At 42.7% G+C, this 128,543-nt stretch overlaps 1 protein-coding gene across 2 annotated transcripts; it reads right to left on the bottom strand.

The window, feature by feature from the left end:
- Positions 1 to 25,620: 25,620 nt before the first annotated feature.
- HGFAC (HGF activator) lies at positions 25,621 to 121,787 on the bottom strand. 2 transcript variants are annotated; one of them, XM_075194355.1, is made up of 15 exons: positions 121,771 to 121,787; positions 120,849 to 121,048; positions 114,706 to 114,790; positions 95,772 to 95,868; positions 94,211 to 94,284; positions 74,090 to 74,212; positions 73,780 to 73,914; positions 73,195 to 73,305; positions 60,262 to 60,439; positions 47,051 to 47,136; positions 41,539 to 41,773; positions 35,265 to 35,404; positions 32,822 to 32,962; positions 30,371 to 30,519; positions 25,621 to 25,852 (listed from the first exon to the last, which is right to left on the bottom strand). In XM_075194355.1, exons 2-15 carry the CDS (start codon positions 120,918 to 120,920, stop codon positions 25,673 to 25,675), a joined length of 1,806 nt encoding a protein of 601 aa, XP_075050456.1. In that variant the 5' UTR covers positions 120,921 to 121,048; positions 121,771 to 121,787; the 3' UTR covers positions 25,621 to 25,672. The 2 variants fall into 2 exon arrangements, with proteins under 2 accessions (XP_075050456.1, XP_075050457.1); XM_075194356.1 differs by lacking the exon at positions 121,771 to 121,787 and having other exon boundaries at positions 114,706 to 114,787; positions 120,849 to 121,068.
- Positions 121,788 to 128,543: the final 6,756 nt, after the last annotated feature.

Genomic DNA, 128,543 nt, shown 5'->3' with positions numbered 1-128,543 from the left:
TTACAAAAGTATGTGAACTCTTCTAGTGACAAATTATTTAATTACAATGTGATTGCAAAATAACTAACAAACAACCTGAATAATGATACATAAGGTGTCTGGAAGGTTTTTTGTGTCAGTATAATGTGCGTGTACAGCAGACAGTCTTGAAATTTGTGATCAGAGATTGGGGTTACTAATAAACTGAAAAAAAAGCTTTGTTATGTGGTTGAATAGTTTTTATCCAATGAACAACAAGTGTTCTGCATGCAAAGTTACATAAGTGATACTGTATAGATGGTAGTGCACCCATGATAATATATAGCTGATAGTCCACATGTGATACTGTTTGGTGGTAGTGCACACATGTGGTACACACCAATGTGTTAAATCCCCTTACTCTTACTCAATAACTATGAAGCCTGTTTTCAATCTGTATCTGAATTACCACTTTATGACACCAGGTGGCGATATAGAAAAAGAACATCCAGCAATTATGAAAAGGAAGTTAGGTCTTGACTGCAGTTGTTGTAAAGAGATCTTTATGCTGAATAAATTGTGTTGAATGTTATTGCTGGGCTCCTCTGACCACTACACAACACTTCCAAGGGGTATGTTCATTTTATGTTCATTTTCAAGGATGTTAAATCAACTCATAATGAAGGTAAAGGTGAAATATGTCATGAATTTCATAGTACATTAAGTGCTATTAGTTACAAATTTAATTTGCAAAAGATATGCAGAGACTAGGAGATTCCTGCGTTCTCTATATTAACACTGTAGCCTATTGTTCTGTTGAAGCCAACCGAACATTATGTTGCATACTTAATAGACAATAGAAATGATTCATTAAATTATTAGTTCATGGCTTAATGTGCTTGCAAATAATAAAAACAAACATAATTCCAAGATAATGTGTTTCATTTTAGCACAAATTTGTTTTTGTTTATAGGACCCCTTTATGATAAGAAAGATATTAAAAAATAGGAATAGGTCATTGGTGTAACCAGTTATTTATTCTATAAATCAGGGTAGGTAGTCACATGTGTATGGTAGGTACTCATGGCTGTTAATTCTGTTGGTGAACATCACGATGACACAGTGGCTGTACAATCTCACAGCAGTGTTTGATTCCGACTAAGGCACTATCTGTGTGCAGTTTGCATATTCTTCCTGTGTCTGTGTGAATTTCTTCCTGGTGCTCCAGTTTCCTCCCACAGTCCAAAAGTATATTAGTTGGTTAAATGGCTGCTGACAATAGTTGACCCTACTTTGTATGTTTGTGTCATAAGGAATATAATTTATAAGCTCTACTGATGTGAATGTTTAAATATTCTCTGTCAAGAGCTGTGTAATATGTTGACACTATATAAAAAGTGGTGAATAGAATGTTAAATGAGAGTACCCATCCTCTGGGCAAGACGGAAAGCAACCACAGGGCAACCCACAGGGGCGGTACCTGTACCAAGACTATAGCTGATTCACTCAAAAGAGGCGTGCCCACTACCGTAATGTGCGCCCCAACCACTGGTCGTCGACTGTACTGCGTTTTCTGGTAACTCTCCATCCAGGATCACGATCAGCCTCGCTAACACGCCAATAACTGAGCACCAACACGAGAAGCATCCAGTCGTGTATCCGTGCTACCAAGTACCACCAACCAGGCAACCAGAGAGGGTGGGCGGGCAACGTCCAGAACTGCAGAGACTGCCTAACTCTCCGCCCATCCAACCTATAGACCCAGTCTACCCCTCCCCTATGACACCAGATGGGTGTACTCCCATAGTTAACTATTAAACTCCAGAGAATAATCCAGTTTTAAGATACAGCCTCAGCTTTTAAATTGCCTTCAGACTTATTTCAACCCTCAGTTCTTATATAAGGCTTAACGGCTGATATCATGACCTCCATTACCTTCTTACCCCTATCGGACATCCTGGATTCCTAAGATCAAATCAATCGACTTAACACAACGCAAATCATTCCCCCCTAGGTGTATCACCAGAACATGGGGAACCCCTAGGAGCTCTCTATACCCAGTCCATTTATCCACTGTACAACCACCGACCCCACGAATCGAGAGGTATCCCCAGTTGCCCTATGTAAACCAGCCCAATGAATATACAAGTGTCCCAGCACCCAGATCCACAGCAGGGTCCAATGGTCTGTAAGGCAGGAAAGAAAAACAATATGTTAACGCATCAAGGTATCGAGGATATGTTACCAGCAAGTGGAGTGGGAACGCAGAGGAACAACGTGAAATGAAAAAGAACTAAAGAAAGACCAGGGAATAAACCTCTTACACTCAGCTTAAACAGCAGCACAAGCTTCCAAGAGTACACAACTCATGAAGTGAAAAGAGAAATAAAGGGCGAGTGGGATCACAGACGAATGTAAAACCTTAAACCTCATGGTGCCAAGTGCCAATCAGGCCTGCAGCAGTATATAGAGCAGGAAAGAAAAGATTAGGTTAGAAGAACAGGCACATAATGTTTGTATACCTTCGTTTTCCACCTACCAAGCTCTTTGATGGCCTGCCCGGAAGAGCCAGCTACTACTGCAGATGTGGCGGCCCCGATAATATGAATGAGTGCCAAACTGGGACCTGTCCAAACCCAGCTTGGCCAACGTCCGTTTAAACACAACCGAAAACTGGTACCTGATGTGGGGGGAACAATCACCATGCACCAGCCATGGAACTGCGGACTCCAGACGCAGTCAAGCAAACTCACATATAATTACCACAGGGCAAACAGCGAATCCCTCCTTTGGCATCAAGGTAACCCAATTTCACCTACCTAACTGGTCCAACTTGGATTTTCTGACTTTGCAACACACAGAGGAGGAGGAAATTACTACATGCTGCGCCAATATTCCTGACAAGGGAACAGACTTAGAAGAGGCAACCCATTCACTCACTCTAAACACCCCAAAAGCATCACGAAAACAGTGTGAAATAGAGCACTCTCATAAGCATCACGCACAACTTGCGGGACAGCTACAAGCAGGTCCGCCAAGAGTGCATCACTAATGGGCTGCCTCTGGTCCAGGAGCGCTAGGCGTTCCCTTGCCTAACCTCTTAAAGCCCTGGATATCATAAAGCTCTTGGTGTAATCAGCCACAACCCATAATCTGGCGAAGAAAGATATCCCCGCCAGGGAATATGCCATAGCTGCCTTAGACTTACCGGCTTTGAACTCCTCCCAGGCAAAGGCTTGCATCAGCTTATGCCCCGCGTCCTCCACATCATACCCATGGCTCCGGAAAGCATAGCAGTCATGCCAAGCGGTACGGTACTTCTCCCATTCCACAGGGGTCAAAGATGACTTAGCCAGGCCCTCTATGCCGGCTTGACAACGCGTCCACCAGCGCATTCTCTGCCCCGGGAACATGCTGCGCCCTGAAGCAGATGTCATAAGATAAGCAGCTCCAAGCCAACCTCCGTAACAAGGTGATCACTGGCTGGGAGGTAGCCCTCTGCCGGTGTGAAGATACGTGGTTCCCAAATCACTCAGACACGGTATTAGGGGAAAAATAGAAGGATGATTTATTCTGCAGAACAGGATTAAATACAGCAGGGCCCCGTAACGATAGCTGGTCCAACAAATGAGGAAATCAGTTCAAATAAATCCAGAGAGATATGTTCCACAGCGCAACTCTGGCAGAGCATCACCTCTTGGCCAAAAGTTAGTCACACACATCCAGCTCCCAGGGTAGCCTCTTTTATCACCTCCTAATCCCAATTTGGGATTTGCCTGTCCAGGGAAGTTGCAAAAGGTCTCAATTGGTGGGCTGCTTACACTATCCAGCCCCCTCCCCTATCTCCCCAAGTGTCTTCACTCAGGTGACGCCTGCTGGGTCAAGCCCCTGGCTGGCTGTAGAGCTCACTAGTGGACAATAGGGAGAAAACAGAAATAACAATGATAGCGTAATTCACTTAACTCCTGAGTGTTCCCTGTGGAGGTGGAATATAACCCCTGAAGTACTTTTCCAAGGAGATGTTATAGTTATATCACTGATACTTCCTGATAACAACATGACTAAAAAGTGCAGTTCAGGTATGGATTAGATTAAGGGGTTGTAACACCATGCACCATGCCCGCTGCTTTACAGCCAGTTTATGGCCTGCACCACCCCCATGTTGTCACACCAGAAAACTATTTGCTTGCCCACAAACCTGGGAGCCCACAACTCAGCTACCTCCTTTATCGGGAAGATTTCTAGTAGTAATAAGTTAGCAGTTCAGCCGGCCTGCACCCATTCACCAGGTCAAGGTGCCGCACACCAGTCCCCAGCAATGTAGGCCCCAAAACCCACTCCCCCAGCTGCGTCCGTGAATAGCTCCAGCTCCTAACTAGACATGGTGAGAGCAGGCCACAAACACACCCCATTGAACTCCTACAGAAAGAGATCCCATACTGTGAAATCCGTCCGGATCTCCGCAGAGAGCAGAATCCGATAGTCTGGACACTTACTCCCCGCTGTCGCCCTTTCCAACTTCCTACAGAAAAACCACACCATTGGTATCACCCGGCAGGCGAAATTAAACAGCCCCAGCATCGACTGGGTCTTCTTCAAGTACACCCATGAAGACCCTAGAACCTTGGCTATGAGTTCACGTAGCTTCACTAGCTTGTCCATTGGTAGCCGACAGATGCCTGAGACTGTATCAATCTCGATGCCTAAGTACGACAGCCATGTAGTAGGATCTTCCGTTTTGTTATGCGCAACCGGAACACCCAGTGAATGAAAGAGAGCCCCAACTGAAAACAAAATCTCCTTGCAGGTAGAGCCCTGACCTGGGCCCACCACCACGAAATCATCCAGATAATGGGTCACGCCATGATGGCCACACACAGGCGCACCGGTGAAGAAAGGTACTAAAGCACTCAAAAAATGCGCAAGAAACCGCGCACCCCATGGGGAGGCACCTGTCAATGTAGTATCCATCATCTAGACGGAAACCCATGAACAGGAACGAGTCAGGATGCAGAGAGAGAAGACTAAAAGTCGACTTAATGTCGACCTTTGCCAGTAGGGCCCGGGACCAAAACTCACTCACCATATCCAAACTCCTCACCATATATGTAGTGTACCAGTTGAAAGACTGGTACACTACACTGCAGAACTTCTCAGGGATAGCGTCATTCACAGATGCACTGTGTGGGAAGGAAAGGTGCTGAATCAGCTGAAACTTTCCCACAGCCTTTTTGAGAACCACTCCTACCAAATCCCAATATAGGGGGTTCCAAAAAGGCCCGCTCATTCGCCCGAGCGCAACCTATTTGCGCACCTTATCGGCCAAAACTTCGGGGAACAAACAGACCCCACAATAGGCAACCGAAAACCGTGAAGGAACTAATCCCGTAAAAATTCTGCTGCCACCTTAAGTTTGTGTCTCACTTCCTCATGACTCGGGTTCCTTATGTCAAGTTTGACCCAAGTCACTTCCTGGCACACGCTGAAATACAAGCAAATACCAAGATAACACCATCCACAGACGGCGTTAACTTTTCAGGTGACTGTTAACTGTTCAGGAGAATACAAATGTTCCCCATAGAGCTCTAAAGGAACAACAATTCTCAGCATAAGCTGAGTCACTGCCGGAGATATCAGTGAAACAGTAAATTTTTGCTGGAGTTTAGGCTTATCACTTATTAATAAATACACCTCTAAACCTCAAATTTACTGAGGAACACAGAACTGCCAGCATCAACTTCCTATACTTTACATTGTACATTAAATACTCAAATATCCATTTTACAAGACCATGGACAGCAATAACTGTGTTCTGAAGAACAGCTGTCACAAAAACAAATGGCTCAATAACAACGCTTTAACCAATAGAGATGTCGAAAAAGGAACTGCACAAACAACACTTCCTATCTCAACCAAGCCCGAGACGTGACAGATAAACTCAGAGAGGTTACAACTTTCCATTATAACCAAGGTAGAAGCAATCGATAGATATAAACTTAATTAATTATCCAAAGTAACAAAGCTAGCTTTAAAACAAAGACATACTAGAGAAACAAAGGAACACCCTTATAAGTGATAAATACCTAGTCCTCTTGCTACCAGACAGACCACACAAAACACAGAAAAGGAAAAGACCTATGGGATTACTGCTATAAATTTACTGCCACAGCAACTGGAAATTAATAAAATCAATGAAAGCATCGCCTGCAAAGCCACACACATACCTAATAACTCGCCCGTGCAATATGTGGCCTGCAAGGCAAGACCACTAAACAGAAGCATGCTAGAACACGTCAACAACATACAAAATAAAAACTAACATAAAAGCTGGTCAAACAGTTCAAAACAGTACACAAAGGTAAAATCAACCACTTCAACTTCATACACTACCAACCCCTAAATAAATAATCAACATGCAAAGATTAGTACACACACTTTCAAGACTAGCAAGACTAGGAATCAAATGGGTGTAAAAACCCAGAACACTTACACTTAAACACAGACATAGTCCTTTGGAGTTTCTAACACCAACTTATCCCCCCACTAACGTACCGATATTATACCCAATACTATCTCTAATAATTCATTACAATTATGCCAATACCAAACCAACATTCTCTTAACTTTTCTTCACTTTCTCAAATTTATTATTATTTATAATAATCATTCCCACTTCTGCAGCTCTAACTAAAAAACACATCTACACCATGACTGCAAGACCAACACAATTTTTACTTGCTATCACTATATGTATACTATATGTATACTATCATGTATCCACTATCAACACAACCATCTGTAATCTAACATTCATGTCTTACAGCGCTGTCACCATTTTTAACATCGATAATGCTTTCCATTATGATATTTAAACAAATGCAGTTTCATATTTTAAGCCACTTACTGTTAGGAACCCCTCCAGCCGGCACAACACAACCCGGAGTCTACTCTGCCAGTCAGGTGTTCACTGGAGCCCCTGATGGTGGGGACAGACTGGGCTGCAGACTGACAGAGGGTCGTGAAGTGTGTACCGGCTGGGGAGAACCCAGGCAAGAAGAGTCAGGTCCACGCAGAGGTCAAAGGCCGGCAGCAGGTAACAGTAATGATGAACAAGCTGAGGTCAGAGGTCACAGGCAAAGTAGCAGAACGGGTAAACAAGCCAAGGATCAGGGTCACAGGAAACACAAGCGAAGTCCAATACGAAGCCAAGGGTCATACACGGGAAGTCAAACGTAGATACAGGATACAGGGACTGGAACAAGCAGGTCAGCAGACTGGAGCACAGAAGCTATAACCGGCAATGAGGCAGCAGACCTCATTGCCTTAAGTACAGACACAGACCAATCAGCAGTTGAACACACTCCTGCAGGCTAATTTACTAGTATCCAGCAGGGCCAATCAGGGCTTGCCCCTGACCTACACAGTTGCAGGCTAATGCCTGTTAATAAGCCTAATCAGCCCACAGGCTGCCTGCTATGCGCATGCGCCCGGCTACCAGAACTGCCGGGACGCAGCGCTAGTGTACTAGCGTCTGGCCGTTGCCCTGGTAACGGCCGGACAGGAAGAGGAAATGACGTCCCGGTCGTCAAGGTGACGGCCGGGACGCTGGGGCGCATGAGAAGCGAGCCGCGGCGGCTGTGAGTACCGCCGCGGCTCGTGACAGTACCCCCCCCTTGAGGAGGGGTCAAGGGACCCCGACACCCAGGTTTTCTTGGAAATTTCCTGAAGAATTCCTTCAATTGTTTGGGAGCATGGAGTTGTCTCCGCGGAACCCAAGAGCGTTCTTCTAACCCGCGGTTCCTCCACTGTACCAAAAAGTGCACCTGTCCTTGCACTTTTTTGGAATCCAAGATTTTCTGAACACTGTACCTCTGTGGCTTGCCTGAAGACTGGGCTTGAGCTGGATAAAGAACTGGTTTTAACAGAGAACAATGAAATGTGTTTGGAATTCTTAACGAGCCCGGAATTTTTAACCTAAATGCAACAGAGTTCACCTGCTTGATGATGGGAAACGGCCCGATGAATTTAGGGCCCAACTTCTTGCAAGGTTGCTTCAGCCTGATATTTTTTGTAGACAGCCAGACTTTCTGGCCAACCTTAAGAGAGCAGGGGGTACGGTGTCGGTCCGAATTTTTTTTTGCAACAAGTGAGGCTTGTTTTAAAGATGAATGTACTTTCTTCCAGACAACTCTGAGATCCCTGGCAGTGGAACGGATCTCCTGAATACCAACGGACTGGAGTGAATACAAAGAGTTAGATCTGGGGTGGAAACCATAATTGCAAAAGAACGGAGAGGTTTTCGTGGATGAGTGACAGGAGTTGTTACAGGCAAATTCTGCCCAGGGCAACAAGGAGGACCAGTTGTCATGGAACTCCGATATGTAGCATCGCAAGAACTTCTCCAAGGACTGGTTAACCCTTTCAGTCTGCCCATTTGACTGAGGGTGGTATGCAGATGATAAACTGACCTTGATTCCCAGGAGGGTACAGAATGATCTCCAGAACTGCGCTATGAACTGGGAACCCCGATCGGAGACGATGTCTGTAGGGAGTCCATGGAGGCGGAAAATGTGTTGAATGAACAAGATTGCCAAATCTCGAGCAGTAGGAAGCCTAGTGAGTGGAATGAAATGCGCCATCTTGCTGAACCGGTCTACCACGACCCAAATGGTATTGTGTCCCGCAGAGGGTGGCAGATCGACTATAAAGTCCATGGACAGATGTGTCCAAGGTTTACCAGGGGCGGCCAACGGAACTAACTGACCTACCGGGCGAGTCCTGGGAACTTTGTTCCTGGCACAAACTTCACAAGACCGGACGTGATTCTTGACGTCAGCAGACAGAGACGGCCACCATACAGTACGGGAAAGGATTTCCAGTGTTTTGTAGACTCCAGGATGCCCAGCAGTCCGACTATTGTGTGCCTCAGCAAGGACTGTCTTCCTTAGATGAACTGGGACAAACAAACATCCTGCCGGAGTGTTATCAGGAGCCAACCTCTGGAACCTTTGTAAGGTACAGCTCAAATCTTGAGTTAATCCGGCATGAATCATAGACACAGGAACAATAGGCTCTGGGCAGGTGACCGGAGCATGATGTGCCAGGAAACTTCTAGACAGGGCGTCCGCTTGAATATTTTTGGAACCAGGACGATAGGTGATAATAAAGTTGAACCGAGTGAAGAACAGCGACCACCGAGCCTGTCGGGGGTTCAGACGTTTGGCTGACTGTATATACTGTAAGTTTTTATGATCCGTTATAACGGAGATCTGGTGTGCAGCGCCTTCCAACCAGTGCCGCCATTCCTCAAAGGCCCATTTAATTGCCAGCAATTCTCGGTTTCCCACGTCATAGTTAGTTTCCGCTGATGAGAACTTACGGGAAAAAAAGGCACATGGATGTAAGCGGTGGGTCTGGGGGTCTTTTTGTGACAAGACGGCCCCAGCACCGACGTCAGACGCATCTACCTCAAGAACAAACGGTACCCTAGGATCCGGATGTCTGAGAACCTGAGCAGACACAAAAGCTTTCTTCAGGGTTTTGAATGCATTTATTGCCTGTTGTGACCAAACAGTTGGATCACCTCCTTTGCGGGTCAAGGTGACGATAGGAGCCACGATATCAGCAAAGCCGCCAATAAACCTCCTGTAGTAATTGGCGAATCCCAGGAATCTCTGGACCGCCTTGAGGTTATTCGGTTGTATCCAATCCAGAATTGCTTGGACCTTGGTTGGGTCCATGGAGAAACCTTCTGAGGAGATTAGATAACCGAGGAAGGATACCTTCTGAACCTCGAACTCGCATTTCTCGAGTTTAGTGTAGAGGTGATGTTCCCGTAATTTCTGTAGGATTTGTCTGACATGACCCTGGTGCACAGACAACGATTTTGAATATATGAGGATGTCATCTAAGTAAACAACAACAAAGTGTCCCAGGAACTCACGTAACACCTCATTAATCAAGTCCTGAAATACGGCAGGAGCATTACTAAGGCCAAACGGCATGACCAGGTATTCGTAGTGGCCCGAGAGCGTGTTGAAAGCCGTCTTCCACTCATCACCTGCTCTAATACGTATGAGATTATAGGCCCCACGAAGATCAATTTTTGTGAAGATAGTGGCTCCTCTTAATTGATCAAAAAGAACGGAGATGAGGGGAAGGGGGTAGGTGTTCTTAACCGTAATAAGGTTCAGCCCTCGATAATCGATACAGGGTCTGAGTCCACCGTCCTTCTTGGGTACAAAGAAACACCCCACTCCTACTGGGGACTTGGATGGCCTGATGAAGCCCTTCTCCAAGTTTTCGTCAATATACTCCTGCATGGATTTGGTCTCTGGACCAGAGAGAGGATACAAGCGTCCCTTGGGTAATTTAGAGCCCTGAATGAGCTCAATGGCACAGTCGAAATTGCGGTGCGGTGGTAGTGTGTCAGCAGCCTTTTTGGAGAAAACATCCCAATAGTCATGATACTGAGAAGGGAGCTGCTCCGGAATAGACTGAATAATACGTAGAGGTAGTGTCAAGCAAGACTGTGTACAATGGGGGCTCCACTGGACAATTTCTCCTTTTGCCCAATCCATGACGGGGTTATGGCAGAATAGCCAAGGGTGGCCCAGAATTAAAGGAACCGAAGGACATTCGATAAGACGTAAGACTATGGATTCCGAATGGAGAGCGCCAATGTTCAACTGTAATGGTGGGGTCTCCCAAGTAATCTTGCCGCCTGGCAACAGACTACCATCTAAGCCACATACTGTAATGGCAGATTGGAGTTTAATCCGCGGAATACCAGCAGAGCGGGCAAACTCGATGTCAAGGAAGTTGCCAGCAGCTCCACTGTCAATGAAGGCTGATAGTTTCGTAGAACGAGCACTGAACGTGAGCTGTGCAGGGACCAATAGTGCATTTTTCTGGGAGACAATTTGTAGACCTAAGTGAACTCTACCCTCGTTCCTTAGGCATGCTCGTTTCCCGACTTGTTTGGGCAAGAACGGGAGAAGTGGCCTCTTGCGCCACAATATAAACATAAGCCTTGTGACCGTCTCCTGTCTCTCTCCTCAGAGGAAAGACGGTATGCTCCCAATTGCATTGGTTCCTCACCATCCTGGAAGATAGGAACGAAGGCGGATGGAGGTGATGACGTTTCCTTTTCAGTTTTCCGCTCTTTATATCTCCTGTCAATTTTAATGGAGAGGTGCATCAGATCCTCCAGAGAGCTAGGAGACGGGTATTGCACCAGCGAATCTTTAATCTGTTCAGATAGGCCGACACGGAACTGACTACGTAAGGCAGGGTCGTTCCATCCACTGTCAGGTGACCATCTACGGAATACCGCGCAGTATTCTTCTGCCGACCGTCTGCCTTGTTTCAAGGACCGTAGGTGAGCTTCCGCGGAGGCCACTCGATCCGGGTCATCATACAGTAAACCCAATGCCTCAAAGAAGGAGTCTACGGACTGCATGGCCGGACTGGTCTGTGGCAAAGAAAACGCCCAGGACTGGGGGTCACCCTGTAGAAGGGAAATAATAATCCCAACTCGTTGCTGCTCTGAACCGGAGGAGCGGGGTCTCATCCGAAAATAGAGCTTGCAGCTCTCCCTGAAGTTCCGAAACAAGGTTCTATTTCCGGAGAACCGATCCGGTAAATTCATTTTGGGCTCACAGATGGGATCTGGAGGAGATTGTGAAGCTTTTGTGGCTTCTTCTTGAACAGACATACGCTCAGCCAATCCCTGCATCATCTGATACAAAGACTCAACATGGCCTGCTAGGGTTTGTGCCGGAGACGGTGTGGATCCACTTGCATCCATCCTAATCTTGTCTCCGTGAGTGGGCCGGTTATAATGTTAGGAACCCCTCCAGCCGGCACAACACAACCCGGAGTCTACTCTGCCAGTCAGGTGTTCACTGGAGCCCCTGATGGTGGGGACAGACTGGGCTGCAGACTGACAGAGGGTCGTGAAGTGTGTACCGGCTGGGGAGAACCCAGGCAAGAAGAGTCAGGTCCACGCAGAGGTCAAAGGCCGGCAGCAGGTAACAGTAATGATGAACAAGCTGAGGTCAGAGGTCACAGGCAAAGTAGCAGAACGGGTAAACAAGCCAAGGATCAGGGTCACAGGAAACACAAGCGAAGTCCAATACGAAGCCAAGGGTCATACACGGGAAGTCAAACGTAGATACAGGATACAGGGACTGGAACAAGCAGGTCAGCAGACTGGAGCACAGAAGCTATAACCGGCAATGAGGCAGCAGACCTCATTGCCTTAAGTACAGACACAGACCAATCAGCAGTTGAACACACTCCTGCAGGCTAATTTACTAGTATCCAGCAGGGCCAATCAGGGCTTGCCCCTGACCTACACAGTTGCAGGCTAATGCCTGTTAATAAGCCTAATCAGCCCACAGGCTGCCTGCTATGCGCATGCGCCCGGCTACCAGAACTGCCGGGACGCAGCGCTAGTGTACTAGCGTCTGGCCGTTGCCCTGGTAACGGCCGGACAGGAAGAGGAAATGACGTCCCGGTCGTCAAGGTGACGGCCGGGACGCTGGGGCGCATGAGAAGCGAGCCGCGGCGGCTGTGAGTACCGCCGCGGCTCGTGACACTTACTACATATCCACGCTCTACAAACAAACCTTCTCCCTATTATATTCATGCAAATTATAATGTATCTACTAATAGATAGGTGATAGACACTTCTACTGAATGTCTGAAGGAAGTATGCAGCTTCCTTCAGACACTTCAGAGCTTCAGACACTTCCATTCAGTTTCCTTAAGACACTTCCATTCAGCTTCAGACACTTCCATTCAGCTTCAGACACTTCCATTCAGCTTCCTTAAGACACTTCCATTCAGCTTCAGACACTTCCATTCAGCTTCAGACACTTCCATTCAGCTTCCTTAAGACACTTCCATTCAGCTTCAGACACTTCCATTCAGCTTCCTTAAGACACTTCCATTCAGCTTCCTTCAGACACTTACATTCAGTTTCCATCAGACACTTCCATTCAGCTTCCATCAGACACTTCCATTCAGCTTCCTTATGACACTTCCATCCAGCTTCCTTCAGACACTTCCATTCACTTCCATTAAGCATCCATCAGACATTTCCATTCAGCTTCCTTCAGACACTTCCATTCAGCTTCCTTCTCTGACACTAAAAGAGTTAATTTGTACCGAGGATGCATCTGGCATTCAGCGTTCTCCTGCGCTGACACTTCCATTCAGCTTCAGACACTTCCATTCAGCTTCAGACACTTCCATTCAGCTTTCTTCAGACACTTCCATTCACTTCCATTGAGCTTCCTTCAGACATTTATGCTGCCCACACATGCTGTTATATCGCAGCTTTAATCATGCAAATTAGGCCAATGTGCAACATGTCCTGAAAATAACAAGATGCTAGATATTGATCCTACTGAAATCAATAAGTTCATGTTTGTAAATATGACCCCTACTGGCCGGTGTCATCTTCTGACTGCACTAAAATGCTCCAGTGACTCCAAGTGATCTGGCTGCTCGATCCTGTGGCTCATGTGTATAATACTAAATCCTTGTTCTAAAGTGATAGTACTTGGGGGTGCATTGGATCACTGACCACTCAGAGCACATATTCATTTGTTCACCTGTATTCTAGGTGGGGGGCAATGTGTTATTTATTGTACCTTGATGAGCATTTGGATTGTTCAGGGGCTTTAAGATGTACATGTTGTGGACTGTTCATAACCTGTTACAAATGAACATTAGTTCTTTCAGGTATGAATAAAACAAGAACGTAGGTGCAACAGAATTAGTAGCTATATATATTGCAATTTTATTGCAAAAAAGTAGACTTAACATAATTTTTGTTTTTTAAACTGCAGACTAGTACTTGACAGAACCACCTTTTTCTGCAATAACAGTTTTAAGTCTGTTGGAATAAGTTTCTACCTGGTTTGAACACTGTTTGGGAGTGATCTTTGCACATTCTTCCAGATTTGCTCCAGGTTGTTCAGGTTGGTTGGATGATGCTTGTGGGCAGTCCACAAGTTTTAAATAGTGCCACAGATTCTCTATCAGATTCTAGCTTTCATTTATTTAGTGCATTCTACAAAATGACAGCTACAATCTGATTGGTTGCTATAGGCACAATTTCCACTTTTTTAAACCCGCAGTTTAATAAATATAACCCCTGGACTTTGACTTGGCCATTGTAGAACATTCACCTTTTTGATGCTCAACCATGCCACTGTTGCTTTGGCCTTGTTCCTGGGATCACTGCTCTGCTGAAAGGTGAACTTTCTTTCAAGCTTTAGTTGTTAAACAGACTGAAGCAGATTGTCTTGCAGTATATCCCTGTATTTTGTACCAATTTTAACAATATGCCCAGTCTGCGCTGAGGAAAATCATTCCTCAACGTCATACTGCCACCCTCAAACTTCCCTTTTGGATGGTGTTTGCTGAGGATTGAGCTTCCTCCAAAAAGTTCCATTTTTGTCTCATCTGACCACAAAACCTTACCCCACGTTTTAGCTGGGTCACTCTGATGTTTTCTGACAAACACCAGACGTGCTTTGATGTGGTTTTTCTTCAGTAATGGCTTATTTCTACCCACCCTGCCATACAGGCCAGTTGTATGCAGAGCTCTTGATATGGTTGACTGGTCACCTTCACTCCAGTCTGTAACCTTTTCCTATCATGCATGTCTATAATCATTTATAAAAGTGCTGGAGTGAACATGAGTGTAAATAAATAGTATATTTTGAAATATAGAGATGGTCTGGTGCCCACAAAGTTACATCACCTGTGTCCCACCACCTTCAAAGAGACTTTGTTGAACAAAATACCTGCATGTGTGGGGACCCCCTGGTCAATTACACCCATGCCCATGAGCTAGCCAGGGCAGAGGGAAGTGCAGGTGAGGAAGTGCATTACCCACCTCTGCAACCCAGGACCACACACAGTGGCAGGAGGCTACACTGGGACTAAAAGTCCATCAAGACTGACACTGTTGGGTTTATTTCCCAAGAGAGGGCAAGGACATGTTGATGGACAGGAGACTAGGCACCTGTGAACTGAGTCACCAAATTAAATGGAGAGAGGTCAGGTGCAGAGAGGAAGAGAGACATGATACAATGTAGAGGCCAACAGTCTGAGGGACAATCCCCAAGGTGAGTGTCAGCTCTGATATATACCTGGGTACGTCTGTCTAATTCACTTCTTACTTGCAATCAAGTGAAATGCTGGGGGAGTAAAGAAAGGGATGAGATAGCCAGGATGAATCAGAGCACGGGGTGGTTGTCACAAAACTGGGTTCAGCTTTGGCTCTATACCCTGTGCCCACCAATATATTGTTTACCTTTGACAAACCATTTCCAGTACTGTTGAAGCACTTATTTGGGATATATATAGCCTATGGGGTATATTTACTAAACTGCAGGTTTGAAAAAAGTGGAGATGTTGCCTATAGCAACCAATCAGATTCTAGTTATCATTTATTTAGTACATTCTACAAAATGACAGCTAGAATCTGATTGGTTGCTATAGGCAACATCTCCACTTTTTCAAACCTGCAGTTTAGCAAATATACCCCTATGTCTCCTTTCCTTAGTAATGACATGGGTAAAAATCTCAAGCTAGACAGGTGAGCACTCTACTCTCCAGCTGGCCCACCTCTGCATCATTTTGTCACTGTCATCAATTTTAAGCAGAGAAGCTTAAAGAACTGTACATACATATAAATCCTAAAGAAAAACCATGAACTTGTGAGGTTTCCTTTAATAAATGACATAAGAATATTGCTGGCCCACCCTGCTAAATGCAAAAAAAGCTCTAAGCCATGCACTCTGTCCCACACCTACAGACAAAAAGGGTCTATGGTACATTGGGCGCAAAAGAAAGAGCTATGAAAAAGATCTTATTTGCAAGCTATAGAGATACGGTCATTCAGTGCTCATCCGCTATACTTATGTACAGCTGACACTTGGGAAAGTGCTGTCCCTTACTCGATTAAAGGGGTGTGTATGAGGACAGGGCCATGTCATCGTCCCAATGTCAAAGAATTTAAATTGTACAGCACAAATGGCTTTTAAAAGCCTGTTTGTGTTTTCCTATTAAATTATTCTAGAAATGTTATGCAAAAATGTTAATGACATTGTTAAAAAATAATTTTTGAAGCGAAAGATAATTGCAAAATGCTGTGAGGCTACAATACCCTTTATAATGTCAGATTGCTGTTTTGTCTTTATTTAAGGGCTTTTTCTTTTGCATTCTGAGACAAGATTTTCACGTTGGCTCATAGCTGTGAGGATTCTGACACTGTCAGTCTTTGCTTTTGTAAATGAGAGGACATTTAAGATTGATAACGTAGAATCTGAAATGTCCCAGGATTCCCTCAAGGGAAAGTGCCAAAGTTTCTACAGCGATGGCAGGTAAATATACAGTACAAGAATAATTCCTTCTTTATTGAAATTAAGGGGTATACACTTATTAAACTGCTGGTTTGAAAAGGTGGAGATGTTGCCTATAGCAACCAATCAGATTCTAGCTGTCATTTTGTAGAATGTACCAAATAAATGATAGCTAGAATCTGATTGGTTGCTATAGGCAACATCTCCATTTTTTCAAACCCACAGTTTAGTAAGTTAACCTTAGTGGTTAACTTGGACAACTGGGTGCCTTTTTCCCTGTGTGACCCTTTCCATTGTAATCTTGAAAATGCCTAAAGCACAATCAGGAGACTCAAAGTAACTATCTTAATTTTTCGAAAAGAAACAGACCCACCCAACAGACTCTCCTATTAGCAGATCTGGTTCTGAAATGGATGGGGAATCCAGCGAGTTAGGCACAAAATTGGCATTGCTACATCCTATCCAAAATTAAGTCACTGAAACAGTGTTTGAAGGACTATTATCTGAGGTGGCTGGGATTAGTGCTAACGTAGACCCTGTGGAGACAAAGTTAGAAGAGGTCATTCAATTTCAGCATGAAGTTGAGGAAACTATGGGGCTCTACATTCCGCAACCTCACTGCCCCCTACTTGAGACACTCAGGACTTCCCTTCTCCTTTACTAGACCTTCAAGTAGTTTCTATTATTTTTAAGTGTCTTAACAGTCCTCAAAAACATTCTAAATTGTTTATTTGTAAGGCAGTTGACGAGGGATGTTGTGTTTTTTGCAGAAGATGCATTTTTTGAACTAGAAGCTTCGCAAATTATTCTCCAGACGGAATCCTGCTGCTTTCCACGCCTCCAGATAAAAAAGAGGGGTGGCTATTCTTGTTGCTAGTCAAATGTAAGCTGGATTGAGTTTATTCCAGATGGACAGGGGAAATATCTTATACTTTGTGGTACATTGAACAATAGACTTTAACACTATGAAAGATGTCTGATGAGATATGTCATGCACACCCTCCTCCGACGAAGTTGGGAGCTATGTCCCCACTCACAACAATTCAAGAGTGTGCTGCCATGAGTTGGGTGTGACCTAACCTGGCGTAATCCTAGTGAAGTAAGGGTGTTTTCTCGTAAATCGATTGAGTCAGGCCTGCACACAGACACGTATACGCCGTATAGGCATAACTCTGGCAAATGCTGGAGAGCTGGTGATGATGACTATAAGCAGCATTAGCTACTCACTTTTGATTGGCTGCTTGTGAAATACCCTATCCAGCTCTTTGTGCTTCTTTAATTTGAATTGTGCCTATATAATATTTGTCTGATCACATTTCTTGCTAGTTATCTTTACTGTGGTGACAGCTATGGGAGTGTTTTTAAATAATTACAATTTGAATGCTTAAATGCCACTGTCGCATTTTCTATCAACATTGCAGGAACTCACAATTTAAAATTTTGTTTTTATAAACTACGTACTGAATACATCTTCACAATGTTACTTTTCCTCCAAGGGAAGTAACGTTGTGGATTGTAAGACTACAGTTTTTGGCGCACTTTGATCTTATTTTTCTATGTTACGCTATAAAACGTTTTGTTTAAAACAAATTGCATTCTTTTACATATAATACATTAGCTTGTAGTCATTTACTAACATTATAAAATTAGGAAACAGTGTAAATTTAATGTACTGAAATCAGACACACAGTACACTAAAAATAACGTTGTGGTTGATTGATTATAGAGTGTGTAGTTAGGTCATTAATGGTCTCAGAAGTACATACTTCTGCAGTTCAGCATAATTATAGTGGCAAATAACCTGTGAACAGCAGACCAGTAATAGCCGCAGTACCCAAATCCTACACACTGCCGACGTAGCAGCTCCACAACATTATGAATGGAAACGTTAATACGCCAAAAAAAAAAATGTATTAGCTGTGAGCTGCCTTGATGGACTCTGCTTATGCTAGTGTTACAGACCTCGACGCATCCTCAGAAGCATATGACTTATGCACCTAAATACTCTTTTCCATGCGCAATTTGTTTCTGAATACGCCCCATAGACATTTTAATGACGGTTATTTTAGGTAAATCATTCTATTCACAAGCCCCTGGAACCAAAATTTCTCTTATGCATTCACCTAATACGGATCCAAATTTCTGCATCAGCTACTGCCCCATATCCTCAATAACTAATGATTTTTACCCAACTTAACCAAGTTCTTCTAATCCCTCCTTCCAATTACGCTGCCCAGCCCTGCATGTCCTCAATAATTCACTTGTAACATATGAAAGAGAGAGATATCTAGTAATATATCTCTGCGATACACTAAATATTTTCCAGTCTCATTAAACCCCGGTATTACTGTGTATGTTTCATTTATTGAACGGGAATTTAAAACTCCACATAATTTACCATACACGAGCATTCCAAACTAGAGATGAGCGGGCTCGGATTTACGAAATCCGAGCCCACCCGAACATTGCGGATCCGACGGGATCTCAGCACTGTTCGGGAACTTCCGGGCGCCAAACGAAGCCAAACCGAGGCTATGACATCCAAGTCTCGCGTCGGATCTCGAGATGTCATAAATTCAGCGCTAGCGGCCGCCATCTTCATTCTGGCTGCAATCACTAGTGAGAGAGGTTGCAGTTAGGGAGCTCCTGTCCTTGTTTTAATATTAGTGGTACTTTTGTGCTTTGTCCAGTGCTCTGTCCTGCTGAGTCCAGTGGTGCTGCCTGTGTCCTGTGCTCTGTCCTGCTGAGTCCAGTGGTGCTACCTGTGTCGTGTGCTCTGTCCTGCTGAGTCCAGTGGTGCTACCTGTGTCCTGTGCTCTGTCCTGCTGAGTCCAGTGGTGCTGTGTCCTGTGCTCTGTCCTGCTGAGTCCAGTGGTGCTGCCTGTGTCCTGTGCTCTGTCCTGCTGAGTCCAGTGGTGCTGCCTGTGTCCTGTGCTCTGTCCTGCTGAGTCCAGTGGTGCTTTGTCCAGTGCTCTGTCCTGCTGAGTCCAGTGGTGCTTTGTCCAGTGCTCTGTCCTGCTCAGTCCAGTGGTGCTGTGTCCTGTGCTCTGTCCTGCTGAGTCCAGTGGTGCTGCCTGTGTCCTGTGCTCTGTTCTGCTAAAAAATAAATTAAAAATTATACAAAAATTATTAAAAAAAATTAAGAAAATAAATTAAAAAATTATAAAAAAGTTATCCAAAAATAATTGTAAAAAAAATATAAAAAAATTATTTTAAAAATACTAGGTACTGCTGTATAACTCCAGTCCAGTGGTACTCTCCTGTGCCGCAGATAATTTGTAAAGGCTTTGCCGAGTGTGTGTGGTTTAGGGGTACGCTCTCTTGTGCTGCATATAAGGCATTACAAAAATTTGGAGGATAAAGTAGGGAAAGATTAACACCCACTTCCTCCTCCTAATGCTGAAGCTGCTGCCACTAGTCATGACATAGTCGATGAAATGCCATCAACGTCGTCTGCCAAGGGCGATACCCAATCTCCTAGAGGGCATGTAAAATCCAAAAACCCAAAGTTCACTAAAATTAGCAAAAAAAGAAAATTTAAAACATCTGAGGAGAAACGTAAACTTGCCAATATGCCATTTACGACACGGAGTTGCAAGGAACGGCTTAGGCCCTGGCCCGTGTTCAGAACTAGTGGTTCAGCTTCACCCAAGGATCTAAGCCCTCCTCCTCCCCCCCCTCCAAAAAATTTAAAAGAGTTATGCTGTCAGCAACAACACAGCAAACAACTCTGCCTTCTAAACAGATGACATCACAAATCCCCAAGGCGAGTCCAAGGGTGTTGGTGGTTGCGAAGCCTGACCTTCCCATCACTGTACGGGAAGAGGTGATTCCATCCACCATTTGCAACACACCCTGTGCATATGCTGGAAGGATGACCCACAGTGTAGATCCAGATTTGGATAATCAAGGTGTCAAGGAGGCTATTGATGTAGCTGGCGTTGTGGAGGAACTTGATGAGGAGGATGCTGATGTGGTTATTTTAAATAAGGCACCAGGGGGGAAAAAAGTGGATGTCCATGGGACGAAAAAGCCCATCGTCATGCCTGGTCAGAAGACCAAGAAATGCACCTCTTCTGTCTGGAGTTATTTTTACCCCAATCCGGATAACAAATGTATGGCCATATGTAGCTTATGTAAAGCTCAAATAAGCAGGGGTAAGGATCTTGGCCACCTAGGGACATCCTCCCTTATACGTCACCTGAATAACCTTCATAGTTCAGTGATTAGTTCAGGAACTGGGGCTAGGACCGTCATCAGTCCAGGAACACCTAAATCCCTTGGTCCTGTTGGATACACACCACCAACACCCTCCTCATCAACTTCCTCTACCGTCTCCATCAGATTTAGTCCTGCAGGCCATGTCACCAGCCAGACTGAGTCCTCTTCAATACGGGATCCATCTGAGGAATCCTGCAGTGGTACGCCTACTACTGCTGCTGCTGCTGTTGCTGCTGGTATTCGGTCATCTTCCCAGAGGGGAAGTCGTAAGAACGCTACGTCTTTCACCAAACAGTTGACCGTCCAACAATCGTTTGCCATGAGCACCAAGTACGACACTAGTCATCCTATGGCAAAGCGGATAACTGCGTCAATAACAGCAATGTTGGTGTTAGACATGCGCTGCATACTCTGTCTGATTTAGCAGAAGCTTGGCATTGCCCTTGATAAGCAAATAGGCTTTCCGTGATATTACATTGTCAGGGATTAGGCTAAACAGAGTGTCATGGTATTTGAGATCCCTACCTTACCTACACACAGCGAATACAGCGCTGCTATTTGTTCTATCATATTAATGTTTAGATAGGGTCTCTCTATATTAACACACTCCGCTTGCTCACATCACCCAGTGAAGCAAGCGCTATATAAGTAGCAACTTTTATACACGTTAGGCAGCGTCTTTAACGAGAATACAGTATCTATATAATTGTGAGTGCTTTAACATCTTACATGACCTTTAATCAGGCCACTTTAATCGCTGCTCTATTACATATATCTGTACAGTGATCATCATGCATATTTTTGCAGAACCAATTTAAATATATAAACAGGGTCTCCTAGAATATGTACTATTTTATTTAAAGGAGTTTTAAGGGGCATTACACTCTAATAGAGAGACTCATCATTTCTGAATAAAAAAAAATGCTCTAATTCTTGTTAAGTTCCCAAAAAGAGAAACTGCCCTTTCTATTACTACTTTCTTTCTTTATGTAGTTCCCAAAAAGAGGAACTGCCATTTCTATTACTACTTTCTTTCTTTATGTAGTTCCCAAAAAGAGGAACTGACATTTCTATTAATACTTTCATTGTTTGTGTAGTTCAAAAAAAGAGGAACTGCCATTTATATTAATATTTTCATTGTTTATGTACTTCCCAAAAAGAGGAACTGCCAATTTCTATTACTACGTTCATTGTTTGTGTAGTTCAAAAAAAGAGGAACTGCCATTTCTATTAATATTTTCATTGTTTATGTAGTTCCCAAAAAGAGGAACTGCCAATTCTATTACTACGTTCATTGTTTGTGTAGTTCAAAAAATGAGGAACTGCCACTTCTATTACTATGTTCATTCTTTATGTAGTTCCCAAAAAGAGGAACTGCCATTTCTATTAATACTTTCATTCTTTATGTAGTTCCCAAAAAGAGGAACTGCCATTTCTATTACTATTTTCTTTCTTTCTTTATGTATTTCCAAAAAAGAGGAACTGCCATTTCTATTACTACTTTCTTTCTGTATTTCCAAAAAAGAGGAACTGCCATTTCTATTGCTACGTTTTTTTTTTTTGTAGTTCCAAAAAAAAATAACTGCGGCCTTAACTGCTATGTTGGTGTTAGATGTGCATCCGGTGTCTGCCATCTGTGCAGTGGTAGTCAGACCAGTTAAGGGTTTTATATTGTGGCCCCGGTACCAAATTGGGTACCGGGGCCACTCCACTACGCAGTCCAGATAGATGCGTATCAGATATTAAACTACATTCAATGTTGGGGCCAAATCCAAAATTAATTAAAATGACCTGTCATCGTCAAAAACAAGAGGTATTGACGCGTTAGAACTACACCCTGTATATGCTGCAGAGGATGTAGAAGCAGGCAGCTGTGCAGTGGAATTCAGACCAGTTGAGGGTGATATATTGTGGCCCCGGTACCAAATTGGGTACCGGGCCCACTCCACTACGCAGTCCAGAAAGCTACCTCGGTCCAACGTTTTGGACTAAAAACAATATTGTGAGGTGTGAGGTGTTCCAAATACACTGGAAATTAGTGGGAATGATTGTTATTGAATGTTATTGAGGTTAATAATAGCGTAGGAGTGAAAAACAAACAAAAAACTAGATTTTAGCACTTTTTATGCTTTTTTAAAAATAAATCAGAACCCAAAACCCTAAATCAGAACCAAAACCTTTCGTCAGGTGTTTTGGCAAAACAAATCAGAACCTCAAGCTAATCAGAACCCAAAACCCAAAACACAAAACACTAAAAGTGCCCGGAGCACATCCTTATTTCAAACGCATTTTCCCTGTGACTCACTGGTTGTTCTCAACAGATTTACAGTAGTCACATTTGCTTAGTTGTCGAACTTGTAAAATATTTTCCTGAGGCACTTTGCTGGTGAGCCGGTGCTTCTAATCACATGCTTACATAATGCCGTCTTGGTGAACCTAGGAGCACTGAAATCCTATCATGTCCTGTTTGCTGAATGTACTAATACTTATTTGCATTTAAAACACTCATTTTCAAACAAAGTCAACTTCTAGAGCCTATAGAATAGCAATATGCCATGCCACGTGAGAAAAGGTCACGCCATTTGTGTCATGGGAGGCGTCTTGAAGGGCATGTGGAAAGTGTCGGAAAATATTTAAAAATGTGTGACCACGCCACAACGACGGTTCTGTATTCCAGCTTCAGCTTCAACTTAGCGTTTCGATTTCAAGTTTTTATCTAAAATCTTTATGATTATTAACTGTTGTGTGAAACTGATTGTCATATAGGTCCAGGTTCAGTCTATTGTGGATGTGGAACGAGTAAGTGCTAGTGATACTCCGTGTGCTTGACTTCCAAAAAATTGTGTATGAACATTAACAGGTATCCTTAACACTAAGAGGTTATGTCAGTGGTTCCCAAACTGTGCGTCTAGGCTGCCGCAGCGATCTCACAGGGGTGCCTTCGCTAGGGCCCATGGTAAGCAAGGTGGGAGACTACTTGGTAATTATTTTGGCTTAGGGGTGCCTTGAAAAAATTATGAAGATCCTAAGGGGGCCTTGAACTGAGAAGGTTTGGGATCCACTGGGTTATGCTGCAAAATAATAAACTCCCGTTTAGATTTAAACACATGCGTTCACTGGCATATAGTCTGTTTCTGGGTATGCACAAATCAATTTTATTTACTTTTAATTTTAGCATTTATGTTCCTTAATGAATCAGGCCGCTTACGCATTAATAACTATCTTATTCTAGTCAAAAATGTATGCAATACATTAACCTGTTGTTATAGCTCATAAGAGACTTTAGCACATTAATGTTCATTAATGTCTTCGAAGTGCAGTTTTACATGAACCTATATATAGTTATTTGTTTATAGGGTCTCTTATTTCTATTTCTACTTCCATCACCCTTCTTTCAACACCTGTCCTTCGTCAGTCTTCCTTTGCCATCCATCCTTCGTCACCTGTCCTTTGTTACACTTCCTTTATCATCCTTCCTTCATTCCCTTTCATCATCATCCCTCAGCAACCTTCCTATATGATCCTTCCTTCGTCAACCTTCCTTTATCACCCTACCTTTATCAAGCTTCCTTCTATCATCTGCCTCCATCTCAATTCCTTCTTCACCCATCCTTCGTCACCTGTCCTTCACCACACTTCCTTCATCTTCCTTCATCACCCTACCTTCATCAACCTTCCTTCTATCATTGCCTTTCATCACCCTACCTTCATTAACATTTCTTCTATCATCTCCCTCCATCTCAAGTCCTTCTTCACCCATCCTTCGTCACCCATCCTTCACCACACTTCCTTCGTCATCCTTCCTTCATCACCCTACCTTCATCAACCTTCCTTCTATCATTGCCTTTCATCACCCTACCTTCATTAACATTCCTTCTATCATCTCCCTCTATCTCAAGTCCTTCTTCACCCGTCCTTCGTCACCCATCCTTCACCACACTTCCTTCGTCATCCTTCCTTCATTACCCTACCTTCATCAACCTTCCTTCTATCTTTGCCCTTCAACATCCTACCTTCGTCGACCCTCCTTCTATCATCTTCCTTCTTCACTCATGCTTCTTCAGCCGTCTTTCATCACCTGTCTTTCATCATCCTTCCTTCATTACCTTTTCTTTGTCACCCTTCCTTCCCCATCGGGGACAGATCAGTCCCTTCTGAACCTCTGACGAAGCAAGACTAGAAACATAGTGCTCAGAGAGGGAATTTGCATTTGGTGCTCCGGAATGCTGGCAGCAAGGCATTCTAGGACATCTAAGAAAACAAGCAATGTCTGCTTCATAGCAGTGAGCTAATAAGCTCATGCTGCACTGGAGAAATTACAGTCCTTTTCATTGAGCACGATAACATAGGGCTCAGAGAGAGGACATGTATTCAGGGTATGTGCAGGACTGATTTTCTCCTTAGGTAACACACTATGATTAGATGGACACATACATCAAAACCGATCATTTAAGTAATATCAGGGTGCTACATTAATATTCATTTCTGTGCATAGGTAAAGGCAGTATCTTACTTAAACAAATTAAGTAACATAGGAAAGCTCTTTAAGATTCGAGTGATGGACTTAAAAAAGCGTAAACAATTTGCATAAAGCATATCTATTTACCTATGTTTTTTTTAACCTCTCTTACTTACTAAAGTAAAGTGACCCCAAAAAGACCCTTATGTATCAAAGCTTAGACCATCAGGGTGATTGCCCCTTAGGGAGATAAACCAGTTTCTACTCAAAAGATTTCAGAGAAAGGGTGCGTTTCTAAAATCCATTACTTTGTTTATGATAAACAAACTGGTATTTGCCATGTTGCAATGAAAATTTGGGGACAATGGTAATAATTCAGATGTTAATTTGTAATGATAAGCCCTGTGTAACCTAGCGTAATTTGTTAAATCCAGTCGTCAAACTGGGGTGGAATATGGTGGTATACGGTGGTACCCCATACCGCTACTTCTCTTACTGCCTTCATTGCAAAACTATCAAATTCCATCCAGTTATCATGTCCCATACCACCACTTCTTGATTGCCACTTCCACCACTGTTTAAATCCATGACAAACAATTAGAACTTTGATATGTTTATATTGACATAAAAAGATGAGAAAACAGTACAGTTATCGTTTCTTATCATTCTTTTTGGGCATGGTTTTGCTGTTGATCCACTGCACATAGTTAGATACTTTTGTGTACACTCCGGGCTTGTTGAGTTTCCCGCATCCATCTCCCCAGCTGACAATTCCGTACAGGTAGGAAATCTTATCCTGCTCACAGGCCAACGGCCCTCCAGAGTCACCCTGAAATACACAAATATATGTTTTTATCCAATTATACATTTACTATTCGCATGATTCCTAGTTGTGGAAGTCTGGATTGAGCTCTGAAATAAAATTTGCAATCTTGCTGCTCCTTGATTGTCAGTATGTTCATCACAGGATATGGCATCTTAGATCAGAATATAATAATCACATGATATGGTGGAGAAGCAGTACTCATTCATTTTACTGCAAATGAGACATAGGGCTAGATTTACTAAGCTGTGGGTTTGAAAAAGTGGAGATGTTTCCTATAGCAACCAATCAGATTCTAGCTTTCATTTATTTAGTACCTTCTACAAAATGATAGCTAGAATCTGATAGGTTGCTATAGGCAACATCCCCACTTTTTCAAACACGCAGCTTAGTAAATCTAGCCCATAGTATGAACACTCTGCTGCAGACCTACCTGTACCTTCTCCATTCCGTGCAGCCACATCCCTGATTACTCCACCAAACTATTACATTCCAAGCAGAAAGCAACAAGAGAAAATCATCAGTGAAATAGAGCAATATAGAGGTCAATTGATCTGTGTTCTGTGCTTTGTATGCTGGTCATATGGACAGCTACTATATACAAGCACAGATGATACTGTCAGAAAAATTAGGTCTGATGCTTCTGGAACATAGATATCAATTTACCTCTATGGCAACCTAACGCTAATTTTATTGCTATATTTTTTTACACATGAGGATTAGATCTGCTACCCTTATTATTACAGCTTTCCAATCACTGACATAAGCTTTTAGAACAGGTGGTAGTGGAGCTACCTTTCCCTTAGAGTTTGATGCACTCGCAGGTACTCATATGTCCCCAGGACTTAACTGAAACATAGAGATGATCCAAGATCAGAGCCAAAGGTCAGGGGCAATCGGCAAACAAGCAGGGTCCAGGAAACAAGCCATGGGTCTCAACGGGTATCAATCTAGGCAGACAGAGTATCCACAGGAACAAAGAGCTGGTGAGCAAATGCAGGGACATAAACGCTATAACCGTCAGGGAGCTTAAGCCCTCACTGCCTTAATTACTGACAAGCACCAATCAGTAGGGCTGGACTGGGACTAAAAATCAGCCCTGGCATTCAAAGTACACAGGCCCACCTGAGGAAAGAAAGTATGTGCGGCGCTGAAAAGGGCGTGACTACATTGTGTTGTGGGTGTGGCCAACATGGGGCATTGATACATATATTATAATAAAACATTCCATGGAGAATCATACATGCAGACCTCTGAGTATATTGGGTTGCCAATTACTGCCATACAGCACCACCCCTGAAGCACCCAAAAAACACATCTTTACTCAGCTCAGACAGTCTTGGATACACTTCACTATACACTGTATATATGCAATGCTTGTTGATAGATAGAGTGTATTATTTGAATAAAAATCCCCTACATGTCTTTTACATTTAACAATGTCAAATAATGTCAGCAAAGATGGGTACATCCTTTACAAACATATTATGTACATGGGGATATGCATAGTAAAATACAAATACATATAATTAAATTAAAATTAAGCTGTGAACTTCTCTTGCAGCATGATTGATTACTGAGGCGGTCCATCAATCGATCACTCTGCAGGAGAGAGGCCAAATATGATTTAAACTGTCCCAATGTCTGTCTACGTGTTTTCCTGATAATCAGGAGCACAATGAAGAGATGAAACAGCTGTTAACAGCGATGGATCAGCAACAATATTTAACAATGAATTAAAGGAAATATAGGGATTTTTATTTTATTGTGCATCGCATTACATAGATTATACATTGCCAATAGGGTTGTTCACTTTTGGACTTCAATGCCTCTTTATGTACTAGCCCCTTTTATTTAGCAAATTAGATTCCACATGTTACTTACAGCCAGGATGAAGAATGCACTATATATTTCAAGAAGCCACTGCAGCTCATAGTGGCAGAACAAAGCATCACCTCTAATCAATAGAATGAAACAGAGCATGCATTTATACTGCTACATGGGGGATGGAGTAAGTACAAGAAGAGGGAGGTTTCCTAAAGTGGTCAAGATAGCATTTAAGAAATTTAAGCACACAGTTAAACTGACTTGATCATAGTAGTTGTAGTCCATTTTTAAAGATGGGCCGGTCCGCAGGTCCGCATGTCGGCCCGAGCAGCAGCACTTCCATGCACGCTGCTTGGCGGATGGAGAGTCAGTGACGTGCCGGATAGGCAAATAATCACATGGGACGGGACCACGTGACAGGTGCCGTCCCATGTGATTATTTGCCTAGACGGCACGTCACTGACTCTCCATCTGCCGAGCAGCGCGCATGGAAGTGCTGCTGCTCGGGCGGACATGCGGACCTGCGGACCGGCCCATCTGCCCATCGGCCCTTCTGGCATCTGCCAGAAGTGCCAGATGGCCAGTCCGGCCCTGCCCATCAGGCACACAGGAGGCACATAATTAATCATGGCCACACACTCCGGCTGTCAGATAACTGCCGGGGACGCAGCTGAGGTCTAAGTATACCTGAGCCTTCGTGGCTAGCGCGACGGTACATGACACTTTTATTTGGAATTACTTACTGTATTTGTTTATTGATTCTAGGAAGTGTAGTTTAGATATTTACCACTCAAGTGGCTTTTCGACATTTAGGGCCTGATTCATCTTCTGAAATAAGTCCATTGGCGTGGCGTATCTTGCTCTGCACATGCGCCAAAACGGGACTACGCCATTCAACACAACTGTATGCAATCCATGTTCCGAACACAAATGACACTGACGACTGCCTACTACTTGAAGGCAGATGTAAGTGCTGACTGATAGTGATGACTGCCACGTATACGTGCCACTAAATAGTACAGAACATGCGTTTGCAAGTAAGAGAAACTATAATTGCTTTTTATGTACAGAACATAAAAAAAACACATTAAGAACATCCTAATTTATGTATTTCATGTAAAAAAACAAAGACATTTTTATTAACGATTATAATATTAAGAGTTGTTAATTTATTTTATCATTTTTTTTATTTTAATGCTTACTGACGGGACTTGATATTGCACATACACATATACATATCCTGCACTCTGTTCTATCTGTTTGCATATGACAAATAATGTATGGCCAAAGAGTGTTTATACACAGATTCAAATGGAACAGTATCTTCAGATCCGCTTGTCCTTCCATATGGATGTATCTGCTTAAAAGTTCTGTGCTTTGTTTTTTTAGTGAACGTTGCGTTCAAACATGAGTCAGGTCCTTAAGGGCTGGACGACACAGGTGGTTTTGTTGTATTTTAGTAGTAAAAAGTGCAGGATTTTCAAGGGAGATTCCACATATGCTGAACTATGTATGTATTAACCCTACATACAGTATATATAGCAAACATGCTGTATACAGAGCATGTTTCTTTAAGATCAATGGTGGAATTCGGCGCCACCTGAAAATGAAGTGGGTTTGCCACGTCACGCTGCAATAACCCTGCTCCCTCCAATCTATTTTGATGGTAGCGGTGTGGGGTAACACACAAAGGACCCGATTCATTAACAAAATGCAAAACAAGCATAATGTGCATTATTTTAAAAAGAACATAAATCTGGCTTATTCACGTCCATATTCAACAAAGAGCGGATCTGAAGAAGCGTCTGTAGTTTTATACGGTTCTAAGTACGCGCTGCAGGATACATCCAATATATGTGTGGAGTATAAAGTCCCAAAAGAATGCACAGAAAAAAACAACAACTATTCAATCAATGTCACCTGTCCACAGCTCTGTCCGCCAGAATCTCTGATGGTAGGTGAAATATGCACCCTAGCTATTTTCCCTCCCAGTCACTTTAAAATGACTGTGGGCAGAGAGAGATCTTTTATAGTAAACCAGTACACCTGTTTTACTGTGGTGGTTCTCTAGCGAGTGGGTGGTAAGCTTTGTACTGAGTATTCCCAGTTACTGCATGTCAGAAGATCAGCTGTAGACTGTACATGGTACTTTTACTGTACTGTGAAAACCGATCTTATAGAAAGTGCAGTGTGATTGAATGCAGGTAGTGTGTTGGAATTCCCAAAAGTCCCAAAATATTACAGTTAAAATAATAGACACAGGGCACTGTTATGGGCCCCCTGACTTGTGTCCCCCCTTACCCTCACTATGGGGGGCCCTGGTTAGATCCCCTAGGTTGTACATGCAGCATCGTCTTTTACCAATTCTACACCAGAGACTATGGGCTAGGTGCTTGCACATTAACGGGGGCAAAGAACCCATCGCTGTCCCACAGGGCCCAGCGTTTCCTCTTGGCAGCCCTGTGTATAGTTAATGTATTATAGAATAATAACTAGTTGTCCCTGATTTTGACGTATGAGCTATCTTATTTTAATAGTTTATTTTAGTGCTATCGATTTCCTACAAATATAAGAAGAGGATACGTTTATCAGGAGAACAATGGAAAAAGGTTGTAGTTATCATGTATGAAACACATATGTCCCCAGGCAGAATCCTAGACATGGGAAATAAACCTCTTGTACATGTTCTCTCCTCACCTGACAAGCATCTGTGCTGCCATCAAAATAGCCGGCACAAAACATATTGTCACTGAGTTCATATCCATAGACTTCAGGGCTGCTGCATTTACTGTCGGGGACTATCGGAACCATAGTCTCTTGCAGGACATGTGAATATTCAGTAGCATCTAGAGATATGGATGTAGAACAAGAAACATTCAACGTTCTATTCATTTTCACTTGCAGATGCTTATAAATTATAGAAAATGCGTGTTCCTGCCATTCTCAGCTAATCTCACCTTAAAAAGCAGTTGCAACAAAACGTCTACGCTCTCTCACTTACCATTTTCCAGAAATGATTAAAGCTGCCTTACTACCTACAGAAAAGATTTTAGTATCGAGTTCTTCCCCTTAGCCGGAACAACGTGCAGGCATTTTTCCTGTGGCTCCTCCATCGCTCCTACAGCCCTGGGCTAAATCTGCAGGGGTGGGGCAGGTTGAGGACCAATCACAAGCCACTTACAATCCTCATCCGCCGACATTCTAAGTTGTTGAACTAAACTGATTTACCAGTTCTGTATTACAGGACCTACAGAGTCCCAGGAAAAACGGTTGCATGTTGCAACACCTTTGGCTCCGGCAATGGAGGGCACATAAATACAATCTTTTACAGAGGGGGGTAGTGTAGCTGTAAATTGGTTGAAATTAAATTTTTACAGAACTATAAAGGATATAAATGTACAACTATACAACACTGCAAACCAGTTCTGTTTTCTTTCATAGTAGAACCATAACAAGAATTACAAGAAAGATGAGAAGTAATTCCTGTCTCTACGCAATCTGTCTAAAGTTAGAATAATATTCTATGGTCACTTGTCCATAGAGGCCATCCTGCCACACATAAAGGTGGCCATATCTGACATCCAGCTATAAGCCCCCTTGGTTAGATTACTTTCAGCATCATTGTACGGGTCAGTAAGGGTAATGTTTTGACTGCACTTATAAATACGCCCAATAATGTTCCTATCAACTTTGAGGACCATTATCGGACATCACAGTCATTTAGGGTCAATACATATCTATGGCCTGCATTACTTTTTCATTATTCCCCTTTTATCCACCTCCCAAATTCTTATATCCTTATGTGCCAGTTTAACTAGAAGCCAACAATTAACCAACCAGCAACAGCATCCATTATGCAACCGACCCAGTATGCATAAGACTCCGGCCCAGTGCCCAACGGGCACTGAGGGTCAAGATTCCACAGATCCCAAGTGTTGCAAGGCAGCAGTGCTGACCACTGTGTCACCATGGCACCCATGCTATTATGCTGCTCTTTGGCATTTCCCCCCAGAGTTTTTCCCAGACTTCATTCAAAAACAGCAAACTGGGTAAGAATGTTCTATTTCCTGAAATCCCCTGCGAGACGAACATCTACCGATTCCCTTGCAGAGCTATAAGTATGTACTTTCTTGCATGACTGTCTCTCAATCTTTAAAACTAGATTCAGTCACAAGCATTACTACATCTTGTATTTTGTCTGTGTGCAGATTCAGACTGGCCATTAAAGCCAGTAAGAAAGTGTAAATTGGCCCTCTGTCATTAATTCTACAAGAAAAGCATGCCGAAAGATGTAATTCTACCTTATGTTACCAATACTTCCTGCATTGTCTCTTAATCAGATATATATCTCACACCTGGAAAATTCAAAGACTTATATGGCACGGGAAAGCAGAACTACATCTTCACAGGTCGATGCCCGCACAAAGAGGGTTGATATACTATGATACCCTATAACAGTCTATATATACAAGCACTGGTGTAAGTAAAACCACCAACAACTTTTGCTTAAAATCCTTATACACAAATGTGAGGTGTATATGAACAGCTACTGTACAATGTATTAACCAGGGCCGGTGCTAGGGTCCGTGGCACCCTAGGCACATTTACAAAATCGGCGCCCCCCGCCCGGCACATTTTCAAAATCGGCGCCCCCACCCTGCACACTTACAAAATAGTGTGTAAGTGTGCAGGGTGGGGGCGCCGATTTTGAAAATGTGCGTCTTTTCTTACCTGCTTCTAACTTGCCTCCGCTCTGCTCCTGCCTGCTCCCCTCCACTCACTGACACTGTCAGGCCGTGATGATGATGTCACACCCGACAGTCAGTAAGTGAGTGGAGGGGAGGAGACGGAGCAGAGAGGCGGCGATGGTGAGCAATAGTCCCTCCCCCCCCTCCCTGTGGATGTATGTGAAGCTGTGCGGCGGCCGTGAAAGGTATGATCAGCGGTCGCCGCACAGTTTTAAAGAAATTTTTAATCTGTGGCGCCCTCCAGAGCCCGGCGCCCTAGGCAAGTGCCTAACCTTGCCTAATGGGAGCGCCGGGCCTGGTATTAACTAATGGTGTTTGAGGTCTGTGTGATGTGTTGAGAGTGTAGGAGCATAAACCAAGGAAGGACTGATTATAGTTGGTAATAATCAGCGTTACTTACCTTCATTCATACGGCCCCATCCAGATACCTGACACATGTAACCGTCCTTAAAACTGATACCATCCTCCGGCAGACAGATTGTCTGGACAAACTGCGTCTTCTTTGCACACAGGTTATTTTTTCTTTTCAGCTTTATTAACACTGTAACAAAATGAAAGAATTAGGTGGATAGTGTATTTATTCTTTTTTAAACAATAATTAAATATGTGTTTAATAACAACATTTGTCATTCCGATTAGTACAACTCTGTATGTTCTCGCAAGCATATAAAATAAAAAAGCAAAGAAGTAACTCAGTGGATTTGGGCATTGACCGAATCACAATGACACTGGGAAGCTTATGGGAGACCCCAGTTAATACCTCAGGTCCTTATATCCTTGCACACATGTTGCCTCCCAGAACACAGACAATTTATTTTTATTACTGTTATTTTCTTTTCCTGAACTGGAACATGACAGTGGGCCCCAATGTGATTATCCCTCACTCACCATGGGAAGATAGGACAGGGTGCAATAAATTAACTCATTAATTAGCCCTCTGTAAACCCACTACAGAGAGTGTGATACATATGTTCAACAGTGACATGATCGACATTTATATGGTCGACAGATAATATAGACAGGGTTGGAAAGTCAACAATTAACAGACATTAGAAGTATTATTAGGTTGACAATTGAAATGGAAACAGTATAATTAGGTCGACAATTTTAATGTGGACCGTATTATAAGGTCAACAATAATATCCCTAACCCTAACAATCCTAACCCTAACCCTATCCCTAGCCTAAACCATATAATACGGTCTACATTTCAATTGTCGACCTAGTTGTCATGACTATGCGTTGCGTACCTGCTATCGTTGAGAAAATGTGTAAAGTCTAAGGGTACATGGTCTGTCATAAGTGAGGAGACCAGATCCATATTATTAGCCTTGTCTTCCCTGATCATTCTGCGTACTCTGGGAAATAGGTCCATCTTGCCCTCTCTGGTTTGGGAATAGTTACACTAGATTGAATCTCTATGGAATAAAAAATTTGGTCATGTGCCGCACTTACCTTGGTCTGGCGTGCTGCTCATTTTCTTCTTCGCGGCACTGCTGGGTCCTCTTCTTCCTGGTGGCATCTGCTCCTGACCGATCGTGCCCTTAACACGCCCCTTATTATTCGCTTCTCAATTTAAATCTGCTCTGTGTACCATTAGGATGCCAGAGCATTTATCTTATACCCTGACTAGAGTTGTTCCTGGCTCCCTATTTGCTATCCCCAGCAGTACCCTCGTTTAAGTGAAGCCATAAGCTGAAGGCAATTAAAATATTGTGTTTATGCTATTGTCAGTACTTACCATTAGGGGTTACGTTTTAATTTCTCAGCTAGCCAATCATAGTTAATGGAAGGGGTGTTATTGTTTCTAGAAATTATATTGACATGGTGGGCTGGTCCTCTTGGCTCCTGAATCTTCGGATAACACCCTCCCACCCGTTGTAGATTTAGTTGTTTTACTGTTTAATAAATTCCTTGTTACAGGTGAGGCGCATTAGGTGGCGGAGCAGTGCAGTCAATGACTAATCTAAGGTGCTACCGTTGATTGGCCGCACGTCACTGCCCTTTTCACAGTAACATTACTCTTGATCCTCTCTGGTGGAGGGTCCCTTGGCATCCCTTTGTGCCGGCATGTCAATGTCAAGTCCAGAGGGGGGCAGTAGTGGTAACGCCAGTTTTAGCTCCGGCCAATGGTAAAGACTTGAATCTTGTGACAGTGATAAGTGCGGTTTACCTTACGCTTTATTGGTTTAAAGTTCGGTTGTTAGCCGACTGCTTTGCTCTCGCCGCCACCTCATCTCCACCTACATCTATGCTGCCAGTGCCATGTATTCTCCTTTCTACCTATATTTATGCTGCCAGTGCCATGTGTCCTCCTCTCCTCCTACATATATGCTGCCAGTGCCATGTGCCCTCCATTCCCCCGATATGTATGCTGCCGGTGCCATGTGTCCTCTCCTCCCACTATAGGTAAGCTGCCAGTGCCATGTGTCCTTCTATATGTATGTTGCACTAGCAAAACTAGGGGAATTGAAACTGAGCCCGTAATGGAAATAGCCTCAAAGGTGGAGCAATACAACCATCCTACAGGTGGCGGGGGATGGGGCAGTTAACCGAAAATAGGGAACAAGAAAAATAGATTTAATCAGGGTTTAATTATTAAATTAATTGCATCCAGTCCTCTGATTGTGAGTGAGGCAGTAACCTTTTATTCACACTGCCATGGCAATAAGATTAAATCCGAGTACAATTTAGGCCCAGGAGAACACACATCTCACTACAGGTCCAGCACATGTGTTCCATTTACACCATGTGATTTAATATTACTAAATTCATATGATATTACCTGGACACCATGAGCAGAGGGTGGGTTATATTGTTGTTTCATCATCTACCTTTACTCACCAATATCATGTTCATTGCGCTTAAATACCGAATATTGGTCATGAAAAATATATCTGTCTATTTCAAATGTCTGAGTGACATCTGTGGATTCATTGAAATATTGCTGTCCCAGCACCACTCTCACAGAGGATTTCTTGGGGCTGTTGGATGACAAAGACATTTGTATTGTCAGGAAAAAAGAAAACATAATGTATCAAAATTACTGCTATTAATCGTCAGCCCAAAAATTAAAATACACTTTGCTAATAATCCCGACCTACTGGAGTCACTCTGCGACGTACAATTGAAATGCTGGCGTTGGCTGATATTGGCACGATGGCACGGATGTGTGGCCGGGCACCGTATGTTTCCTCCTGCCCTCACTTCAGAGCATCCGTGTTTTTGCACTGCCTGGGGAATCTTTGTTACAGAGACTCTGCTCCAGTTTGGAAGTACGGCTAAGTAACCACGGGCATTAGGATTATGTATTCTCATGTATTTTTATAGCAGCTTAAATGCATGTAAACAGAAGTTGAACTAAAAATCATTATACCATTGAGACCATAGATATTTGCATTTTTCCATACGGTTAATTTGCCTCATGGTGCGCTATCTTGAACGTTACCTGTTCCATTTTAATACATTTGATGCGTCTCTATGCAGTTGATAACTATACATTCATCTCTAAAATACATGTTAAAACACAAGCAAGGGCGCATATCAAACACATTTAATATGCATTAAAAGCATCTGAAACACCATTGGGTAGGTAAAGAACACTTGAAGATAGGTAGGTGGTGTCCTTTTGAAAAAAAGTCTAGTACCCAAAATTCCATTTTGGAAAGGCTCACATTTTAAAAATGAATTGACAAGATCTCCCCACCCCACCCCGACTGCAAGATTCACAAGAACAATGAGTTATTTAGAGGGATGAAACAAAAAAAGCACAGCTCCATTGAACCCAACCGTCTATAAATTCTAATGGTTTTGAGGAAGGCAAAACAAAACCACCTGTATAAGGTAACAATTTAGTCTTACAAGGGGGGCAAAAATTCTCGGTGTCATTTTGGCCTTGACCCCGATGACGTGATAGCGTGTCACACATCCCCCCCCATTACTTAACACTTGACCTTCCCTCCAGAGTCCAGAGGGAGAGTCATAAAGTCGTATAATATGTACGATCTGGATATATTCGCTCTAATAAGTACAACTTTAAATTTGTCTCTCAAGTTAACATTTTATGTCATCACACAGATGATTTTTTTTTCTCAATGGAAAGTCCATCATGTATAGACAGATTAAAAGTGAAACATACTGTTTAATAAAACAATCCAATCTGGTAAATAGCTTTTCCATCATTTTACACTTTCCTGGATTTCACTGCAATTTTTCCCAGTCCCTTGAAAATGTGAAGTGGGGGTTTTACTGTATATCACTCCCATTATAAGGTGCCCAACAACACCTCTCCCCACGTAGTTTGTGGAGAACTATACAATTAACATACTACTGTAGCTGGCTTCCAGGCTAATATATACAACCGTACAGATAAATAAGAAGGATTCTAAATGTAAAAGTTGTTTTCTAACTTTTTTTTTTATTATTTAGTGTCAAAGTTTCATTAACATTTGCTGATAATGTGAAAAAGAAGATTCACCAATGGAAATTACAGGGACAAAAATGCTTACACGCAAATAAAGCTAATTATCTGACAGATATTATGAGAAAAATGTTGTTTCTTAGGTCTGAATCACTGCAGATAAGAAATACCTCACTGGTTCCTGCTGTATGCATTTGCTGTGTTGGTTAATTTGGTCCCATGCCGGCACTCTCAATTGTCTTAAAGCTATAAAGAGCCGCGTAACAGTTAGTAATATAGAAGAAAAAAGGAACTTGGGTTATGCTGCTGGTAAATGTTACAGCAACTCTACAAAATAGAATGGTGAGTGTGATAATCAGAGTTGAGGATATGTATAACAATATACCTCATTTAGAGTCAGAAGGAAAGCATAAAAAAGGAACTAATTAGCACCTTGGCAAAACCATGTTGCCCTATAGGGGGGTCAATTGTAAATGTGCAGATAGATTTAGAGTTGAGCGGGGGCATGGCCTAGCGGAATGTTCACTAAAACATACTAGGGTGGCGGTTCCCAAAGTGTACGCTGCGGCACCCCTGCTCCCAGAGGTGCCACGGGCCAGGCATAGAAAAAACAAAACAACACAAAAACTTACCAATCCGCGCGGCGCCGGGACCCAGCATCCTCCTCTCACACGCAGCTTGTCACTGAATATTGACACGCTGCGTGAGAAAGGTGGATGCTGGGTCCCGGCGCCACGCGGATTGGTAAGTTTTTTGTTTTGTTTTTTTCTATGGCTGGCGGGCGGCGGAGGGGACAGAGGAGGGGGGACCAGCATGACAGAGGAGGGGGGACCAGCATGGCAGAGGGCAGAGGAGGGGGGACCAGCATGGCAGAGGTCAGAGGAGGGGGGACCAGCGTGGCAGAGGGCAGAGGAGGGTGGACCAGCGTTAAAGAGTAGGGGAGACCAGCATGGCAGAGGAGGGGGGGCCAGCGTGACAGAGGAGCGGGGACCAGCGTAACAGAGGAGGGGGGACCAGCATGGCAGAGGAGGGGGGACCAGCGTGGCAGAGGGCAGAGGAGGGGGGACCAGCATGACAGAGGAGGGGGAACAGTGTGACAGAGGAGGGGAGACCAGTGTGTCAGAGGGCAGAGGAGGGGGGACCAGCGTGACAGAGGGCAGAGGAGGGGGGACCAGAGTGACAGAGGAGGGGGGACTAGCGTGGCAGAGGAGGGGGAACCAGCGTGACGGAGGGACCAGTGTGGCAGAGGGAGGAGGAGGGGGGACCAGCGTGACAGTGGAGGGGTGACCAGCGTGGCAGAGGGCAGATGAGGGTGGACCAACGTGGCAGAGGGCAGAGGAGGGGGACAGCTGAGAGAGGGCAGAGATGGGGGGACCAGCGTGGCAGAGGAGGGGGGACCAGCGTGAGAGAGGGCAGAGGAGGGGGGACCAGCGTGGCAGAGGGCAGAGGAGGGGGGACCAGCGTGGCAGAGGGCAGAGGAGGGGGGACCAGCGTGACAGAGGAGGGGGACCAGTGTGACAGAGGAGGGGAGATAAGCGTGTCAGAGGGCAGAGGAGGGGGGACCAGCGTGACAGAGGGCAGAGGAGGGGGGACCAGAGTGACAGAGGAGGGGGGACCAGCGTGGCAGAGGAGGGGGGACCAGCGTGGCAGAGGGCAGATGAGGGTGGACCAACGTGGCAGAGGGCAGAGGAGGGGGACAGCTGAGAGAGGGCAGAGATGGGGGGACCAGCGTGGCAGAGGAGGGGGGACCAGCGTGAGAGAGGGCAGAGGAGGGGGGACCAGCGTGGCAGAGGGCAGAGGAGGGGGGACCAGCGTGGCAGAGGGCAGAGGAGGGGGGACCAGCGTGACAGAGGAGGGGGACCAGTGTGACAGAGGAGGGGAGATAAGCGTGTCAGAGGGCAGAGGAGGGGGGACCAGCGTGACAGAGGGCAGAGGAGGGGGGACCAGAGTGACAGAGGAGGGGGGACCAGCGTGGCAGAGGAGGGGGGACCAGCGTGGCAGAGGGCAGAGGAGGGGAGACCAGTGTGGCAGAGGGCAGAGGAGGGGGGACCAGCATGACAGTGGAGGGGGGACCAGCGTGGCAGAGGGCAGATGAGGGTGGACCAATGTGGCAGAGGAGGGGGACAGCTGGGAGAGGGCAGAGGAGGGGGGATCAGTGTGGCAGAGGAGGGGGGACCAGCGTGAGAGAGGGCAGAGGAGGGGGGACCAGCGGGACAGAGGGCAGAGGAGGGGGGACCAGCATGAGAGAGGGCAAAGGAGGGGGGACCAGCGTGACAGAGGGCAGAGGAGGAGGGACCAGCCTGACAGAGGGCAGAGGAGGGGGACAGCGTGAGAGAGGGCAGCGTGAGAGAGGGCAGAGGGACTGGATGCAGAGGGGGCAGAGTGTCTGGATGCAAAGGGGGCAGAGTGTGAGGGGGCAGAGTGTCTGAATGCAGAGGGGGCAGAGTGTCTGAATGCAGAGGCGGCATTTTTGCATACAACTAAATAAGTATTTCTGTCCTGACCTAAATACTTATTACAATTTTTTGACCCAACTACTTCTAAAACAGGACTGCTCAGTAATTATTTTGGAGGGGTGCCTTGAAAAAATTATGGAGACTCTAAGGGTGCCGTGAACTGCAAAAGTTTGGGAACCACTGTACTAGGGCATAGATGTATCAAGTTGCGATTTTTGCAGCGTTTTGAACCGCTAGAGATCACCGGCGATTTGAGCCATCAAGTCGCCATATGTATTCACTAGCGATTTTTAGTCTCAAATCAGAAATCGCTGTCAATCTTGAGTGAGATGAAGCAGTTTTAGAAACTCTCAGATCGCCTGTGTTTAGATTTAAAATCACGATTTTCAAACCAATGCTCATTTCTGATTGGTTGGAAGTTTTACATGCAAAATATGCATACAATGCTCAAGAATAATATATCTAAATAAATAAATAATTAAATTTAAGAAAACATTTTTGTCTTCCCCCAGTCATATTAACCCTTGTTCACAATTTTTAGGCAGACCCCACCCCCTAGGGAATTCAGCCCAGTGCTGAACAGCGTGGAGTTGGTTTCTCATTATGGCAGGGGGACCCCTGCCGCATGCCCCCTTGCTATAGTGCCACCAACCCCGACTGGTTTGCCTAGTGCTACTTTTCGTGAAATCGAGGGGACCCCAGGCTTTTTTCCCCCCGATTTCATGGCAACCAGCACTAGGATGGCAGCACAAGGGTTAATGTGAATGGGGAGGGCGAGAGACACGTTTTTTCCTAAATGTAATTATTTATTTATTTACATATATAATTCCATTGCACGTAGAGACACTGGACCCACAGGCTAATCACGACTATACTGACAATTTTGGAAATCGCAGCTTCATACATATGACGACTTGCGTTGTCAGAATGGCAAAACCTCGGGACGGCGATTCGTAGCGAATTCAATCACGGTGATTTTTGGAAAAACACTTTATTGACGATTTACTAGCAAATGCCAAATAGCACCTTGACTCGGCACTGAACCACAGCAACCAATCAGAAATTAACATTTATCTGTCTGAAGCATGTTAGAAAATGAGTGTTTGATTGGTTGCTATGGTATAGTGCAAATCCTGGTCCTTAATGCAATCTCAGTAAAGGAGATTGACAGTCTTAAGGCATTATGTACAGAGAATATCATTTATTTGCACTTCATAATATTAGTTAGAGCTTTAATTCTGCTAGTTTGGCCAATGCAATATGAAACATTGCATTAATCATAGACTATAAGCTTAGCATTACTAAAGCTTCAGCTTATGAACAGTGCACAATACCGTGCTCCAATTTGAAATTTGCTGTTCTCATGGAAAAGAGAATACTATACAATGTAACCATTGAGATCCAATACTCAGTCTAGTAGGTTGTGTCTAGCCCTCAAGCTGCAATACACAAGCCTTGCCCTTGCAATTTTAACCTTTATTGGAAAAAAAATAATACAATTGTTTCCAATAATATCCATTAGTAACAAATGATTCTGTGTTAATTCTGTTACTAGTAGAAGTTCAATTTATTTTTTTTACATAGACATGTTCTATCAACATCTAAACTCTGCTGTCCTGACCAGCTCATAATAGATCTCTTTTTTTTGTACATACTTTGCTACATATTTCACAAACACAGCTTCTATCTATTTTCCAATCACTGTAAAATTTATTTAATGAACCCCAAGAAAACCCTAATTTTATATTGGTATAAAGCAGAAGAAATCTTATTGTAACATCTTATCTTGATGATTAGCTGTTGAAAGTGATTTCTGTGTTTCACTCAATAAAATGGCAACAACATTTTAATTCCGAATTGTGAACCCTACACATTTTGGTGAGCCAGAAAAAAAATACCTTATGATTTGGCTAAAACTTTAATCCCTAATTCATATTGATACAGTGGCTGACAATCTCAATTGGATGAAACAGCATTAGCCTCACACTATATTTGTTTTGGTCCACTACTTTCTGTACGTCCTCAGATCTTAAGGTCCTGCAAATAATTTGCTATAGAAAAGGTATTCTTACCAATTTCTCTTAAACAGTAACTTCAGCTAAATGGTGATATGCTTTTCCATATTTTTTTTAGTTTCTCCTACTAGAGCAGCAGTTGAGCTTTTTGCCCTCTGAGATACATTAAATCTTTTTATAATCAGTTCACATTAGACCTGCAGCAGAATATAAGGCTTTAAATGTACCTGTGAGCAAAGCAGTGTGCAGCTGTGACCACCCAGCAGGGCAATATGAGGCTGCCAGAGCAGAAATCATCTTTGATGTATATTGCTGCCAACCAGGGGTGAGATCCCGGAAGTGCTGCCTGACCACCCAAGATTCGTCCTCTTGCCACAACGCGTTTCTCATGTTTCTTCCCACACTTTGGTTTTGTGGCAGCGAATAATTCGTCCTCTTGAACTATTCTCCTTCCTTTATCACCTAGAAAATACCAAGCATTAAAACTTTGGACAAAATTGTTGGCTAATACCCCATGTATCTCACAGGTTTTATTCCCTTAATGTAATATTCATGCAGTTACTTGACCTCTATTTTCCAAACATTTCTACGCTTTGAGTTAGTAGTGCTCAACTTTTTGAGACTCCAGGGGGTAAATTTATCAAACTGCGGATTTGAAAAAGTGGAGATGTTCCCTATAGCAACCAATCAGATTCTAGCTGTCATATTGTAAAATGTACTAAATAAATGATAGCAAGAATCTGATTGGTTGCTATAGGAAACATCTCCACTTTTTCAAACACGCAGCTTGATAAATTTACCCCTAAGTGTTCTGCCACCCGACATCTCAGTGTGCCATTGTTTCCCAACACAGCATTTTAGTGTAAACTCTGCACTGAAACACAGCAACCAATCAGCAATTAGCGTTTATCTGTCTACTGCACATTAGAATGTTTTTTCTTTCTCCCTCCTTTCCTATTTCTAACGGTACTAGGCAGGGCTGTCCGCTATCTCCTCTCATGATTGTTTTAGCCATCGAAATACTGACCCAGACAATTAGGTCCTCCACTATATTTCTGGGTATCACCATTCAAACTACCTCTCATAAATTGTGTTTGTTTGAAGATGATGTGATCTTATTTGTAACCAGCCCGGAGTCCTTGTTGCTAGTCTTACGTGATATTATAGTTTGCTATAGTGCTGCCTCTTTCTATAGGTTGTATGCCGTCAAATTGGAAGCACTGCCAATCAATCTCCCCTCGCCTTCCGATCCAGATTACAAAGGTTATTTTACTATATCTAGGTACCCTCCTCCCTTATTGACATTTTTTAGACTAACCTTACACCATTACTTATACAACTCTCTAATTTGACTAAGACTTGGATTAATCATGAGGTCTCCTGGCTGGGCCACATGGCGGCTTACAAAATGATGTTACTACCGACGTTAATGTTCATACTCCGTACGATCCCTTATATCATCGGAGAATCCTTTGACAGATCTCCTATAGACATCCAAAGGTTCAAGTGCCTCACTTAAAGCTTTCTTCTATCTCAGATTCACTATGAATATGGGATAGTCTTACCATGCTTACGAAGGAACTATTACTCCCTACCAGGAACCTATCCCTCCAAGCTATAAATAAGTTGATCCCTGATCTGAATCTTCCCGATTGGTACCACTAAGGAATGTCCTCGCTTAACGAGCTGTTCTCACAGAATCTCCCCATGGTCTTCAATCTCCTACAAGAAAGGTTTAGCGTACCATTTATTAATTGTTCCAAATCAAGCTTTGGGTTGGGTGTCAGACATTTCAAAGATCCCTCATTCTTTGCTCTTACCCCCTGCAGGCATTCTTGATAGATTGACGTGAGGTGGTGGCAGAAAACGAATAATGTTTTGGTACCATTTCTTCCACATCTCATGTATCTCACTGCCGCCAGGCTCCACAAGATCTGACCATCTCAATCACAATTCTGCTGGCGTCCATGTACTCAGGTGGGGAATATAATGCACACCTTTTGGAATTGCCCAGTCATCCAACCGCTATGGGGGGGGATTTTTAGTCTGCTATCTAATGTCCTGGGGTTTTCAACTGCTTCGAACCCCGCTCAAGCGTTGCTCCATGTATACCCTGTGACTGTCCTGTTGGAAGACAGGTATGTCCTAGGACACATTTTAATAGCAACCAGGGCTGCAATAGCTCAGAACTGGAAAAGCCGACTCCTCCTACCCTTACTAAAAATACTTCTAAAATCCAGTTTAGCTTTGATATGGAGACCACTGTTATGCCATACTCCTCCTCTGCCTCAGACACCCTTACCAAATGGTTTAAATGGCATGAACACATTAGGCAACGGGTGGGATCCAACCCCCAACGACCGTGAGATTTCCTCTAGGGCGATCAGTTCCTGGCTTGGAGCTCAGATGAAAGTTTGCAGAAGTTTACTGTACATATCCTCTATGGTATTTTCTTACTCTTTTATGTCAGGCACCGAATAAGCTACTTGCTGGTATTGACACAACTCTATCTGGAGGTGCGGAGTCTAACACGCCTCTGGTCTTTACCTGGGACCTCCGTAAGGGAGTTTGGATTCAGCTGTGAGAGACGCGCAGGTCGCGGTTCTCCAGTAGGGCTACCAGCGAAGTAACAGAATGGTAATGGATGGTCAGGATAGCTGAGTCCACAGGGTGAATCCAAAAGAACTGTCAGGCAGCCGGAAGTGAACTACAAGAAGGGAGATACAGAGCCCAAGGGAGAATCCGAATGCAAGGTCAGGGATAGCTGAGTCAGGTACCAGGAAGTAAGACTGAAAGTACAGATGCAACATCCAAGGTGCTGGAGCATAGGAGACCAAATACTCTAATAGTGCTAGAGTAATTCTTAAATAGTGGACTAGGAATGCTAATTACCAGCGACGTAAGCAGCTGCCGCCAGGTCCCTAAGTAGGGACACGCATGCCCACAGGAAGCCCCCCGTCAGCCGGAATTGATGCATCTGGTTGCCGAGCAACCAGACGGGCAACAGAGCAGGAAGGAGGGAAGAACACAGGGACGGTGCCTGACATTTTACAATTAATTGTGATTGTTTACATTGTATATCCTCCACTGAGTGACTCCCTTTTCCCCCCTAATGCTCCCCGTTATCTCTATTTTTCTGTACCCCTTTATTTACCCTTAATAAAATTCTAGTAAAGATTTATTGATGAAAAAAAAAGAAAATTAGAGTGTTTGATTGGTTGCCATGGTGTAGTGCAAACCCTGCTCCTTAATGCAATCTCAGTAAAGGAGTTCATCAGTCTTAAGGTATTATTAACTGAGAGTACCATTTATTTTAATTTAACAATATTAGTTCGAGCTTCAACTCTGGTTGTTTGGCCAATGTAAAATGTGGTATTAATCATAGACTATAAGCTTAGTATAACCAATGTTTCAGTATAATATTCCTTTATTCATTTCTCTCCAGATCCAGAACTTATATAATTAAAGCTATTGGGATAACATGTTAGGGCTTTTACAAAGCAAAGCAAGTCTCTAACCGTGTTAAATTGGTGCCTATAGAATATTGTACATTCTGTGTCAGCAGAGCCGAATAGGTAGATAATGATTTCTCTGCAAAACAGCTTACATTAAGGTTTTATTTCATAACATGAAGAAAAGTGGAATGATGTGCTAAATCCCATAGCAACCAATCAGATATTAGCTTTTTGAAGACTAATGTAGTCAGACTAATGTCAAATGATAACTGATTAGGTGATGTGTGTTACAGTGCATTACTGCGCTCTGCATCATATGTTTAAAAAATGAGCGGTGTCACATTAGCAATGTTCTCAGCGTTTTCTTACCAAAGAAATCGAACCTGAGAACTCAATGGTTTCCTATGTCAGACAGTCACAACGGTCAATTTGTAGCTGAGATTACTAAGGGAAATACTTGGTGCGTCACTTGTCAGAGTGCAAAAAATTCACTGGGAGAAAATGTTGCCCAAGTCACTGCAAACCACCGACAGCAAGTCACACTCAGCTCGAATCCCTCTTGTTAAGTCAGTTTTTTTTGGGGGGGGGGCGCTGAAATGTTTTAAACAGTGAGAAAATCGTTAAAAATAAACCATTTATTTTTAAGCTCCAGTAACTATTCAGTTAAAATAATGCGGAGAGAAAATTGCTGCTGTGACACAGCCCTTAATAGTGGTGATACTCGCTATTCCCAGGTCTTTAATGCCTACAACGAGGATATAGACAAAATAATTCCATTTACAAGAACATAGACATGGTTTAAATGCAGACTTTAATATAGACAGAGGACACTTCCAAACACTCTGGAATGCAGACTGGTATAAATTGCGAACATACTGCATGGCGGCACTTAACTTTGATGTCTCTAAACAGAGCGACATTGATAAATCGGAATTTAAAGCGGCAATGTCAGGACCCGGCAACTGCAATTTAATCTAAGGTTTAGGGTTAGGGGTAGGGTTACGGTTAGGGTTGGGGTTATGGTTAGAGGTTAGAGTTAGGTTTGGGGTTAGGGTTAGAGTTAGGTTTAGAGGTTAGAGTTAGATTTGGGGTTAGAGTTAGGTTTAGAGATTAGAGTTAGGGTTGGGGTTAGGGTTAGGGTTAGGCACCGGGTTCTGCCATTGTCGCTTTAAATTCAGAAATCTCAATGTCTCTCTGTTTAGTGATGTAAAAGTTAAGTGCCTCCATGCAGTATGTTCGCAGTATATACCAGTCTGCATTCCAGTGTGTTCGGAAATGTCCTCTGTCTATTTTAATGTAAGTCTGCATTTAAACCATGTCTATGTTTTTGTAATTGTAATTGTTTTGTCTATAGCGTCATTGTTGGTATTAAAGGCGTTGGAATAACGTACCCACCTCTTAATAGCTCATTGGACTACCTGGGCAATAGCAAGCACGCATACGTGTACTCTTCCAAACAAAGACTATACCATGTCAGTCATCACTTTCACCTGCCCTGTAGCTGGTGCAAATGATACATCTGAAACCAAGAGAACTTATGAGAAACCCCAGGACTTGAATCGACCGCATCTGTATCGGAACGCCATCTGCACGCCCTTACTGTACATTACTTACATCCTCCTGCCCCTTCCCACCCATAAAGTCGTTGGCAGTGGAGTCATTGGCGTTCAGATGTGAATTGCATGCCATTGCGTTCATTGGCGTAAGGTCCGTTTCTGAGCACGCTCAGAGCTGTTTCACACAAGATACGGCACACAAACGGGCTTACGTCAGAATATGAATCAGGCCCTATATGTACTGTTATTTATGAAACATCAGCCATTTAATAAGTTTATGTCACTGTAACTTATTCCAACTGTGCCCCAACAATCACCTGACTCTTAAAGTCACCGATCACTTGCTTTAGCCCTGGTAGATGACATATTGGGCAACTAAACCTTCATACAAATTTATAACTACTAACCTAACCCCTTTTCATAGTGGAGTATTCCTCTGGTTCTAGTTTTCCAAATACTTTCCTGATTGCAATAGCTTGGTCTAATTTAAATACTTTCATTCTACCATGTTTTTTACCCAGTTAATTCATTCAGTCCAGGTTATGGCAATCGGAAAAGAAGTGGGAAAAGTAGAACATTATTAACAGGGAAGAGGCGTCAGGTTGGTAGATATGGCATACGGACACATATAGGTGTATATATGGCCAATAATGAGCGGTATTGTCATTTAGTATAGCAAAAACATTAGGTTACAAAGCAAACCTGCAGCCTGCTCAATGGGCACTTACGACAGTGAGGTATATGACAATGCTCCCAGGATACATGGTTATACTTCATCACATAACACCAAGGACTGTCGTCATTATCTAGACTCCTAGAAATGAAAGGTTATATATCAATTATAACAATAAAATCTTATCAGAACTGAATATATTTTAGATAAAGTTGTAATTGTTGAAAATCTTTTTCTATGCACACTAGACATCCTGACTGTAACTAGATTGAATGATACATGAAGCCTCTCTGAGTCTCAAATAACTGATATCAGAGAACAATAGCTTACACTCATCTTGACAGTGACAGTCAATACAATTCCAAGTATATCTAGGTGATGTTTTACTAGATGCCTTTGTTAACTAATTTAATAGCATAATCTGAAAGGTATAGCCTCTGAAAGTGTTAGACCATCTGAATTCATTATCTTCATTTCCTTAAACACACAAAATCCACTATGGGACCTTTGCCATTCTCCTAGTTACTAAGTTACATCCAAGCTGAGCAAACTGCAAATTAGATTGTTAAAATTTAAATTCTCTAGGAAAACCTCAGTAGAATGTGACCTTTCAGGATGGAATCCTCACTATACTAATCGTTTTTAACTCTTTAATTTCCAGATTTTTCATCTTAGATGGAATAATGATGAAAGGAAGAAAATGGGGGAAGGGGGATTTAGGTGACTATCCCCTTTAAGAAAAACCAAGGAAAAACAGAGTTATCCAAATTAGAAGTCTAATTAAAACTTCTGCACATGATCAGCTGCTGTCAATAAAGTGCCTCCTATAAGCTTTCAAAAAGAGATTTGACAGCTTTCTCTCACACTAGGTAACAGGGCAGCACTGTAGGACAAAATTTTGAGGCTTAAATTAACATTTATTAAACTGACCCAATTAATACATGCACATAATTATTTAGTGCCTGTGGTATGAATCTACATGTCTTATACAGTATACAACATGCCTACACTATGTTAATTAATGCTGCCACCTTCTGGCCATTACAGGTAGAGGAATAGTGATACACTACAAGCTTGCAAACAGGAAAAACAAGCTTATATATTGCAGAAGCGCGACAATAGGTACAGAATGTTTATCCATGTCAGTTCACAATCCTTCTCGTGCGTAAAGCTACCTAGGCTAAATCTATAGCGTTTATCACCCTTTTTTTTTAACAATGTGAAAATTCAATAGGCAAAATTTAAGGCTGAAAATATGTGAAAATATGTGCACATGTATGGTATGTGCATAGAACCATTGTTAGCAAAGTGATTATTCATTATCATCATCATCATCACCACCCTCATTCCTTAGCACTGGCCAATCATTATAGATATGCAGTGTTGGCCTGGCCCACCAGTGTATTGGGGAAATCCCCCACTACCTGATGGCCCCACCTCCATCCCTAGGGTTGATTAACAGGCTCTTCCCTCCCCCGGTATTAACCATCATATTGCTTGCAGCCACAGATCTCAATGATCTGTTTCTCCCTCCTCTCTCCTCTGCTGACCTCATCACAAGTGGGGCACACACCACATGACATGCCCACTGCCCTACGGGTACAGGCGGAAAAAGGAGAAAACAGAATACTCTGCAGCAGCGGATAGGAGAAGGTATTGGGAGAGGGGGGTGAATTAATGTAACGTAGGTGGGAGCATGTGCTATTAATTTAATGGTGAGGGTAATAAAGTAATAGGAGGTAGGAAATATTTATTGGTGGGGTGAGGGAACTATTTAATGGTTTGGGGGTTAATCATTAAATGTGGTGAATTTGGGGATGAGGTGGGCTATTTATTGAATGGAAATACTAATTATTTAATGTCAGGGTTGTTTATGGGTGGAAATAGGTGCAGTTATTACGGTAAATACTATTAATATTGGGCCATTTTGAGGGTAAATAGGTGTATTTATGCCGAAAATGCTGTGTCACACGTGTACAGAGGCTCCCAGGACTGTCTGTGGAACAGTCAAACACAAAAATAGTGTAAACTCAGGTCCACCAGCGAGTTACATTACACACAATACAACATAAATGTATACAGGACCAGCACTGGTAATAAGTCCCATACGGATCAAAACACCTCTCTGAATATGCAGTTTGTATGAGATATTACTATTATAAATACATCCCAATAAAGGGAATGTAAAAGTCACCAAAAATAGTCCTACAACCATGGCGGATCTTGCATATATTTCCGTGATGATATGTCTACCGATCACCAATGAGCAGGGAACTGCCCTCCCAATAACGCGAGTGTTTCAGCATATACTAATTGTGGCTTTTTATAAAAGAATACCAAAAACACGTCACTGCAGCTTTAATATACATTCACCAAGATTCTTTATCATAGCAACCGGCATAATCCACGTATTCTTTGTGATTACATGAATACTCCATATATCTAAAAATTCCCCACCATTATTTTTTCCAATTTTATATCCTCATAGATAACAATGGATCAGAAAATAAATTAATTAAAGAAAGTAAAATCCGGTGCATATAGCATCATTGGAAAAATCTACTATATAAATGCCTAGTGGCGTGTGTGAAAAAAAAAAAACAAGCTGCAGCGCCACCTGCTGGGCAGAGTTATACACTGACCTATATATTTCTTGAAGGAGAAGTGACAGTTGGGAGTGGTTGGTGGTTGCCGGGGGTGACAGTGGGGAGTTTTTAACACCTTAAGTAGCTTGATGAAGGATGTTGCGATGAAGATGAAGGATGAAGTGATGGAGAAAAATGATGAGGTGGTGACATGTGGACAAAACCACGTTAAAAAAGGGCGCTTGCGTCGGGAAGTAACGCTCTTCCCCTGAGGAGGCCTGGGCTAGACCCAAATGCATGACAAGAACCTTTTTAACACCTTAAGTAGCTTGATTTGACTAGAATGCATGAGTATCATGCACGGGTTAACTTGTACATAAATATAAATTTATTTTCTAATCTATATATAATCCCATCCATGGATGTTGACGCTTTGATACCATCTACATTATTTTTGTGTTGTGTTGTTGGTCTACCAGGGTGGTTTCTAGCTGCAAACAGTTCTGTTTAGAAATAGAGAAAATAAAGTATCCAAATTGAAACAGATATGTAAAGATGTTGAAGAACTTGGGGATTCTAATTATTATGAAGATGACCTGGACGGGGTTATGTATATATTAGAAAAGAAATTGATTAAAGAAATTAATTGGGGAATAGCAACATGATTTTAAATCTTTGTTCATTTTCCCTTATGAAACCTATTATACAAGAAAGAAAAAAAACATTCTTGGGGGTTAACCATGAGATAGAAGTTTTGAAATCTCTTGTGAAGCCATTGTCCAAATTAAAGAGGAAGGCAAAGAGGAAAGATTAATTATGTAAAAAAACAGAAAAAATATAGACGAGCTAAGGAGGATTTGACTAGTAGTAAAGTATATGACAAGTTAAATGAGGAGGAAGTACATGATGTAGAACTGGGTACAAAAAACGGTCAAAACTTCCATATAAAGGGAATAGAAAATAATAGTAGAGTTTAGGAGTGATTATAGAGATACACGGAACAACTATCCGAGTACAGAGATCAATATTAGGCGTACTGACATGTCTTATGATAGAATAAGATCTCCCTATCTAAAAGATGGATATAGGAGGGATGCTTATCCCCCTATCAATGATAGACATTTTGAATCTAGAATGAATTGGCCAAAAGAAGAAATTAATCAATATCCAGAGCAAGTAAAAAGGAGAGAAAGACAATATAGTCATTACATGTCTCAATACTCCATTCTAACCAGGAATAGATACGAAAGATTGAATTAACAAGATTTTTTTTTAGGAAAATAATACAGATCCATAAAAAATCTGTAAGAAAAAGAGGGGGGAAATATAAACAGAAATCCTCAAAAAAGACAAGTGATGTCAGTTCTGTGCCACCTAACGATGAAGGAGTTAAGATATACAATTTGAGTCAAAATACACTATACAAAGATGAAGAAAGTCTCTTGGCAAAAGGGCTTAAATTTGCCCCACCAAGTGATCCTAATAATTTCAATATTTTTGTTGATCTTCAGAAATCTATTAGAAATGTTAGTCTTCAGAAGTTTTTCCACAAACAGAACGATGAGGAGAATAGTAAAAGTAAGGGTTGTTCCTTTAGGAAAAGATCAACATTTTTTCCTGCGCATTGTAAACGAGCGATGGTGGAACATTAGTAAAGAAGGATCTACATAAATTGAAATTTAACAATAAAAAAAGAGACTTAATTTAAATAAAGCAGAAATAGCTGTGTTAAAATCATGGAAACAGAATGAACAGATAGTGATCAAACATGGAGATAAAGGAGGGAGTGTGGTTATACAGGTTATAGATAAATATAATGAGGAGATTCTGAGACAGTTAGGGGATACAGACACGTATAAAAAAATTACGATCTGATCCATCTAATCTCCTTTTGGAGAAATATGAGAACAAGGGGCTATTTCTTCTCAAGAATGTGAATATATTAAAATCTCAAATCCATCCATTTCAGTTTTATACACCCTTCCGAAAGTACACAAAAATCTTGATACATCTCCAGGGAGACCAATAGTGGCCAGAACTGAAAGTATTACCTCTAATCTATGACATTTTTTTGGACTATCACTTATAACCTCTTATGAAATACATTAGATCTCATCTAAGGGACACAATGGATGTACTAAATAAATTAGAAAGTATACAGTGGCAGCAGGGATACACCCTCATCACTGCAGATGTTAGTTCTTTATACACAATTATTAATCATGAAAAAGGGTTAGAATCGATGAGATATTTTTTGAATATGGCAGAAATAGATAATAATTTAAGTGAATTTATTCTAGAAGGTAAAGAACTTATTTTGAAGAATAATTTCTTCTGGTATGGTGAACATTTTTATCTGCAAAACCAGTGGACAGCTATGGGGACCAGATTCGCCCCCAGTTATGCAAATATGTTGATGTGGTGGTGGGAAGATTCACACATTTAGAACCACCATAATGTGGGGGTGAATCTGGTCTCCTGGTTCACTCCCGATTCAGGATAGTTCTTTCCCTGTAGTCTGTGACAGTGGAGTAAGCCGGCTCTCCATTTACAATATTTACACTCTGTTGATCATCTGCTCTAGGGTAAGAGTCCATCCAGTACGGGATGAGCTGAGGATACAATTATTTTTTTATATGTTTTTACTTGTATTTTATTTTGGTATTATGCTGGAAATGTGAAATAAACCGTTTTTATAAGGATTAAGCGCTATGAGTGCCACAGCCTATTTCAGCACTACTTGTCTATTTATATGGAATACTGCTAAGAGGTAATTCTTAAAATACCCTTGCTTTTTGCTTTTACCCCTTTTATCACAATGTTTCACAAATTGCTTTTCTTAGTCTCATTTCATGGCATGATCTTTAGGACTGTGTCATCTTTCACCCCTCCACCAACACACAAATTTGTTCATATTGCACCTGCATTACTCCACTCACCTCTATTTAACACCCATGAACTGTTGTCCTATTTATTATCTCTAACAAGTACAGCCTCCACCTGTCGCCAGAAAATAAAAGGCCACACATCTTACAATCCCCTTGCCTATCTTTCGCTCACTCTGCTTCTATTAGCTGGTGATATATCACCTAATCCAGGTCCCCCACACTCCTCACACACACATACATCAGAACACTACCGTTCTATAGCAAACCTCAAACACATCACCTGTCTTCCCTCTCTTCCCAAGTCCTTTAAATGTGCCCTTTGGAATGCACGCTCTGTTTGTAACAAACTTACCTCCGTTCATGATCTCTTCCTCTCAAAAAACCTCAACCTTCTGGCAATAACAGAAACATGGCTTATGCAATCAGACACTGCCTCACCTGCAGCACTTTCACATGGTGGCCTCCATCTCACCCACACCTCCAGACCTGAAGGCAGACAAGGAGGTGGGGTTGGACTACTTCTCTCCCCACAGTGCACATACACAGTTCTACCAAATGTCCCATCACTCACGTTCACATCTTTTGAAGTACATGCTATTCGCATTTTTAATCCATTCTCCCTACGTGTTGCGGTGATCTATCGTCCCCCTGGAGCACACCAACAATTTATGGAGGATTTCTCTGCATGGCTCCCTCACTTCTTATCTTCAGACATCCCCACCATCATCATGGGTGACTTCAACATCCCCATTGATAACCCACCTTCCAAAGCTGCTTCCAAACTACTCTCTCTAACATCCTCACTTGACCTCTCCCAGTGGATTGAATCATCTACTCATAAGGATGGCCACTGCCTTGATCTTGTTTTCTCTAGACTATGCTCAGTTTCTAATTTTATTAATACACCCTTCCCCCTCTCGGATCATCACCTTATCAGCTACACTCTCACCCCCACTGCTCTAACCTCTCTACTGTCTGACTCAACCAAGCCTCCTCATACTCGTAGAAATCTTAATTCTATTAATCTTCAACAATTTTCCACCTCTCTCCAACACCTTCTCTCCCCTATCTCTAAATTCTCATCCCCTGAGATGGCAGTACCTCATTTTCACCTAACCTTAGCAACGGCCCTTGATCAAGTGGCTCCAGCGACACTTCATACTACACGTCGACTTCGATGTCAACCGTGGCACACCAAAGCAACACGAAATCTTCAAAAACTGTCCCGTAAAGCAGAACGTCACTGGCGTAAATCTCGAAGCTCTAATGACTTCTTCACATATACTTCTGTCTACCACTCCTATCGAAATGCTCTGGACACTGCAAAACAAACATACTTTCAATCTCTTATCTATGCTCAGGCTTCTAACCCCAAACGCCTTTTCAATACATTTAATCATCTTCTCAATCCTCCCACCCCGAACCCTCCATCTACTATCAGTGCTCAGGATCTTGCTTCCTACTTCAAGGACAAGATTGACAAGATCAGACTAGAAATGGTATCCTCTTCCTCAACAAGCCATCAGCTCATTTCCTTCCCACTACCCTCTGACACCCTTTCTTCATTTGACCCCACAAATGAAGAGGAAATTTCTACGCTCTTCTTATCTTCCTACTCTACCTCCTGTCCTCTTGATCCTATTCCCTCGCAAATTGGTAGATCCCTGTCTTCTGTGCTCATTTCACCTCTAACTCAAATCTGTAATCTCTCACTCTCTACTGGCATCTTTCCATCACTATACAAGCATGCAGTGATTACTCCTATTCTAAAAAAACAAAACTCCGACCCAAACTCTCTCTCAAATTACCGTCCCATCTCTCAGCTCCCTTGCCCCTCCAAGCTTCTAGAGAGACTTGCCTACACTCGCCTCACACGCTTTCTTTCCGCAAACAACCTGTTGGATCCTCTTCAGTCTGGCTTTCGTTCTCAACACTCCACAGAGACTGCGCTGACCAAGGTTGTTAATGATCTGATCACTGCTAAGACTGAACGCCATTACTCTCTCCTAATTCTCCTTGATCTCTCGGCTGCATTTGACACCGTTGACCACTCTCTTCTCATACAAACACTGCAATCCCTAGGTCTTCAAGACACAGTTCTATCCTGGTTCTCATCTTACCTCTCTAATCGCTCTTTCACTGTTAATTTCTCTGGAGCCACCTCTGCTCCGCTTCCCCTATCAGTTGGAGTACCACAAGGCTCGGTGCTAGGTCCTCTGCTGTTCTCTATCTATACCGCTTCTCTAGGAAATCTAATAAGTTCCTTTGGCTTTCAGTATCATCTCTATGCGGATGATACCCAAATCTATCTATCCTCTCCTGATATCTCGACATCTGTGTTGTCCCGTGTAACTGACTATCTTTCTGCCATTTCATCTTGGATGGCCTCTCGTCAACTCAAACTTAATCTTTCTAAAACAGAGTTAATAATATTCCCACCCGCCAACAAGAGCATACCTGACATTTCTATCTCTGTTGATAACATGACCATAAATCCCACCCCACAAGCTCGCTGCCTAGGTGTAATCCTTGATTCACGCCTATCCTTTGTTCCCCACATTGACTCTATATCTAAATCATGTTACATACATCTAAAGAACATTTCCAGAATCCGCACATATCTCACACAAGACACTGCTAAAACCTTAATTCATGCACTAATCATCTCCCGCATTGACTATTGCAATTCCCTCCTTACTGGTCTTCCCAAAAACAGACTCAAACCCCTAAAATCTATTTCACATGCTTCGGCAAGACTGATTTTCCTTGCAAATAGCTATTCCTCTGTTGAATCACTCTGTATGTCTCTACACTGGCTGCCCGTCTTCTACCGAATCCAATATAAAATACTTTTACTAACCTACAAGGCCATCAACAAAGCTGCACCAACATACATCTCCTCTCTTGTCTCAAAATATCTCCCAACTCGGCAACTCCGTTCTGCAAAAGATCTGCGTCTCTCATCCACCCTCATTACATCCTCCCATTCCCGGTTACAGGACTTTTTTCGGGCTGCACCCACTCTATGGAACTCTCTCCCTCGCACAATAAGACTCTCCTCTGTTCTACAAACTTTCAAGTGTTCTCTGAAAACCTACCTATTCAGACAAGCTTATAATATTCCTCAACCACCATCTTAACCTCACTACCTTTAGCCTGTTACACAATTTCACACAAGACAACTACCCCCGGAATAACATTGTTGTGTGACAGGATCATTTAGCTTATGAGTCACCCTACCTTTGCAGTCTGGCTGGGCCAAGATGCAAAATGTATACTTAACCTCATGTGTCAATCTCCCATTGTCCCATAGATTGTAAGCTTGCGAGCAGGGCCTTCTCACCTCTTTGTCTGTTTTACCCAGTTTGTTTATTAGTTTATTACGTTTGTCCCCAATTGTAAAGCGCTACGGAATATGTTGGCGCTATATAAATAAATGATGATGATGATGATGATGATGATGCATGTACAGATCCTTGTGAACCAATGAGGAGGAGTATTTAGAACAATAATATCTTGTAAAAGACTGCATATTCAGAGAAGTGCTTTGATCCCTATGTGACTTATTACCAGCGCAGGTCCTGTGTACATTTATATTGTATTTTGTGTCTGGGGAAGAGTACTATTACCACTGCCAGCCAGTATCATTGGGGCTGAACCGCCCTCAGCTGCCCCGGTAAAATGTTGTTCTTAATGTGAGGGGCTCACCAGGCAGTCTGATGTCTGGTTGACCCTTTCACATTGTCGCGGCTGCTTCACTATTGGCCGGGTCAGTGAGCCAATCAGGGCATGCCGTGTCCCCACGTGACGTCGGTGCGCTGTTGACTGTTTAAGCCACCATTGTTCAGTCAGAGGAGGAGATAGAAGAAGATGGATGTCGGGATCCAGCCTGCGCAGAAAAAAGAAAATAGATGCTGCGAAGAAGACAACCGATGGTGGAAGGAAGATAGAAGACGTTGCGGTAGAAGAAAGAAGACGGCAGAGACATGGTGAAGGCAGAGAGCCCTTGTCAGGGCTAAAAACTACTCTGCCTCCTGAAGAATCACTGGGATCAAGAACAGAAGACTCCGGGGACCGGGCGTTGAGCATTGAGGATGGCGACAAAGTGTGAACCCCCTGAGAAGACCCTCAACGACACTGGAACCAGGTAGGGCCCTTGTGGGCACCTCTTCTTCTGGGTCCACACCCGCAACCCTCTTTCTTTTCCTCCTTAGAGGGCAAAAGACCCTGGCACAATTTAGGCATTAGGCCGTTGGGCAAGTGCACCCTTTAGTCTAGGAGGGCATTAGGCCCTTTAGGTTTAACTTGCCTCCAGGCCTTTAGGTTTACCTGGGCACTAGGTCCATGATTAATGGGCACAATAGTGTAAGTCAGGGCACTAGGCTCAATAGTGTAAGTTGGAGCACTTGGCTCAATAGATTAAGTTAAAGGCACTAAGCTCAATAGTGTAGCGGGGCACTAGGCCCCTAGTCTGATCTTTGGGGCACTAGGCCCATTGGTATGCCAGGGAGCACGAGGTTCCCTATTTAGTTGGGCAAAAAGCCCTTTGCAGTTAGGAGGGTACTAGGCCCTCATTGATAGAAGGGCACTAGGCCTTGTTAGTTGGTTAGTGGATGCTAGGTCCTATGCAGTGAACAGGATGCTAGGTCCTATTTCTTTAGAAGGACATTAGATTCTGGAAGTAGTGGGGCACTTGGACCCTGGTGAGTGAAACTAGACCTTAGACTATTCAGAGTGGCCTAAAGTGACAGGATGGAAGCCAGGGACCCACAGTGCTCTGTAATTAGGTGCCAGGAGGAGATTGGTGATTACGGCTAGCAAGAGGAGCCAATTGATGTGCGTATATTCCGTGTTGTAAGGTGAGGTAGCTTGTGATCATTTATGCGTTGGTCACGAGTATATACGATACTGAAATGCACGTTTGGTTATTATACTACCTGTCTGTTCCCTGCAGTATACTCCACTGTAGGATTGAGGAGCCCAGCCACATCAGAGTTCGGGGCCGAGGTGGAAAATGGTTGAAGCGATACGTGCGAACGTAGGTGGTCCCTGAGAGGAAGGTAGGACAGCTCTGTGTGTCTGTTCTATCATTCTAGGAGCGCAACAATATATCAGGGTGACACCTGATTGTCTATCACTGTGGTAAGCAGTGATAGATAATCTAGGTTATCACGCCTGAATAATAAATAGCACCTAAGTGTGGCATGTTTACAATAGCAGGCCCACGTGAGCAAACTAATTAATGGATCAAAGACACACATGTGTGCTGAGAGGTAGAATGAATAGCAATCAAGCTAGCTCAGAGTCATCCAGTTTGCATCACTGATCAAGAGTTATTGGAAGGAAAAATGGCAAGACATACCAAAGACATACATGGAAATTAAACAGATAATGCCATCAGATGGTCTTGGACTGCACTGTAATGCAGCAGGGGAGGATGTTTAGTACAGTGAGGCAGTGCCTCACATCGGGGGAGGACACCGATGATGCGTGCAGTCACATAAACTCCCGCGAGTTCGGCGAGATGACAGCTTAAATTTAAAGCGGCGTTGCCTTGTAAAGGGAAACTTGCCTTTAAAAGGCAACGCCGCTTTAAATTTAAGCTGTCATCTCGCCGAACTCGCGGGAGTTGAAGAAACCGGAGTATCATACATTTACCCCCTGATGTAAGGTATTGAGCGCACAAGGAGAGTGTAAGAACCTCTGGTCCAAGCCTACAGTCTCCCTGTGTATAGTCATGGCCAAAGTTTTTGAGAATGACACAAGTATTGGTTTTCGCAAAGTTTGCTGCTTCATTGTTTTTAGACCTTTTTGTCAGATGTTGCTGTGGTATACTGAAGTAAAATTACAAGCATTTCATAAGTGTCAAAGGCTTTTATTGACAATTACATTAAGTTTATGCAAAGAGTCAATATTTGCAGCGTTGACCCTTCTTTTTGAAGACCTCTGCAATTCCCCCTGGAATGCTGTCAATCAACTTCTGGGCCACATACTGACTGATGGCTGTCCATTCTTGCCTAATCAATGCTTGGAGTTTGTCAGAATTTGTGGGTTTTTGTTTGTACACTCTCCTCTTGAGGATTGACCACATATTTCAATGGGATTAAGGTCTGGGGAGTTTCTTGGCCATGGACCCATAATTTCGATGTTTTGATCCCCGAGCCACTTAGATATCACTTTTGCCTTATGGCAATGTGCTCCATCATGCGGGAAAAGGCATTGTTCATCACCAAACTGTTCTTGAATGGTTGGGAAAAGTTGCTCTTGTAGGAAGTTTTGGTACCATTCTTTATTCATTGCTGTGTTCTTAGGCAAAATTGTGACTGAGCCCACTCCCTTGGCTGAGAAGCAACCCCACACATGAATGGTCTCAGAATGCTTTACTGTTGGCATTACACAGGACTGATGGTAGCGCTCACATTTCCTTCTCTGGACAAGTGTTTTTCCAGATGCCCAAACAATCTGAAAGGGGATTCATCAGAGAAAATGACTTTACCCCAGTCCTCCGCAGTCCAATCCCTGTACCTTTTGCAGAATATCAGTCTGTCCCTAATGTTTTTCCTTGAGAGAAGTGGCTTCATTGCTGGTCTTCTTGACACCAGGCCATACTCCAAAAGTCTTCGCCTCACTGTGCGTGCAGATGCACTAACACCTGCCTGCTGCCATTCCTGAGCAAGCTCTGCACTGATGGTGCCCTGATCCCGCAGCTGAGTCAACTTTAGGAGGCTGTCCGAGCACTAGCTGGACATTCTTGGGTGCACTGAAGCCTTCTTTACAACTATTGAACCTCTCTCCTTGAAGTTCTTGATGATCCGATAAATGGTTGATTTAGCTGCAATCTTACTGACAGCAATATCCTTTTGTGCAAAGCAATGATGACTGCACATGCTTTCTTGCAGATAACCATGGTTAACAGAGGAAAAACAATGGCTTCAAGCACCACCCTCCCTTTAAAACTTCCAGTCTGTTATTCTAACTCAATCAGCATGACAGAGTCATCTCCAGCCTTGTCTTCGTTAACGCTCTCACCTGTGTTAACAAGAGAATCACTGACCCAATATCAGCTGGTCCTTTTGTGGCAGGGCTGAAATGCAGTGGAAATGTTGTTTTTGGGATAAAGTTCATTGTCATGGCAAAGAGGGACTTTGAAATTAATTGCAATTCATCTGATCACTCTTCATGACATTCTGGAGTATATGTAAATTGCCATCATAAAATCTGAGCAGCAGACTTTTTGAAAAATAATATTTGTGTCATTCTCAAAACTTTTAGCCATGACTGTACACGATAAGCACTGACTTATGCTGTGTAACAACTTCACCCACAGCACTGGGTATGTGAACTGCCAGAACTGTTTTCTTGCTGCTACGTGTGTGCTGGAGGAGTTGGAGTTAGCATTAAGGAAACAAAATGTATATGCAACCTTTATGCTTATGTGCTGAAGGAGAAGGCAGACTTTATTAAAGTTTTCGTTGTTTTGAATCAAGATGGCCTGGTTCCCAATATGTATATAAGTTTGCACTGTGCCACCACTAGTGGCCACTCCATTGTAACCATGTGTAAATCCCTGGGTATACAGGGGACCTCCCTGGTGGCGGAAGCCATGCCCATGCCATAGCTGGAGCAGAAGGAGAGGGAGACAGCGAGTATTGTACCACCCCACAAATGGATACCCCAAGTAAGTGACTACACAACACTAAACCAAAGGGGTTTCACAGCACTAATTATAAAGGGAATAATTGCAAGACTAACCCCCATTGTTGCATAGTTGTAAAGATCTAAAGAGCACTCACCTGCAGAATGGGTGGAATCCTAGACCTTTAAGGATATAATCTGTTATTGTGTTGGTGTGAACTTCATTGAAGAGCACATCAGAATTCCACCTAAGACAAGTCTGATTTGATTGACTCTTCTTCTCAACACCTCTGTATTCTGTTGCGTTATCATAATCATAGCATTTCTGTCTGACATCTAAACCACAAATCAGACAATCATTAAAAATCATTATTCGGATTTCATAACAGAAACAGAGTTATATTTTAATTAAATGGGATATATAGTATATGCAGACTCTCAGTTGCTAATTATATACTAGAAGAACAATTTTCTAAAGAAGCGATCTGTAAGGCTCCCTCACTGAATTATCCCGCCATCTCTTACTGAATTATCCCACAGTGTGTTGTTAAGCAGTCTCCTTCATGCAAATAATCTGCATGTCTTTTTTTGAGGGAGTTTTATTATGTAAAGCATGAGATATATATAGTGGTCTAAATAGTTATCTAGAAGTGGCGGTATGGAAAATGTAAGTGAATGGAATTTAATAGTTGTACAATGAAGTGGCAATATGGCATACCACCACTGTTAGGAACCCCTCCAGCCGGCACAACACAACCCGGAATCTACTCTGCCAGTCAGGTGTTCACTGGAGCCCCTGATGGTGGGGACAGACTGGGCCGCAGACTGACAGAGGGTCGTGAAGTGCGTTCCAGCTGGGGAGAACCCAGGCAAGAGGAGTCAGGTCCACGCAGAGGTCAAGGGCCGGCAGCAGACAACGGTATCGATGAACAAGCTGAGGTCAGGGGTCACAGGCAAATAGCAGAACGGGTAAACAGGCCAAAGATCAGGGTCACAAGAAACACGAGCAAGGTCCAAATCAAAACCAAGGGTCATACACGGGGAGTCAAATAGAGATATCAGGATACAGGACAGGAACTAGCAGGTCAGCAGACTGGAACACAGAAGCTATAACCGGCAATGAGGCAGCAGACCTCATTGCCTTAAATACCAGTGGCCACCAATCAGAGCCTAGCTCTGAATTAGACACAGCCCCCAGCATAATTAATAGGCTGCATTAATTAGCCCACAGGCTAGAACATATGGTGAGCGCTGCGCCCGGCTTCCTCTCATTGCCGGGACGCAGCGCCGAAGCGTCTTCTCGTTGCCCCGGCAACGGCCGGGTCAGGGCCGGAAGTGACGTCCCGGTCGCCATAGCGACGGCCGGGACGCAGGTGAGTGAGTCGCGGCGGCTGGGCACCGCCGCGGCTCGTAACAGTACCCCCCCCTTGAGGAGGGGTCGAGGGAACCCGACATCCAGGTTTTCTTGGGAACCTCCTGAAGAATTCCTTCAATTGTTTAGGGGCATGGAGTTGTCTTCGCGGAACCCAAGATCGCTCTTCTAACCCGCGATTCCTCCACTGCACCAGGAAGTGCACCTGTCCTTGCACTTTTTTGGAATCTAAAATCCTTTGAACCACATATCTTAGTGGCTTCCTCGAACTTCCCCCAGGCACAGTTGAGGATTGGCTAGGATACAATACCGGCTTCAACAATGAACAATGAAATGTGTTCGGAATTTTTAGTGAGCTAGGAATCTTCAATCTAAAAGCTACCGGATTGATCTGTTTGGTAATCATGAACGGCCCAATAAATTTAGGCCCTAGTTTTTTACAAGGCTGTCTGAGCCTGAGATTTCTAGTTGATAGCCATACTTTGTGGCCCACTTTGAATGGGCAGGTGGTACGGTGGCGATCCGAAAAATTTTTGGCCGACAATGAGGATTTTTTCAAGGAGGACTGAACTTTCCCCCAAATTACTTTCAGATCAGCAGCTGTGGAATGAATCTCCGGAATACCAGCAGATTTGAGAGAGTACAGAGAATTAGACCTGGGATGGAAACCGAAGTTACAGTAGAACGGGGAAGTTTGAGTAGATGAGTGAGATGAGTTATTGTAGGCAAACTCTGCCCAAGGCAGCAAAGATGACCAGTTGTCATGGAATTCTGAGGAATAACATCGGAGGAACTGTTCAAGTGCTTGGTTAACCCTTTCAGTTTGCCCGTTAGACTGAGGGTGGTATGCAGATGACAGACTGATCCGGATTCCGAGGAGGGTGCAGAAGGATTTCCAGAATTGTGCTATGAATTGTGAACCACGATCAGAAACAATATCGGAAGGAAGGCCATGGAGCCGGAAAACATGTTGTATGAAGAGAATGGCCAGATCTCGAGCTGTAGGAAGCCTGGTTAATGGGATGAAATGTGCCATTTTACTGAAACGGTCCACCACAACCCAAATATTATTATGTCCTTCAGAAGGTGGCAAATCAACAATAAAATCCATGGACAAATGTGTCCAAGGTTTTGCAGGAATGGGCAATGGAAGCAATTGACCCACCGGGCGAGTCCTGGGGACTTTGTTCCTGGCACAAATTTCACACGAGAGGACATGACTTTTGACGTCAGCGGACAAGGATGGCCACCAGACCGTACGGGAAAGGATCTCCAGCGTCTTATAAACTCCAGGGTGTCCAGCAGACCTACTATTATGCGCCTCTGCAAGAACCGCCTTCCTTAGATGGACTGGAACAAAAAGACGTTGTTCCGGAGTAGTATCAGGGGCTAATTTCTGGAATCTCTGAAGTGTGATACTCAGATCTTGGGTTAATCCAACATGGATTATGGAAGGAGGAATAATAGGCTCTGGGTTCGAAACTGGAACGTGGTGTGCCAAGAAACTTCTGGACAGAGCATCTGCCCGGACATTTTTGGAACCCGGTCGATAGGTGATCAGGAAATTGAACCGGGTAAAGAACAACGACCAACGGGCCTGTCTGGGATTTAGACGTTTGGCCGATTGTATATATTGCAAGTTCTTGTGGTCGGTAATGACAGAGATCTGATGTGGAGCACCCTCCAGCCAATGTCGCCACTCCTCGAAGGCCCATTTGATTGCCAACAGTTCCCTATTCCCGACATCATAGTTGGCTTCTGCTGAAGAGAACTGACGGGAGAAATAGGCACACGGGTGTAGACGATTAGTATGAGGGTCCTTCTGTGATAGTATAGCCCCAGCACCGACGTCAGAGGCGTCGACCTCAAGAACAAATGGTTTAGCTGGATCCGGGTGTCTAAGGACCTGAGCGGAGACAAAGGCTTTTTTCAGGCTTTCGAATGAGGCTACTGCTTGAGGCGACCAATTAGTTGGATCCATCCCTTTACGGGTTAGGGCGACAATGGGAGCCACGATGTCCGCAAAACCTGGAATGAACCTTCTATAATAATTGGAGAAGCCCAGAAACCTCTGCACCGCCTTAAGGTTGTTTGGTTGTACCCAATCTAGAATAGCCTGAACCTTAGTTGGATCCATGGAGAATCCCTCAGAAGAGATTATGTAACCTAAAAAGGATACTTTCTGCACCTCGAACTCACACTTTTCTAGTTTGGCGTAAAGGTGGTTCTCTCGCAGTCTTCGTAGAACTTGTTTAACGTGATTCTGATGTACAGACAGCGATCTGGAATAGATGAGGATATCATCTAAATAGACGACCACGAAACTACCAAGAAAGTCCCGAAGAACCTCATTGATTAAGTCCTGGAATACTGCAGGTGCATTGCTAAGACCGAACGGCATAACCAAGTATTCATAATGGCCAGAGTGCGTATTGAATGCCGTCTTCCACTCGTCTCCCTCCTTGATACGGATGAGGTTATACGCTCCACGAAGATCGATTTTTGAGAAGACAGTAGCACCTCTCAGCTGATCAAATAATACGGAGATGAGCGGAAGGGGATAGGTATTCTTGATTGTAATAAGATTCAATCCCCGGTAATCAATACAGGGTCTTAGTCCTCCGTCCTTTTTGGATACAAAGAAGCATCCTGCTCCTACGGGAGATTTAGATGGCCTGATGAAGCCCTTCTCCAGATTTTCTTCAATGTATTCCTGCATGGACTTGGTCTCCGGACCAGAGAGAGAGTACAGGCGACCCTTAGGCAACTTGGAACCAGGAATAAGCTCGATGGCACAGTCAAAGTCACGGTGAGGTAGTAAGGTGTCAGCAGCTTTCTTGGAGAACACATCCCAGAACTCATGATATTGTGAGGGAAGCTGCTCCGGAATAGACTGAATCACCCGCAGGGGCAGTGACAAGCAGGACTGTGTACAGTAAGAGCTCCACTGGACAATTTCTCCTTTTACCCAGTCCATGACAGGGTTATGACGGGAAAGCCATGGGTGACCCAAGATCAAGGGAACTGATGAACAATCGATAAGAAGGAAGGTTATTGACTCTGAATGGAGAGCTCCGATTTTTAATTGTAGTGGCGAGGTCTCCCAGGAAATCTTGCCACCAGGCAACGGACCTCCATCTAAGCCACAGACAGTAATAGCGGACTTGAGTTTTACCATCGGAATTTTAGCAGCGCGGGCGAACCCGATGTCCAGGAAGTTGCCTGCAGCTCCACTATCAACGAAGGCAGACAGGTCCATTGAACGAGCACTAAACATGAGCTGTGCAGGGATCAATACGGCGTTTTTCGGGGAGACAATCTGCAGACCTAGGTGAACTTTCCCCTCGTTCCCTAGGCATGCTCTTTTCCCGGCTTATTCGGGCAGGAACGGGAGAAGTGGCCTTTTGTGCCGCAATAGAGACATAGGCCCTGTGATCTTCTCTTGTCTCTTTCCTCAGGGGAGAGACGATACGTCCCCAATTGCATGGGTTCCTCACCATCCGTGGGAACAGGAATGAAGCCGGATAGAGGTGATGATGTCTCCTTTTCGATTTTCCGCTCTTTAAATCTCCTGTCGATTTTAATGGAGAGGTGCATCAGATCCTCCAGAGAGGTAGGAGATGGGTACTGCACCAAAGAGTCTTTGACCTGTTCCGACAGGCCAAGACGGAACTGACTCCGCAAGGCAGGATCATTCCATCCACTATCAGGCGACCATCTAAGGAATTCAGCGCAGTATTCCTCTGCCGAGCGCCGGCCTTGTTTCAAGGCCCGTAGATGAGTTTCAGCGGAGGCAGTACGGTCCGGGTCGTCATATAGTAGACCCAACGCCTCGAAGAAAGCGTCTACTGACTGCATGGCAGGACTGGTCTGCGGCAAGGAAAACGCCCAGGACTGGGGGTCACCCTGTAGAAGGGAAATGATAATCCCGACTCTTTGATGCTCTGACCCGGTGGAGCGGGGTCTCAATCGGAAATAGAGCTTGCAGCTCTCCCTGAAATTCCGAAACAGGGACCTATTTCCAGAGAAGCGATCCGGCAAGTTCATCTTAGGTTCACAGACGGAACTTGGAGTGGGTTGTGACACTTTTGCGGCTTCTTCTTGAACAGACAGACGCTCAGCCAATCCCTGGATCATCTGATATAAGGACTCAACATGAGCTGCTAGGGCTTGTGCCGGAGACGGTGAGGATCCACTTGCATCCATTCCAACCTCGTCTCCGTGAGTGGGCCGGTTATAATGTTAGGAACCCCTCCAGCCGGCACAACACAACCCGAAATCTACTCTGCCAGTCAGGTGTTCACTGGAGCCCCTGATGGTGGGGACAGACTGGGCCGCAGACTGACAGAGGGTCGTGAAGTGCGTACCAGCTGGGGAGAACCCAGGCAAGAGGAGTCAGGTCCACGCAGAGGTCAAGGGCCGGCAGCAGACAACGGTATCGATGAACAAGCTGAGGTCAGGGGTCACAGGCAAATAGCAGAACGGGTAAACAGGCCAAAGATCACGGTCACAGGAAACACGAGCAAGGTCCAAATCAAAGCCAAGGGTCATACACGGGGAGTCAAATAGAGATATCAGGATACAGGACAGGAACTAGCAGGTCAGCAGACTGGAACACAGAAGCTATAACCGGCAATGAGGCAGCAGACCTCATTGCCTTAAATACCAGTGGCCACCAATCAGAGCCTAGCTCTGAATTAGACACAGCCCCCAGCATAATTAATAGGCTGCATTAATTAGCCCACAGGCTAGAACATATGGTGAGCGCTGCGCCCGGCTTCCTCTCATTGCCGGGACGCAGCGCCGAAGCGTCTTCTCGTTGCCCCGGCAACGGCCGGGTCAGGGCCGGAAGTGACGTCCCGGTCGCCATAGCGACGGCCGGGACGCAGGTGAGTGAGTCGCGGCGGCTGGGCACCGCCGCGGCTCGTAACAACCACATACAAGTCTATTTCGACCACTATGTGTATGTATATATATATTGTGAGGAAACGGCTGCTACTGGACTGAGATCTTTTTATTCATCACCCGTTTCCCACAGTTTAATGTACTTTTTAATCCTTAGCCCAGTCTAAGTATATACACCAGAACATTGGTGTATTATGTGTATTATTATTTCATGTTGTGTAGCAAAAAACATTTTTTAAATTGCAGTACCATGTCAGCCAGAAAAATCTATGTGATGTTCAATACTTTTGTGTCAAACAAGACAAAAGTATTATAGGAGTGATACCTTTATTGGTTAACCAAAATAAATGTTTTAATTTGCTAGCTTTCAGAGCACAGAGGCCCCTTGATTAGGCAAGTTTACAAATGAATGACTGAGAAAAGGGCAAAACATTTAAGAGATGTTACATCAAGCAATTTGTACAGGGGGGAAATACATCATAAAGATAAGCTAAAGTAATAAAACTGAGGTTTTCGTTACAGTGTGTCCATGTAGTGGGTCATAAATCCAGGTGTTAGGTTGAGTCCTTGAGTCAATGACTGGAATGTTCTTATCAGCTTGAATTCACAGATTTTTTTTCTCCCTGTGATTTTTTAAAAACACTTTCAGCATTAAGACTTTTAAATCTGTCATACTGTGTCCTGGTCCAGAGAAGTGTTTACCCACAGGGGTGTCCAGTGTTCTTTTTTGTGTGTCTGTGTAGATTCATTCTGGATTGCAGTTTCTGCTTGGTCTCCCCAATAGATTCCCTCAGGGCACCTTGTACACTGTATCATGTACACCACATTGGAGGATGTACATGAGAATGTGTCAGTGCTCTAACTTACATAGGGCCTTGTTGCTCCATTTTTTACATACAGTGCAGCTCTGCACAAAAAACAGACAGGTGACCTCCACCCCTCTGGTGACAGAGGAATTGGCTGAAGGAGCAGCTTACACGCTGCACGGTATAATAAATCACATGCATTCGCACTGTAGCTCCACCCTGATCATCTTGTTGTAAAGCAACAGGGTGTAGTCAAATATAGTATGAAGAACGTTAATGTGCCACTCTTTCATCAATACATGCCTTAGTACATAGGCCCCACAGCAGTGTCGGACTGGAGCATGAAGGGCCTACCGGGGGACTGCAATGCTAGGGGCCCACAAGAGGTGGTGTGGCCAGCCATCACAGAGGTAAGACCAGACCCTAGAGGGGGAGTGGTCAGCCATCATAGAGGTAAGACCAGACACCAGAGGGGGTGTGGCCAGCCATCATAGAGGTAAGACCAGACACAAGAGGGGGAGTGGTCAGCCCACGAAGGACAGCTAGCACCATAGTGTACTATATAAAGAATGCATTGTGTGACTTCGCCACTGAACGTCGAGCATGATGACATCACGCCCGACATCCAGTGCAAACGGAGCAGAGAGGAGAGGCGCCGGCGCAGCGATCACATATTTTTTTTAAAACTTTTTTTTTCCCTTAAGGTAATACCCCGGCTCGCCAGTCCGATCCTGCCCTACAGCACACTATGCTGCAGGGAGGCTTTCAGAACACACTTTGAATGCTCTGCTAAAAGCAAGGACAAAGTACAAGGTTCCACCTATGCTTTTAACAAGCTTTGTTTTTCAACACCTGTGTCTACAAGTCCTTACTCTATACATAACTGAAGCCTTTAGCAGAATTCCCCCTCAGATTCTCTACACCACACTGGCCTACCCGTCTGGAAGCTCCCGGGGAGGAGGTGCAAGGAGTAGGCGTGTCATCGTGCAGCGGGACCTGGATCATGGTGGCGCAATTTGTATAATCAGGCCCTGCCTACCACTGTGTGGTAAAGTGAAACATGTCCTCACGTAGCAGAGGAGAGGCCTTATAATGCAAATCTTGTTATCAAGGCGCCATCCACCACTCAAGTGGGATCTGTGAGAGTGGCCTACTCATGTATGTTTATCAATGTGTGAATGTTATTATAAGGTTATTTATTATAAGGTTATTCCGATTTTAAGTTATTTGTCCTTTAATGGGCATTTTCACATCCATCTTCCTATTACTAACTAAATCTAAATTGCAAGTGGCCTTATATAAAAGGATATATATATGTAAACGTTCCCACACAGCAACAGAACTGGAAATTTATTTATATCTATTATTCAGCTAAGAGTAAACTATTGTTCACTGTTATCAGTCATGTCTGGCTGAATGAAGTCTGATTGGAATGTCCTTCCACAGATTAATAACAGGAAGTCTGTTGTGTGTAGGAAATAATATCTCCTTCCCCCCCACGATCATAACTGTATCTCAATTATCTTCCAGTCTGCTGTGGTCTCCAATGAGAAGCTAAGAATCTGCTTCAGGCTTCCCTTATAGCAACAAGCAATTTCCTTGGTTAGAACAATTGTTCCTGTTAATGATAGAAGTCACATTGTGCAATTGGTTGAAACACCTGTAATTTCATTTGACAGAAGTGCTGCACTTTAATTGGTTGAAATCACAGTGCTTCCTCTCCATTAGCTCTCCACACTAGCGGCCATATCCCTGCTAATGTGTAGAAACCATTTGTAACGATACTGGTGGTATTATCTGAAGCCCAATAGCCGAGTAGATATCCAGAGAGTAGTCAGACGTTTGCCGGGTCGGTACACAAGCGGGTAGTCAGACGTTTGCCGCGTTGGTACACAAGAGGGTAGTCAGACGTTTGCCAAGTCGGTACACAAGAAGGTAGTCAGACATTTGCCGGGTCGGTACACAAGAGGGTAGTCAGACGTTCACCGGGTCGGTACACAAGCAGGTAGTCACAGATGCAAGGTAGAGTAGAAGAAGGTAGAAGAAGCTGAGCAAGCAGAATACTCAAGCATATGTCTGAACCAGGAAGTGCCATTTATAGGCCCAAACAGGAAACAGGATCCAAGATGGTTTCTCTTTGATTCCAAACTGGCCATCTTAGATAAGGGCAAATCTAAGGGCAAGTTTGCAAATACAGAGACCTCTAGTGGTTGGAGGTGCAAATGTCATAGTAATGCCTTACAGTATTCCCCCCTTTCAATAACGTCAGCTGGACGGTCCTTTGCAAGGTTTCTCCGGGTATCTTTGATGAAATTCACGCAGCAATCGAGGTGCATGGACATTATCTTCTGGTTCCCATGAATTGTCTTCTGGTCAATAACCCTGCCATTGTATCAAATACTGAAGTTTATTTCTAAAAATTCATGAGTCTAGTATTTTCTCTACCAGAAATTCTTCATGTTCATCAATTTGAACAGGATCTGGCGGAGGCAAGGTGCGACCAGGAAAAGGATTTGAAACTACTGGCTTCAGTAATGAAACATGAAAGACAGGATGAGCCTTCATAGATCCTGGGAGTTCAAGTTGAAAGGCAGATGAACTGACTTGTGCCAAAATTTTAAAAGGACCTATATATTTCGGTCCTAATTTAGGAGTAGGCACGCTTACTTTTAGGTTTCGTGTAGAAAGCCAAACATCGTCACCAACATTTAAAACTGGTACAGCTTTATGATGTCTGTCTGCAATTCTCTTATAACTGTCCTGTGCATGTTGCAATGTCTCTCTTAATACTTTGAGATTATTTTGCAGCGACTCTAGTCTGGATGTAACAGCAGGTATGGAATAATCCCGTGGAAAATTGTGGCGTAGGTTTGGATGATACCTCAAATTGGCATAAAAAGGACTTTGTCTTATGGATGATTGTTGCGAGTTGTTGTATGAGAACTCTGCCATTGGCAGCACATTAATCCATTCATCTTGCAGATGGCAAATGTAGGTATTGTTCTAAAGTCTGATTGGTGCGTTCTGTCTGTCCATTGGATTGAGGATGGAAAGCAGTTGATAATTTGATATTAATGTTAAGAGCACTACAAAACTGCTTCCAAAAACGTCAAGTAAATTGTACTCCTTCAGTCAGAGACTACATTATCAGGGACTCCATGTAGACGAAACACTTCCCTTGATTAGTAATTCTGACGTTTCTTTTGCAGAAGGAAGTCCACGACAGGGCACAAAAGGAGCCATTTTTGTGAGTCGATCTACAACCACTAGAATTGTAGTCATACCCTTGGATAATGGTAAATCCACAATAATATCCATACAGATTGAACCCCATGGACGAGAAGGAACTGGCAAAGGCTGTAAAAGTCCAAGTGGAGCAGTGCGAGGAGTCTTAAACCGGGCACAAGTACTGCAGGATGATACGAATCTTTTAACATCCTCCTTGTATTTCAGCCACCAGAAGTAACAAGATAATAATTCATGAGTCTTGAAAACACCTTTATGGCCTGCCAGTCTAGAGTCATGGACAATTGAAGTACTCTTAATCGTGCTGCTGCTGGTACATACAAGCGATGTCCATACTCCCAAATGTTATCTCGATAGGTCAAGTGTAAATCTGTAGGGGGTTCTAAAAGTATCGGATCAGTTCTATAACCCTCTCTGATGTCAGACAACAGCTCACCAGTGCCAATAGCTCCCAGGAAATTTGACTTAGAGAGGATTGTCTTTTCCGGATCAAGCTGTGGTGAGTCTTTCATGTATGCTCTGGATAGAGCATCAGCTTTCCCATTTCGGGATTCAGTTCTATGAGAGATAACAAAATCAAAACGATTTGGGAATAAACTCCATCTGGCTTGTCGCAGAGAAAGTCTTTGTGCAGACCGAACAAACTCTAGGTTCCGGTGGTCAGTAAGCACGGTAATTTGATGTGCAGCACCTTCAAGCAAATGTCCCATTCAGTAAAAGCAGCCACAATGGCTAATAGTTCTTTATTTCCCACATCATAATTTCTTTCTGAAGCAGTCATTTGACGAGAGAAAAAGGCACATGGATGTAATAGCATCTTCTCTCCTATTCTCTGTGATAATACTGCCCCTACTGCAGGATAAAAGGATGTTCTGAGTTGGGATATATTAATATGGGATCTGTTGTAAACTTTGTCTTAAGCAGAGAAAAAGCCCCTTCAGCTTCTAGAGAACAAAGGAAAGGTGATCCCTTCTTGGTTAGTTGAGTAATTGGCGTCACAATCTTGGAAAAGTCTTTAATGAAACGTATGCGTGAAACGTAGTCTTTAATGAAACGTATATTTAATATGTGGTGGGCATGTGTCTTAAATATTGGGAATAGAGCTGGATATTGTGGGCATGAGGTGTTAAATCGAGGCATAAAGCTGGATGTGGTAGCATTGACACCATAGGGCATCAATTGGGCAAAATAAGATGGGCGATGTACTGCCGAACTTCGCGGCTGCGCACATTTTTAAGTACTATGAAACCTCAACATTGCGGATATTACATCGCAGCGGAGTGCCTTCGCGGCTGCTTCAGCGGCTACTTGAATACCCCCATAAAAGTTAATCTATACTTTACATTTATTATTTTAATTTATATTTTTAATAATATTGAAAGACTGTTTGGAATAATAATTGACACGACATTTTGTAAAGAAATACATTGACCAGCAGCACTAAATAGGAGCACTGGGAGAGTGTTATTTCTGCATTGCACCGGATGAATAAGAAGGAATAGTGCTAGTGTTGAATAAGTATTTTTGAACTAGGTTGTGTACTGTGTACAACCATTTGCAACTTACTGCAAATTATATTCACTTTTCACCATACTGCTATGTAGGTCCCAAAAATGTTGCCCTACACACTTAAAAGGTTGGACAGCAGTGTTTCAAGGGAGTGGTAAAATCACGTATTTGGTAAATATTGTATTCTTTAGTCACATATTAAAAAGATTATTGATGGGTTAAATAAATTAAGATGTTTCCTTACATATATATTAGCTTTCAAAAACACATTTTTGGAAAGTGTTATGTAATTAACATACTGTATATATTGTGTATATATTGCGACGGTTGCAAGTTAGGTGGTGCTAGTTTGACACTTGTGCCCTGGAGTATTTGGATCCTGCCCCACAGGATTGGAAAGGTGGGTGATCACACTTATCTGCAGCTCAGTATAGGCCTCAGAGAGACGCATTGTGTCCTGTATGAAGCAGGGAAGCTAAGAGGACCAATTGGAGATGGACAAGATGTCTGTATCAAGAGATTGGAATCCGCCAGACAGAGGCTCAGTGAGGAGCTGAGAAGACAGTTCAGTGAGGAGCAGTGTAGAGGGTCCAGTGTGCGGCCACTGTATGTCAAGAGGTCTGAGGAAACAGCTCAGAGTGGGTCTGACGCGCCAGCTCAATGGAGAACTTATGACAAAGTTGAGTGAAGGACTGTGGTGTTACCAACAGGAGGCAGGTAAGTAGAGCTGCAAGCCCTGATAGTTATGTGTGGTGAAACGACTGTTAAATCCTATGGGGAAGAACTCCAAACTCCGCCTTGAGGTACACTACCAACACCAACCTTCACCTTCTAAAATTACCGACACCCTCCTCATTAAAACCTCGCCCCTAAATATTAACATCATCTCTACCACCCCCTTTTTTTCAGACTATTGATACATTTCCTTAACCAACTCTCCTCAAAGTACCGATATACAAGACTGCCGCTGCCTATATCATCTAATCTCCTCAAAGCACAGCCACCATCGTCATCATCTCCTCTATGCCCAGTTACTGCCACCATGTCCTCTCCTCTCCTCTCCTCACACCATCCTCACAAGATATCCTCCTCTAAACATTAATTACCATTTCAAAAGAACACATACATTACATCATGAACATTTCATCAAAATATTGCCCCCCCTCATAAAAAACAACCCCCATTCAATAAAAAATACCTTACTGAGAATCACAAATTGTATTCTATAGATGATTCCATGGGGTTTGTCTTACCAATATTGCAGTATTTCCCAACATATCTATCTCTGCATCCACACACGGTTTGCCCAGTTGCAACCATCAAACGACAGGCTCCTCCATGAAGGCATGGGTTCATTTTGCAAGCTGAAATTGCATGTAATACAATATTGCCATATTATTTGCATAGTCTATCCAACTGCTTGGTTAATAGTTACTCTAATTGTAGCACCGCAAACTTGCTCTGCAAAACCACACATAATATATTGGTGTAGACGCCTCTTCTGGTCTCCTATACATAGGTTGTCTTGGATGGACAAAGAGGAGACACATAAAGAGGTGGTTCTGGCTGAGTATCCACTGGTGCCATATAGGGAAGCTCTAAAGTACGTTTTTTAAGTACCAGAGGCAGACCTTGCCTTAATGTATGGTACTAGACCTTGCAGAGGCCTATAAATACTGCCTCTTGTTGGTTGAGTTGATCTAGTATAAATGGTTTATACTAATGTGACCTGCTACCTGCCAGGACAACATAAAAATACTTTGCACTACCTTCGAACTAGATGCAGAAATCTACTTTCAGAATGATAACCAACAATGATGGCAGTATATTCATCTCACCTTTGTATCTCTCTCCAGTGTGACACTGTATCTGGCTGTCCTGACATGTACATTGTTCCACCTTGCCTTGGTGGATTCTTGTCCATGTGTCTCCGACATCATAATACTGGTAGTGGGCTTGGTCAAAACACTTTGCTAAACAAAGGACAATGAACATTTCTGTAAGATTACAATGTTTATGTTACCATATCTCCAGTACATGTATCCTATAAATGTACAGTATGGCAAATTAACCAATCCTATAACTGATGTACGCATTTGAAATAAGAAGTTCCGATGTAACCAAGGTTTCCCCTTAACTGGGACTTACCGACCTCGCAGTCATCTCCTGAGAACTCCTCTGGGCACCAACAATTATAAGTGTTTCTGAACGGTGCATTGATACATGTGCCCCCATTTTGGCAGGGGTTCATGGCGCAGTGATTTTGAAGAACTGTAAAACACAATAAAAAAGTATATGAGAATAAAAACAGAAACAATGTATTTTTTATTGAAAATCACAATACATTTAGTTTTTATAGCCAGGGCCGGATTAACCCGGGGGCTTTCTGGGCTACAGCCCAGGGGCCTCGAGCACCTGGGGGGCCCTAAAGATTTTAAAATGGGTCTCTTTTTTTTTAAAAAAAAATAAAAACCGCCGACTTTTTCTTCATCGGGTCGGGTGCTAGGGGCGGATTGGCCATCCGTACACTGTGTTTTTTTACTTTCAGTACATTTTTTTAAAATTTGTTTCCCGGCGGTGCGGGGGATGGTGGTGAGTGGTAGGGGAACTCTCGTACATCGTTGGTCCTGAAGGGGCGGACCCGGCAGTGGACGCTGTCCTGGCAGCGAATAAGGAGGCTGCTTGTCACAGAGGGAGCTGCAGAGGCTCTCGCGTGACTCACTTCACTTCAGCCCAGACGGATGTCTCCTGCATCACGGAGCTGAGCGGCGCCACCAGAGGTAAGTAGTTAGTAACTAATCAAAAAAGTGTGTGACAGTGACAGTAAGAGTGTGTGTTGATGTACCCTAGATTTTTTAAAATGTTTGCAGATATTTTATGGTCAGTTTATATATAGTGAAACAGAATGTATAAAATAGCACAAACATAGAAGCTTGGTCATATTGGATAGATTACGTTAGGGGCAGGTTAAACAGCTTAGACATTTTTGGAACACTGATGGTAAAGAGTAAATAGACTGTTGGACAGCCATTTGGAGAAGCGACAGCCAGGGCCGCCATCAGGGGGGTACGGGGGGTACTGTTGTACCGGGCCCGGAATCACCAGGGGGCCCGGTACAACAGCGCAGCACAGACTTACCTGGGGCCCCGCTGGTCTCCGCTACTCTGTCTTCAGCCTGGCTGTCACCGTGACAGCCAGGCACAAGGATGCAATCGCAGGGGTGGAGGAATCATTCCCCCTGCGATCATGTGATCTGGCTGTCACAGGCAGATCGCAGGGGGAATGATTCCTCCACCCCTGTGATCGCATCCTTGTGCCTGGACAGCCAGATCACATGATCGCAGGGGGAATGATTCCTCCACCCCTGCGATCGCATCCTTGTGCCTGGCTGTCACGGTGACAGCCAGGCTGAAGACAGAGTAGCGGAGACCACCGGGGCCCCAGGTAAATATGTGTTGATGTTGCTCATGGAGGGGGGCGCTCATGGGGGGGGGCACGGGGGACACGGGGGGCCCGTACGGGGCCCCATGATTTCTGAAGGCGGCCCTGGCGACAGCCACCAGAAAGAGAGAAAAGTGAGGGGAAAAGCGACTTACAAACTCAGGGAAGACAGGAGACCAACTCTGACATAGTAAGGAGGAGAACCGCAGTGCAGCAGATGCTGTTTTATTCCAGGTCTATGGAGATGCACACGGATATAGATAGATAGATATATATATATATCTGTATATATTGCACTTGACATGTTATCCAGAAAAACAAGTGAGCTTTATGAATATATTCTCTTCCACAGACCTTAGAACCACAAGTCACACTTAGATTAGACTAGGTTAGGATTAGGCTGCAGATTCATTTGAAGTTGGGGTGCAGTTTAGGGGTTCCATAGGGGAGCTGCGAGTAGGTAAAAGCATAGGGTTAGACTAAAAGGAGGTAGGAATAGGTTAGAGTTAGGTTGTGATGCGGTAGGTGGAGGTTAGGTTTAAGATGCGGTGGAAAAATTAGGGTTAGGCTGTGAGGGGGTAGACATGCCAAATCCGATATTACTGGGGGCCCCCCAATATCGGATTGGGCATAAGTTGCTTCACAAATGGGGGCCTCACAGTACCCCTAGCCCAGGGGCCTATAATGTCTTAATCCGGCCCTGCTTATAGCAGAGTAGAGCTCACGTCTTCTATGCTGTAAATGACTGATAACTGATCCATTAAAGGAAATGAAAAGTCTACCTGAGGGGCAGTTTATATCTTGAGCCACTTTAGTGAATTATTACAGAAATATGGCAGTGTGTCCGCTCACACATGCGCAGACGGACCCTGCATTGGCCTGGCAAGCGGGTAAAGGAGTCTTAATGCTGCCAGTCTGGGAGCTGAGCATCACACATCTGCCCTGGTAACCTGTTTTTATTAAATTGCTCGATAGAAGATTTTCAATCACTGCCATACAAAATCTTCGATAATATAGATTCCTAATAAATAGACCCCTAAATGTGCTACTAAAAAGCCTAAATATGAGTTTTATTGACAGATGAAAGTATTACATATATTTTTTACATTGTGTCGAGCACATGAGAGTTTAAAGGTTAGCAGTAATGTGTTAGCACATATTTTTGCATACAATTTGCACTCTCTTATCCTTCAGATCTCTGAAGTTTTAAGTCATTCCGAAGCAATTCTTAAACAGGAGTTAGGGGGACCTTCCTTATTTTAACTCAAGTGTGAAGGATTGTTAACTTTTAGTGTTAAGGAGACCTTAAAGGATTTACTGACCTGATAAGGTCTCCTTAAATTCAACAACAGAGTTTAGACCATCTGGACCAATCATCCAGTCAGTTTTGAATGGACTATTTTCAATCATTGGGGTAACTTTCAGATGTAGTTCTGTCCAATTCCATAGAGGATGGGAAATGCTCTGATGAGTGGACAGGCTAACTTGATTTCAGGCCAAGAGGTCAATGGTGTCTGAAGCCCAAGGTGCGCTGATGAGCTCCCGGGTACTCTAGGCCAGGGGGTGGTTGAAAATGCACTGGTGGAGGAAGAACAGAACTTCACAGTTGCACAGATAAGACACGAGCATCTGCAGTTTTTGACCCAGATATCACTTTTATCTACTTGTCTTATGGCTGGGCAAGAAAAATTTTTACACCCTCCAGCCGTAAGGCTTGGTCCTACAGGTACGTTTTTATGTTTGATATATTGATCACAAGCACTATCCACTCTTGTGCCTTGTCTTGCTTTGTCCAGTTTGTTTTCGAGGGGTTTGGTTAGAACCCTATGGGCTACCTTCTCATCAAAGGCTCCCTTCTTCTTGGGGGAACTGAAGAACCAGTTTCCCGAAGGGAAGATTCAGCCAACCTTGAGAATAAAGGTGACCACCAAAGCCTTGATTTAGAGGTGGACCTGAAGACCCTTATCCTCAAGAGCACTGTAAGGCTCCAGGGGTTGGGATGTTAATGGGCCCACCCTAGCATGACCTAAGGTGGGCCTAAATACCCTTATCCCCCATAAGGAGCCTTATGGATCTGGGGGATGGTGGTGGAATGAGACTCTTTCCTTTAGGGAAGGGTCACTAACCCCCAGCACTTTATAATTATTGAAGCATAGTACCTTGAGCTTCAATAAAAAATAAACCCAAAACCGGACCATTTTCTCTATACTGGCTGCAATATTGCCTCATATTTTTCCAGTATAAACAAAGTGGTTCTGATATCTTAAGAAATTGTAAGAGTACAGTTCATTAGGGAATATTTCTAAAATGTAAGCTTAAAGTATATTGGGTAATAAACCTGGTAGTGTGTTGTAATAAAGTCAACATACTGACCAATCGTAAAGCCAAAATCACATTTTGCAGAATGACCTGATCTATGTTGTTAATAATGGCAGATTCAACCCCTTCAGCAATGTACTGGATTGAGACTGTGGAAGATTTGTATAGTTACAGAACAGTGCATGAATAAATAAAGGGTACACATTTTATATATATATATATATATATATATATATATATATATATACATATACACACACATATAATCTTAATGACAGACTAGGGGCTAGATTTACTAAACTGCGGGTTTGAAAAGGTGGAGATGTTGCCAATAGCAATCAATCAGATTATAGCTGTAATTTATTTAGTGCATTCTACAAAATGACAGCTAGGATCTGATTGGTTGCCATAGGCAACATCTCCACTTTTTCAAACCCGCAGCTTAGTAAATATACCCCTAAATGTTTTAGGAAACTCTCAGCCCTCTGAAATGGATCATGGGCAAATTCTCATGGACCATATGTCCAAACTGCAAGGGCGGTCATTATTAATGGTGCTCAATATAGACAACGAGAGAATGTTTATTTTTAAGCATTCTGAAGAGATATTTTTTAATGGGGTGAAATACAGTAATTTGGAAACAGTGATTTCTGACAGTTGTAGCAGAGTAGAACATTATGGATTCCAAGAATGGATAATCTTGTACACTCCTACAACTGATAAATGCCTGGCGAGCAGAGCATTGTGGGAAATGTAGTTCAGAAAAGATAGATCAGAGATATCGCCTGAGCTCAGTCCAAAACTGTTCGCAAGAGAGAAATACAGAGAGAGAGAGAGAGAGAAAGAGAGAGAAAGATAGGTGGGAGAAAGAGAGGAAGAGAGAGATGGGGAGAGAGATAGAGAGAGAGAGAGAGAAAGAGAGAATAGAGCGCATGGAGAAGGAAACTAAAAAAGAAGACAGAGAGCTAAGGGGTGAAGAGCACATGAGACAAAGGAACGAGCTAAGGAGAAAAAGGGAGAGCTGATGGGAAAGAAGGGATTTGGTTGGGGATAATTTGTTACATAAACCTTTATTTTTACTTGTTTGTTACACAGTTTACAAGGGATTCTGCCAGTCACATTTCAGCCTATACTTCAACCTCCTCTTCTCTCTTGACACTGGCATGTATTCACTGTCTAGTTTAATTTTACCAAAAGCCTGTATTAAAGAGAAGTTTGCTGGATTCTTTGACGTGCTAATTGTGTTACAAAGAAAAAGCAATGGGTATTTCCATGGGAGAATAGACCTTCAATCTAATCAGCATTACAAAACAAGCTATTAAGGTAGGAACAAATTAAAAAAGGGCTATTATCCATGAATTTGCAATTAACCTGAAAAACATGATGGCATCCCTTTATCATTTCAATACATCAGCTCAGAAATAAAGTTGAAGTCTGGGAGTATTCCTTAATCCTGCTAATAAAATATATGTTCTCCTACCCGTAGCAAGATGGTGCCCACAGAGCTACTTACACTGGAACAAGCTAGTTACTAGTTACTGCATCTAATTTCCTGTGATACGTTTGGAAGATTTACCTCATTATTTAGGATAATTTGCATTTTTAAGTGCCCAATTGGACAGTACAACTCCTCTTGAAATATAAATTCTGGATCTATGGCATCTATTCTAAATCAATCTCTATGATTTATAAGGTGACATTTATTGAAGGAGAGAATTTATAAGACAACCGATTTGCAATGAGATAGGGCTCGTTAAGCATCCCTGATGGGGGGACTGTGGGGTCTGCTAGAACCAGACTGTACAGTTTATTCTTCAACTGTCATTCAATAAAGCTCCTTTCTCTAAGTATTCCAATCCCTTCCTGACAGTGTCCTAACCAAGGCTGAAAGAAAATCCACATAATTACAAAAGTGTGTGAACTCTTTAAGTGACAAATTATTTAATTACAATGTGATTGCAAAATAACTGGCAAACGACCTGAATAATGATACATAAGGTGTCTGGAAGGTTTTTTTGTGTCAGTATATTGTGTGTGTACTGCAGACAGTCTTGAAATTTGCGATCAGATGTGATCAGAGATTGGGGTTATTAATAAACTGAAAAATAGCTTTGTTATGTGGTTGGTCCAATGCACAACAGGTGTCCTGCATGCAAAGTTGCATAAGTGATACTGTATAGATCAGGGGTAGGCAACCTGCGGCTCTCCAGGTGTTGTGAAACTACAAGTCCCAGCATGCTTTGCCAGTAGATAACCAGCAGATAGGTGGCAAGGCATGCTGGGATTTGTAGTTTCACAACACCTAGAGAGCCGCAGGTTGCCTACCCCTGGTATAGATGGTAGTGCACCCATGATAATGTATAGCTGGTAGTCCATATGTGATAATGTTTGGTAGTAGTGCACACATATGGTACACACCAATGCATTAAATCCCCTTACTCTTACCACCTCTCAATAACTATGAAGCCTGTTTTCAATCTGTGGTGAATTACTAGTTTATGACACCAGGCGGCGATATAGAAAAAGAACATTCAGCATTTATGAAAAGGAAGTTAGGTGTCACGATAATGACTTTGAGGAAGCCGCTGATTGATATTGACACTACTAGCCAGGGAGGCGCGGAGTCTAACGCACCCCCTGGCTGTGTGAGTTGCGCAGGTCGCGGTTCTCCCAGCTAGTTAACAGTGCAGCGGGAGTGAGCAGGGATGGTTGTACCCGTCTGGGTCGGGTGCCAATCGATATCGCTGTACACAAGGGTGATCGAGAAGGAAGGGTCAGGAGCAAGACAGAGGTTGGTAACCAGATAATAAACGGAGCCAAATCGCAGGACAGAGAGAGAGGTCAGGAACAAGCCAGGAGTCAGGAACCAAAGGATAATAATAGGAGCAAAGGAGCAGGATTCAGCACGCTGGAGTAGGTGAAACCAATACTCTGGCCCAGACATATGGGAGGAGGTGCCTTATAACCCCTAACCTGTCCCTTGATTGGTGGAGGAAGATAGTGGCGGTCAGGAGCACCTGACCGCCAACAAAACAGAGTAAAGAAGCATTCAGTTGCTTAGCAACGGGACGCAAACTAGTCTGCGCATGCGCGCCCGGCGGACCCGGAAGTTGCTAGGCAATGGGGCGGAAACTGCTCCAAGAGTACGGCGCCTGACATTATGTCTTGACTGCAGCTGTTGTAAAGAGATTAACTCCCTTACTCTTACCACCTCTCCATATCTATGAAGCCTGTTTTCAATCTGTGGTGAATTACCAGCTTATGACACCAGGCGGCGATATAGGAAAAGAACATTCAGCAATTATGAAAGGAAGTTAGGTCTTGACTGTGGCTGTTGTAAAGAGATATTTAATGCTGAATAAACTGTGTTGAATGTTATTGCTGGGCTCCTTTACCCACTACATAACACAGCCAAAGTGTATGTTCATTTTATGTTCATTTTTAAGGATGTCAGATCAACTAATAATGAAGGTAAAGGTGAAATATGTCATGAATTTCATAGTACTTTAATTGCTATTAGTTACAAATTTAATTAGCAAAAGAAATGCAGAGACTAGGAGATTCCTGTGTTCTCTAAATTAACACTGTAGCCTATTGTTCTGTTGAAGCCAACCGAACGTTATGTTGCATACTTAATAGACAATAGAAATGATTCATTAAATTATTAGTTCATGTCTTAATGTGCTTGTAAATAATAAAAACAAACATGATTCTAAGATAATGTGTTTCATTTTAACAAAAATGTGTTTTTGTTTAAAGGATCCCTTTATGATAAGAAAGATATTAAAAATTAGGAATAGGTCATTGGTGTAAGTCAGGGTAGGTAGTCACATGTGTATGGTAGGTTCTCATGGCTGTTAATTCTCTTGGTGAACGTCACTGTGGCACAGTGGCTGGTGTTGCAATCTCACAGCAGTGTTTGATTCCGACTAAGGCACTATCTGTGTGCAGTTTGCATGTTCTCTGTGTGAGTTTCTTCCTGGTGCTCCAGTTTCCTCCCACAGTCCAAAAGTATATTAGTTGGTTAAATGGCTGCTGACAATAGTTGACCCTACTGTGTATGTTTGTGTGATAGGGAATATAATTTATAAGCTCTACTGATATGAATGTTTAAATATTCCCTGTCAAGAGCTGCGTACTATGTTGACACTATATAAATAAGTGGTGAATAGAATGTTAAATGAGAGTATAACGGTGTAAAGCGGCGGTTCCCAAACTGTGCGCCGCGGCTCCCAGGGGTGCCGCGGCGCTGTCTCAGGGATGCCGCGCGCCAGCCATAAAAAAACAAACAAACAGAAACACTTACCAATCCGCCAGGTGCCGGGACCCAGCATCCTCCTCTCTCACGCGTATCAGTGACAGGCTGCGTGAGAGAGGAGGATGCTGGGTCCCGGCGCCCGGCGGATTGGTATGTGTTTCTGTTTGTTTGTTTTATGGCTGGCGCGCGGCAGAGAGGGCAGAGGAAAGTGACGGCGTGACAGGAGGGGGACAGAGGAGAGGGACAGGAGGGGGACAGAGGAGAGTGACAGCGTGACAGGAGGGGGACAGAGGAGAGGGACAGCGTGACAGGAGGGGGACAGAGGAGAGTGACAGCGTGACAGGAGGGGGACAGAGGAGAGTGACAGCGTGACAGGAGGGGGACAGAGGAGAGGGACAGGAGGGGGACAGAGGAGAGAGACAGTGTGACAGGAGGGGGACAGAGGTGAGTGACAGAGTGACAGGAGGGGGACAGTGTGGGAGAGGAGCTGGGACAGCATGACAGAGGGCAGAGGAGGGGGACAGAGGGCAGAGGAGCTGGGACAGCGTAACAGAGGGCAAAGGAGCTGGGACAGCGTGACAGAGGGCAGAGGAGGGGGACAGCATGGCAGATGAGCTGGGGCAGCGTGACAGGGCAGAGGAGGGGGACAGTGGGCAGAGGAGGAGGACAGCGTGAGAGGGGCAGTGGAGGGGGACAGCGTGACAGGAGGGAGACAGCGTGAGAGAGGGCAGAGGAGGGGGGACAGCGTGAGAGAGGGCAGAGGAGGGGGGACAGCGTGAGAGAGGGCAGAGGGGGCAGCGTGAGAGAGGGCAGAGTGTCTGGATGCAGTGGGGGCAGAGTGTCTGGATGCAGAGGGGGCATTTTTGCATACAACTAAATAAGCATTTCTGTCCTGACCTAAATACTTATTAAAAAATTTTGACCCAACTACTTCTAAAACAGGAATGCTCGGTAATTATTTTGGAGGGGTGCCTTAAAAAATTATGGAGACTCTAAGGGTGCCGCGAACTGCAAAGGTTTGGGAACCACTGGTGTAAAGTATAACATCCAAGTCCTAGCTCAACTCTAAATAGCAGTGTTTAAATGAGTATGCCCAGTATGTGTGTCCTACATACAGGGCCTGATTAAGGCTTCTGGCCGCCCTAGGCTAATACACCCGCGGCACCCCCCTTCCCCACACACACAAAAAAAAAACACTAAAGGAAAATTCAGGAGTATTAGCCAGCAAAAAATTTTTAGACAGATTCTCTTATCTGTTCTTGCTGTTCTGTCTTGCTTGTTCTTGCAGCTTTGTTGTCGTTTAGCTATTCTGTTTTGAAAATGTGCAAACATTACAAACCCTGAATGATTAGGATTTTTAGAGAGCATCCTCATGAATGCCACACAATGCAGAGATGATGCACCCCCACACCAGCCAATTCATCACACCCCAGTGGCCAATTCATGACCCTCTTCCCCCCAGCCATTAGATCACTGTGCCCCTTATCACACTGCCCCCTCAATACACTGTTCCCTTTATCACACTGCCCCCTCAATACACTGTTCCCTTTATCACACTGCCCCCTCAATACACTGTTCCCTTTATCACACTGTCCCCCTTGCAGCACACTCTGTCTCCCTTATTACAATATGCCCCTGCAAATTTTTACTTATACGGATATTAACAAACGATGAAGTGCGCACAAGTTAATTGAGATAGACAGAAATGTCTTGCTAAATGTAGCTTTGAAAATCACAAGATGATCCCAAATCTTGCTGATACAAGTCCAAAATATATAAAATTAACTCAGCGCTAGGGTAGCGATTTTCTTGCTAGTGTAACCAGTACTTTGGTGTTTATAACGTTACTGGGTGTCTGAATGGGTAGTAATTATATGATCAAATGTAAAGGATTGTGTAGTTAGATATATCACACTAGTGGTCATGTAGTCGAAAATTCTCGATAAGGATAGCAATATAGTATAACATGTTAACGTTTATATGGTTAAAATAAATTATGCACATGTACCCCACAACAATGATCAATTCATATATTGTTATATTGTCATTCCACAATTAGGGACCAGGTTACAAATTCATTTCAGTTCATATCTGTTCATATGATCCAGATTGTTAAAAGATATGAACAGTTATGAACTGAATTGGCCAAGAAATTCCCCGACCTTAATCCCATTGAAAAATGTTGTCAATCCTCAAGCGGAGAGTGTACAAACAAAAACCCACAAATTCTGACAAACTCCAACCACTGATTAGACAAGAATGGGTCGGCCATCAGTCAGTATGTGGCCCAGAAGTTGATTGACAGCATGCCAGCATGAATTGCAGAGGTCTTCAAAAAGAAGGGTCAACACTGCAAATATTGACTCTTTACATAAACTTAATGTAATTGTCAATAAAAGCCTTTGACACTTATGAAATGCTGATAATTTTACTTCAGTATACCATAGCAACATCTGACAAAACGGTCTAAAAACACTGAAGCAGCAAACTTTGTGAAAACCAATACTTGTGTCATTCTCAAAACTTTTGGCCATCACTGTACATCCTACATATGTGAACAGCGGAAAAAATGAAATAGACTCCGACGCCGGATATGTTATAAATGTAAATGTATCTTATTAAATAAAAATGTATATTTCAGTGTGCACTGCGGCGCTGGAGAAGAAATACCCAGTGCCACAGCCATGAATGGGTTAAACCCTGACGCTAGGCGCTGGGGAGTGTAAAAGTATGTGTTTAAATAAAGTAATGAAAAATGTATGTGTATAAGCGCCGCTGGTAGAGAACCGGTGCACAGCGCAGAAAGGGTTAACTCCCGCCGCTAGGCGCCTGGAGTGCAATTGTACAGCCTAATGTAAAAATGTCTAAAGTGTATTTAAAGTGCAAATGTGCATGTGTGTATAAAAATATAAGTACATACCTGGTCCCTGATGGTCCAGCAATGGCTGCAGGGGCAGCCCTGGATCCTTCACCCCCTGGCAGCCAGCTTCAGTGCAAACTAGCCTCCTTGCAAACTAGCCTCCTGGAATCAATTAGATCCAGGGAGGTGCAGCACCTACTGGGGGTTGCAGTGGGCTAAGCCTCATACTGGAGCCCAAAGAGCTTCAGGTAGCGGCCGGGCAGGGGCTACTGCCCCGGGATCTAGCTGCTACTGCTTTCGCCCACGGGGGAGAGCCAGCACCTGGAGCAGGGTCCCTGGAGGGAGTTTTAGGCGGGAGATTTAAAAGATAAATCTCCCGCCTCATACCGACTGGCACCTGGGAGGAGAGTGGGCTGAGTCCCCCTCTTCCTGGCAGCTCGTGGACGGGGGGGAGTACGCTCACCTCTGCCGCTAGCTTCAAAGTTTAAAGGTGTTAACCCCTCTGGGCTGATTCATGTGCAGGCTGCATGAATCAGTCCAGATTGGCTAAAGGGCAGTAGGCTGAATTACCTTCAGCCAAGCTAGTGTCCCACTAGTACCTCAAACTAATGTAACTGTCCTTTTCAGGACCTCCTGAGCTAATAAACATCACTGCTTAAGGAACCGCTTTGACGCCTACTTTCCTGCTATAATTCCTGTGACCTGTAGATTAGACCCAATCCAATCCCTTATCCTGCTGTTCTGAGGTTGCGACCCAGCATTCCAGTACCAACGCTTTGTCCGCTACCTGCAGCTCTGGCCAGTGTGATAGGCCGGGGGAGGGGGGGGGGACCATCCACAGCAACCCTGATCTGAAGGCAAGAGATGAGGGGTACCAGCCCAGGTGTACCAGCAAGAGGGTACACTAGCAGTGAGAGTTACCCACAAGGACGCCGTTGTAGACGTCACAAAGAGGTCCAGTGGTGGCAGCAGCAAAATCCCCTTCTACTGCGGTTAGAGGGAGCATTTGGGATAAAGAAAAGGGGCACAACAGACAGGGTGGCATAGGCGATCCATCCTGGCACATAGTCCATCATTTTACTCCTGCTGCCCTGTACACTGTGTCTGCACAGACACGCGTACATGGGAATGTGCACTGTAGACAGATAACCACATTTACGCAAAACAATTGTGTGACTTTTCTGCATTTTTTGGTTTGAAAAACGTGATTGCAAAAAAGAAACAAAACAACTTGACATGACTAGCTAAACAAATTACATTCTCCACATCTTTTCATACCTTTAACAGTGTTTCACCCTCCAAACTCAATTCAACAATCTATTTGGAAGATACATGGTTTGCAACATTTATAGGTTTAAGTACAATAAAATAATTAGGTGATTGTGCTGAGTGCTGGTGATTTGCAAATGATTTGTTTAGTAATGTTATGAAGCAATAATATGTATCACAGAATTCTTTAAAAAAACAACCAACATTTGTTATAGTATGAATTAAACAGTAATCTGAGTCTGCTAGGGTGGGCTGATGTGTAGAGAGGGAAAGCACACGTCTGGCACTCTATACCATGTCCCAGGCTCAAGGTAACGCCATGCCATATATACTGTATTTACAGTTCATTTTAGTTTTTTCCTTGCTGGCCAACCAGGAAATTCCAGTCTGAGCTTTATCCCTGCCAGTCCTGGATTTACTCCAAATTAAATGCATGGTCAATAGTGCCAGCACATTCTCTGCAAAGGAGAACCACAATTCTTAGGGATCCCCACCAGGGTGTTAGAACACTCGCTCTGAGCCAACGCTGAAACTGAATGCACAAACAGAAAGTCGTTTATCACCTCATATTGTGGGCATGTTTGGATGAAGTCCATATTAGTATAGTCCTAGTTGTAATAAAAAATGGATTGCTTTATTATCCACTTTGGAAGTAAGGATCATTTAAGTAAAATGAATGCCTGTATCCTAGGAATTGCAAACCTGTATCCAGCTGTGTGCGGATAACTCGATCAAAACCAGTTCAAACAATAACCTTAGTTACTTTAAGTAAACAGTTACTCTGGTGTTAGGGCAGGCGGGCACTTGGGAGAGGGAGCAACTGGGGCAATTGCCAACCCATACCTCCCACCTCCCGTGCTGTTTTTGTTTAAAAATACCTTTCATTGCAGGAAAAGTAGAAACTACATTTTGAGTGACAGGTGAGCCAGGTCATGTGACTGGTCAGGGGCGGGACAGTATTGGATTCACAGCATGCACTGCAACAGTGAAGGTGAAAAAAACATAGTCAGCATGGGGAAGGAAAGAGACTTCTCGACGAGACAGGAAGAGAGACTTAGGGGTCTATTTAGTAATAGGAGAAACATCTGAATCAAGCGAAAATGTGAGTTTTTCGCCAGATTTAGGGCTTCTCCTTATTTAACGAGGCCCCGGAGCCGTTGAAGACTTTAACCAGTGGTAGCCTTCAGTGGGGCTCAACATTTTTCTGGGCTGTATCTACAGTTAAGAAATAGCCTAGACTAACAGTGATTGGAGACCCCGTGGTAGTGATCAATGGGAGTCGCAATCTTATTAATCCAAGCCATGCCCAGGGAGCCGTGGCAGCCTATACAAGAGCCCCAGTCAAACCCTACAAAAGGCTGAGACAGGGTGTACTGTAGTTACTGCTGGTAGAATGGTGACTTAGTGGTTACCAATGGCAGCACAGTGGCTTAGTGGTTAGCACTTCTGCCTCACAGCACTGAGTTCATGATTTTGATTACCGGCCATGGCCTTATTTGTGTGGAGTTTGTATGTTCTCCCCGTGTTTGCGTGGGTTTCCTCCGGGTGCTCTGGTTTCTTCCCACATTCCAAAAACATACTAGTAGGTTAAATGGCTGCTATCAAATTGACCCTAATCTGTGTGTGTGTAAGCTCTTTTGGGGCAGGGACTGATGTGAGTGAGTTCTCTGTACAGCGCTGTGGAATTAATGGCGCTATATAAATAAATGATGATGGTAGGAAATCATATGGGATCTCTGGTGGCTGGTGGAGATGGGCAGGTGGGGGTTAATTTGAAAAGTAAAACCTTGCACCATGGGACAATGGTGCAGAAGAAGCTGTCTTTAGGACAGAGCCACATTTGAACTGGATCAATTAGGGGGAGGGGCTTATCCCTCAGCAACTGCACCTACTCATTGACCGACTTATCCTTTGACAGGAATCCCCGCCAGAATCGGATAGGTTTTCTCTCTTCAGAAACTGTTTGAGGCCCCTCTCTATAATATGCTCCCAAGGGGGAAAAATAGCTAAGATTTTACTTTTATATTTGTGAAAAAGCTGTATGTATGTGACTGTAATTGTCCTGTCACTCTGTTCTGTTATTTACCAGTACAATATAACATAGCATATTTTTAACATCTAAAAAATATATATCAAATGCTAAATATATGTATCACTATATCACTATGTATTCCTCCTGATCCAAAGAGGTATGCACACTCCTTAATATTTTTATTCAAAAAAGACATGTGGGTGAGACCAGGGTCGTCTTTCCCATTGGGCACAATGGGCAGGTGCCCAGGGGCCCGTCGGAGGCAGCCAAAAAAAATAAAACCTGAAGAAAATACTTACCTTGCGGTCAGCTGGCAATCCGGCTCCCTCCATGGTCTCCTCCTCCGTCGCGCTCGCAGTGCATGTCGGGGGTGACGTCATCACGCCCGCCCGACATCTATTGTGGAGCGCGACGGAGGAGGAGACCATGGAGGGAGCCGGATCGCCAGCTGACTGCAAGGTAAGTATCTTCTTCATTTTTTTCAGGTTTTTTTTTTTTTGCTGCCTCCGACGGGCCCCCCTAGGCTGCAGGGCCCATATATATAATCATATTATTTTTTTGTATATATAGGGGCCCCGGTGCATTGCTGTGCCGGGGGCCCAAGATGTTCTTAAGAGGACCCTGGGTGAGACACATCATCATCAAAAGTGGGTATGTCCTAGATCTCCTGGGAGCTCCGCCCACTTGATCTTGTTCTCCACAGCTCTGCCAAGAGAAGTTGCCAGGAGGTTAGCCCTGAAAGAAGCCTTCAGATCCCTACTTTTGTCAAGAGTAATGGTTCCAGTGCCACAGGAGCAAGAGAAATTGGGTTTTTACTCAAAATCTGATTCTAGTAGAGAAATTGGACTTGTCTTTTTGACCAATGCTAATACTTAAATGTTCATCTAAAGGTTGACAGATTCAAGATGGTACATTCCATCATAAATGGCCTTGGAAGATTTCTTGCATCCATCAACACAAAAGACGCATATCTACACGTTCCAACCTGGGAGAGACATCACAGTTTCTCAGATTTACGGCTGGAGAAATAAACTTTCAGTTCAGAGCTCTACCCTTTGGCCTAGCCACTGCACCAAGGTCAAAAGAGGAGAATTTGAGACCGTACCTAGACCACATTCTGATAAAAATCTTCTCTTGAACCACTTGGTTGGATGAGAAATTATGAAAAATTCTGCCTCGTGCTGAACCAACGTATGATTTCTCTGTGTCTAACCAAAAATCAGTGTTGTGTTTGTCAAAATCGCTATTTCCAAAATCGATAGAGATCAAACTCCCGACTGTTTGCCACTGTAGCTATACAAGTCTCAGCATGCCCACACTGATTATGGGAGCCCGGGCTGGCTGGGACCTGCAGTTCCACAAAACAAAATGGCGTCCATTTATTTTTTCACATTATTCTCACCATTATTACCCTACACCCACCGCCCAGGGGTGTAGGAATAGCCCTAGTGCTTTCAGCACTTGGCTGGGTGTCCCTAAAGGGGGGGCGCTCATTTTTTTTCAGCGTACCCGACTCCCTAGGGAATCCAGCCCAGCCTGGGTTTGGTTGTTATTATGGCAGGGAGACCCCTGCCGAGTGTCCCCCTGCTATAGTGCCACCCACCCCAGGCTGGTGTGCCTAGTGCTGGTTAAGTGAAAATCAGGGGGATCCCACGCAAATTATTTCCCAGATTTTCACGTAATCAGCAGTAAACTGGCAGCACTACCCCCACGCTTTTTTTTTAAAAAAAAAAACATATCTATTTTTACACATTTGACAGCTTTCGGGACCTCCGGCTGTATAGACAGGGCAGTGTAACAGTGATGTGTTTACTAACCACGCAGGAAACAGGAGAATTAGCTAAAGACGGGAGTGTTTGACATCGCAGCAAATCGCCAGAGATGACCCGCAATTTTTAAGATCAGAGTAAAAATCGCAGTTTAATACATCTGGCAACTTTGGGGCTAAAATCACGGATAATCACCCGCGATTTTAAAACGCTGAAAAAAATCGGACCTTAATACATTTACCCCAAGATGTCTGAAGGTATTTCTATCAGAAGAGAAGATCCTTGCAATCCAGAAACAAGTGACATCAATTTTCAGTTGCACAAAGGAATCAGTTCTCCAGTGCATGAAACGAATGGGAAATTGATATCTTCCTTCGAGTAGTGGAAAATTGGGGTGCCAACTTTCTGAGTCGACATGCAATCCATTCAGCGGAGTGGTCCTTCCACAAAGAAGTGTTCAACCATGTAGTGGAGAAATGGGGCTAGATGGAGATAGATATGATGGCCTCACCACTGAATAAATAGGTAGACGTATATTGTGTGAGGATCAGGTATCCAAAAGCATTCTTGGTGGACATTATGACAGTCCTCTGGAACTTTTAACTAATTTATGTTTTTCTCCAGATAACCATGCTACCATGGGTCCTAAAAAGAGTAAAGAGAGGGGGTTCCAGTGATCCTTGTAGTGCCAAATTGGCCAAGAAGATCTTGGTACACAGACATGCTAAGCAAGGGTGAAGATTCACCGTGGAATCTTCCTCTAAGAAAAGATTTGATAAGCAAAGGACTATTTTTTTAATTCTTTTTAAGTGTTTTATTTTTTAAAGATCGGAACAGTACAACTAATTATTGAGCCAAGGGCTATTTTACTACTGAAATTTAGCTTGGCTGGCTTTAGGTGCATGGTTGCTGAGGCCATGATACTTAGGGCAAAGGCTTTGCCTGAGGAAGTCATCTAGGCATGACTAATGGCAGAAAGCCAGTATCTTCGAAGATTTCCCATAGGGTGTGGGAGGCTTAGATTTCATTGTGTGAAAAGAAAGAGGTACACATTTCCTCTTTTAATTTGGCACAGATTTTGTCAAGATGGTTTGGAAGGTGGTCTGAGACTGTCTTCTTTAAAGGTCCAGGTCTCGGCTATGTCGGTCTTCTTTCAAAAGAAATTAGTTAATTAGCTATCATTCCTGAATTTTCTTCAAGGTGTTCTACACATCCAACCATCGTTTGTTACTCTTATTGCTCCCTGGTATCTTAATTTGGCACTTTCAGCATTGCAGAAAACTCCCTTTGAACCTTTAGAAACAGTTGAAATCGAGTTCCTTACTAGAAAACTGTTTTACTTTTTGGGCATTGTGTCAGCAAGAAGGATAGCTGAGTTGGTATTCACGTTGAAGGGTCACTATTCCTTATTTTTCATAATGATAGGGCTGTGCTATGCACAAAACCATCTTTCTAGCTGGTGGTTTCTCATTTTCACCTGAACCAGGAGATTGTTATTTGCGCTTTTGGTCAGAGTTCATCCACAGGAAGAGTCCCTGCAATTGTTAGATGTGATCAGAGCCTTGAGGATATATACCAACATTATCCTTTCGTAAGACAGATAGTCTTTTGGTTCTTTATGATGCACAGAAGAGGGGGTGCTTCCAGATGATGCTCCAGTTCCTGAAAATCGAATGGCTCACAAGATCTTTCAGCACATCCTGGGTGGTGCGGGATGGGGCCTCAGCTGAGTACTTGTGTCGGGTGGTAACCTGGTCTTTCGTCTGTACATTTACTAAATTTTACAGATTTAATGCTTTTGGTTCCAAAGAGGCAAGCTTTGGAAGAAAGGTCTTGTGCATAGCATTAGCTGAGCATACCCTCCTCTAGGGGCAGCTTTGGACGTCAATCTGACAAGGACCTAAACCTATCACTCTCCCTTATTACCACAAGTCCCATCCTCCTTGGAATAAACTACTTCAACCAGCTGGACTACACTTAACATTAAAAGATTTAAACATTTTCAAAAACACCCTAGCTCAGCCTGTAACTCCACCCTACATAACTTCTCTGTACATATACATTTTTGCCACGTGAACATATACGTGACTGGTCCTCAGTACAACACAAGTCCTTTATTCAGTTTCCTTATTGCCTTTAGATTATAAACTATTTCGAGCAAGGCCCTGTAACCTTGTTTTATTGTATGCTCCGGTATGGTTATCATAGTACTTTCCATGTATTGCATAGTGCTGCATAAGATTTTCTTGCTATATACATAGGTATAATAAACAAGATCGGAAGAGAGGCAAATCTTGGTTGTGCACACAGGACCCATGCTAAGGAATTGATATTATTAGACACTGCAGCACCAAAGCATCTGAAGCTCTGCAATAGTGTACACAGCGTATCCTACTGACATCTCTCTGAATAAGAAGTACTTGCCTATAATGGAATGTTTTTTATTTTTAGACATCTGCAAAGGAAATCAACCATAGCAAAAATGCCCACCCTAAAGGTGGTGTCATCCATGACTCCTGCTAAACGCTCCATTCTATCCTCATACATGGACTTCAGTCCTCAAGCAGCACGGTGGCTCAGTGGTTAGCACTTCTACTTAACAGCACTGGAGTCATGAGTTCGATACCCAACCATGGCCTTATCTGTGAGGAATTTGTATGTTCTCCCTGTGTTTGCGCAAGTTTCCTCCGGGTGCTCCGGTTTCCTACCACACTCCAAAAACATACTAATAGGTTAATTGACTGCTATCAAACTGACCCTAGTCCCTGCAATTGTTAGATGTGATCAGAGACTTGAGGATATATACCAACATTATCCTTTCGTAAGACAGATAGTCTTTTGGTTCTTTATGATGCACAGAAGAGGGGCTGTGTCCAGATGATCCTCCAGTTCCTGAAAATCGAATGGCTCACAAGATATTTCAGCACATCCTGGGTGGTGCGGGATGGGGCCCTGAGCTGAGCACTTGTGTCGGGTGGTAACCTGGTCTTCCATCTGTACATTTACTAAATTTTACAGATTCAATGCTTTTGGTTCCAAAGAGGCAAGCTTCGGAAGAAAGGTCTTGTGCATAGCATTAGCTGAGCATACCCTCCTCTAGGGGCAGCTTTGGACGTCCCCAAGGTATCAGTGTGCTCCAACATGGAGGAAAAAGAAATTAAGATTTTTTTGTACTTATGTTAAATCCATTTCTCTGATTCCATCTGGGGGACACTGTGTTTCTACCCCTTTTGTTTATGCTCTGTTTTAATGTTGAGTATTTTTTTTTTTAGTTTGTTTGATAATTATGAGCTATCAAATGGGCTTTGCTAGATAGAAGATTGAGTTTGTGTTGGTGCAGGGGTATAGAAGGGGAAGGAGCCTCAAGCTTACAGTTTTCAATATTTCAATATTTACCAGCCGGTATCGCCTGGGACCTGAGCTTCGCTAAGTTGGCCCTGAGACACTTAAATGGTAAATTGGGTAAAAAAGATTTTCTATCACTTACAAAAAAAAATTCTCAAACATATTTATCTTTGTTTTACGAGGTTAATAAAATTAGTAAAACTCCTCCTAAACAAAAAGTCTAGCCCTATCCCTGCCAGTGATGCTCTCCTTGCTTTTCAGAGCCAGACCTTTCTTTAAATAGACAGGACCTGATGCTGAGATCAATTTGTGTAAAAAAGGCAGCCGAAAATTGCGTCAGAAAATAATACGCATTGTACGTAGCAGGCAGAGTTGTAGGTATCTTAAGGTACCAGTGACTCTGTGAAGTACGTAAAATGCTTTATGGTGGAGGAAGATAAGTTTAAAACCTATTATACCCGTAAAGTGGTAGAGAGACGGCAGTCATCATCATCACTTGATGATCATGCCTGGCTTATTATTGTTTTGTTTTTTTAAATAAATAAACAATGTTCCCTTCCAAAAGTGTTACCAGCACTATTGCTCTTAGTCCCCCAAAAAGCCTCTACCAGTGCTAGTCTATTACAGGCTCTGCAGGTGACGCTATAGCAGGGAAACACGTAACGTGGTGTACCCTTTCCATAATGTCAACACTCCTAGCCCATTCAGCACGGGGCTCAATTTCCTAGGCACCCCCTGTGGTGAAAGCACTATGGATCATCCCAGTCTCCTGATGCTGAGGGAGTCAGTCCATGGGAAGGCCGCACTGTGTTAAACAGGAGTGATAGGCAACAAAGATGTATGCATTTCAGTATGAGGTACAGGTGACTTAGTTGGTATACGTTTACAGAAAACAACGCAATGCTGATGTTTTGTAATTATTTCCTAATCACACCACATCACTCAAGGAGATTGCAGTTTATGTATAAAGACTTACCAGTCTGCAGGCTGGAGTCTGTCACGCAATATCCCCATTTTTGGTCCCTGTCAAAGTTTCTTGTTGTTGCGCACCTGAAATATCATTTACAGATACATTTACTGCTTTTTGCTCTGCTACTTTAAATGCGTATAATATACACTCGTATGATATATAACTATATGTACAACAATTATAGGATTATCAAACATGTTATCCCTCTCATTGCTGATTCCCTCACTTCCTAACTAACACAGATTAGGACACGCCCCAGCAGAAAATTCTCACACCTATTGTGATGGGTACATGCCCCAGCGGTACATGCTCACAACCATTGTGATGTGCGTATGCCTCTGTGAAGATACCATGTTTTCTGGCCCAATTCTACCCACTTCACACTAGCTGGCCACCTAGGGGTGCCTTACTGTGCCAGGGAAGCCTACCCAGTACCTTCTAAGGATCTTATACTCACTCAGGCAAATGCAGTTGGAAAAGTACAACAATACATTTATTGTAAAACAAATAGTAAATAAATGTCAGGCAGGTTTACCACATCATCTGTCGCTTACCCCACTAGCTTAAGGAGTTACAGTCACCTGGCTGTACTGACTTAAAGACCCATGGATCTGAAGATATAATCCACTAGTAGAGAACAGCATCTCAAAACTACCCTGCAGCTTCCAGCCATCAATCCTCAGAAAGAACAACAATGGATACTAATTGGCCTTCCCCACCTCCAGATATAGGATAGCAGTCAGCCCCTCACCTGTGTCCTGGAACTTGATCCTTACCCATAACCCACCCGGCTTCACTTTAGGAAAAATGAATAACAGCTTCACTGCAATATCAACAATATACAATAAACAATATACATATTTGCAATGAGCTACAATGTCCCCTTATCCACATGTAATTAGACACTACATTACACTCTGGTGAACTGGGGAACATAAACATGACTATGAAAGTACATGTAAAGATAAACATTTTATGAGAAGCGAGTGACAGGCTGGTTGAGGGGATATCAAGCCCATTTCGTCACAGCCTCTAACATGATGCGCCATTCAGATGTGGCATAGCCATGTCCCAAACTATAAATCTGAAATGTTGGTAGGTTGGTAGGTTGTTGGTACATAAACTCACCTATAGATGTTGTTGAAACTTTGCTTTCCATAAAATAAAAAAAATGAAAGTTACTGTATAGAACAAGAGGACTTTTCAAATACACCTGAAGGAAGTTTAAGAAACTGAAGTAAGATTATGATTGTGGTGAGCACAGGGCCGTAGCTATGGCTGCGCGATATGGACAACCGCACAGGGCGCAACACTGAAGGGGGACGCAGTTTATGAATATTTTAGGTTTATTTGCTTAAAATGGAGGGCTAGAGGGGCAGAATTTTTCTTTCTAGCCCCAGGCGGTAAAATGTTAAGTTACGGCTCTGGTTGAGCACAACTATCGTCACACATCTTTCTTTCACAGTATTGGAGCAACTGCATACAAAATGTCCTTAATATATTGAATAAACTTGTATTTTAGGCTTTGTGGTCATTTAGGATGTAACATCTTCTCAGTTAGCCTCACCACTTTCTTTTGGAGATGAGCCCCGATCTACAGGAGAAATGCAGGTGTCCGCCCGCCCGGAATGGAAACTTGCACAACTTGCCGTCTTCTGTCATAACTTAAGAGAAGAAAGAGAGAATCTGTAAATATGTTTTACTAAGAGCGGATAGTGATTTCACATGTCAACCAATGATTCTCAGTCTGCAAACGCCATTTTGTAGTAATATATGCTACGAAACCCATCATAGATCTACTCAAAAGGGACGGGGCTTACATGAAACTGGGAAGAGATTTGCCTAAAAGCCGTCGTTCCTGGGCTGATGGAGCAGAGGTTTGGGTGGATATGGGCGTAAAGTTAGAGGATTGGGGATGACCTGATTTCACATGTCTACATGTTGGGAGGTATGCTTTATTAATAGATTTGAATTGATATTTGATTCATTGTAACATTGTCCTTTATTTATTCCTGAGATAGCAACTATTGCTTAAGGCATGTAGATGCCCACACATACAGCATACAGTTCTCTGTACAGCGCTGCGGAAATAAATGATGATGATGATGATGATTAATATGTGCACTTTATTTTAATACTTTAGTTTTATTGAAAGAAACTCAACAGACAATAGCGTGGTATTAACACTGAATGGGCTCATTACAGGAAAAGAGTGAAAGTATTACAATTACAATAAAACAGTTTTATTTTTACATATTTATATTGTTATATTATCTAAAAATGAGGGAAACCTGACGGTAACCGCCTTAAATTAAACTGAAATGTAATGAATTGTAACTGAGGATATTATGGAGGTAGTGAGTATGAAATTTGAGGCTATTTGTCATAAACAGTTCTACTAAATATAGTGGAACAACCACATAGTGGAACAACCCCATTGTGACAGCAGTCTGAAAAATGACCATTAATCTCCTCTACCAAAAAGTGTAGGGCACCACAGTTCACACATTGCTACGTCTAGAGGACCCAAAGAGTCGTATTGTGGCAAAAATATATCATGCCCAATGCAAGTGGCGTAGCAGTCGTTTGTGCAGATTCTTGGCCTTTTGGCTAAAATTAAGTGCAGTTGTGGCAGAGCTGCACCTGGTCCTGTGGCCAGAGGCCCGGTATGCTACTTTGGAAGCCTGGGACAATTGTGTCTCCGGAGTGGCGACCCAGGGGTGCTAAAAATCATGGGCAAGAGCCTTAATACAGATATCATGTGATTATGTTGGCAGCCATGCTCTTCTGAACACTTTCTATTAGCCCGGCCCTTATTTTTTGTCCTGGCCGTTTGACTCGGTGAGAAAATTTTTACAACCAGCCCAGCCATTAGCCTGAGGCCGTACCCACTCGGCACTATTTATTTTTCTTCACGTTCGTCACTTTCACTTTTATGTTTTTCGCTTCACGGATTTTAGGGTGAGTATAGGCCCTTTTGGACTCCGTCCTGTAAGATCTAGGGGGGCTGTGTGGCCCTGAGGTTCCAGTCCCCTTGAAACCATCGTCTGCCCTCCCTTCTGGGGGTTGGGCCAGTTGCTAAGCCATGGGTGAAGCTTCGGCAGATCCCAGGGGCTAAAGGGCCTCCCTAGCCTTGCGGAAAAGGGGGTCTGAAGACCCATTCCCTCTAAGGGACCTTTTGGTTCCGGGAGTCGGGGACTAGGGCCTTTTCCCTAAAGAGGCGGGCCACATTCCGCATCCCTCAATGCACTTTTTTATGGTTTTGCACCTTTTTTGTGCACTTGTGGATCACGAAAGTATGTTTCCAAGCTTTCAATAAAGAACAAAAAAAATCAGTTGTTTGTGTAGATGTCCATTCAAAAGTGGTACATCATAATCATCAGCTATTTATATAGCGTCACATCCAGAGCCTGGGGCGAGAAAGTCAAATGCCGCCCAATAGCCCTCAATTTTAACCAAATAAACCTAAAATATTCCTAAACTGCGCCCCCCTTCAGCATTGCTCCCTGGGTGGTTGCCCCTCTCGCACAGCCCTAGTTATAGCTCTGGTCACATCATACCCTGCCCCATTGGAGCTTACAGTCTAAATTCCCTAACATACACACACACACACACACATACACGCACACACACATACTTGTTTTTATTGCATCGTAAGAACCCATGTCTGGAACATGGCGCATAGGGGCACCCCTTTCCTAATGCTCTGTCAACAGAACAATCATATGGACATGTGTAGGAGCTGTTTGTCACCAGAGTTACCACAGGACATTTACACTTTGACTTTGTTTAAAGTACTAACACAGACTGCAAGATGGGGAAAGCTTCATGTATTTTGATCGTCTGAGGACATCCACATTCCCGCATACATAAATTAATAAATAATAGCAATGGTGAGGGGAAAGTTTCTTATATTTTGGCTGTCTGAGGACATCCGCATGCTCTCTTAAGCCAACACCTAGCCATAGAAGTTACAGCCCTGTTCAACCACTGCGCATCATTTCAACAAGTTTGATCCCTCTTTAAAGCTGTAATGCGGTTCTCTATATAGAATTTCACCCCGACCAGATCCGATCTTTCAGTATGGAAGGTTCAGCCATGAGGCACGCAACACAGTCACATTTTCCGGTCACTCGGCATGTCTGTATAAACTTCATCAGGTGTTTCTCCACAGCCTGGACCTCCTCTTTGTCCCAGGTTTTCCTCCGCACTTCTTTGCAACCTGAAAGGAAGTAGAGTGGTCCATTACAACTCTGCAAAATACAGAGAAGGTAAAGTTATTTTGCCTAGCGAAACTGTGTGCTACACCTACCTGTGGGAGCCATGGATGGGCACTGGTCCCGTGTTGCCATACACCACCTTTCTTATGACTTAGAAGTGTCGACCGAACACTTGACCACTTGTCCCTCTGTCATGGGGGATTGCTCATCATCCGACATGTTGCTCTGTAGCTGGACGATATGTAAATGACCTAGGTAAAAGTCAAAAGAATTCATCAGACACGAGATTTCCTACTTACCATCGGGGACAATGAGCATCTCATCCAAACTCTTGCCTTAGAATTCAGCCAGTCTGCCACTCTGGAGAGCCATTGACAGTTTTCTGATCTTGGCTAGTTGGAGGGTACCTTCTGCCAGTGCACCCCGATGTCATGCCCAAAGAAGTCTGACAACTGATCCAGTCCTGTGTCATTTTGGTAGAGGAACTTTAAAAGAGTGGCAATGTGCATTCAAAACTTCGTGGAAGACAACGTGTGGGGATGTTTGGCCCCACACTCTCGGGTAAACAGTCGTATGCAATTAGAGCCTCTGAAGTGTGAAAAGGCAGCTGGTCTGGCAAACATGTAGACATTTTGGATATCCACTCCACATTCTTCACGCTTCTCTGTAAGAAGTTCCATTGCCGCTTGCATGGCTGGTGTCAGCCGTGCAGCAGGATGGGGACTTTTCTCCCTTGTTTTTCTCAGATTTCCATACGAGTGAAGTGCCTGCAGAGCTTCTCTCAACCTCAAAAAGCGCTAGGGCCACATCTTCGTGGAGATCTGAAGTATCTCTTGGGGAGAAGGTAGTCAGCAACATTTTGGTACCTTCCCTTTCCCTTCTTCGATTGAACAAGATCTCCTGTGCCAAGGAGACTTTGCAAGCAGTGCCCAGTGGTTGACCGTAGGCTTGGTAGATAGACCACTTTGGTAGGCTTGTTGCTTCTAATCGAGGTACATGTGCATCTTTTGCACACCTTCCGTGAAAGGTAAGAGCTGAGGCATATTCCACTTGGAGTCCTTAAGAGTTTTCAAGGCAGCCGATGAGATCAGATCGTTCCATCTCGCCTCATATATCATCCTGAACTTTTTTGTATGTTTGCAAACGCAGCAGTGTGGCCCTCCGTCATGGCTCGGCACTCCACAATGCTCGCTATCTTTTGCAAGCCGTGCCCAACCTTGAGTGCCAGCGAGGGCATCTTAAATGTACTTGTCTCCTCATCATAGCCAGCGTGCAGAAAGTTTGATCACAGGATTTTCTTGCAAACAAGCCTTGGCATAGTGCATGAAGTCTTCGGCATCCATCTCATTGTCTGTAAGTTTGCACGGGACCAGAACGTTATGGTCTGTCCTCACTGCTTCAGCGTTGTGTGCAAACTTGCCCCTATTGCACAGATGTGCCAATTGCATGCACCTTTCTTTCGAGTGCTTGGGGAATTTCATGGCCCAGGCTACTTCAGTCTCATTGCAGTGAACATGCTTCATGTGTCAGGCTAATTTTGAGAGGGGCTTCTCACAGTAGAGGCAGTACTGCCTTTTGTTATATACCCTGGAGCTTTCACTGTTTCTGGATAGCGTTTGGATAGACACCGCGTCGTTTCGACCATCTGTGTTTAAAAACAAAGCTGCCAGAAGTTCAAGAATGGTCGTACATAGAACTCATCTCTGGGTACCTGCACCTTGCTCCATTGGTGGGCAATGGGGCATCACCGCTGGTGTCTGAACCGCTCTCCTCCAAAGTGTCAGGGGCATACTCATCTCCACTGCTCTCCAAGCTATAGTTGGAGCCACCGGTGGGCTCTAGACATGCTCCACTGTCCCCACTTTACCTTTAGCAGCAGACGGATGTAACGGTGTCTGGACCCGTTTGGTGTATACAGCACCGGATAGCTGCAGTCACTTCCTCTTCCTGCTCCTGCTATACATATGGCATTGGACACATGCACATATTTGGTCCAACAAAAGTGACTTGTGGGGACATGCCAGTTTTTTATGCTGAGCATATTGGCAAGGCCCCTTGCATATATTAGACTCTTGAAGCTTTGTGGGGACCTCAATTTTTGTCCCCACTATGACTTAGTTCCCCAAAGTGTATAAACAGGTCAATGTCCCCACAAGCATATGAATGCAAGTACACACACACACACACACACACACACACACACAAACACACAGGTCAATATAATAGCAGCCAATTAACCTTAGTATGTTTTTGGAGCACCCAGAGGAAACCTATGCAAACACAGAGAGTATTGTTGATCTGTAAGGCTGTTGATATCCTTTAATCTTAGGATAAAGATGTTCAGGAAAGCATCCTAAAGTTACAGGAAACCAACACTTGTAAAAAGATCCTAGCTCTGGATTGACCTACTAATTTTGTGGTGTGCGCCACTGTTTCTTTAAGTTGATTTGTAAGGCACCACAGTACTACGCAGTGCCACTATTAACACACAGTTATCATGCACTGTATGACCTTTATACATGTGCCCGTGAGAGAATCCGATACACCAAAAACTGCATGGTCTGCTCATTTTCATGTAGTGTCCAAAGGACCAAAGGTCACTCTGGCCTGATCTGCTTCATGTACATATTGAGTAAAGTCCATGACAAACAGGTGGGTGTGGGTGTGTGTGGGTGTGAGGTCATAATTTAACTGAAACCTCGAAAAATCATTTGCTTTTTAAATAAATCAAGGTTTTTGTACTATTTAAAATGATTACCACTGGGGGAGAATGAGGTCTCTTTATTAAACGTGACTATTAATTATTTAATGGTAGTGAAATAGGTATATTTATGAAATATAAATACTATTAATTTATTGCTGGGGCTGTTTGCAGGGAGGGAAATAAGTTTATATATTAAATGGTAATACTATTATTTTAATGTTGTGGCTGGAGGAAGGCCCAATTTATAACTCGTGGGTGCTATTGATTTAATGCCGGGCCTGTTTTGAATTTTCTATATGCACCAATTTTTTTTCCCAAATAGGGTCCCCAACATTCCAGGATCAACCCAAGCCGCAACTAAAGAAACCAGCAGCCACAGGTCGTGAAAATGACAAGAACTGGTAGGAGAGCAGGACAGTCTGTGAGATGTTGCGATTCTAGTGGGACAATCACAACTTTTGGTGACTGTTTTGTCCAATGGTGCTAGATCTCCTGAAAGTCAGGAGTGCTGGGACATATGTCACGCTCCAGCGAGCAGGCATTGCGCCCTGGTGCTAATGGTGTACACAACAATGAAGGTTTCTTTTCTGTAGGAGGGTGGCCTAGCGCTTTTGACCTGCTAGCCATGCCCCAATTGTACATAGCCATGCCCCCAATCATAAGAACATTTCCAGTTTTTGCCATGCTCAACTACAAGGGGGGGGCCCCATGAAGTTGTTGTACCGGGGTCCTGAATTCCTCTTGCCAGCCCTGCTCTCACCTTGTGTTTGGAAGCTGCTGACGAGCCTCCTGATGAAAGCAAGTGAAGCAGAAGGACCCATGTCAGCTGTGAGATGACAAGACGAATACCTGGGTTGCTTATAATATCTGTGTTGAGTATTGCTTAACTTTATCATGCACAGATCAGTGTGAGGCTAGGTACACACTAATGAAAATTTCTCCCAATGTGATATCGTTAATGATTTTACCAACAACTGAAAGTCCCGATCAGCATGCTGATTCATGTGTACACACTGTACACGCGATTTTACATTACTTACCTTTAAATCTGTGCTCGTCATCTGTCATAACCATCGGCTGAAAAGATGGTGACTCTGTAAACTCTATGGAGATTCTCGACAGGTGTTACAGAGGTAGAGCTATTGTGATACATCTTATTCATAGAGGATAATGTTTTGGAGGACTCAGCAATGGAACTCATGGAACAAGTATTTGAAAGAATTTACTGATAGAGTGATCCTGTGCAGAATCAGAGGGCTTGATGATCTGCAGGCTTTATCCATCAGTTGACAAAGCTAGGGCTGGTCAGGTCTCTGTCCTGACTATGAAGCATTTCTGAACGGATGTCTCAGGGGCTAGTTTGTATCTCATTTCCTCAGGACTCGGATTCCGTATGTCAAGTTTGACCCAAGCTGCTTAGAGCACTGCCTTGCACACACTGAAATACAATCAAATACCAAGACCACGCCATCCACAGATGGCGTTAACTTTTCAGGTGATACAAACAGTGGTTTTCGACACTTGTAAAATTGAGTGTTTTCACCATCCCCATAGAGCTTTATAGGAACAACAATACTCAAAGAAAACTGGGTTACTGCCGGAGATATCTCAAGCATTAACCCTTTAATAAATTGAGTGAAGCAGTAAAACAACTATTTTCACTGTAGTTTAGGCTTATCACTCATTAATAAATAGGCCTCTAAACCTCACATTTACTGAGGAACACAGACCTGCCAGCATCAACTTCCTAAACCTAACATTGTACATTAAATACTTAGATTTCCATTTTACAAGCCCCTAGACAGCAATAACTGTGTTCTTAAGAACAGCTGTCACAAAAACAAATTGCTCAATAACAGCCCTTTAACCAGTACAGATGTCTAAAAAGGAACTGCACAAAACAACACTTCCTATCTCAACCAAGCCTGAGACGTGACAGATAAACTCAGAGAGGTTACAGCTTTCTATTATAACCAAGGTAGAAACAAACGATAGATATAAACTTGATTAATTATCCAATGTAACAAAGCTAGCTTCAAAACCAAGACATACTAGAGAAACAAAGGAACATCCTTATAAGTGATGAATACCAAGTCCTCTTGCTACCAAACAAACCACACAAAACACAGAAAAGGAAAATACCTATGGGATTACTGCTATAAATATACAGCCACAGCAACTGGAAAATCAATGAAAGCATGACTGCAAAGCCACACGCGTTTCTAATCACTCGTCCGTGCAATACCTAGTCCTCATGGCAAGACCACTAAACAGAAGAATGCTAAAACACACCAACTTCATACAAAATAAAAACAAACATAGAAGCTGGTCAAACATTTCAAAACAATATACTACAGTAAAATCGACAACTCTCAACTTCATACACTAAGGGGTATATTTACTAAACTGCGGGTTTGAAAAAGTGGAGATGTTGCCTATAGCAACCAATCAGATTCTAGCTGTCATTTTGTAGAGTGCACTAAATAAATGATAGCTAGAATCTAATTGGTTGCTATAGGCAACATCTCCACTTTTTCAAACCCGCAGTTTAGTAAATCTAGCCCTAAGAATCCCTAAATGAATATTCACCATACAAAGACTAGTACACACATTCTCAAGACTAGTAATTAAATAGATATAGAAACTCAGAACACTTACACCTAAACACAGACATAGGGCCAGATTTACTAAGCTGCGGGTTTGCAAAAGTGGGGATGTTGCCTATAGCAACCAATCAGATTCTAGCTTTCATTTATTAAGTACCTTCTACAAAATGATAGCTAGAATCTGATTGGTTGCTATTGGCAACATCCCCACTTTTGCAAACCCGCAGCTTAGTAAATCTAGCCCATAGTCCTTTGGAGTTTCTACTAACACCAACGCATCCCATCACTCACGTACCAATACTATACCCAATACTATTAGTTCATTAATAGTTCAAAAAAATTATAATATTATAATATTTAATGAACTATTATATATTATATTATAATAGTTCATTAAAATTATGCCAATACCAAACCAACATTCTCTTAACTTTTCTTCATTTTCTCAAATTTACTATATTTATTATAATTATATCCACTTCTTTGGCTCTAACTAAAAAACATCTACACCATGGGCCTGATTCATTAAGGAACTTAAATTAAGACGTTTCTTATTTAAGTCTCCTGGACAAAACCATGTTACAATACAAGGGGTGCAAATTAGTTTTCTGTTTTGCACATAAATTAAATACTGGCTGTTTTTCATGTAGCACACAAATACTTATAGCTTATTTGTACACTGAAATTTAAAGTTGATATTTGTGTGCTATATGAAAAAATAGTCAGTATTTAACTTATGCACCCCTTGCATTGTAACATGGTTTTGTTCAGGAGACTTAAATAAGTAACTTCTTAATTTAAGTTCCTTAATGAATCAGGCCCCATGATTGTAAAACCAACCCAATATTTACTTGCTGTCAATACATGTATACTATATGTATACTATCATGTATCCACAAGCATCCATAATCAAACATTCATGTCTTATAGCACTCTCACCATTTTTAACATAAATAATGCTTTCCATTATGATATTTAAACAAATGTAGTTTCATATTTTAAGCCACTTACTACATACTCACGCTCTACTAACAAACCTTCTCCCTATTAATTTCACACATATTATAAAGATTCGCCTATCTACTCATAGACACTTCTACTGAATGTCGGAAGGAAGTATGCAGCTTCCTTCAGACACTTTAGAACTTCAGACACTTCCATTCAGTTTCCTTCAGACCCTTCCATACACCAACATTCAGCTTCCTTCAGAAAAGTATATTCAGCTTAATTCAGACACTTACATTCAGCGCCCTTCAGACACTTCCATACACCAACATTCAGTTTCCTTCAGAAAAGTATATTCAGCTTCATTCAGACACTTACATTCAGCGTCCTTCAGACACTTCCATACACCAACACTTAACTTCCTTCAGACACTTACATTCAGCTTCCTTCAGACACTTACATTCAACTTCCTGTAGACACTTACATTCAGCTTCCTTCAGACACTTACATTCAACTTCCTGTAGACACTTACATTCAGCTTCCTTCAGACACTTACATTCAACTTCCTGTAGACACTTACATTCAGCTTCTTTCAGATTCTTCCATTCAGCTTCCTTCAGACACTTTAGAACTTCAGATACTTCCATTCAGCGTCCTTCAGACACTTCCATACACCAACATTCACCTTCCTTCAGACACTTACATTCAGCTTCCTTCAGACATTTCCATTCAGCTTCCTTCAGACACTTCCATTCAGCTTCCTGTAGACGCTTACATTCAGCTTCCTTCAGACACTTACATTCAACTTCCTGTAGACACTTACATTCAGCTTTCTTCAGACACTTACATTCAGCTTCCTTCAGACACTTCCATTCAGCTTCCTGTAGACACTTACATTCAGCTTCCTTCAGACACTTACATTCAACTTCCTGTAGACACTTACATTCAGCTTCCTTCAGACACTTAAATTCAACTTCCTGTAGACACTTACATTCAGCTTAATTCAGATTCTTCCATTCAGCTTCCTTCAGACACTTTAGAACTTCAGACACTTACATTCAGCATCCTTCAGACACTTTAGAACTTCAGACACTTCCATTCAGCGTCCTTCAGACACTTACATTCAACTTCCTTCAGACACTTACATTCAGCTTCCTTCAGACACTTACATTCAGCTTCCTTCAGACACTTACATTCAGCTTCCTGTAGACACTTACATTCGGCTTCCTTCAGACACTTACATTCAACTTCCTGTAGACACTTACATTCAGCTTCCTTCAGACACTTACATTCAACTTCCTGTAGACACTTACATTCAGCTTCCTTCAGACACTTACATTCAACTTCCTGTAGACAATTACATTCAGCTTCCTTCAGACACTTACATTCAACTTCCTGTAGACACTTACATTCAGCTTCCTGTAGACACTTACATTAAGCTTCCTTCAGACACTTACATTCAACTTCCTGTAGACACTTACATTCAGCTTCCTTCAGATTCTTCCATTCAGCATCCTTCAGACACTTTAGAACTTCAGACACTTCCATTCAGCGTCCTTCAGACACTTACATTCAACTTCCTTCAGACACTTACATTCAGCTTCCTTCAGACACTTACATTCAGCTTCCTTCAGAACTTACATTTAGCTTCCTGTAGACACTTACATTCAGCTTCCTTCAGACACTTACATTCAACTTCCTGTAGACACTTACATTCAGCTTCCTTCAGACACTTACATTCAACTTCCTGTAGACACTTACATTCAGCTTCCTTCAGACACTTACATTCAACTTTCTGTAGACACTTACATTCAGCTTCCTGTAGACACTTACATTCAGCTTCCTTCAGACACTTACATTCAGCTTCCTTCAGATTCTTCCATTCAGCATCCTTCAGACACTTCAGAACTTCAGACACTTCCATTCAGCGTCCTTCAGACACTTACATTCAACTTCCTTCAGACACTTACATTCAGCTTCCTTCAGACACTTACATTCAGCTTCCTTCAGACACTTACATTCAGCTTCCTGTAGACACTTACATTCAGCTTCCTTCAGACACTTACATTCAACTTCCTGTAGACACTTACATTCAGCTTCCTTCAGACACTTACATTCAGCTTCCTTCAGACACTTCCATTCAGCTTCCTGTAGACACTTACATTCAGCTTCCTTCAGACACTTACATTCAACTTCCTGTAGACACTTACATTCAGCTTCCTTCAGACACTTAAATTCAACTTCCTGTAGACACTTACATTCAGCTTAATTCAGATTCTTCCATTCAGCTTCCTTCAGACAGTTTAGAACTTCAGACACTTCCATTCAGCATCCTTCAGACACTTTAGAACTTCAGACACTTCCATTCAGCGTCCTTCAGACACTTACATTCAACTTCCTTCAGACACTTACATTCAGCTTCCTTCAGACACTTACATTCAGCTTCCTTCAGACACTTACATTCAGCTTCCTGTAGACACTTACATTCGGCTTCCTTCAGACACTTACATTCAACTTCCTGTAGACACTTACATTCAGCTTCCTTCAGACACTTACATTCAACTTCCTGTAGACACTTACATTCAGCCTCCTTCAGACACTTACATTCAACTTCCTGTAGACACTTACATTCAGCTTCCTTCAGACACTTACATTCAACTTCCTGTAGACACTTACATTCAGCTTCCTGTAGACACTTACATTAAGCTTCCTTCAGACACTTACATTCAACTTCCTGTAGACACTTACATTCAGCTTCCTTCAGACACTTACATTCAACTTCCTGTAGACACTTACATTCAGCTTCCTTCAGACACTTACATTCAACTTCCTGTAGACACTTACATTCAGCTTCCTTCAGACACTTACATTCAGCTTCCTGTAGACACTTACATTCAGCTTCCTGTAGACACTTACATTCAGCTTCCTTCAGACACTTACATTCAACTTCCTGTAGACACTTACATTCAGCTTCCTTCAGATTCTTCCATTCAGCATCCTTCAGACACTTTAGAACTTCAGACACTTCCATTCAGCGTCCTTCAGACACTTTAGAACTTCAGACACTTCCATTCAGCGTCCTTCAGACACTTACATTCAACTTCCTTCAGACACTTACATTCAGCTTCCTTCAGACACTTACATTCAGCTTCCTTCAGACACTTACATTCAGCTTCCTGTAGACACTTACATTCGGCTTCCTTCAGACACTTACATTCAACTTCCTGTAGACACTTACATTCAGCTTCCTTCAGACACTTACATTCAACTTCCTGTAGACACTTACATTCAGCCTCCTTCAGACACTTACATTCAACTTCCTGTAGACACTTACATTCAGCTTCCTTCAGACACTTACATTCAACTTCCTGTAGACACTTACATTCAGCTTCCTGTAGACACTTACATTAAGCTTCCTTCAGACACTTACATTCAACTTCCTGTAGACACTTACATTCAGCTTCCTTCAGACACTTACATTCAACTTCCTGTAGACACTTACATTCAGCTTCCTTCAGACACTTACATTCAACTTCCTGTAGACACTTACATTCAGCTTCCTTCAGACACTTACATTCAACTTCCTGTAGACACTTACATTCAGCTTCCTGTAGACACTTACATTCAGCTTCCTTCAGACACTTACATTCAACTTCCTGTAGACACTTACATTCAGCTTCCTTCAGACACTTACATTCAGCTTCCTTCAGACACTTACATTCAGCTTCCTGTAGACACTTACATTCAGCTTCCTTCAGACACTTACATTCAACTTCCTGTAGACACTTACATTCAGCTTCCTTCAGACACTTACATTCAACTTCCTGTAGACACTTACATTCAGCTTCCTTCAGACACTTACATTCAACTTCCTGTAGACACTTACATTCAGCTTCCTGTAGACACTTCCATTCAGCTTCCTTCAGACACTTACATTCAACTTCCTGTAGACACTTACATTCAGCTTCCTTCAGATTCTTCCATTCAGCATCCTTCAGACACTTTAGAACTTCAGACACTTCCATTCATCGTCCTTCAGACACTTACATTCAACTTCCTTCAGACACTTACATTCAACTTCCTTCAGACACTTACATTCAGCTTCCTTCAGACACTTACATTCAGCTTCCTGTAGACACTTACATTCAGTTTCCTTAAGACACTTACATTCAACTTCCTGTAGACACTTACATTCAGCTTCCTTCAGACACTTACATTCAACTTCCTGTAGACACTTACATTCAGCTTCCTCCAGACACTTACATTCAATTTCCTGTAAACACTTACATTCAGCTTCCTGTAGACACTTACATTCAGCTTCCTTCAGACACTTACATTCAACTTCCTGTAGACACTTACATTCAGCTTCCTTCAGATTCTTCCATTCAGCATCCTTCAGACACTTTAGAACTTCAGACACTTCCATTCAGCGTCCTTCAGACACTTACATTCAACTTCCTTCAGACACTTACATTCAGCTTCCTTCAGACACTTACATTCAGCTTCCTTCAGACACTTACATTCAGTTTCCTTAAGACACTTACATTCAACTTCCTGTAGACACTTACATTCAGCTTCCTTCAGACACTTACATTCAACTTCCTGTAGACACTTACATTCAGCTTATTTCAGATTCTTCCATTCAGCATCCTTCAGACACTTTAGAACTTCAGATACTTCCATTCAGCGTCCTTCAGACACTTCCATACACCAACATTCAGCTTCCTTCAGACACTTCCATTCAACTTTCTGTAGACACTTACATTCAGCTTCCTTCAGGCACTTCCATTCACTTTCATTCAGACACTTCCATTCAGCTTCCTTCGGACACTTCCATACACCAACATTCAGCTTCCTTCAGACACTTCCATTTAGCTTCCTTCAGACACTTCCATTCAGCTTCCTTCAAACACTTCCATTCAACTTCCTTCAGACACGTCCATTTAGCTTCCTTTAGACACTTTTATTCAGCTTCCTTCAGACACTACCATTCAGCTTCCTTCAGACACTTACATTCAGCTTCCTTCAGACACTTACATTCAACTTCCTGTAGACACTTACATTCAGCTTCCTGTAGACACTTACATTAAGCTTCCTTCAGACACTTACATTCAACTTCCTGTAGACACTTACATTCAGCTTCCTTCAGATTCTTCCATTCAGCATCCTTCAGACACTTTAGAACTTCAGACACTTCCATTCAGCGTCCTTCAGACACTTACATTCAACTTCCTTCAGACACTTACATTCAGCTTCCTTCAGACACTTACATTCAGCTTCCTTCAGAACTTACATTCAGCTTCCTGTAGACACTTACATTCAGCTTCCTTCAGACACTTACATTCAACTTCCTGTAGACACTTACATTCAGCTTCCTTCAGACACTTACATTCAGCTTCCTGTAGACACTTACATTCAGTTTCCTTAAGACACTTACATTCAACTTCCTGTAGACACTTACATTCAGCTTCCTTCAGACACTTACATTCAACTTCCTGTAGACACTTACATTCAGCTTCCTCCAGACACTTACATTCAATTTCCTGTAAACACTTACATTCAGCTTCCTGTAGACACTTACATTCAGCTTCCTTCAGACACTTACATTCAACTTCCTGTAGACACTTACATTCAGCTTCCTTCAGATTCTTCCATTCAGCATCCTTCAGACACTTTAGAACTTCAGACACTTCCATTCAGCGTCCTTCAGACACTTACATTCAACTTCCTTCAGACACTTACATTCAGCTTCCTTCAGACACTTACATTCAGCTTCCTTCAGACACTTACATTCAGTTTCCTTAAGACACTTACATTCAACTTCCTGTAGACACTTACATTCAGCTTCCTTCAGACACTTACATTCAACTTCCTGTAGACACTTACATTCAGCTTATTTCAGATTCTTCCATTCAGCATCCTTCAGACACTTTAGAACTTCAGATACTTCCATTCAGCGTCCTTCAGACACTTCCATACACCAACATTCAGCTTCCTTCAGACACTTCCATTCAACTTTCTGTAGACACTTACATTCAGCTTCCTTCAGGCACTTCCATTCACTTTCATTCAGACACTTCCATTCAGCTTCCTTCGGACACTTCCATACACCAACATTCAGCTTCCTTCAGACACTTCCATTTAGCTTCCTTCAGACACTTCCATTCAGCTTCCTTCAAACACTTCCATTCAACTTCCTTCAGACACGTCCATTTAGCTTCCTTTAGACACTTTTATTCAGCTTCCTTCAGACACTACCATTCAGCTTCCTTCAGACACTTACATTCAGCTTCCTTCAGACACTTACATTCAACTTCCTGTAGACACTTACATTCAGCTTCCTGTAGACACTTACATTAAGCTTCCTTCAGACACTTACATTCAACTTCCTGTAGACACTTACATTCAGCTTCCTTCAGATTCTTCCATTCAGCATCCTTCAGACACTTTAGAACTTCAGACACTTCCATTCAGCGTCCTTCAGACACTTACATTCAACTTCCTTCAGACACTTACATTCAGCTTCCTTCAGACACTTACATTCAGCTTCCTTCAGAACTTACATTCAGCTTCCTGTAGACACTTACATTCAGCTTCCTTCAGACACTTACATTCAACTTCCTGTAGACACTTACATTCAGCTTCCTTCAGACACTTACATTCAACTTCCTGTAGACACTTACATTCAGCTTCCTTCAGACACTTACATTCAACTTCCTGTAGACACTTACATTCAGCTTCCTGTAGACACTTACATTCAGCTTCCTTCAGACACTTACATTCAGCTTCCTTCAGATTCTTCCATTCAGCATCCTTCAGACACTTCAGAACTTCAGACACTTCCATTCAGCGTCCTTCAGACACTTACATTCAACTTCCTTCAGATACTTACATTCAGCTTCCTTCAGACACTTACATTCAGCTTCCTTCAGACACTTACATTCAGCTTCCTGTAGACACTTACATTCAGCTTCCTTCAGACACTTACATTCAACTTCCTGTAGACACTTACATTCAGCTTCCTTCAGACACTTACATTTAGCTTCCTTCAGACACTTCCATTCAGCTTCCTGTAGACACTTACATTCAGCTTCCTTCAGACACTTAAATTCAACTTCCTGTAGACACTTACATTCAGCTTAATTCAGATTCTTCCATTCAGCTTCCTTCAGACAGTTTAGAACTTCAGACACTTCCATTCAGCATCCTTCAGACACTTTAGAACTTCAGACACTTCCATTCAGCGTCCTTCAGACACTTACATTCAACTTCCTTCAGACACTTACATTCAGCTTCCTTCAGACACTTACATTCAGCTTCCTTCAGACACTTACATTCAGCTTCCTGTAGACACTTACATTCGGCTTCCTTCAGACACTTACATTCAACTTCCTGTAGACACTTACATTCAGCTTCCTTCAGACACTTACATTCAACTTCCTGTAGACACTTACATTCAGCCTCCTTCAGACACTTACATTCAACTTCCTGTAGACACTTACATTCAGCTTCCTTCAGACACTTACATTCAACTTCCTGTAGACACTTACATTCAGCTTCCTGTAGACACTTACATTAAGCTTCCTTCAGACACTTACATTCAACTTCCTGTAGACACTTACATTCAGCTTCCTTCAGACACTTACATTCAACTTCCTGTAGACACTTACATTCAGCTTCCTTCAGACACTTACATTCAACTTCCTGTAGACACTTACATTCAGCTTCCTTCAGACACTTACATTCAACTTCCTGTAGACACTTACATTCAGCTTCCTGTAGACACTTACATTCAGCTTCCTTCAGACACTTACATTCAACTTCCTGTAGACACTTACATTCAGCTTCCTTCAGACACTTACATTCAGCTTCCTTCAGACACTTACATTCAGCTTCCTGTAGACACTTACATTCAGCTTCCTTCAGACACTTACATTCAACTTCCTGTAGACACTTACATTCAGCTTCCTTCAGACACTTACATTCAACTTCCTGTAGACACTTACATTCAGCTTCCTTCAGACACTTACATTCAACTTCCTGTAGACACTTACATTTAGCTTCCTGTAGACACTTACATTCAGCTTCCTTCAGACACTTACATTCAACTTCCTGTAGACACTTACATTCAGCTTCCTTCAGATTCTTCCATTCAGCATCCTTCAGACACTTTAGAACTTCAGACACTTCCATTCATCGTCCTTCAGACACTTACATTCAACTTCCTTCAGACACTTACATTCAACTTCCTTCAGACACTTACATTCAGCTTCCTTCAGACACTTACATTCAGCTTCCTGTAGACACTTACATTCAGTTTCCTTAAGACACTTACATTCAACTTCCTGTAGACACTTACATTCAGCTTCCTTCAGACACTTACATTCAACTTCCTGTAGACACTTACATTCAGCTTCCTCCAGACACTTACATTCAATTTCCTGTAGACACTTACATTCAGCTTCCTGTAGACACTTACATTCAGCTTCCTTCAGACACTTACATTCAACTTCCTGTAGACACTTACATTCAGCTTCCTTCAGATTCTTCCATTCAGCATCCTTCAGACACTTTAGAACTTCAGACACTTCCATTCAGCGTCCTTCAGACACTTACATTCAACTTCCTTCAGACACTTACATTCAGCTTCCTTCAGACACTTACATTAAGCTTCCTTCAGACACTTACATTCAGTTTCCTTAAGACACTTACATTCAACTTCCTGTAGACACTTACATTCAGCTTCCTTCAGACACTTACATTCAACTTCCTGTAGACACTTACATTCAGCTTATTTCAGATTCTTCCATTCAGCATCCTTCAGACACTTTAGAACTTCAGATACTTCCATTCAGCGTCCTTCAGATAACTTCCATACACCAACATTCAGCTTCCTTCAGACACTTACATTCAGCTTCCTTCAGACACTTACATTCAGCTTCCTTCAGACACTTACATTCAACTTCCTGTAGACATTTACATTCAGCTTCTTTCAGATTCTTCCATTCAGCTTCATTCGGACACTTCCATACACCAACATTCAGCTTCCTTCAGACACTTCCATTCAACTTTCTGTAGACACTTACATTCAGCTTCCTTCAGGCACTTCCATTCACGTTCATTCAGACACTTCCATTCAACTTTCTGTAGACACTTACATTCAGCTTCCTTCAGGCACTTCCATTCACGTTCATTCAGACACTTCCATTCAGCTTCCTTCGGACACTTCCATACACCAACATTCAGCTTCCTTCAGACACTTCCATTTAGCTTCCTTCAGACACTTCCATTCAGCTTCCTTCAAACACTTCCATTCAACTTCCTTCAGACACGTCCATTTAGCTTCCTTTAGACACTTCCATTCAGCTTCCTTCAGACACTTCCATTCAGCTTCCTTCAGACACTTCCTTTCAGCTTCCTTCAGACACTTCCATTCACTTCTTTATAGATGGCATTTCTACTGAACTTTGCCAACACCGCCCAGGCATCAAATTAGAGGACATCATGGGACCCGTTACAGTGCTCCATAGCTGTGAAAGGACAAGTGTCATGGCTTCCAATCCATAGTCAGAAGGCAGAGGAAATGTCTGAATGAAGCTGCTTCAGATGCTGAATCAGGGCAGAGGAGCCATAGAAAAACTCAGGTTTTGATGGGGGGTTTTTTTACACGCAGAATACTTATCTCAAACATGACAGATTCTCTTTAATTAATTTTATTTTAAATTCATCACAAAATATTTGCAGAAGACGTAAGGTTTGGAGGTCACATCAGAGATTGTCCCCTTTATCACGGTGGGCAAGTCAGACAATGGACAAATACAGAGGGAAAAGAAGCCAATAAAAGTTATGTATTTTAGTATGTGGATTTCTACTCACAATTACGAGGTGGTTTAGTTACCCTTATATCAGATTCTTTTTGATAGTATGAAGAATATCACGACTATTGGTGATTTATTCCTTTCCCCGCTACAAGTGTTTATTATTAATTGAACATGAAAAATCGACCCAGCGCTAGTGCGATCTTACCTGTTCGAGGAATGTGCTTGAATCCGATTCTGTGAGCAATTGGGAACTTTCCTTCATTTCTTGAATTGGCATGGCCAGGTCTCTGCTAAAGTATAATAACATGTTAATGTATGTATATTACCCACATAATCTCAAACTCAAATCAAAATAAAAACAAATAATTATTGTTATGCTTATGGCATCTTTAATTGTACTACCATTTGTTTTAAGGTGTGTTTTACTAGTATTCAGTCCTCAATTCCTGCTCGTCTGGGATGTCTTCAGTTTTTAATTGGGTGAGATAAAACAGCCTGTAGCCAATCAGATAATTAGAATATTCACAGCAGCACAGAGGAGATTATTTTGTAGGAAGCAGCCACCTGCCCATTTGCGTGATTGTGTTAGTGAGGGAAGGGCTACAGATGACGGGGGGAGTACAGTGTGGGTAAGCAGGACGGTTTACATGGGACAGTCCCTTGTTTAAGGGCTCTGTCCTGCCACACTGCAGCTCAGAAAGTTGGAAGGTGTGTACTATTAACAGCTGCTCGCATAGTGTGCGGCAATGAGTGGGCGAGTGGAGAGAAGGGGGTTAGGGGCAGCCTAACACTACAAATGCGCTAATTATGCCCACATTTTGACATGACCATGCCCCATTGTGACATGACCAAACACCCATCGTGACATGTACATGCCCCCTTGTCCCGATTGCTGGTATAGAAATAATTCACAGGAACTAATGTATAGAGACTGGCATGTGCTCAGATTGTCAGTGTTGTATCGTCATACACATTACAGTATCTTCTCTCTGAAGTTCTATTTGCTTGTGCATGGATGCTGGACAAACATTAATACACTAGCTGAGATGGGCATGTAATAATTGAAATAAATCTCCTTTTGGTAATCAGTCAGCTGGAACCAGTTGACACCTTTTTATTTGATCTAGTAGTAATATATAATAATAAAAATGGAGCAACTATGCTAAATTAGGCTATACATATACTACACAAATGAGGAACCTAAAAAACTATGTGTTGTAGTACATGACTGATCTTGCTTAACAACAATTATAACTGTGGATTGCAGTGTTTGTTTCAATGGTTGGCCAGTTATTCACATCTGTCAATCATCCACATCTGCTTAAGGTTCTTTCTGAGGCTAAAACCTGCTCTTCCCGGCCTGTTTCAATAATCGTGAGTTATTCCAGCATGTTGGAGTACCCAGCAGTGTGCTTTTCTTTAGGCAAAATCATGTTACCCTTTAAAATGTATGGCTCGTTACAGAGGACCTCACACTAGAAATGCTGCTTGTACTCGCATACGTCACTAAGAACAACCAATGAACCTGCCAAACAAACCACTGTCAAATTATCTCGATTCGATCTGGCTAGACCAGCAGTTCCCAAACTGTGCGCCGCGGCTCCCTGGGGTGCGGCGGTGATCTCACAGGGGTGCTGCGGCCAGGGACGGTGGTAAGCAAGGCAAGGGAGTACTTGCCCATTTTTTGGCTTAGGGGTGCCTTGAAAAAATTATGGAGACCCTAAGAGTGCCATGAACTGAGAACGGTTGGAATCCACTGGACTAGACAATTCTTAGGATGTGCCTGTGGGCAGGGCAGTCGTTTACAAAAGTTAGGCTCTGCGCAATTACCACCTTGGGCACCCCACCCCATACCTCACAACTGTCCTGATTTAGGCGGAGAGTCCTGATCCTTGTTGACTGTCCTGCTATCCTAACAGTAAGGACTGTTGTCCCAACTGACGGGAAAGATTGTAGGTATGTTTTCGTCATGCCCCCCCTCCATTGGTGAGCTTGGCAATGCAAGGTTGTTTTTAGGAGAGAAGAGGATATCCCGTAATGTGGCTATGTCCCCATGACAATGCTCACAACACAATCAATACATGCTCACACCAACTTTCTGGAATATCCTAAATTCCAAATTTTGAGTGTGAGGTATGCTATCCCACTGGAGTAGGTGTGGCTATTGACATATTGATGTACCTATTCTCGCAGAGGGGGGTGTCTAGAGCCTAAAATGCTCTGCCAGCCCACTGTCACCCTGTTCCCTTAAAATTCACACACATTCCCTTCCATTTAGCGAAGATCCGGGAACTGCTATCTGAAGCAGTTTTTCCCAGGGTTCCTCTGTTTTTGTGAAAGGGGTCCTGGCTTGACACATATGCAGACCTCTGTCACTCAGTTTGTTAAAAAAAATGTTAGAGGCATTAAGAGCCAAGTATTCAAAAGCTGGCTATATATGCTCAGACATGTCTATTATGTACAGCCAAATCTGGTGCCTGGTCTAATAAGAAGAACAGTATCTGGTGTTAAGTCTAATATAGAGAGCCATGTCTGATGCCAAATCTAATATGGATTGCTATATTGATTGTCAAGTCTAGGGTGGGTACACACTACAGTGTTTTCAGCCAATTGTCGTTCCAATCAAATGATAAACGACCTTTTAGACTGATATCGCACTAGTGTGTACACTGCAATGATGAACGATTAACCTTCCAAAGCACATCGTATTGTTTAATTTGATTTTCAAACCAAACTAAAAATCTTATTTAACGATGAAACAATGTTGTGCCGATTCTACAATGTGTATGCACTTAGGACCGGCAGTGTCCACAGATCTCTATGGAGTGTGGAGAGACACAAACTTTTCATGTAATGGTTATGACAGATGAAGAGCTCAGATCTGAAGGTAAATCGTGTAAAACGTGTTTAGTGTGTACACATGAATCGGCTGCTGATCTGGACATTTTTTTTCTAATTGTTGGTAAACATCTTTAAGGAAATTGTATCGGGAGAAATTTTGTAAAGTGTGTACCTAATACACACAGATGCACAGCCATATCTAGTGACAGTGAGGAACTGATGATTTTCTGTGGGGTTTTTTGTTTTAAGTTAGGGCCCTAGGTAATTGTTAATTTGTGCCCCCCTCTTTCTCTACCCAGAGCCGTAACCACGGCGGTGAGGGCGGTGTGACCGCCCCGGGCGCCCGATACCCAAGCAACAATCGATCCCTCAATACCTGGAATAGCTTGGCGCTTCTGCCCGCAGTGGAACGCACCGAAAGCAGGAAGTTCGGCATTCAAATGCCGGACTTCCTGTCAGTGGAACACACATGCGTTCCACTGACAGGAAGTCCGGCATTTGAATGCCGAGCTTCCTGCTTGTTCCACTGAGGGCAGAAGCGCCAAGCTATTCCAGGTATTGAGGGATCGATTGTCAGTAACATCTGTTAATATAACGACTTGTGCCATGTCTTGTGCCCAGATAAACAAGTAGCACCCCCCCCTGTGTGATGTCCCCCCTTCCCTGGAGAATATAATATGTATCACAGTTGTATTTAGCCCTCCTTTGTATCTCTCCTACCCCAGAGGTAGTTATACTTCACTGCGGTCCAGAGATACAGGAGCCTCATTGGCTAAGACATAATGACCCGCTTTAAATTATTTAATTACTCCCTTTAAATACATTATAGTAGAATTAAATTACTGACGATTGGCAATTTTTTTATATGACACCTACAGGATTATTTCAGTATCTTTTTGATGGCATAGTTAATTTTAACAAAATGGCAATTGGTCTCAGTTTATAGATTCACTTTTGATTTGACCAAAATATATAGAGCCCAGATAAGCAGAAGTGTGCCGTAAAACATCACAACTGCTGTGGAGCAAGTCACGTAGCTTAGGTTGGTTGGTTAAAATAGCAGCAATAACTGTAATATGCCCTGATATAGTCATGTGTGTGACCCCAAAATGAGCTTGATTTCCCCCATAATCACATAAAAGTCAATCTGCTCATTGTGTACATGTTAGTTCTTTGCTCAGCTAGTACCACATGGGGAGGTTTTAGGCTGCCTGAATGTCTAACTTACTAAACTAAAGCTAACATTTGATTTGATGCCAAAAGCACTAGTTAAAGAGAGGTGAATGTTGTGACTTCCCCAAAAGTTGACTATCCTTTAAAATTTGCTGCACTAACTTACCTAGGTACAAAGTACTATCCCTAATTTACAGAGACAATTCCAGATCTTGAACAAGTTTGTCCCTTAAGCAGCAAACATTGGCCAAATTTACAGTACAATTGCTGTTATTCTGCAATGCTAACCACTGTGCCGCCCAGTAATGATAGTCTCTCTCTCTCTCTCTGTAAAGTGCTAGCCACACCCACACATTAGGTTGGCCACACCCACTTGTCAAATGCCACTCCCACTTAGATGGGGGGCGCCGGTGCCCTGTCTCGCCCAGGGCACCAAAATGTCTAGTTACGGCACTGCCTCTACCACCAACCCTTATTATCAGTTTTAAGACTTGTCCTCAATAGGACATGTTCAGATTGCTTTCATCATTATTTTACAATGATGAAGAGGATGTTTGTGGAAATTACTTGGATTCTAGGTTAACCCCACCATACGTAACCCTGTTACGGCCATATGCTCACACCTATCACAGACACTTGTGAAATCACCAGTGTGTGATGTCTCCTCTCACATAAAAACCCTTTCCACAGACCAGTGCAACCAAAGTGCTAAAATAAAGTAATTCTTACATCTAGGTACAGCATCTATTGTCCTCATTCAGCTTACATCATGAAATGAGGAGTGTAAATTACAATATTACTTTGTAAGACTGAAAAAAGACACCAGTTAACCATTGAGTTCAACCTTTTACATAATTCTAATTGCAATGATGCCTCTTTCCCGTTTTCCAAACCAAACCCAAATGATAAATGTTTTTATTTTAAGTATTACTACATTTTCAGCTTTGGGTAGAGTTTGATTAGTAAAACATAAATGAAAATATTAGCTACATTGAAACCCCCAATCCCTGCTGGGGTAAAGGGAGGCTGTACTCACTCCTGCTGGCTGCATGTTACCGATGGATAACACACTGCTTATATGAACAAAGGCTGCTGGAGTAGGAGAGGACCAAGAACCCTCATGTTTGCCACGACCTGGGCATACTCTCCTACCCCGGCCATAGCGACCGTTTCCCATACAAGCAGCGTACTGTAAGCAGACCTGTCGCACTTTATACCAATGATATAAAAACATTCAAACATTCAAAAGTAACACATGTCCTTTCATTCTCATGAATAATTGAAGACATGACTGACTCAACTAACCAGTATTTCTAGAGAAAAATTAAAAGTATAATTTAATAAAGGTTGTGGTTCTAAATGTTACTTTTGTGCATCATAAACAAGGCCCTTATTTTATCCTAATCTCACTGTTCTGTGTATCGACTGAGAAACAGCAACATCTATTTTATTTAAAAGTATATACACGTTCCATAACCTATAAACTTATTGGGCTAGATTTACTAAGCTACGGGTTTGAAAAAGTGGGGATGTTGCCTATAGCAACCAATCAGATTCTAGCTTTCATTTATTTAGTACATTCTACAAAATGACAGCTAGAATCTGATTGGTTGCTATAGGCAACATCTCCACTTTTTCAAACCCGCAGCTTAGTAAATCTAGCCCATTGTGTGATTAGTATCTTATGTAAGTGCATTATGGTGCAACGTTACTAAAATATGACACATACTTGTAGATAAGCCAGGTAGGGCTTTCATGATTTTGAAACAGAAATATATGTTATATAGACACACGTGTAAGTCAGTGTTCCATTTGTTCTCTCTGGCACGTGAACAGTTAACAGTTCATTTACAAAACAGGGGCCTGATTCATTAAGGATCTTAACTTGAGAAACTTCTTATTTCAGTCTCCTGGACAAAACCATGTTACATTGCAAGGGGTGCAAATTAGTTCTCTGTTTTGCACATAAATTAAATACTGACTGTTTTTTCATGTAGCACACAAATATCAACTTTAAATTTCAGTGTACAAATAAGCTATCAAGTATTTGTGTGCTACATGACAAAACAGTCAGTATTTAACTTATGTGCAAAATAGAATACTAATTTGCACCCCTTGCATTGTAACATGGTTTTGCCCAGGACTGCACGGGAACAGCCACCTTATAATACAATGCCGGATAGGTTGTTTGATACACTGTCTACCTGTATGCTGATTTATGAATGAATAACACAGCAGGCACAATATATATATATATATATATATATATATATATATATATATATATATATATATATATATATATATATTAATTATATAAGGCAAAGCACTCACCAATGCTCCGTGGATTTGGCAAACATTAAAGATGAACAGAAGAGTCCATGTGTAAATGCAGCCAGCCTCCATTCTGTGGCCTTGTCTCCTACAGTGTGATAATGTTTGCTGTAGAGTTCAGCTTAAGTCAATAAACTTCTGATGGTCATCTGGTCATCTTGATGTTTTGCAAGCAGCAGTGATTTCCTGTTCAGCTGTCACTGTCTTTCTCAATAGGGGTCATGTAAAAAAATGGAAATTTAATTATTAACTACTTGTTGATCTGAATTGTGCAGGTAAATATATAGTTACCTGTAACGATTACATTTCGGGGGGAAAACTGTGAAAGTACACAATTCATGTATTTAGAAATCTATGTACATAGCGCCATACACTGAACACTAGATGAAACAGTTACAAACAATAAATTAATCACATAAATTTAAGAGTCATAAAGTGGGCCTGATTCATTAAGGCACCCAAAACGAATGTATTATGTATTGTGCATTTTTAAAACGCACTTAAATCGGACATACTGACCGATTTTTCCCACAACTAGGAGCGGATGTAAAGAAACTTGAAGGTCTGCTCTAACAGACAATACACTGCAGGATACGCCCAGTATATTTGTGGAATAAGTCCCAAAAGAAATAACCGAAAAACAAACAATTCAATTAATGTCACCTGTTAATAATATAGTCATAAAACATAGAAAAAATATATTTTTCCCCCATAAGATACATTTATCAGGATGTTATTAATATCTAATGCACATAAAATGCATTTTTACAGTTGCTCCTCATAACAAACACATGTTCTAGCATGTATACACAGCTGTCATCACTAGTAATCAGCACTTACATCCTCCCTCTAGCTGGTGCAAGTGATAGAAAAACACTTAACAGTAGCTCCTCTAAGCATTGCCTTTGCATGTGAAGCAAACTTGCCTATTCTTATGTAATATTCGGGAGATTCACAGACTTTGGAGAGAACTTCCAGGATCTCATGGAGGGGGGAGTAAAAAGTAGGCGAGTATGATTTAAAGTAAACAGGAAGGGGTTGGAGAGCGGCCTAGCACTGACTAAAATGATAGTCACACCCCTTGCATGATGGCCATGTCCACTCGGGCAGAGTGCCTTGGAAACCCCCCTCCTCCTTATACTCAATATTTAGTTACATTTTGCAGCTGACAAGGCATATTTATCACCTATAAACATTCGGTACAAGGACAGTTGGCAGCTTTGTGATGTCTGGACAAGAATTAATGAGAGTGAAGTCTTTCCATCTACTGGTATATTGTGAACACGCTCTGCACTACATTACACCATTATAAGCAGTTTGTATTACTACTAATAACTTGTAATAATCCGTGGCTGAGATACAGGAAAGATCAATCATACTTCCACCCCTCACTACCACTATCACACCCTAGCCCTACCCCGCATAAGTACTGGTCTGTAAAATACAGGAAGGGCGAAAAATATTCTCCCCAAGGTCCTGCCCCGATTTATTGACTCTCTCCTAGGTCTGGCCCCCCATATTGATTCTCCCCATGGCTGTTTTCTCTCTCTCACTATCGCTCTATCTTTCTACCTCTATCTTTCATAAATGCACTTTTTCCACAAAACCAAAATCTCACTTTACTATGTAGGTGCTTTACTAATGAACACCATTTTGACCCATTAAGCCACATGGTCACCTTCCCGCACAAATAGACACATGACATCACATTGCAGTATGCATTTTGCAACCTAGAAAGTTACCTTTCATGTGACGTTTCATACATGTTCTTATGATGTATGCAAAGTCTGTGTGAATAATAATACCTCCCCTCTGTAAGCCACGTCTCAATCCTGTGTTTAAACATTCTCCTGAGCTGCTCCCCTTCTCTGAAAGAATCTCTCTCAGTTTATCAGATCATCCCATAGCCTGCAAAGCTTCAAACGATTACTTAAAACCCACCTGTTCAGGAAAGGATACCATTCCACTGTCAAACTTCTCTTCTACCATTCCACTGTCTAACCTCTCCCCTACCCTTCCTATGTAGCTTACCTCAGGTTGAGGCAGGGACACATTTAGATAAATGTTCAAAATATTTGCCTCATACCTCATTTACCAGGGAAATTTGCCCTTGGAATATGGACTTAAGTGATTCAAGGCCTACCCCAAACATACCACACAAAAGAATATTCCACAGCATGAGATAGCAAATGTAGAGCGCTGCGGAATTAGTGGCGCTATATAAATAAATGAGGATGATGATGATGATGATGATGGAACTCAAAGATTGTTCCGCCAGAATTTCACATCTCTCTGAAACGGTCATTTCCACTGCCTGATATACTGCCAGTACATTCCACATGGCGCAGTCTACGTGGATATTGTGGTATTACAACTACCAACATAACATGACCACTGAACATGGTCATCATATATTTTCAATATAGATGTATTATATCAGAAATTATTAATAAATAATAAACTGATATATGCATAGAATAAGAACACACGCCAAGATTCACATCTACTACACAGAAAAATATTTTAATGTGGAATTTTACTATCCCTGGAAATTAGCTACTGTTGCCAAGTACAGTCTTTTTGGAAATGCATTCAATAACAACAGAAGATATCTGCTCCATGGTTTCAATTCCCCACTGGATCTATACTCCCACTGGAGTAAACAGATGTTCCTTGCCTGGTTTAATACAATGTATGTTGTTTTCTTTACAACAAATACAATTATAAATGCAAATTTTGAAATGCTACCATTTGGTAATGAAAAATGGTGGCATCCTCTTTGGCCAGTAGATGTCAGCACTGCAGTAACTATTTTCCACAGTAATCATCAACGTCTTTAATTAACCAGATGAGAATCATCTATGATGTCAGTTTAGCTGCTATTCAATTTTGCTGAAATTGTGAAATATTACCAGTGAATTTGTATAAAGAGCTGGTGCTCAATAGTGTAGCACATTCTTTTTTCCGGAGATTCTGCTTTTCAACAAGAATAAGAGAATCTCCCAAAACAATTTAAAAAATAAAGCTTTACACTAGGCGTTACATACCGTTTTTCCTTCATACATATTTTCTGAGCCCATGAAGATTTTATAGTACTTATAATGTTTCTATGTTGCAGCGTTCCATAAATACTTTAGTATTCCAGTGTTTGAATACAGCCTGCTAAGCCGAATATTGATGAACTTAACATTTTTACTGTCTCTGATTTTAGGTTTGGTTGTTAATATATATATATATATATATATATATATATATATATATATATATACACATATATATATATATATATATATATATATATACACATATATATATATATATATATATATATATATATATATATATATATTGTATAATATTTATTACTACTTATTGTTGAAACTTTTAAAGAGAAATTAAAAAATAAATAATTGTGTATTGTCATTCTTGTGTTTATTATAAAGATATTTACACTGGTGCGTTCTACGTGTTTGTAAACTTAATATGTAATTCATTCCACTCTGTTGGGGCCATTGTTTTAGAATATCTATCTCATCAGTTATTTTATTTATTTTTTATTTAAAAAATTACAATATATTATAATAAAATATCTTTACAAAATCAATCAATAAAAAACATTAATATTATAGAAATACGCCTACAAGTCTGACTGTTATAGGATTATATATTTTTATATCGGATACAATTTGAGTATAGGAAAGGATAAAAATATTAATGGGGTGAAGTGGTAGGAAGAGGGATATGGTAAAGCACAGGGGCAAGGTGTAATCTCCACAATTTTACTGAAACAAAAGAAAGAATGATTTTCTATAGATAATGGGTAGTTATACATAAAGGAGTATACATAACAGGTTATAAGAACATTGGAAATAAATAATATGAATGGTTATGTGTTTAATAGATATTAGAGTATCATCATCATCATCACCATTTATTTATATAGCACCACTAATTCAGCAGCGCTGTACAGAGAACTCATTCACATCAGTCCCTGCCCCATTGGAGCTTACAGTCTAAATTTCCTAACACACACAGACAGAGAGATGTAGTTAGAGACTAGGGTCAATTTAATAGCAGCAAATTAACCTACTAGTATGTTTTTGGAGTGTGGGAGGAAACCGGAGTACCCGGAGGAAACCCACGCAAACACGGGAAGAACATACAAACTCCACACTGATAAAGCCATGGTCGTATAGTTATCTATGATGTCGACTATTCTAGGGGAATGGTTCATTAATTGTTGGGTTATAAAATCAGAGATCCCAGATTGAGTTAAATTTATCTCCTGTATCTCGTAACTGAAGAGTAATTTTTTCCATAGTGGCAATGAACCAGATTTTAACTAAACATTTTGAAGAAGTGTAAAATCCGACTCTTACTGATGGTGGGGATAGGCTGGCACAGTAATATTGACCACAGGGATAATCGAATATTATCCTTGAGGATCTTATAAATCAGGGACTGGACTGTTGCCCAATAAACAGACATTTTTAAAAGGTCCACCAAATATCTTCATTCCAACCACAACCTCCATATCTTCAATCAGTTTTATTAGTCCCACAAAAGCCCAGAAAGGAGATTGGCTCATATCTGGAAATTATGACAACAAAAGTAAAGGAGATAGAAGAGGCCATAGAGTAATACAGGAGTGCTATGATTGAATTTCCTGTATGGAATTATATTCAGAGTTGGCGTGAATAGGCCAATGTTCTACTGATGAATACAAATGTGTGCAAAAGAATAATCTGCAGACTATTAGCACAAAATTTAAATAAGTGATCTGCAAAAAAGCAACTGAGAGAGTGCAGATGTTGCAAACTGTATAAAGATGAAATATGATGGTACTCGTAGGCCTAGAAATAGAAAAAACATTTATAATCTTTAATTCTGTATTATTTATAAGAGGTTTAAGTCAAATGTCCTTGTACAGAATGAGCAAATTAATGTAGCCAGTGAACCCACTTACAGATTCCTACTTTCTATTTCCCAGTATGCACCTGTGTCCTTCCACAAGAGTTGAAAGTGACTAGTGGACCATGGCTAATTCAACAATACAAACTCTGCAAACTGTATCCTGATTTGTTAATGGTAGTAGAATAGTACGGCATACCCTTTGGCCAGGTCATGTTGTGTCTGCATAGAGTGTATTATGATCATATCCAAGGTGATTTTGGGTGTTAAGTCTGCACTGTATCTGGTGAACACTCAGATCTGCCATGCACATGCTTCACAGGCAAGTTTCTCTCTGAAAAAATGTTTGTTGCTTACAATTAGTTCTGAGTTGCAGTGCAAGTGTGATTTCCCCTGTAATCTGATTGCCACACTTCCTTATAAAAACCCTTACTGGCCATGCATTCATTGTCAGTGATAGCGTTCCACATATTCTCTTGGCTCCTGTTTCCTGACCTGTTTTGTACCTATTTCAACATTTATTGTATCACCATACAGTTTTGCTGATTCTGGATAGACTCATTCTGGACACCTTAAACCTGGCTGCTTTATTCCATTTGTTTCTTCTTGGCATTGCTTCTGTTGTCTCACGTGTTTTGTCTGCATTTGAGCTCTTCAATAAGCCCCATTTTATTTGTAACTACAACATACCTTGTTACCTCTGTGATTTCCTAACAGTGAGTAGATGTAGTACCCTGTGTCTGCATAGAATGTAATAGAATTGTATTATGAACATAATCAAGGTTATGTTGGGTAGGTGTAGTATTCTACAGGGCAGATTCATTCTGCACTTTTCATTCATGCAAAAATAATGCAACTTTATGTTTCACTTACTAAAGTATCTTCCAGTTCAATGGATTTATATATGGTTATTTGGACAAGGCCACCTTTACCTTGTGTTTCTTGTCATTGTATGTAATTTGTTTGTGTCACAGTCCCTCATTGTCTAGCGCGGCATAATATTTAAGGTCATGACATATTGTCTTTTGATTATATAAAGGGCAATAGAATTGTATTATAACGACGTCCAGTAGTCAGATGGTGGAGGAACAGATTGTAATAGAATTTTTTTATGATCATGTACAATGATCAGCTCAAGCTTTTCTAAGTGTTATGGACTTTGTAGAATTCACCTTCCTTGAAAAGTCTCAGGACCACGGCAATAAACCAATAAAGATAAATGCATGTCCTATGGCTGCATGAATGGACAAACACTACTCTACCTATCGCCTGTGGTAGGATAGATGCACAATGGAACTTTACTTAAAATGGACCTTTGCATATTAGCTTCACCCAACTCTCTCATTGGATGTAATTTTATGTCTGCTTCTTTTACCCAAAGCTAAGTGGCCACGTCCATTTTTATAAATGGCCATTTGCCTTGTACACACCAGGAGAGGGTATCCACCATTAGACTTTCTAGTAATGGAATCTGGATGGCAGAGGCTCTAAAAGGGCTTGTATCTCTTCTCCCTTGTGTCCTCGGAAGACAACAGACCCTTTGTTCCAAACAGAGGCAGTCCTTTTTTTCTTGCCTTTGAGAAAGTCCTATAACTTGTACGAAGCACTGAAACAGTATAATTTGTACCAATGGAAATGTAAAAATAATGATTTAATCATGTAACTCTTTCCTATGAACAATTAATATACTCTATGTTTGGGATACAGTTGAAAGCTCTTTGTCAGGCACTGGAACCGCTGCCACCCGGTCGGGATCCGGCGCTCCCACCTACCTCTTGTAGTTGCTCTCCTCTCCTCATCGGGTCCCTGCAGGCACCATCTTGCCAGTCTGAACCGAGCATGCACACACCTGGTCTTTTCAAAACCCCCTGCATTCACTTGATTGGCTAATTTCCTGTCAGCCCTCTCTATTAAAAAGCACACTGTGCCCCTTCACGATCACAATGTGCCCCGTCACGATCACACTGCACCTTCACCATTACACTGTGCCCCTTCATGCTCCCACCGTGCCCTTTTATGCCCACACTGCCCCTTTACCATTACACTGTATCCCTTCACGCTCACACTGCCCTTCCATGCTCACCCTGCCACTTCACGCTCACATTGCCCCCTCACCATTACACTGTGCATTGCTTCATTCTTTTGCCACTCCAATGCCGTTTCCTATCACCATATCCCCTACATTCCTTTACTTACCTTACTTGGCCTTCTTTCTTCTGGCTCCTCTCTGCACCGCTCCTCACTGAATATGCCGGACGTGATAATTTCACAACTGTCATTCAGTGAGAAGGGAACAGGAATGAGTGAAGAGGGGAGAAGATGCTGGGTCCCGGGCACCGCCAGCTTGATAAGTATTTTTATTTTTTTTTGCCCTGGCTGCGGCACCCCTGTGATACCACCACGACACCCCAGGGAGCCACGGTGTACACTTTGGGAACTGCTGCCTTAGCCTATCTTGGTCTGTGTGTTAGGGGGTTTAGACTGTAAGCTCCAATGGGGCAGGGACTGATGTGATTTCTCTGTACAGCGCTGTGGCATTAGTGGCTGATGATTGCTGAATAACACAATACGCTGTGCACCTGCAATAAGAATGCGGAATAGACATATGCCAGCACTCAGCAGTAGGCAGCAAGCTTCTTTTGTTTCACTTTCTAAATAACCGGATCTGAATACAGATCTTTCTTATTTTTCTCAGGTTTAGTACTACAGACATATACAATGACACACTGCACCACTTTGGAGTTTATGATTCACTCACAAATAACTCACAAATAAAAGTGCAGC

This window comes from Mixophyes fleayi, chromosome 1 (assembly GCF_038048845.1).
Source record: "Mixophyes fleayi isolate aMixFle1 chromosome 1, aMixFle1.hap1, whole genome shotgun sequence".
In the NCBI taxonomy this organism is placed as follows: Eukaryota; Metazoa; Chordata; class Amphibia; order Anura; family Limnodynastidae; genus Mixophyes; species Mixophyes fleayi.
This window is presented reverse-complemented; position numbering and strand designations above follow the sequence as displayed.

Excerpts from the sequence above, each read along its gene's own strand:
- HGFAC (XM_075194355.1), bottom strand. The coding sequence starts at position 120,920 with ATGGAGGCTGGCTGCATTTACACATGGACTCTTCTGTTCATCTTTAAT. Across the intron at positions 47,137-60,261 it reads GGATTCCACCCATTCTGCAG|GAGTCTAGATAATGACGACA; the intron begins GTGAGTGCTCTT and ends TTTCATTTCTAG. Across the intron at positions 32,963-35,264 it reads GCGCAATGAACATGATATTG|TGTTAATAAAGCTGAAAAGA; the intron begins GTGAGTAAAGGT and ends ATTTTGTTACAG.